General features: G+C 39.8%; 4 protein-coding genes across 6 annotated transcripts; 3 read left to right on the forward strand and 1 right to left on the reverse strand.

Annotated features, from left to right (window-relative positions):
* Nucleotides 1-2,331: 2,331 nt before the first annotated feature.
* Nucleotides 2,332-51,939, forward strand: LOC133784920 (uncharacterized; the record flags this gene model as incomplete). Its single annotated transcript, XM_062224187.1, has 2 exons — nucleotides 2,332-2,544; nucleotides 51,481-51,939. Coding segments are annotated over exons 1-2 (672 nt in total), but the record flags the coding sequence as incomplete, so codon positions are not given.
* A 15,006-nt stretch (nucleotides 51,940-66,945) lies between these two features.
* LOC133781996 (calmodulin-binding transcription activator 1) lies at nucleotides 66,946-78,756 on the reverse strand. 3 transcript variants are annotated; one of them, XM_062221124.1, is made up of 13 exons: nucleotides 78,581-78,756; nucleotides 77,599-77,718; nucleotides 76,004-76,119; nucleotides 75,425-75,513; nucleotides 73,817-73,856; nucleotides 73,156-73,339; nucleotides 72,837-72,956; nucleotides 72,419-72,729; nucleotides 71,049-71,576; nucleotides 69,924-70,618; nucleotides 69,022-69,598; nucleotides 68,042-68,365; nucleotides 66,946-67,391 (listed from the first exon to the last, which is right to left on the reverse strand). In XM_062221124.1, the coding sequence occupies exons 1-13, from the start codon at nucleotides 78,600-78,602 to the stop codon at nucleotides 67,287-67,289; spliced, it is 3,231 nt and encodes a 1,076-aa protein (XP_062077108.1). In that variant the 5' UTR covers nucleotides 78,603-78,756; the 3' UTR covers nucleotides 66,946-67,286. The 3 variants fall into 3 exon arrangements, with proteins under 3 accessions (XP_062077108.1, XP_062077107.1, XP_062077109.1); XM_062221123.1 differs by having other exon boundaries at nucleotides 78,563-78,756; XM_062221125.1 differs by lacking the exon at nucleotides 78,581-78,756 and adding an exon at nucleotides 77,954-78,242.
* Nucleotides 78,757-97,254: 18,498 nt separating this feature from the next.
* LOC133784921 (L10-interacting MYB domain-containing protein-like) lies at nucleotides 97,255-102,180 on the forward strand. Its single transcript, XM_062224188.1, has 3 exons — nucleotides 97,255-97,389; nucleotides 101,142-101,489; nucleotides 101,580-102,180. The coding sequence occupies exons 1-3, from the start codon at nucleotides 97,255-97,257 to the stop codon at nucleotides 102,162-102,164; spliced, it is 1,068 nt and encodes a 355-aa protein (XP_062080172.1). The 3' UTR covers nucleotides 102,165-102,180.
* An 821-nt stretch (nucleotides 102,181-103,001) lies between these two features.
* Nucleotides 103,002-103,767, forward strand: LOC133783940 (protein ALP1-like). The gene is made up of 2 exons (XM_062223516.1): nucleotides 103,002-103,225; nucleotides 103,303-103,767. Exons 1-2 carry the CDS (start codon nucleotides 103,096-103,098, stop codon nucleotides 103,752-103,754), a joined length of 582 nt encoding a protein of 193 aa, XP_062079500.1. The 5' UTR covers nucleotides 103,002-103,095; the 3' UTR covers nucleotides 103,755-103,767.
* The last annotated feature ends 40,412 nt before the right edge of the window (nucleotides 103,768-144,179 follow it).

A 144,179-nucleotide genomic window follows, 5' to 3' on the forward strand; every position in this document is an offset into this window, starting at 1 on the left:
TTCATTAGGGAATTTGGTCCTATATGACGTTGTAGTCATTTATTTGAATAGTATGCATGCCTGAGTAGGTTTATTACTGCTAGGCTTATTTATTATGGTTTGATAATGTATAATTAACTGCTTATGAGCATGTTAAAGTTTTCTTGTTGGGCCTTGGCTCACGTGTGCTATGTGGTGAAGGTAAGGGGAAAGGAAAGCTGGATCAGCCATGAGTTGGAGAGATTAGGTGGCGACGTGTACATATGCGGTCGCTTGACCACCACGGCCAAGGTTTCTTAGAGGAACTAGGGTTAAACCCCTATTTTTGCCGCTTAGGTTGGCGAGTTGCAAATTTTGAATTGTAATGACCATTTTGGAACTACAAACAAATTTCTAAACATTTATTATGGGATCCCATGTACAATTTGACGTTTTAATGAGATATCCATCTCTTTTGAACGAAATTTTTAACCCTGGACCGTTAATCCCACTTAGATGCATGTTTATGACCTAATGTCTAGTTTAGCAAGTTAAGCACTATTTAAAATACACAGTGTACCAGTCTTGGCTGACCAGGGCATTACAACTTGGTATCAGAGCGTGCCAAGGTTAAGGGTTCCTGAAGACAGGCTAGGATGTACACTCGCCACTAAAGACAAGCTCGACTCAGGGTTCGGTAACTATTTATGTGGTTATGTATTTAACTTCTTAAATAGGATATAAATGCCTTATCTGCATGCCTTATTAGGTAGCATGAGAGATGCTGATAGGGTCTGTCCCTTGACTGCTGCATGATTTAAAAGGATGTGCTTATTAGCACTGATATTGCTTGTGAATTCAAAGGAAACACTCATTAGCGTTGTTATATGGACATGTAGGTCAGAACACGCTCATTAGCGCTGTCATAGATACATGTATGCTTATTAGCATTGTTAATTGTTATGAATATCAGGATGTGCTTATTAGTACCAGATTTGCATATGAATATGAATCGACATGCTTATTAGCATAAATTGTTGAATGTGAATGATTCTTTGCTTGGTCTTAGACCGTGAGGCGGCAAGAGGTTTAGTTATTACTACCTAATTGGCCGAATTGATTATTGCAGCAAGGTATAAGCTTGGAAGTATGCTTCCAAGGCAGATAGACTCATCAGCTGGCCAGGAAGATCAGGACCAGAATGACAAACAGGAACAGGATAATGACCAGGGTTAGACCCCACTGCCAGCTCCTGAGAACTGGCAGCATGTGGTTGCTGATTTGCAAGCCAAGGTATTGAGGCAGGAAGAAGAGATCAGCCTTCTGAGATAACACAGGTTCCTCAGGGAACATTTTACCAGAGGCACCACCTATGATGGTGTCAACAGTTGAGCAGCCACCAGAGGCTGGAAATAAATGGGAACCTCTTTATGAAAGATTTAGGAAACAACACCCTCTTATTTGCAGATCTGACTAAGGCCGAACAGTGGATTAGTATTGTGCATTCTAAAATTCAGCACGAGTCTTTTATTTAGCTCGTGTACAACTGGCGAGTAAAGAACTATAATAGATTATCCATAAGTACGTATTTTCTCCACGAAGGCAGAACGGTCCCCCAGGTCAAATAACACGAGCTAGGGAATGCAAAGCAATAAGCACGAGCTTGTAATGATTATAAGGCATAGCATCCGTGACACGAGCTCACGGTGCATTCAGCTCAAGCTATGCCAGAGACCTAACATATCCTTGGATCCTTTGAAACCCGGATACGTTATATAGATGTGCATGGTTAGACATGGCATATTCGCGGATCCTTGAAAATCCGGATACGTTATACAGACGTGCATGGTCAGACGGAGCATGTCCGATGATCCCTGAGGATCCAAGATCAGTTTTACCTAATGATCAGACCATGCCTTAAGATGAATTGTAATATTTATAATTAGTGTGGTGCAGATAACACTGGGAGTTAAGTCACGTGATGAGCCCAAAGCCTGTCTAAGGATTTTATATAAATACTAAGATCTTGGACAGGGAATAGGAGAAGTTTTTCTATAATGCAAAAACTCTATCAAAATTGAGAGAGAAAAACAATAATATTATATACTCGTGGACTAGGTGGATTTTAATCTCCGAACCATGTAAAAAAGACGAGTGTTCTTGAGAGTTCTTTTATGGTGCTCTTGAGTATCATTTTCTTATTGTGGTTTATCATTAAGCACTAATTCTTCCCAACTATTTTCATAATTCATTATTGGCGAAAAATCGCGTCAACAGTTTGGTGCTTTCATTGAGAGCTGCAAATTAGTGCTTTCATCAAAATCCCATTCAAAGTTCATCATGGTGGTCACTTGATCGAGGCACGAAAATGAAATGGAACAGCCTGGTGGGCAGGAGGTTCACCATACTGCTGTTTTCGATGAGCATAGCCCTAAAATCCAGCAACAATCAGGAAAACAACTGATGGGCCACAACGACACTGGGAGTTCAACATCATTGCCGCTGAATCTGAACCCGGATTACTTGACTGTAGTAGAACAAGAAAACATGCCGTTAAGAAACCATTTGGCCAAAGAAATCGATGAGGTTTTGGCTCGGCTACCCCCTCTTGCAACTGATGTTAATGTCGGAAAGAGGCAAGGTGGATCTCATAAGTCCGACCGAAATGACCGATACAAACCAAGTCAATCGGTTAGGACCTCGACCCCATTGTAACGCCCTGGCTACCCCAGAACAGTTACGGAGAACGGTGAACCGGAAATTTGACTCGCTACCCGAGTCCTTTGGCTAAAAACGTGATCTAAGTGTTATTATCAGGTTAAGGTGGAAAACCAGTAAAAGGAAAGGGTACATTTCATTAAGTAAATAAACTGCTCATGAGCCTTTTAAAATGTTTACAAGTAGTTCATATTACAAAAGAGTCACTACAGTTTCAATTTTACAAACTCCGCCGGCCTAAGCGGCAAAAATAGGGTAAACCCCTAGTCCCTTTGAGAACTCCTCGACCTTGGCGGTCAAGCGGCCCTGTATGTGCATCACATCGCCCAAGCTCTCCACCCAAGGCTAGCCAAGCTTTTCCTTTCCTTTACCTGCACCACGTAGGACCCATGAGCCAAGGCCCAGCAAGAAAACACGATAAGATACGGTATAATATCAACAACGATCATAATAATCATCCAGGACTATCAGTCCAACAAATAGGTGACAATAGCCAAAAGTCACAGTAATGAGCAACGCTCCCTCTAGCCATGTGACGATAGGGTCACCAGGGCTTAATCGATAAGTGTTTCACTCATAAGTTTGTTCAGGACAGGTGCATGGTGATTGGTCACCAACATAACCTTCCTCACGACTCTAGAGCCGAAACTATGGACAACGTCCCTTAGCCACGTGACAAACGGTCACCGGGGTCATATACCTTGGCTATAGTCATCTGGTCGTAGACCAGGCAAGCGCTTGTAAGTTTCTTCGACCTTAGGTCGGTCTCGCATTAATGTCATAGAGCCACTCAATGCGTAATCATCGACTTTAGAGTCGGTCCCTGACTAGTCAGTGTCTTAAACAGGTGATTAGCAATCATTAGCATTTGATATGCAATCCACGTTCACATATAACAAACAACATGCCTCAATATCAAACCATGCATGTAATATACCTGTACAGGGTGCAACTGTGTCCATACACTGTTTTCTTACCTCAAGTTCGAGCGAGAAGTATGATAAAGACGACCCCTGAGAACGATCGGTCTTTTAGTTCCTTAGCGGTTACCTAATCACAACCAATTATAACCTCCATTAATGAGAATCCACAATAATAGGGTCTTAACCTAAGCACCACCCTCGGGACCTCGAAACATGCCCACACAGTGAGTAGAATCGATCCCGGGCCTTAAGGATTGAAACCCCAAGTCAAAAACCCTTAAAAACACTCAAAACGGGGTTTGGAAGGAACAGGGTATCGCTACAGCGCTCAACCCCTAGCGCTACAGCGCTATACTCAGAACCGCCCAAGTGCCAGAAACCCTCCTGAGGAGCGCTATAGCGCCCTAGGGTGGGCGCTGTAGCGCTACCTCCAGCCCAGAACACCCCTGAACCGACTTTCTTCATCTCCTTCGATTCTAACTCGATTCCCAAGCTTCCAAAGCCTATTCTTGATGCCAAATGAACCCAAAAACCATCCCAACACATCCCAAACATCACAAGCATGGGAACCCTAGCCAAAACTCCCAACAAAACCCATGAATTCACCCTAGAAAACTCAGCTGCAAAACAAAACTAAAACAGAGCAAACCAGAGAAACTATGGTTAGAAACTTACCCAAAGCTTGGCTTATGAAGCTCTTCAATGATGGAACACACTCCCAAACTCCCAAGGCTTGCTTCCCAAGGTAGAATCCTCAAAGTTGGCTCAAAAACCACAAAGAACAGAGAGAAAAAGAAGGTACGGGAGAACTCTCAAAGATGCTCTGTTTTTCCATCACCTTTTTCAGCTAAATAAGGTTATATCTATCCTAGGGGTGAAATGACCATTTTACCCCTAGGTCAATTAATGGTTTCTAAAGACTCCCAAGGGCATTTTTGGTACTTTCCTCCTAACTCGTTAATCATAATTAACGCTCTCCAATTCCCGTTATTCACAATAATCTCAAACACCAATAATTCACATCCCGCTACCCTTTATCTCCCGGTAACGCTCTAATCATCAAAATCACCTCGAGACTCAAACCAAGTCCCGGCACTTAAACCCACTGTGATTAAACCGCTAATCAATAATCTACGATCGTCTCATGTCGAACAGCTCGAACAAACCCACATCATAATGTGGTCTCAACATATATCACCGACATGCATACAATTAACATTATATTATAATATAATTCTCATAAACGTACATAAACACGTTTAACAGCATAATTAAGCAATTATGGCCCTCCCGGCCTACTAATCCAGCCGTTAAACCACATTAGGGAATCCGGGGTATTACACCATGTTCTACGCCCATGGCACAAGATCACTAAGATGTTCAGCCTAATGACCCTCTCAGGGGTCATCGGCAAGTCAGCCGGTCGGTTAGGACCTCGACCCCAAGTTCAGTACAACCGTCGGATGTGCCTGGAAAAGCCCATGGCAACCCTCGGAGAAGGTCTAAGGCAAACTCACAAAGACAGCATGTTCCAATCGATCCTCCTGCATCACGATCAGATAGCCAGACGTAGAGAGTCAGAAATGGTGGAGCAGAACGACCGCGATGGTTCATCCTGACTGGACAAGAATTGCCTCGCCAGTTAGGCATCCCCCATCGCCCATAAGACATCCAACACTGCCTCATTCTGCACGAAATGTTCCTGCTTATGGGGACAGTAGGATAAATCCTCCTCCCACTGCCCCTACTTATGCCCCGCGGGCATGCGGTAGTATCCCAGATCCTCATCCTCAACCGCGAGCATTAAGCTTCGCTAATGGGAGTTATTGGACTGAGAGCCGTAGAAGTGGCAGGTCCGATACAGATCTGAGAAATCACCTGAGTTCGGCTAGAGCCCTCAAGTCGATCCCCAAACCAATCTTCAAGATCGCCTAAACTCACAGAGGAGAAATTTAGCCCAAAATGGAGTTGGTCACACTCGTCAAGAGGGAGGTCCTTCCGACGTAAGTGATAATGGGAATGTCCCATCAAACCAAGCTCGAACTTGGAGGGACAACAACCCGACGAACACGTATGGTAGGATGGGAGCTGTGGAACAACCCCAAAATAACCAAGGAATCAAAGTCCAAACCCTCGAAAGGTTAGCCCAGATGGAGGAGTTGATGAAAAGACTCTTATCAGAAAAGGAAAAGGGTGAATATGATTCAGGGGATAAGCCCCAAACATTGCGGCAACCGCATACCCACCGGGTTTCAGGATGCCCCATTTATCCAAATTTGATGGAGATGGAGATCTATCTGACCACTTGGGAATGTTCAACACCCTGATGATGGCCCACAACATTGGACCCGAGCTAAGGTGCCTAATATTCCCCTCAACTCTAATCGGGCCGGCTAGGCAATGGTTCAAACAGTACAAAAAACACTCTATCAACTCGTGGAAGAATTTCTCTGCTGATTTCAAGAGAGCTTTCAGGGCTTCTCAAGCAACTCGAATTAAGGCCAACTCCCTGGAAAATGTAAAGCAACAGCCCAGAGAACCTTTGAAAGCATACCTGAGTAGTTTTGCCAACGTTGCCGCACGAGCTAGAGATGCTGACGAGAGTTCTAAACTCATGGCAATGAGGATGAGGATCCTTGTGGGAGGCGACCTATGGAAGGAACTACAGAGAAAGGGAGTTAACACTGTGGATGAGATCCTAAACTGAGCTCAAAGGTGGATTAATCTCGAAGAGGCGCAAGCTTCTGTTGCAAGGACCAGCTAGGCCCCTGTTCAACCCGTTGGAGCGGCAACAAATGTGGTTGGTGCTACAGCTCAAACCATTGCCCAGAATAACCAAGGGAGTAGTAAAAGAATAGGAAATGGTGAAGTCGGCCAGAGAAAGTTAAAGAAAAATAAATCTGTGGAGAATTTTAAACCGATCTATGCAACTTATACCGACCTCATGGATACTAGAGAGCGCATTTTCTTGGCGAATTCTGCCTGTCTTCCGTGGAAGAAGCCAGAGTTGTTAAAGAATCAGAGGGCAAAGAGAGATCCCTTGAAATTTTGTCGTTTCCACAATGATATCGGTCATAATACTAATGACTGCAGACAATTAAAGGACGAGATCGAGACTTTCATCAGGGCAGGACCTTTGGCTCAGTACGCCTGGAATCGAGGAACTCCCAGACAGCCCGCATGACAAAGCATTCCATCAACTCCGAAGGCTTCAATGAATCAAAATGGAGATCAGGTGAATCAAGACAACCCCCCTCCGATAACGGGAGGAGATATAGCAACCATTTATGGAGGTCCTCACCTGACAGGCACGAGCAAAGGTGCCCAGAAGAGGTATATCAACGAGCTGAAATCCCACAATGGAGTGGAGTTCATCCCGGAGCAACGACTATCAAAGCACTAGCGGTTAGAAAAATAACAGATCATTTTTACAGAGGAAGACGCTAGCCATGTCCAGTTCCCGCACAACGACCCTTTAGTCATGATGGTTCAACTCGCCAACAAAAGAGTGAGAAGGATACTAGTAGAACACGGAAGTTCTGTGAATTTACTCTATAGGTCCACCTTAGAAAAAATGGGGTTATGTGTAACCGACCTGAAGGCAACTTCCATGATTTTATATGGATTTTCCGGTGAGGGATTAGCAGCTATCGGAATGATTGAACTTGTGGTGACATTAGGGGAAGGTCCACGAACTGTATCCAAACTCCTTGAGTTTGTGGTTATCGATTGTCCAGCGGCCTATAATGCAATCTTGGGCCGACCTGCGTTGATGGTATTTGAAGCCATAACCTCTATCCGCCACGTAGCAATCAAATTTCCCTTCTCTGCAGGAATATGAACTATCAAAGGTGATCAACTCGTTGCCAGGGAATGCTATAGCATTTCCATGAAGGGAAAATCCCAACCTGGGCAGCAAACAATGGCCATACATGATGGACGCGAGGAGTCCTGGGAAGTAGAAGTTGCTTCTGGAACGGAAGAACCTTAGGAATCCAAGGATAGAGGCGTCACCCCAAGTGATGATATTGATCTGTGAATGGGCGAGGATAGATCAGAGCGCCAAGCTATCGAAGAGCTTAAGGAGGCAAATATCGATCCCAAAGACGCTTTGAGAGTCGTTAAGATTGGGAAAAATCTTGACGGTGAAAGGAAAACGAAGCTAATAAATTTTTTACAAGGGAATCTAGATGTTTTCACCTGGTCCCATGAAGACATGGTGGGAATAAGCGCGAGTTTGATCATGCACACCCTAAACTTGGATAAAAGCGTACCTACAAAATCCCAAAAACATAGACGTTTAGGAACAACCCGAGCTAAGGCCTTGGAAGAAGAAGTGGCTCAGTTGTTAAAGTGCAGGTTCATTCGTGAAGCAAAATATCCGACCTGGGTCGCGAATCCTATCCTGGTCCCGAAGCAAAATAGAAAGTGGCGGACCTGCATCGATTTCTCTGACTTGAACAAAGCTTTTCTGTAGGATTGCTTTCCATTGCTAAGAATTGACCAGTTGGTAGATGCCACTGCGGGGCACGAGCTCATGTCCTTCATGGATGCGTATTCTGGATATAACCATATCGCGATGAATCCTGTAGACCAGAAGCATACTAGCTTTATGACTCCAACAAACGTATACTATTATAAAGTTATGCCCTTCGGATTAAAAAACTCAGGGGCTACCTACCAATGGTTAGTTAACAAAATGTTCGTTGGCCAGATCGGAAAAAGAATGGAAGTGTATGTCGACGATATGCTAGTCAAATCCAAGACTGCCGACAACCATGCATCCGACCTAAATGAATGTTTTAAGATCCTGAGGAAATATAACATGAGATTGAATCCCCAGAAGTGTACTTTCGGAGTGGCATCGGGAAAGCTTCTGGGATTCATAGTCAATACAAGGGGGATAGAGGCAAATCCAGATAAAATCAGGTCATTATTGAAAATGCCTTCGCCCAGCTCGCGTAAAGAAGTCCAGAGCCTAACTGGAAGAGTGGCAGCCCTTAATCAATTCATTTCAAAATCCACTGACAAATGCTTGCCATTCTATAACTTGCTCCGAGGAAATAAGAAATTTGAATGGAGTGAGGAGTGCGAACAGGAACTTCTCGACCTGAAAACACATTTGGCTAAACCCCCAGTATTGTCTAAGCCAGTGATAGGGGAGACCCTATTGCTTTATTTGGTTGTGACATAAAATGTAGCTAGTGCCGTATTGGTCCGGGAATAAGATCGTGTTCAAAAACCAGTATATTATATACGCAAAAGACTTCTCGGAGCTGAATCATGGTATCCCCTAATGGAAAAGATGGCGTTCTGCCTGATATTAGCCTCCAGGAAGCTTAGGTCATACTTCCAGTCCCATTCAATCCATGTCATGACCGACCAACCTTTAAGGCAGGTATTACAAAAACCTGAAGCGTCGGGACGTCTCTTAAAATGGGCAGTCAAACTCAGCCAGTTTGAAATACTGTACGTACCATGGACCTTGATCAAAAGCCAGGCCCTTGCTGATTTCATGGATGAGTGCACCAGATTTCAAAAGGAGCTTTTGAAAGAACCAGTACAGATGTTGTGGAGAATATTCGTAGATGGCTCCTCTAATGAGAACAGGTGTGGAGCTGGGATCATATTGATCTCTCCGGAAGGGCATCGATTCCATACTACGCTACGATTCGAGTTCGAGGCATCAAACAACGAACTCAAGTATGAGGCTTTGTTAGCCGGGCTTAGAGTGGCAAAGGAATTGAAGGCCAGGGCCGTCCAGTGTTATAGCGATTCCCAACTCACGGTCAATCAGGTGTTAGGGGAATATCAAACGCGGGGTACCAAGATGGCAGCTTACCTAGCCAAGGTAAAGAAAGAGCTATCAGAATTTAAGTATGGCACCGTCGAACAGATCCCTTGCGAGCTGAACGCTAACGCAGACACTTTGGCGAGGCTCACCACCTCCAAGGAAGCTGAGACTTTGAACGTAGTACCAGTGGAATTCTTGGAAAGTCCAAGCATGGCAGGAAGCACGATGGAGGTCGAGATGATTGACACTAGGCCGACATGGATGACCCCCATGATAGAATATCTTACAACTGGGAATCTGCTTGAAGAAAGAAAAGATGCGAGAAGGATACTCTATCAAGCTCCAAGATATGTAGTAGTGGATGGAACATTCTACCGACGAGGCCATTCCTTGCCTCTGCTATGGTGTGTTCTGCCAGAGGAGGCTAAAACTATTCTGCAAGAGGTGCATGAAGGCTTCTGTGGGGATCATGCTGGGGGGCAAAACCTAGCCTTAAAAATATTAAGGCAGGGTTATTTTTGGCCCACTTTTACAAAAGATTCTATCTCCCATGTTCGAAAGTGCGAGAAATGCCAATGATTCGCCACAGTCGCACGAGCTTCACTGGTCGAGCTAACAATGATCTCATCCCCGTGGCCATTTGCATTATGGGTAATTGATTTAATAGGAGCTTTACCTACAGGAAAGGGGGGAGTTCGTTATGCGATGGTGGCCATTGATTATTTCACGAAGTGGGTAGAGGTCGAGCCTTTGGCAACCATCACCTCAAAAAGAGTCCTCCACTTTGTGATTAAGAGTGTTGTGTGTTAGTTTGGGCTTCCTAAGAAGATTGTGTCAGATAACGAAACTCGGTTCGACAGTGATCTCTTCGCTGAGTTCTATGAAAAGCATGACATAGTTAAAAGTTTCTCCTCGGTTGCGTACCCATAGGCCAATGGGCAGGTCAAGGTCGTGAATAAGACCTTCAAGGCAAGTCTTAAGAAAAGGTTAGACGAGGCCAAGGGAGTCTGGCCTGAGCAGCTTCCGCAGGTACTATGGGCGTACGGGACCCCCATTGGACCTCCCCTAGACACACCCCTTTCTCCCTAACTTTCAGAAGTGAGGTCGTCCTTCCCGTCGAAATAAAAGTAACCATGCACAAGCTCTAGACATTCAGCCAGAAGCAGAATGATGAGTTGCTCAATGCGTCTCTCGACCTAATTGATGAGAAATGATAGGATTCACAACTACAGCTCGCACATTACCAACAAAAAATCACTCATTATTTTAATTCCAAGGTCAAGAGGCGTAGTTTTGGTTTGGGCGACCTAGTCCTTCGAAGAGTCTTTTTGTCAAACAAGGACCCTAAAGACGGTGCTTTAGGTCTGAACTAGGAAAGGCCCTATCAAATAGTGGAATTCATGCTTGAAGGAACTTTCAAATTAGCTCGACTTAATGGAGAAACAGTCCCATGGACCTGGAATGCCATGCACCTGAAGAAGTATTATCAATGATGATACCATCCATCTATGTAAGGCTTCGTTATAAAAGCCATTTGATTGAGAAATGAAGAGATCGTCATGTATTTCTTGTCTTTCATATAGCTTATTTATATATTAGTTCGTGTGATAACATTTGTCCAGGTAACCGAGAAAGTTCACATTCTGGTTACTTAGGGGGCATATAACCTGAGATAGATCAGAACATTTAAAGCACTTAAAACCCTGGATATAACTAGGTACGAAACTATCCTGGATACAACCAGGTCCAAAACTTAGAAGTTAGTAAAATTGATTAACCAATGTTTTTTTTTAGAAAACACGAGGTGTCAATAAACCTAGCACGAACTAAGTTTTAAATCATTCAAAACTATCCTGGATACAACCAGGTCCAAAACTTAGAAGTTAGTAAATTGATTAAATGGTGTTTTTGTTTAGAAAACACGAGGTGTCAATAAACCTAGCATGAACTATGTTTTAAATCATTTAAAACCCTGGATACAACCAGGTCCAAAACTTAGAAGTTAGCGAAATTGAAAATTCGATGGCTTCCTTAGAAGATCGAGATAGCAATAAACCTAACGAGGACTAAGTTTGAAATATTTAAGATCTCGGATATAACTGGGTCCAAGGCCTGATACTTAACAAGTATGATATAAATTAACACATTAATTTTGGATATAACCAAATTCAAAATATCTATTCCGATCTAAAAATTGATTCCTAAGATTTTGAGTATGCAAGTCTAGAAAAACATAAACATGAGAGACAATCAAAGAAAAGACAAATGGATAAAAAAAATTAGATATATGAATTAAAAGCAAATTGTCTCGAGGAAAAATAACCTCAAACTAGGCTAAATGGCAAAATATTACAAAAAGAAAAAAAAAGGGGGAAAGTGTCATCAAGCTCCTCCAGGGCGCTCTGAGGATGTAACCTCTTCAATCTCCTACTCGCCCGCGGTGGAAGCATCCCCGGTCTCAGACTGCTCTTGTAGGATCTGAGCTTTGAACTTCTTGAGGTATGGATCCCACACTTCAAGAGCCAGGAAGGAGAAGTTACCATTCTGGTTGAAGGCCTAGCAGTGATACAGCATGCTCTCCATGGAGGACAGCGAGGCTGCTTTCTCCTCTTTAATAGCAACCTCGGCCTCCAGCTGCTTGGCTTTGGCCTCAACAACCTCGACTTGAAGAGTGGCCAAGGAAACCTTTGTTGCCTGCTCGCTTTCTTGAGACGATGCAAGGGCAGCCTTGGCATCGAGCTCGCCTTTTTGAGTAGCAGTCAGGGTGGTCTGGGCAACCTGAAGCTCAGCATGAAGCTCCTCGTTCCTAGCCCTAACCTGGGCTATACTACGGTGCTGAGCCAAGACCGACTGCAAAAAATAAGGAAACAATTTAGACGCATACTGGGGTAAAATAAAAAGAAAAATTATATATATGTTCAACTGAGGAAAGCGGTAACGCCCCAAACTCCAGGGACCGTTACGGTGTGCCTTATAAACAGTGCTAAGCTCGCTAATCGAGTCATTTGGCCAAAATCGTATAACTAAGTATGATTAGCGGTTTTGGGATTAAAATTTTTGATTAGGATATAACGTTTCATTAGAAAGTTTACTGTATACATTGGAATCCCAAATATATAATTTAAAGGTCTATTACAAGAAAATATTTACAATAGGCCGATCTAAGCGGAAAAACAGGGTTTAACCCTAGTTCCTCTTTCAACCCTCGGCCGTGGTGGTCGAGCAGCCGCATATGTACACATCGTCACCTAAGCTCTCCAACTCAAGGATGGTCCAACTTTCTTTTGCGTTTACTTGCACCATATAGCATCCGTGAGCTGAAGCCCAGCAAAAAAACTTAATATGCTCATGAACAGTAATAACATGTCATCAAATCATAAGGCACACGCCTAACAAATATAGCCATATTCAAGCAGGCAAACAAATTCATGTAACGATGGGTATCCAGGATAAGGAATCCTACCCTCCTGAGTGGATGACTATCAAGTCAATCACAATCAGATAAGTGATTTAACACTGGTGGTTCCGGTAACCATACCGGGCTGATAACCCTAAATAGAATAGTGACAGTTGTAATAGTCACTAAGGTGGGTTCCGTTCCCAATAGCCATGTGATGATAGGGTCATCGAGGCTTTATAGATAAGTGATCATTTCACTAGCTTAAACAGGATAGGTGCATGATGACTAGTCACCAACATAACCATCCTCATGACCATAGAGTCATAATCATGGGATACTGCTCCCTAGCCATGTGACAAGTCGTCTCCTAGGCCTTTGACCTTGGCTCTGAGTAACTAGTCCTAGACTAGTCAAGCGCTTAGAATTTTCATCGACCTTCGGGTCGGTCAGCATTAATGCTCCTAGAGTCATTCAATGCTGATATCGATTAGATCTAATCTTTTATCAGCCTTGCGTTCATGACGCTTATGTCGTTCTCAGCTCTTAGGTCAGTGATACTCGACCAGTGCCGACCCTGACTAGTTAGTGCCATACACAAGTAAGTAATGCTACCAAACATATATCATATGTCAAATATCTGAATACAGGGCATTCAACATGCTTACTCAATAATTACTAGCACAATTAGGATCATGCATAAACACAGAGGCTCAAGCTCTGAACAATGTCATATTAAATACACATAGCATGTCCTAATCACATGTTTCTCGTGCATTACATTTAAACATCCAACATGCATCAAGAATAACCATGCATGTCACATAAACACAGGGTGTAGTTTTCTTACCTCTGGTTCGAGCGAGAATTAGAACAAGAACGCCCCTTGAGAACGATCGATCCTTTAATCCTCTAGTGGTCACCTAGTCATAACCAAATACAATCTCTGATTAATGAAAATCAACAAAGATAGGGTCTTGATCTAAACCCCACTCTCGGGACCCCGAAATGTACCCACACGATGAGTAGATTCGATCCCGGGCCTTAAGGATTGAAACCCCGAGCCAACAACCCTTAAAAACACTCAAAATGGGGTTTTGAAGAAACAGGGTAGCGCTACCCTCCTAGCGCCCCAGCGCTCTTCACAGAGCCAAACCGCCCTAACATCCCCTGCAGGTAGCATTGTAGCGCCCCCTACTGGGCGCTGTAGCACTACCTCCAGCCATAATTTGCACAGAAAATTCTTCCTTCGATTCCACCATTTCCAACCCAAACCAAAAGCTTCTGAACATCAAATTAAGTCCCAAATGAACCCAAATTCCACCTCCACATGTCCTAGGCACCACAACCCCAAGAACCCTAGCCAAAACTCCAATCAATTCCCAACTTTCCAACTCAAAAACCAGCTGAAACTTAACTAAGAAAATAGAGCAAAAGCAAGAGTTCTAATGGCTAAAAACTCACCTCAATCTTAGCAACACACACTCTTCAATGGTGGAGCATAACCCCAGCTTGGTTTCCCTGGCTTGATTCCTCAAAAAGAGCTTGAAAATTCAAAGAAAAATGGAGGAGAAAACCATCGGGAGAGAAGGAGGAAGGAGACTCTGTTTTGGAAAGCTTCTACAACCTTAATGGCTGATATAAATCTTTAAGGGTGAAAAGACCCAAATGCCCTCATGTCTAAAATAAAACCTTAACAGCCACCAAGGGCAAAATCGTCATTTCGCACCTATTTCGTTAATTATAATTAACGCCCTCCAATTCCCGCTATTCTCAATACTCTCAAATACCAATAAATCATATCCCATTACCTTTTAATTCTCGGTAATGTTCTAATCATTAAAATCTCCCCGAGACTCACCCCGAGCCCCGAACTTAATCCCATTATGACCAGACCAAACACTTGCATTTCAAGATCGTCTCATGCTGAAAGGCTCAAACAAATCCACATATAATGTGGTACCATTCATAACTCACCCACATGCACAAAAATACACAATTACGCCCTCAACGGGCCAAATTACCAAAATTCCCTTATAATTAAAATAAACCCATATGCATGCATTTATCATTATATAATAATATAATTCACATAAACATGCATATAATCATTTAATATCATAATAAATCAATTATGGCCCTCTCGGCCTCCTAACCAAGGTCCTCAACCTTATTAGGAAATTTGGGGCATTACAAAAGCTATCCTACTGTGAGGGTCATCCCCAAGGCAGACTACAGGACGTTCTCCGGGCTCCTCTCTTCTATTGTCCTTAGGTCCCTCGGGTTGGATTTGTATATATGGTCCCCCACGTGGTTCGCCATCTCATAGAGAGTCCCCCAAAAAGTATCGGGAATCTTCTCCAAATCTTGAGGATTGACTGGGATGCGCACGGTGGTGGTGGGGACAATCGAAGCTGTGGGATCAGCTTGTACTGTCTGATCTCGAGCATGAGCAGGCGAAAATCGAGGAGGAGGCGGAGGAGGCCCCCTTTTCTCCGTTGCAAAAGCAGTCAAAGTTGTCGAGCTCGTGCATTTCCCCTTAGCCGGGGATTTGTAGGTAGTCCCTGTCACAGGGGGCGCCTTCTTTGCTGTAAACCGAGGTTTCTTTACAACAGGCCCCAAGCTGGTTTTTCCCTCCTGGAAAATCGTGCAGATGTCGGGAACTCCTGGTTGTGCCATTTCTTCACTTGAAAATAAGGAGAAGGAAATTAATATACAAGTGAAGTCATCATTTTACATAAAAGAAATAAATGAAAGTCCTACCCTCCGGGCTAAGGGATGAGTCTATTGTCACAACCTCCGGCCTTGGGACTACTGGAGGAGAGGGGGAGTCTAAGTCTACAATTTCCTACCTCGGGGCTAGACTCGTCTACGTATTGCTTAAATCCAGGGGCAAAGATGCCTTGGAGCAAAGAAGGCCACGACCTACGGTTGGTCCCATATTCCTCAAAAATAGCTAACCTAAAGGTTGAAGTGTTGTCTAATACAATGGCACCCTTAGGATAACCCATATCATAACGTAACACTAGATGACCCACACACTTGAGCATGGTTAGGTTGCGATCTGGATTACTAGGGTGGCAGTGAACGAGCTGGTTGGGGGTTAAATCTAACTAACCTAAAATCGGCGACATCCCTCACTAGTTCCTTAAAGGGATATGGGTTACCTTGACCGGAAGGGCCGGCGGCTGCCCCCGATGCAGCTCATTCCAGGTCAGGGCCCTGGGCAACCTCGGGAGCCCGCCTCTTCCTCACAAGAGGGACCTCATCTTCTTCTGGTTCCTCCCCATTAGCAGCCTCGAGGTTTTCTTCTTGGGGAGGTGGGAGCTCGTGGACTACCGGAAAGGTAGCCCGAGTCCTTCTTAAGGCCAACGTTTATCCTTCGCCAATCAAGTGATACGCCAGCATCATGACGTTGTTCACGAGCTGGCGGTAATCCTTCTCACGGGTTGGAAGCCCAGATAAAGTCTCATACTGACCCTCGAGGGTCGCAGACTTCTCCGTCCTCGCAAATATGGCTACACAAAATATATATAGCAAACTCAATCAGTATGAGTACAAGGAGTATAGCTATTAAGTAAGAAAGAATGTTTTCGTGAGCTAAAGAAAGAAAAAAGACTTACGAGGGCAGTTGAAGTATTGATGCTCGTAGTTTCGAAACCCATTCGACATAAAGAATTAGTCTTTAAAGTCGTTAGGGTGGCTGGGGAGCTCGATCGTCGGGGTTGAATTCGAGAACCGGGTGAGGTAGTAGAGTCCATCACCTCAGCCTTTCTGCTTCGAGTTGGCCTTAAGGCAGAAAAAATAGAGGAGGTCCGCTGAAGTGGGGACCTCCCACTGGTGTTTTAAAAAGAGGTATTTCAGCCTCACCAGAAGCCGGTATGAGTTGGGGGGAAGCTGAAACGACACCAACTTCACATAGTTGAGGAAGTCAGCGAAGTATTGGTTGTTATATTATTTTATAATATAATGTAATGTTATATTATATTATATTATAATGTTTTAGATTAAATAAATGTGACAAAGAGTGTCACATATTGTAACATATAATAGAGAGTTACAATATTTAGATATATGAGATATATCCAAATAATGTAACATATTTGGTGTTACAAATTTGTAACTTCCAAATATTACCCTTTATTGTGTAAATTTGGTGTTACACAATATTGAGATGAATTTCATAAAGCGATTTGAGAAATGGCTGTTAGAGATATGATTTTAACCCCAATAATATGTTTTGGGGGTTACAAAATCATTTGGGAGGGTTTGGAACCATTTGGAAAAACAGCACAAAATTGTGCTGAAAATGGTCAGTGGCCGCGGCCACTGAATGTTGGTGGCCATGGCCTGTGGGACAGAGAGTAGTGGCTGTGACCACTAATGTCTCTGGCTGTGGCCACAGGCCAAAAACTGACCAATTTTTCAGTTTTTTTCAATCTTTGTTGAACGGCTCAAAAAACCCAAATAACTCCCAAATCTCATTTTTAATTCCATATTAATCCAATTAAATATTAGCAACAGCCATGGGGGTTGGTGAAATTTGAAATTCAAAGGGTGTCTCTAAACTCTATAAATAGGAGCCTATAGCTCACTTGAAAGACACAACATTTCAATCCATTAGAGCACTTGGCTAGAAACACCTTGAGGCTTGATAATTCCAGAAAGCATTTCCAATATCTGAGAGAGATCCCTTAGTGCTTGAGTTAGGGGGAAATAAGCTTTTGGACAAAGGTTTTAAACCTTGTTCAAGGTTGTGATCCCCAACCCTCTTCACTTAAGTTGTGTAAGTGAGAGTTTACTTGTGTTTCTGTTCTTCATTTTATTCTATTGTTTTCCTTCTTATTCTCTTGTTCTATTTACTTGTATATTTTGTTTAAGAGTTGTAATCTTTTCTTTTGGTCCAAACACCTTATTTACTTGTAATCTTTTGCTTAGAGTTGTATTCTCACTATTCTCTTCTTCTTCTTCATCTTCTTCCTTTTCTTTGTTTATTTGTAATTTTTCAGTTATAGAGTTGTAACCTTATTTAATCAATCTATATTTATTTGTAATATTATTACATTGAGTTGTAATATTCTTACATATTTTCATTGAGGCAATCTTTTTTTTCCTAACATTCAAAAGCTTATTCCTTTGTTTGTTTCAATGGAAGGTGAGACCATCAAAATCATGAATCAAGACCTAGTGAGGTTGGATAGGTTCGACAGGTCCAATTTCACTAGGTGGAAAGACAAGGTGAGATTCCTTTTGACCACTCTAAAAATTGCCTACATTCTAGAATCCACTCTAGAACATCTCCCAACGCTATCCGACAAGGACACTCCCGAGGAGGTGGAGAAAAGAAGGAAGAGGGAGGAGGACAATCTCCTTTGCAAGGGTCATATCCTCAACGCCCTATCCGATAGGCTCTATGACCTCTACACCGAGACCAAATCGGCCAAGGAGATATGGGATGCACTTGAGAAAAAGTTCAAGGCGGAAGAGGAAGGTACCAAAAAGTTTTTGATATCTGAATACTTTGATTTCAAATTTTTTGGTGATAAACCTATTCTTCCTCAAATTCATGAATTGCAAATAATTGTTAACAAACTGAAAGTTATAAAGATTGAGCTTCCCGAGGCCTTTCAAGTTGGTGCTATAGTGGCTAAATTACCACCAACTTGGAAGAGCTATAGGAAAAGAATCCTTCATAAGAATGAGGATTATTCTTTGGAGGAAATCCAAAAGCATATTCAAATCGAAGAGGAATCGATACGTAGAGATAAACTTGTGGAGGGGTCTAATGGAGAGACTTCCAAAGCAAATGTGGTGACACAACCAAAACATCCCAAAAACAAAGGTAAAAAGGGTAACGAGAAACCTTTGGGTCCAAAAACCAAGCCAAACAAGTTTAAGGGCGAGAAAGGTCCTTGCTTTGTGTGTGGGAAAAAGGGTCACTATTGTAACGCCCTACTACCTTAGAGTTGTTACTAAGTGAGTTTAAGAACGTGCAATCACTCTCTAATCGAGGCTTTTAAAGCAAAAGTGTAATTAAATCATAAACAAGGTAGAAACTTTAGAAAAACAATTCTTTTTCATTGAAAATCATAAAAGTTTAACTCTTGGGATCCCAAAACATTGTTTAGAAATATTTACAACATATAAGTACAACCAAGTCGGCTAAACGACGAAATCTAGGTTTAATTACAATCATCTCCCAAAATCCACTGGCTGTGGCAGGCAGGCAAGCCAAACATGTACACGCCGCTTCATGCTTGCTATACTCATGGTTGGTTGGCTTTCTCCTTGCCCTTACCTGCACCACAGAGCACCCGTGAGCCGAAGCCCAGCAAGAAAACCCACAAACAGATAACATATGCAAAACAAACACATAGCATATAAATAGGCCATCACGAGGCTAAACACATATACGACCAAGCCGTCCCAGGCGCTTTACCAGGCCCTGGGTTTGCGGTCCACACCTTGAGGATATCCCAGGTATCCTTTAGGGACTCGCTCTGGCAGCTCGCACCCCACGTGCACGACGCTGCTCTCGGCCCCTTGGCGTAATCGGCCTTGCACTCAACCTGCCCAACACCGTTCCCGGCCCTTTGTCGTTCCTGGCCCCTGCCGACCTCGGCCTGCGCCGTTCCCGGCTCTTGCCGAACATTTACACAGTAGCATTCATAGCATAATAAGAAAATATTGAATACCAACAAATTCAACCAAAGGGCTATGCCCTGCAATTCAGACATATTAGGGCTCAGCCCTGCATACAAGCTCTATGGAAACAGGGGTTTCCTTACCTGCGTCCCGAGCTCTCCGAGCACCGATATCCCGAGCACAGTCCTCTAACTTGAGCCTCGCCGAAACCCTAGTCACAACACATTAACAACATTTATCCTCCAAGTTCTAATCCATTAAATAACTTTGAGCCATATCTCTAATCTCCGAAACCTTGAATTCTATCAATCCGGGTGATAAAATCCATCCCGAGCCTTAACCTTTGAGTTCCCAAGCCTAAACACACTTTAAAACCCAAACTGGCACTAAGAGCCGCGGCCCTACCCACAAGCGTCGTGGCTAGCCTCAAAACAGAGGCTAGCACCTCCCTGAAGCACACACGAGTTGCGGCGCACTTGGCCAAGTGTCGTGGCGCGCATCCAACATCATGGCCTCCCATGGCCGCGCACGCACACGAGCCGCGACCCTCACCTCCAAACCCAGAAATCTCCATCCTTCTCTTGCATTTTCTTCAAACCAATTCACCCAAAACCAAACTAGCAATTCCAGATTATCACCACAAAGGTTCTAGCCCAGTCTTAACATCAAAACCTATCAAAAACCTGCTCCAAAAGCTCAGCTAAACACCCTAGAATAGATCAAATCCTACTCACATGCATTACCTAAAAAGATAGTAGAAATCAACCATAATTCTCAAAGTTAAAGCTTACCCTTGCTGAGTTTTGATTTAGAGTTGTTTCCCCTAACTTCCAACTTCAATTCCTCAAGCTCCAAGCCCTGGTTTTCTGGTTAAAATCTCCCAAGCTCTGCCCAATTCTAGTTCTTGACTGATTCCTTTCTCTTGCTTTTTTCCTTAAGTTTATCTTAGAGAGTAAAAGTGAGAGAGATTAGAAACTATCTTCAGCTGGGAAGGAGAAGTGGGTGTCGGTTTCTAAGTCTCCAAAAGCTTCCTAGACTTTGTTTTATTTAACTTAAACTTTAAGGTTACCTCAAGGCTCGGGGTACCGGAAACGTCCCCGAGGGCAAAATGGTAAATTTCCCCAATATTCCATCCTAGACATTCTAACCTCAAATATATCTTCGAATATTTATTTCCATAACCCGATAACCCCATAATACATCTAATACCCAAAATACCCCTCGACTCGCCCCGAGTCAGATTCTCAACCCCGTTGTGGCTTTCTGGCTAACCGCTCCCCAGGAGTGTCTCGAATTGTGCTACGCAGAAGCATATCACATGCATATCATATTTATCACATTTACGCCCTCAACGAGCTAAAATCACAAACATACCCCTAATATCCAAACGGGGCCCACATGCACATTTAACTCAACTAAACATGCATCTCTATCACATACTCACATAAATTCACGTATTAACATATTAAATCATTTATTGCCTTCCAGGCACGCTAATCAAGGCCCTAATCCCTATTAGAAAATTTGGGTCGTTACAACTATGCTAGAGAGTGTAGGCATATAAAAGACCAACAAGGACCTAAGGTGAACGCAACTCAAGAGGAAAACATAGTTGTTGCCCTTAGTGAGGTGAATGCGGTCCAAGGCAAGGTGAAAGGATGGTGGTATGATACATGTGCCACCGTCCATGTCACCTATGACAAATCATTGTTCAAGACCTTTGAAGAGTCAAAGGGCAACCATGAGATTCAAATGGGCAACGAGGGCAAATCCAAGGTACTTAGCAAAGGTACCATTTAAGTCTTTTTCACCTCCGAAAAGAAAGTTACATTAGTGAATGTACTTTTTGTTCCTGAAATGAGTAGAAACTTGGTAAGTGGTGATTTTCTAGGCAAGCCCGGCATTAAAGCTGTTTTTGAGTCCGGTAAACTTATACTTACCAAATCAAATGTATTTTTGGGAAAAGGGTACTCTTATGAGGGTATGGTTAAATTGTACACCAATGATGTAACTTTCAACGTTATCAATAAAAATGCCAATTTCGCCTATATTGTTAAGTATGATTCTTTATTTTTGTGGCATCTTAGACTATCGCATATAGATTTTCAACCATGAAAATAGTAGTTAAATGTGGTATGATTGCATGCAATATTAAAAACTATGGTAAATGTGAAACATGTGTTAAGGCGAAAATGATTAAGAAACCATTTCCTAGTGTAGAAAGATCATCTAATTTACTAGATTTAATTCATAGTGATCTTTGTGAATTAAATGGTGTTTTAACTAGAGGTGTTAAAAGGTATTTTCTTACTTTTGTAGATGATTTTAATAGATATAACTATGTGTTTCTTTTAAAGCATAAAGATGAAACTTTTGATGCTTTAAATTGTATAAATTATAAGTTCAAAATAAACTAAATAAAAAGATTAAGGTGCTAAGAAGTGATAGAGGAGGAGAGTACTTCTCTAATGAATTCAATACATTTTGTGAAGAAAATTGTATAATTGATGAGTGCACTGCACCTTATACACCACAACACAATGGTGTTGCCAAAAGGAAAAATAGGACTTATCTAGAGATGATAAATTCTATGTTGGTATTTTCTAAGTTGAACTTCAACTTATGGGGAGAAGAACTTTTAACCGCTTGTCACATTCTTAATTGAATACCAATGAATAAAAATGAGATATCTCCATATGAGTTATGGAAAGGAAGAAAATCCAACACAGGGTACTTCAAAGTGTGGGGGTGTCTTGCATATTGCAAGAAAAGCAAACCTAATAGAACAAAGTTAGGTTCAAGAGCCATAAAGTGTGCTTTTGTTGGTTATGCCAACAATAGTAAAGCTTATAGGCTACTAGACTTAGAGTCTAATATTGTGATTGAATCTAGAGAAGTTGAATTTTTTGAGAATATGTTATGTGACAACAATTCTCAAGCCTCAACATCTCTAAAGGAGAATTTTTTATATGAGCACAATTCTCAAGCTTCTACATCCAAAGTTGATTCTCAAGAGGAGAATTCTCAAAAGGATGTAAAGCAACCCTTTGAACCTAGAAGAAGTCAAAGGCTTAAAAATCAAAAAATTCTAGTACTGGATGAGATAGATTCTCAACGAATTTCGTTCTACATGGTAGAAGGAAATAGAGAGTAAGTTATTAGGAAAATTCCTATTGTACTTCTCGTTGAGGATGATCCTAAAACTTATAGAGAAGCTATGCAATCGAGAGATAGTGCATTTTGGAAAGAAGCCATCAATGATGAGATGGATTCCATTCTCTCCAATAACACTTGGGAATTGGCAGACCTCCCACCGAGGGCTAAGCCAATTGGGTGTAAGTGGGTATTTAGGAGAAAATACCACATTGACAGTACTATCCAAACCTTTAAAGCTAGATTAGTAGCTAAAGGGTTTAGGTAAAAAGAGGGTATCGATTATTTCGATACCTATGCGCCTGTTGCAAGAACAACATCTATAAGAATTTTGTTCGCTTTAGATTTTATACACAACCTGTATGTTCATCAAATGGATGTCAAAACGGCATTCCTTAATGGTGACCTCAATGAGGAGGTCTATATGGAACAACATGAAGGTTTTGTCCTACCAAAATATGAACATAAAGTATGTCGACTTGTAAAATCCTTATATGGATTGAAACAAGCTCCTAAGCAATGGCATGAGAAATTTGATCAAGCCATCATGTCTAATGGGTTTAGACATAACAATGGAGACAAGTGTTTGTATTCCAAAACTTGTAAGGGATATGTGATCATTGTTTTCTTATATGTGGATGACATGCTTATTCTAAGTAATAGTATGAAAGGGATAGAAGAAACGAAGAGGTTTCTATCATCAACCTTCAAGATGAAAGATCTTGGAGAAGTTGACACCATACTTGGTATCAAAGTAAAGAAACATAGTGGGGGTTTTGCGTTAGGACAAGCCCACTATGTTGAGAAAGTATTGAACAAATTTAACCATCTCAAGGTTAAAGATGCCAATACTCCATTCGATCATAGTGTAAAACTAGAGAAGAGTGAAGGAAGAGCGGTGGCTCAATTGGAGTACGCTAGTGCTATAGGGAGTCTAATGTACGCTGCCCAATGTACTAGACCTGATATAGCATTTGCGATAAGTAAACTTAGTAGGTTTATAAGTAATCCAAGTGTAGATCACTGGAAGACAATTGGAAGAGTCCTAGGTTATCTCAAGAAAACCAAAGGATTAAGCCTTCACTACTCCAAATTTCCTTCGATTTTAGAAGGATATACAGATGCAAGTTGGATATCCAATCTTGGGGACAACTTGTCCACAACTGGTTGGGTATTTATACTTGGTGGAGGTGCAATTTCTTGGGGTTCCAAGAAACAAACCTGTATATCCCATTCCACTATGGAAGCTGTTGACGCGGTTCTTCGGCAACAGATAATTAAGAGAAGAAGAGAAAGAGATTAGTACTTAAAAGTAGAACCGTCACAGATATGAAATCTTTGTGGAAAGAACTAGGTGACTCCAGACACGTTTTTAAGTGGTTCGAAGGTTAAAATCCTTCTACTCCACTAGTCAATATTATTGATCTTTTCTGGGTAATTGGTTTACAAAGTATATAGTTCTTACAAGACTATTTTTCCAACCCCTATCAACTCCCAGGGTCTCCATATTTATAGGAGAAGGCACCTGGAAGTTGGTAGGGAGGTCATCTCGTGACCTTACCATTTGTCATATCAAGTCTGTGATATTCATGATTAATTCCTAAACCTGACACACAAGTGTGGTATAATCAGTATGGAAGGAGATAATGGGCCGCATGGCCCAACTCATCCGTGGGTGTCTGAATACGCACGTTCCAGAAGTCAGGGGGATATCGGACACGTGATGGCAGGATTATGCACGTTTATCTTGCGTGTTGACTTCCCATAGGGTCAGAGCTTCCTGAGAAGCTCGTTACTGGAGCAATTCATAACCCGAGCTTATCCGTCAGTGGTCGCCGGATGCTGTTCCCAGCTCCTGGTGCAACCAGAGCGAGCTGGAAACAGGACCCCCTCGAGCTAGAAAGGGCCCATCCTGGAAATAGAGCCTCTGGCCTGTGGGAGCCTCGGACTAAATCATGTTTAGTCCGAGGCTCGTCCTGCTAAACAGCCCGTGGGAAAACCAGGGCGTACATCTGCCCCCCAAGCTCCTGCTCGTGGTCCATGACGTCAGATATGGGAGACCACAGTAGGGGCTTTTAGACTTCTCCCACAACCCTTCGCATTCCATGCTTTTCGCAGGCATTTGATACGTGGAACGCCGTGGGTGGCGACGGTACACTCTACGAGAACCGCATTAAATGGCTTAGCCTACTGTCCAGCCGTCGTTTCACATTTCGAGTGGAGGGTCTCCCAAGGGCCTTTTACACGTGATCCTTCCCGTGTATAAAAAGGGGTGGTCATCCCACGCACGGGCCACCTTACCATTCAAAACCTCTCAAATTTCCTTATTTTCTCTGACCTTCCGAAGAACAAAACCCTTATTTCCATTGCTCTCATCTTCTTCGTTCACGAAGCTTAAGCGTCCGAGTTCCTTCAAAACTTTAGAGACCACTGTGCCAACGAAGCTCCTACCAGCGCAGCAACCTCGCTCACCATCTAACCATATACTGTAAGTCTTCTGCCCCTGTTTATTTTTTAGAGCATGCCACTGTAGCTTAGGTAAAAAATTTTACTGTAGCCACATGCAGAGGTTTTCTGGGTCGCGCGGATATGGAGGGTGACAGCCCTTCTTAGATTAGGGCCCACTTGCCATGGGACATCGTCTTAGAATATGGCTTCCATGGTTCTTTCTTAGGAACAATTTCTGGGTAGGATCCTTAGGAATTTTGGGTGCAAAAACCGGGTAGCTTAGGGAATACGCCTCAAAAGCGGTTTTGCCATGCCTTGCCTGTTGAAACTTCCCCCCCAAGGCAATTTTTTACTCTGAGTCCTCTGACACACGAATTCCGAGTAATCTGGGATCTGTTGAGGGCATAGGCGCGTGTTCCTTGGAACGCGTGGCACCACTCTCCACGGGCTGGGCTTACCCCAGCTCGTGTACAGAATACTTGCTTCACTCTCCTACTTGGGTCGCCTTTTCTAAAGTGTTTTCTTTTGTTCGATAGGCGACCAGATGGCTCCAAAGAGAAATCTGCCACAGAAGAATGTGGGAAGTTCGTCCTCCCAGCAGGATAAAGGAAAGGCGGTGGTGACCAGCTCGCCAATTCCTTACTTTGGGCCGGCGGTGGAGAAGCAAGCCGAGGTGGCCCCTGACGCGTTTTTCGAGGCGGAGAGAATCATCTCGAAGATAACCAGCCAGGCAAAGATCACCAAAATCTTCCTCAACCACAACATTCCTCTGGGGAAGACCTCCGTGATCGCCCGACCTGCTACGGATAGGGAGCGGAGCTGCACGCCGCTCGACGAGTCGTTCGCGGCCTGGAGTGGGGAACACTTCAAGGCAGGGGCCTTCCTCCCCCTGGATCAGTATTTTGCTGATTTTCTGAACTATGTGGGGTTGGCCCCATTTCAGCTCCCCCCCAACTCATACCGTCTGCTGGCGGGATTGAGGTATTTGTTCCAAAAGCATGAGTGGGAGGTCCCCACTCCTGCTGATATTCTATATTTTTTTTGCCTCAAAGCCAGCCCGGACCAGCGGGGGCGAGGCGACGGGTTCTATTACTTAACCCGCTTCCCTAACACAGCAGCAGTGATCGAGCTGCCGAGCCATCCAAACGACTTCAAAGACCAGTTTTTTATGTCAACTGGGTTCTGAAACTGCGATCATCACTATTTCAACCGTCCTCGTAAGTGATCCTTGATTTAGCTCGCCTTTTAACGGTTATCTTATTTTAGCTCGTCCCTTATTCCACTTCTGACTTCAACCAACCTTGCAGCCATCTACTCGAGGACCGAAAAGTCTGTGACCCTCGAGGGTCAATACGATACACTGGCGAACTTGCCCCCCAGTGAGAAAGACTACCGCGTGCTCGTGACGGACGAGACGATGGTATTTTGCAAGCTGATTTTCCCAAATCAGACTTTGAATTTGAAAAGGCCCCAGGGGCCTCCCCCAGCTCGCGACAACAGACCGATCGTCGCGGAGGAGGTCGCAGACGACGAAGGCGAGGAAGAAGGTGAGGAAGTTCCTCTGGTGAGGAACAGGAAGAGGACCTTGGAGGTCGCCCAGGGGATGAGCGAGGAGAGGGCCCAATCCGGAGCAGCCGCGGGTCCTTCCGGTCAAGGTAACTCTTACTTATTTAAGAATGTAGATAGGGCCACTGCAGACCCCCAGCTGGTTAGGTTCAACCCTAGGCAGCTCGTCCATCGTCACTCAAGGAATCCGGACCTGGACACGCTCTTGCTCCATTGCGTTGACCAGCTCGTGCTGGACAACCAAGAGAGTCGGCCTAAGGGTACCGTAGTAGTAGATAATACCCTAGCCTTTAGGTCGGTCATTTTTGAGGAGTACGGGACCAATTTACGCATGTGGCCTGCGCTCCAGAGGGGCATCTATGCTCCGGGGATTAGGCAGTACGTAGAAGAGTCCAGCCCCGATTCAGAACCGGACCTAGAACCTTCGCCAGTTCGCGAGATAATCGTCCTAGGCTCTTCCAGCTCGGGGGGTAGGGTTCCCTTAGTATTTTCTTTCTTATAGCCTTTGGACCTTTTGTCTTTATTTTTGCATGATTGCTAATAACCATGTTTTTTGTTCTTGGCAGAAGAGATGTCTCAGCCCGGGAATAGTCTGCGGGGTGTTGTGTTCGGTGGGTATCCCCCAGCAGGGCCGAGGTTAAAGAGGCTTCGCGAGTCCAAGAGCTAGGCCGGGGCCTCCACCAAATCCCCGGCTAAGGAGAAGGAGAAAGCCCCGCCATCCCAGGTCGCGGGGGAGAACCTCCCAATCGCCAGGACAGGGCTCATGCACCCGCCACCCCAACGATCTCCACTAGCCGCGCAGGACGGGGTAATAGAGGTCGGGAATCTGGCCGCGGCAGCCCCGGACGTGCGTATCCCGGTCGACCCCCGGGCTCTGGAGAAGATGCCCGAAGCATTCCGGGGTACGGTGTATGAGTCAGCTAGCTACGCCGTCAGCCACTTCTACAATATCAGGGAGAAGGAGCTCCGGGCCATCGAAACAACGAGCCCGGTCCGAGTTATAGAGTCTGCGATGGACATGACCTTAACGGTAAAGTGCCCCCTTCTTTTAAGGCTTTAACACTCACACGCCGCCTTTTTCCTTCCAGTTTGTTAATTTATCATTCTTTTCTTGCAGGGCATGGCTGCCGCCTACAGAGGCATTGTTAGGACCAAGGCCCAGCTCGAGGGTTTGGAAGCTGATCGCCAGACTGCCCTCCAGGAGTGTCAGGAGGCGAGAGACGCCCTGGCGGCCTCTAAAGCCGAGCTAGAGAAGATCCGCTCCGAGAACCAAGAGCTTAAACACTCCCTGGCCGCATCCAAGCTAGAGAAGATCCGCTCCGAGAACCAGGAGCTTAAACACTCCCTGGCCGCATCCAAGCTAGAGAAGATCCGCTCCGAGAACCAGGAGCTTAAAAACTCCCTGGCCGCATCGCGGACAGATCTTGAGGTGGCGAAGGCCGAAGCCCAGGCCTCCCTGAAAGACGAGCGGGTCGTGTTGGAGCAGTCTTTACAAGACCTGTTCTATCACTGCTGGTCCCACAATCCGGACGCGGACTTTTCTTTCATGCCGCCGGACCTCTGGGCATTCTTGTTGCCGCAGCTTCAAGCCCGCCTGAATAAGGAGGTTCCTCCATCGGAGATTGGAGAGGCCTCTGCCGCGGCGGAGCAGGATGAGACCGCGACCTCCAAAGGGCCAACTGATGGGGCTTAGGACACTTCTTGTTTAAGTATTTTGAACTCTTTCTATTGTAATTTTCTTTTTATGTGAGGCGTTTCCGCCTCGAGACAATTTGCTCAGCCAGTTTTACATATATATTTTTATGCATTTGGTCAGAATTCATCTTTTTATTTTTATGAACTTAGTTCGAGTTAACTTTATCCGTATCCCGGGCTCTTTAAAGAAGAACCGCGGTCAACAAATTTTTGTTAACTTCTAAGTTTTCTGACCTGGTTAAGACCAGGAACTTATTTTGGAAAAACTTAGTTCGCATCAACTTTTATCCGTATCCCGGGCTCTTTAAAGAAGAACCACGGTCAACAAATTTTTGTTAACTTCTAAGTTTTATGACCTGGTTAAGACCAGGAACTTATTTTGAAAAAAACTTAGTTCGCGTCAAATTTTATCCGTATCCCGGGCTCTTTAAAGAAGAACCACGGTCAACAAATTTTTGTTAACTTCTAAGTTTTATGACCTGGTTAAGACCAGGAACTTATTTTGAAAAAACTTAGTTCGCGTCAACTTTTATACGTATCCCGGGCTCTTTAAAGAAGAACCACGGTCAACAAATTTTTGTTAACTTCTAAGTTTTATGACCTGGTTAAGACCAGGATAGGACTTAGTTTGTGATAACTCTTATCCGTAGATAAAAATTAACACCTAAGTCGTAAAGGAGACCTGGATATATCCAGGTACCATATGCCCCCCAAGTAACTGGGAAAGGGTCTTTCGTTGTTACTTTAAAATTACACTTGCAAATAACGAGAAACATTTGATTTTTATTTATACATGGAAGGTGACCTTCTAGGCCTTACAAATGGCTCATTGATAATATTTCTTTAGGTGGATAGCATTCCAAGTCCGCGGGACCGCCCCTCCACCAAGTCGAGCTAACTTATAAGTTCCCTCTTTGATGACTTCGATGACCTGGTATGGTCCTTCCCAGCTTGGTCCCAAAACCCCATCTTTGGGATCTTTCCCGGCCAGGAAAACTCTCCTCAAGACCAAATCGCCGACGCTAAAGGCACGTCTTTTGACCTTAGTGTTGAAGTAGCGAGTGATTTTCTGTTGATAACAGGCGAGCTGGAGTTGTGAATCCTCTCGCCTTTCATCCACTAAGTCTAAGGAGTGGCATAGGAGCTCGTGGTTCTCGTCTTGGTCGTAGGACCGGACCCTGTGCGACAGGACCCTCACCTCCACGGGGAGGACTGCTTCACTTCCAAAGGTTAGGGAGAAAGGAGTGTGACCCGTGGGAGTCCGATGTGAGGTCCTATAGGCCCACAGAACTTGGGGGAGCTGTTCTGGCCATATCCCCTTTGCCTCATCTAGCCTCTTCTTGAGGCTTTCCTTCAGAGTTTTATTGACAGCCTCGACCTGGCCGTTCGCCTGGGGATAGGCCACAGACGAGAAGCTTTTCACAATTTCGTGCCTTTCGCAAAATTCGGTGAACAGGTCGCTGTCAAATTGAGTGCCATTGTCGGAGACGATCTTTTTGGGTAGGCCAAATCGACATATGATGCTTTTAACCACGAAGTCTAGCACCTTTTTCGATGTTATTGTCGCCAACGGCTCTGCTTCGGCCCACTTGGTGAAGTAGTCAATGGCTACCACGGCGTAACGGACCCCGCCCTTTCCGGTGGGCAGGGCACCTATTAGATCTATCCCCCAAATGGCGAAGGGCCAGGGAGACGAAATCATTTTTAGCTCGGTCGGAGGAGCTCGTGCAACCGCGGCGAACCGCTGACACTTGTCGCACTTTTTTACATATGAGATCGAGTCTTTGGACAGAGTCGGCCAGTAATAACCCTGCCGAAGGATCTTCAAGGCCAGGCTTTGCCCCCCAGTGTGATCTCCGCAGAATCCGTCATGAACTTCTTGCAGGATGGCCTTCGCTTCACTTGGAAGAACGCACCGGAGGAGAGGTAAGGAATGCCCACGTCGGTACAACACCCCCTCGACTAGCGTATACCTCGGAGCTTGATAAAGGACTCGTCGTGCGTCGTTGCGCCCTTCGGGTAACTTGCCCTCGACGAGGTACTCAACAATGGGAGTCATCCAGGTCGGCCTGATGTCAATCATCCCAATATCTGCTCGATCTCCGTCTATGCTGGGTTTCTCCAAGAACTCAACTGGCACCAACCCCAGGGTTTCTGTCTCTCCCGAGGTGGCGAGCTTGGCGAGAGCATCTGCATTGGCGTTCTGCTCCCGAGGTATCTGTTCGATCGACCCTTGCCCAAACGTAGAAAGTTCGGATTTTACCTTAGCCAAATAGGAGGCCATCTTGGGACCCCGCGCCTGATACTCGCCTAGGACCTGATTCACCACGAGCTGGGAGTCGCTGAAGCATTGGACAGAGCTTTCCTTTAGCTCGCTGGCTATCCTAAGTCCAACTAACAAGGCCTCGTACTCTGCCTCGTTGTTAGACGCCTTGAACCCGAACCTCAGCGCCGAGTGGAATCTATGCCCCTCTGGGGATATCAGAATGATTCCGGCCCCGGAGCCGTTCTCGTTAGATGAGCCATCAACGAAGATCTTCCACGATGAACTAGAGGAAGCGACCTGAGGCGAGTCTTCTGGTGGGATCTCATGGAATCCCGCGCATTCTGCCACGAAGTCGGCCAAGGCTTGACTTTTTATGGTAGTTCGGGGAGTATAGAAAATCTCGAACTGACTGAGTTCGACCGCCCACTTTAGCAAGCGTCCCGAGGCTTCAGGCTTTTGCAAAACCTGCCTTAGAGGCTGATCGGTCATGACGTGTACAGAGTGGGACTGGAAGTATGGCCTGAGTTTTCGCGAGGCCGTGATTAGGCAGAACGCCAGTTTTTCCATCAATGAGTATCTTGACTCAGCTCCGAGGAGTCTCTTGCTGATGTAATAAACCGGTTTCTGAGCCTGGTCCTCTTCTCGTACCAGAACAGCACTAGCTGCGTCCTCAGTGACGGCCATGTAGAGGAAAAGAGGTTCTCCTACCTTGGGCTTTGACAGCACAGGTGGCTCAGCCAGGTGCGTTTTTAGGTCGAGGAATGCGCTTTCACACTCTACTGTCCATTCGAACTTCTTGTTTCCCCAGAGCAGGTTGTAGAAGGGTAAACACTTGTCGGTCGATTTGGAAATGAACCGGTTCAGTGCTGCCACCCTTCCTGTGAGGCCTTGGACATCTTTCCGCGACCTGGGGGAAGGAAGCTCGAGCAGTGACCTGATCTTGCCGGGGTTTGCCTCGATTCCTCGGGTATTGACTATGAAACCCAAGAATTTCCCCGATGCGACACCGAAAGTGCACTTCTGAGGATTGAGCCTCATGCCATATTCTCGCAGTATGTTAAAGCATTCTTCCAGATCGGTGACGTGGTTGCTGGCAATCTTTGACTTGACAAGCATATCATCGACGTACACTTCCATGTTTTTCCCGATCTGATCCGCGAACATTCTATTTACCAGCCTTTGGTAGGTAGCCCCGGCATTCTTAAGACCGAACGGCATGACCTTATAGCAATAGACATTAGTCGGGGTCATGAAGCTGGTATGATCCTGGTCTGCTGGATTCATCACGATCTGATTGTAGCCCGAGTACGCGTCCATGAAGGACATGAGCTCGTGCCCCGCCGTGGCATCCACCAGTTGATCGATCCTCGGCAACGGAAAGCAATCCTTGGGGCAGGCTTTATTCAGGTCGGAAAAGTCGATACAGGTCCGCCACTTCCCATTGGGCTTTGGAACTAACACGGGATTGGCAACCCAAATGGGAAATCTGGCTTCGCGGATAAAGCCACATTTTTTGAGCCGGGCCACTTCTTCTTCAAGGGCTTCGGCTCGGGTTGTCCCTAAACGCCTCTGCTTTTGAGACTTGGCAGGGACGCTTTTGTCTAGGTGGAGCGTGTGCATGATTACGCTCGGGCTGATCCCTATCATGTCCTCGTGCGACCATGCGAATACGTCCAGGTTCTTTTTCAGAAACGCAGTCAGTTCCGCCTTTCTTCTATCGCAGAGGTTCTTTCCAAGCTTAACTGTCCGTGACGGGTTTTGTTCATCGATGCCTACTTCCTCGAGATCTTCAATAGCTTGGAGCTCAGACCTGTCCTCGCCTACTCGGGGGTCAATGTCCTCGCTTAGGTCGAGCTTTTCGTCTTCGGAAACCCAAGGTTTTTCAATCTCAGGAGCCGCCTTGGGTCCCTGCGATTCCTCTTCATCCTGAATGGCCATCGTCACCTGTCCGGGTTTAGATTTTCCCTTCATGGAAATGCTGTAGCATTCCCTGGCAGCGAGCTGATCGCCCTTGATAGTGCAGACCCCTGTTGAAGTAGGGAACTTCATGGCGAGGTGCCGGACGGACGTGATAGCTTCGAAAGCAACGAGCGTAGGTCGGCCCAAAATTGCATTGTAGGCAGCGGAGCAGTCAATGACTACGAATTCGAGTAGTTTGGACACTGTTCGGGACTCGTCCCCTAGGGTGATCACCAGCTCAATCGTTCCTATCACTGCTGACCCTTCTCCTGAAAAACCATATAGCATCATCGAGGTTGCCTTCAGCTCGGAGACGGTCAGACCCATTTTTTCTAAGGTGGAACGGAATAGGAGGTTCACCGAGCTCCCATTGTCCACTAACACTCTCCTTACTCTCCGGTTGGCGAGCTGGACTGCTACGATCAAGGGATCGTTATGATGGAATTGGACATGGCTCGCGTCTTCCTCCGTGAAAGTGATCGGTTGTTTCTCTAATCTTTGTTGTTTTGATTGACGCTGTTCCGGGACGAATTCCGCTCCATTGTGGGCCTTCAACTCATTCACATACCTCTTCTGGGCGCCTTTGCTCGTGCCAGCCATGTGTGGTCCTCCAGAGATGGTGGAAATCTCTCCTTCGACCACGGGGGGAAGGACGTCCTGATCTACCCGAGGCCCAGGTTAGCTGGCTGGGATCTCCGGAGCGGGTCGACTTGTCGGGACCCTGTTCCGCGAGTATTGCGCCAACGGACCTGCTCGGATGAGAGTCTCGATTTCATCTTTGAGGTGCCTGCAGTCGTCGATATTGTGCCCGACGTCGTTATGAAAACGGCAGAATTTGGAAGCGTCTCTCTTTCCCTTATGGTGCTTTATTGGCTCCGGTCTTTTCCAGGGGACTCGCGTAGCGTTGGCCAGGAAAATATTCTCTCTGGTTTGGGTGAGCTCGGTATACGTTGTGAACACGGGCTTGAATTTATCCACGAACTTATTCTTCTTTTGACCGTGCTGGATGTTTTCACCATTCCCTTTTCTTTTGCCGCCACCGGGCTGGTTACTCTGCGTGACGTCGGGAGTCGCTACTACGATCTCTGTTCCCGTCCCAGCGGGCTTCTCGAGGACCTGGCTGGTCCCCGCGGCTGAAGCTTCAGCTTCTTCCAAGTTTATCCACTCTTGGGCTCTGTTAAGGAATTCACTAACTGAGCTGACCCCCCTCCTTTGAATATCCTTCCACAGATCTCCGCCTACTAGGATCCCGGTCCTCATAGCCATGAGTTTGGAGCTGTCGTCGGCGTCTCTGGCTCGAGCAGCGACATTTGCAAATCTGCCCAAGTAGGCTTTTAGCGTCTCTCCAGGTTGCTGTCTCACGTTAGCTAGGGAGTCGGCCTGGACCCTGGCGGCCTGAGAGGCGCAGAATGCCCTCTTGAAGTCAGCCGAAAAGGTCTTCCAGGAGCTGATTGACTGCCTCTTACTTTGTTTGAACCACTGCCTGGCAGGTCCAGTTAGGGTGGAAGGAAAGATCAAGCAACGAAGCTCTGGCCCGATGTTATGAGCCATCATTAGGGTGTTGAACATCCCTAAGTGGTCAGATGGGTCTCCATCCCCGTTGAACTTTGACAAGTGAGGCATACGAAAGCCAGAAGGGTATGCCGTTGCTGCTATGTTGGGGGCGAAGAGCTCCATCTCATCCCCTGAATCATATTCGTCTTTTTCTTTCTCCGACAGGAGCTTCTTCATCAGCTCCTCCATTTGAGTTAAGCGCTCTAGGGTTTTGTCCTGAGATCCTGGGTTATTCCGGGGCTGTTCAACAGCTCCGGACCCGTTGTACATATTAGGCGGGTTGTTGCCCCTCCTATCTGGAGATAGGTCATTTGGGGCATTCCCGCCATTACGTACTTCGGATCGGACCCCAACTGAGCGGGCCTGGCTACCATCCCTAACTCGATCCTCTCTGTGAGAGTTGAGGCGATCTCGAAGGTCGCCTCCCTGGGTAGTATGGTGACTTTGTGCTGAACTTAGTCGTTGTCGCAGGTCTCCTCCCGAAAGATCACTCCGTGCACTACCGGTCCAGTGACTCCTGCTGGACAGGCTCGAGGTGCGTCTTTGGCGGCTCCGACCTGATCCTTCCGGCACCCTGCTGCACCGGGAAGGCCCAGCCGATGGCGGGTCTCTCCTACTATTTCCGTAGGTCGGGATGTCTCGAACGGGCTGAGGAGACGGGTATCTGATGGGAGAAGGAGGATGCCTGACCGGAGAGGCGATCCTAGTGCCGTCCGGACGAACTAAATTTGGTGGGGGCCTCTCGGCCCTGCCAGCTTGCTGGTTTCGCGCTGGGCGAGCTGGACGAGGAACTGGACGTTCTTCGGGGACGGGCTGACGTCTCCGGATCCCCTCGGTCCTCCTTTGGGAACTTCCTCGATCTCTTCTGGGCGTCCTCGAGGAAGGCTGAGAGCTAGGGGTTGATGTCCTAACCGAACGGCTGTACTGCTGCTGTTCGGTCTGAGGCATTTCCCTGAAGTTCGCCTCTTGATGGTGCGGTGAAGGGGTGGAGTTGGCTGCAGGGAGTCTACCCGAACGACTATGCCTGGATCGATTACTCCGGCGAGACTTAGGAGCCTCGCCTTGCCTCTCTCCAACGTTACCGTTGGTTGTGAGAAGGGGTAGTCGACTCAGAATATCCTGGATTTGCTGACCAGCTGCTGCTAGCTGGCTCCTCAGCTGAGCATTCTCCATCTCCACTGCAGTGTAATAACATGGATTCGGATTAGGCGGCCGGGGCGCCGAACTACCAGTGTCGTCTTGGCCGGCCGGCTGCTTTCCTGGCCTCTGCTGGACTTCAGGAACTTGCTCATCAGGGAGGGCAACATGGCGGGCCTCCTGCCCATCATGCTGTTCTGCCTCGTTGCCATGTTTGGATCGAGTGGTCACCATAGTTGTATGTTTGTGGTAGTACTAATCGGACTTGCTCTCAATGAAAGCACCAAACTGTTGACGCGGTTCTTCGGCAACAGATAATTAAGAGAAGAAGAGAAAGAGATTAGTACTTAAAAGTAGAACCGTCACAGATATGAAATCTTTGTGGAAAGAACTAGGTGACTCCAGACACGTTTTTAAGTGGTTCGAAGGTTAAAATCCTCTACTCCACTAGTCAATATTATTGATCTTTTCTGGGTAATTGGTTTACAAAGTATATAGTTCTTACAAGACTATTTTTCCAACTCCTATCAACTCCCAGGGTCTCCATATTTATAGGAGAAGGCACCTGGAAGTTGGTAGGGAGGTCATCTCGTGACCTTACCATTTGTCATATCAAGTCTGTGATATTCATGATTAATTCCTAAACCTGACACACAAGTGTGGTCTAATCAGTATGGACGGAGATAATGGGCCGCACGACCCAACTCATCCGTGGGTGTCTGAATACGCACGTTCCTGCTGCGTGTCCGAGAAGTCAGGGGGATATCGGACACGTGATGGCAGGATTATGCACGTTTATCTTGCGTGTTGACTTCCCATAGGGTCAGAGCTTCCTGAGAAGCTCGTTACTGGAGCAATTCATAACCCGAGCTTATCCGTCAGTGGTCGCCGGATGCTGTTCCCAGCTCCTGGTGCAACCAGAGCGAGCTGGAAATAGGACCCCCTCGAGCTAGAAAGGGCCCGTCCTGGAAATAGAGCCTCTGGCCTGTGGGAGCCTCGGACTAAATCATGTTTAGTCCGAGGCTCGTCCTGCTAAATAGCCCGTGGGAAAACCAGGGCGTACAGAAGCAGAGTTCATTGCTCTAGTTGCTACCGGCAAAGAGGCCGAATGGTTAAGGGATCTGTTGATAGAGATTCCCCTAATCAAAGAGAATGTATCCACTATATCGAGACATTGTGATAGCCAAGAGACATTGCCTAGACCATACATCGGAGTGTATAATGGGAAGTCTAGACATATTAGTCTAAGACATGGATATGTAAGAGAATTGATTCAAAGAGGAGTCATCTCAATATCCTATGTGAGAACAAGTGAAAATCTGGCAGATCCCTTACATAAGCCACTAACGAGGGATTTAGTGGCTGCATCATCTCGAGGGATGGGACTTAAACTCCCTAAAGAGATTCATGATTGATGGTAACCTATCTTAACACTAGTTATTCAACTAGTATTAGGTTCAATAGGTAACAACAAGTCAATCAAGTGAATATTAGTTGTACTCAAAATGTGTCCCATCTAAGATATAAAGTACTTGTGTGTTACCAAAGTTGAGGGTTAAAACCGAAAGGTTTTTTTTAATAGAATTCAGTCTTGTGAAGACAAGTATTTTTGGTAACAAAATACTGTAAAAATTCTACCTATATGGACCTAGAGGTGGTGCCGCCTCTCATGAGAATTGGGAGTATTCTCAAGAACGTCCATGAATGGAAAGTGCACATGGCCATTAACGGTGCAAAGCAAGAGATAGAGGTCTCAAGTGAACATCGCAAAGGTGTGTGTGTTATCACTGATTTGTTATCATGAAAAGATGGTACAATGCCTAGTGCAACCAAATTTTTGACAAATTTTGTGATAATTACACTATAGTAAAATTCAAGTTGAAAAACACTTTGCTTTATGCACTAATGCAATGACTCCTATAAGAGAGAGTTCTTATTTAATCAAGTGGGGGATATGTTATATTTTAAAAATATAATGATTAATTAAATAAGTGTTACAATAGATAACTATTTAATCTAGTGGGGGAATGTTATATTATTTTATAATATAATGTAATATTATATTATATTATAATATAATGTTTTAGATTAAATAAATGTGACAAAGAGTGTCACATATTGTAACATATAATAGAGAGTTACAATATTTAGATATATGAGATATATCCAAATAATGTAACATATTTGGTGTTACAAATTTGTAACTTCCAAATATTACCCTTTATTGTGTAAATTTGGTGTTACACAATATTGAGATGAATTTCATAAAGCCATTGGAGAAATGGTCGTTAGAGATATGATTTTAATCCCAATAATGTGTTTTGGGGGTTAAAAAATCATTTGGGAGGGTTTGGAACCGTTTGGAAAAATAGCACAAAATTTTGTGCTGAAAATGGTTAATGGTCGCAGCCACTAATGTCTCTGGACGCGGCCATAGGCCAAAAACTGACTAATTTTTTAGTTTTTTCAATCTTTGTTGAACGGCTCAAAAAACCCAAATAACTCCCAAATCTCATTTTTAATTCCATATTAATCCAATTAAACATTGGTAACAGCCATGGGATTGGTGGAATTTGAAATTCAAAGGGTGTCTCTAACTCTATAAATAGGAGCCTATAGCTCACTTGTAAGACACAACTTTTCTATCCACTAGAGTACTTGGCTAGAAACACCTTGAGGCTTGCTAATTCCAGAAAGCTTTTCCAATATCTGAGAGAGATCCCTTAGTACTTGAGTTAGGGGGAAATAAGCTTTTGGACAAAGGTTTTAAACCTTGTTCAAGTTGGTGATCCACAATCCTCTTCACTTAGGTTGTGTAAGTGAGAGTTTGATTTTGTTTCTGTTCTTCTTTTTATTCGATTGTTTTTCTTCTTATTCTCTTGTTCTATTTACTTGTATATTTTGTTTAAGAGTTGTAATCTTTTCATTTGGTCTAAACACTTTATTTTACTTGTAATCTTTTGCTTAGAGTTGTATTCTCACTATTCTCTTCTTCTTCATCATCTTCTGCCTTTTCTTTGTTTATTTGTAATTTTTCAGTTATAGAGTTGTAACCTTACTTAATCAATCTATATTTATTTGTAATATTATTGCATAGAGTTGTAATATTCTTACTTATTTCCATTGAGACAATCTATTTTTTCCTAACATTGGTCAAAGGGAAGGAAGGCCCCTGCCTTTAAGTGCTCATCACTCCAGGCCGCAAAGTTGTCCTGGAGTGGCGCGCAGCTTCGTTCCCCTTCAAGCGGAGGGCGAGAAATAAGGACGTCGATCCCAACTTCTATGTTGTGGCTAAGCACTATTTTGTTGACCCTTCCTTGGGTCGTGATCTTGGAGACGATTGTCTCTGCCTCGAAGAACGTGTTAGGATCAACCACGATCTCCCTCTCCACCACAGGGCCAAAATGAGAAATAGGAGATTCAGAGGCGATCTCTTTTCCCTTGTTGGTTTGTTGAGACGAGGGGCCGGCTGCACTCTTCTTGGGTACACTCTTCTTGGGTACGCTCTTCTTGGGTGCCATTAGATCGCCTAGCGAACAAGAACGACAATTCACTTAATAGGTGATCTAATATTTTATAAAGATAAAGGCAAGGAAGCACAAAGGGAAATGGTGTTTTTGATGCCCGAGCTGAGTTAATCTCAGCCCGTTGCGTGATGCCACGCGCTATCCTACGCTACGCGCTTTGGTTTCCCCAACAAATCCCTGGTGTTTAGGGATCCGTGTGTCAGAAAAACCCAGCCACTACTGTCCTTGGGGGGTGGTTTAGAGAAAAACCACCCAAGAAAGCGTGTTCCCTAAGCAATTTGATTTTTGAACCCTAACTCTTCATCTATAATGCACCGAATGGGTATTTTCTAAAGCTACCCAAATCTACCCAGAAAATATCCTATGTCGTGAATGTCATAAATTTAGGAAAGGTTCCAAACCTTTTGTATAAACCTAAAGTTGAAACCTATGTGCCAAAAATAAAAAAGACACCCTAATATTGACTACGGCAAAGCATGAAGAATCATGGTAAGTAAAATGCAGAAATCAATAAGGAAAGAGACCATGTGAAGTGATAGGACTTACAGTATGATCGTCGATAGAGGAGGTGTATTTCGTAAGGTCTGGAAGACTCACTCCTGAGCAGCTGAATAGATGGGTCTTCAAAAGATTTTGGAACAAAGGGTTTTGGGGTTTTTCTTTTCTCTGAGAAGAAAGGAGGTTTGAAAACGCAGAAGATAGAAGATGGAGAAAATTTTCGAATGAAAGATGGTTGTTTGTGAGAATTTTCTATCCCTTTTATACGTAAATGACATAGATCAATGTGAGCCAGCCGATTTGGCCAAAACCATATCCAAGGGCTTTGTTTCGAAGGGCGAAACGACAGAAAAAAGTTGGCCAGACCATTATTGCAGTCCTCGAAACCCAAACAAACGCCAATCATAGTGATCCACGTGTCCAGTACTCGAGTAGTGGGCAAGCCTGGGTAATCACGACGGAAGTTTAAAAGTCCCCACCATGTAAGTCAGAAGGTGATGTCATAAAATACGAGCAGGGACTTAGGGGCAAATGTGCATCCTAAAATTCAGCATGAGTATTTTATTTAGCTCGTGTACAGCTGGCGAGTAAAGAACTATAATAGATGATCCATAAGTCCGTATTTTCTCCACGAAGGCAGAACGGTCCCCCAGGTCAAATAACACGAGTTGGGGGATGCAAAGTAATAAGCACGAGCTTGTAATGATTATAAGGCATAGCATCCGTGACACGAGCTCATGGTGCATTCAGCTCAAGGTACGCAAGAGACCTAACGTATCCTTGGATCCTTAGAAACCCGGATACGTTATATAGACGTGCATGGTCAGACATATCATGTCTGCGGATCCTTGAAAATCTGGATACGTTATACAGACGTGCATGGTCAGACGGCGCATGTCCGATGATCCCTGAGGATCCAAGATTAGTTTTACCTAATGATCAGACCATGCCTTAAGATGAATTGTAATATTTATAATTAGTGTGGTGCAGATAACACTGGGAATTAAGTCACGTGTTGACCCCAAAGCCTGTCCAAGGATTTTCTCTATAAATACTAAGATCTTGGATAGGGAATAGGAGAAGTTTTTCTGTAATGCAAAAACTCTGTCAAAATTGAGAGAGAAAAACAGTAATATTATAGACTCGTGGAGACTCATCTAGTATCTCTCGTCTGATCCCTTCATGTGCCGGAACACAAATCCGTCCATGATATCGAAGCATACCAACCTCAGAAACAGAATAGTCCTTAGCTACCCCCGCTGAGACATTCTGTCGAACTTCTTGTAACTGTGCATCTACCAATTGACCCTCCTTGATCCGCTCTAGCAGGGTCAACTGCAAGGTAATATTGGCCAACCGGCCCACCACCAGCTCTATTCTTGCCCTGGCCATCTCATCTGCTAACTCTCTAGAAATCTGAACAGAACTAAATAACTGCCTTGAGCCCCTCCGGTTCAATGCATCTGCCACAACATTGGCTTTCCCTGGGTGATAAAGAATGTCACAATCATAATCCTTAACCAACTCCATTTAATGCCTTTGCCTCATGTTCAGATCCTTCTGGGTGAAGAAATACTTCAAACTCTTATGGTCAGTGTATATCTCGCACTTCTCCCCATACAAGTAATGTCGCCAAACCTTCAATGCGAATACCACCACTGCTAACTCCAAATCATGGGTAGGATACCGCTGCTCATACTCCTTCAGATGTCGTGACGCATAAGCTATAACCTTCTCATTCTGCATCAACACACAGCCCAAACCCATCCTCGATGCATCATAGTATACCACAAACTTTCCTTCTTGCGAAGGAAGACTCAGTACAGGTGTAGTAACAAATCGTTGCTTTAATTCCTAGAAACTATGCTCGCACTTCTCTGACCAAACAAACTTCTGATTCTTTTGTGTCAACTCTGTCATCAGTGACGCAATCTTCGAGAATCCTTCTACAAACCTCCTATAATAGCCTGCCAACCCGAGGAAACTCTGCACCTCCGAGGCATTCCTTGGCCTCGGCCAATCCCTTACTGCCTCAGCCAATCCCTTCGACGGATCCACCGTAATCCCCTCTGTGCCAACTATATGCCCAAGAAAAGTCACCTCTGGCAACCAAAACTCACACTTCTTAAACTTGGCATATAACTTATGCTCCCTTAACCTCTGTAAGACCTGTCGAAGATGTTGCTCGTGCTCTGCCTCTGAACTGGAGTACACTAAGATGTCGTCGATGAAGACAAGGACGAACTGATCCAAGAAGTCCTTGAACACCCTGTTCATCAGATCCATGAAAGCTGTCGGGGCATTGGTCAAACCAAAAGACATGACCAAGAACTCATAGTGCCCATACCGCGTTCGGAAGGCCGTCTTCGGTATGACCTCATCCTTGATCCTCAGCTGGTGATAACTAGATCGAAGATCAATCTTTGAGAACACCGTCTTTCCCTGCAACTGATCGAACAATTCATCAATCCTTGGTAGAGGGTACTTATTCTTGATAGTCAACTTGTTCAATTCCGTGTAGTCTATACACATCCTCAAAGTCTCGTCCTTCTTCTTAACAAATAAAACTGGAGCGCCCCATGGAGAGTAGCTAGGCTTGATGAATCCCAAATCCAGAAGTTCCTGTAGCTGTATTTTCAACTCTTTCAACTCTGCTGGTGCCATCCTATATGGTGCCCTTGACACTGGTTCCGTCCCCGGTGCTAACTCAATGACAAAATGAATCTCCCTGCACAACGGCAATCCTGGTAACTCCTCAGGAAATACATCTAAAAACTCACAAACCACCCTAGTCTCTCCCAGCTTCGCTGGCAACACTCTGGTAGTGTCTACCACACTAGCCAGAAAACCTATACATCCGCCCTGAAACAAGTCTCTGGCTCTCAATGCTGATATCATGGGTACGCGGGGTCCACACACCGCACCCACGAAGACAAAAATATCATCGCCCTTAAGCTCAAAAGCCACCATCTTCTTCCTGCAGTCAATAGTAGCCACATACTTGACCAACCAATCCATCCCTAAGAACATATCAAAATCCTCCATATCTAACTCAATCAAGTCAACTAAAAGCTCCCTACTATCAACCATCATTGGCATTGCCCTGATCCACCTCCTAGAAATTACCAATTCCCCAATAGGCAATAAGGTTCCAAACCCCGCAGTCTGATATTCTCTAGGTCTACACAATTTATCAATCACTTTACTATAAGCAAAGGAATGTGTAGCACCAGAGTCAATCAATACAATAAAAGGAGAGCCAGCACTAGAAAGATGACCTGTCACTACCGAGGGACTAACCTCGGCCTCTGCCTATGTCAAGGTGAACACTCGAGCTGTAGTCAAGCTGCCCACCTTTCCTGCTTCCCCTTTCTTCACTGTTGGGCAGTCCTTCTTGAGGTGCCCCACTGTTCCACACACATAGCAGGCCTTGACCTGATACTCGCCCTGATGGCGTCTTCTGCACCTTGGGCACTCTAGATAACTCCTCCATGCCTCACTGCTGCCCTGACGGCCACCCTGACCCCTCCTATCAGGACCAGCAGCGGTTGAAGTGTCAAAGGTTCCTCTTCGCATCACTGGGGCCTCCACCCCTACATGACCTAGAATAAGGAGGCACCACTCTGCGACCCTCGCGCCTCGCTGCACTTTCCTTCCAAATATTGTTCTCTGCTTCCTCCACGGTAAAATCCTTCTCAACGACCTGGTCATAAGTTGTTCCCCCAGGTACCGTTGTGATCCTAACATCCCGGGCTATCATAGCATTAAGCCCTCGAATAAACCTGTCTTGCCTGGCTGGATCTGTAGGCACAAGGCCTGGTGCGAATTTCGCAAGTCTATCAAATTTTAGGGCATACTCAATAACTGTCATGTTGCCCTGCACCAAACCCACAAACTCATTAACTTTTGCTGCCCTGATGGCAACATTGTAGTATTTTTGGCTGAACAAATCTTTAAATCCTTCCCAACTCAAAGCATTGATGTCCCTGGTCTATGATGCCACTTCCTGTTATATTATTTTATAATATAATGTAAAATTATATTATATTATAATATAATGTTTCAGATTAAATAAATGTGACAAAGTGTGTCACAAATTGTAACATATAATAGAGAGTTACAATATTTAGATATATGAGATATATCCAAATAATGTAACATATTTGGTGTTACAAATTTGTAACCTCCAAATATTACCCTTTATTGTGTAAATTGTTGTTACACAATATTGAGATGAATTTCATAAAGCCATATGTGATATGGCTGTTAGAGATATGATTTTAACCCCAATAATGTGTTTTGGGAGTTACAAAATCATTTGGGAGGGTTTGGAACCGTTTGGAAAAACAGCACATTTTTGTGCTGAATTTGGTCAGTGGCCGCGGCATGTGGGTCAAAGACGAGTGGCCGCGGCCACAGGCCAAAACTGACCAAATTTTCAATTTTTTCAATCTTTGTTGAACGGCTCAAAAAACCCAAATAACTCCCAAATCTCATTTTTAATTCCATATTAATCCAATTAAACATTGGTAACAGCCATGGGGGTTGGTGGAATTTGAAATTCAAAGGGTGTCTCTAACTCTATAAATAGGAGCCTATAGCTCACTTGTAAGACACAACTTTTCTATCCACTAGAGTACTTGGCTAGAAACACCTTGAGGCTTGATAATTCCAGAAAGCTTTTCCAATATCTGAGAGAGATCCCTTAGTGCTTGAGTTAGGGGGAAATAAGCTTTTGGACAAAGGTTTTAAACCTTGTTCAAGTTGGTGATCCACAATCCTCTTCACTTAGGTTGTGTAAGTGTAAGTGAGAGTTTGATTTTGTTTATGTTCTTCTTTTTATTCGATTGCTTTTCTTCTTATTCTCTTGTTCTATTTACTTGTATATTTTTTTTAAGAGTTGTAATCTTTTCATTTGGTCTAAACACTTTATTTTACTTGTAATCTTTTGCTTAGAGTTGTATTCTCACTATTCTCTTCTTCTTCATCATCTTCTTCATTTATTTAGTTTATTTGTATTTTCAGTTATAGAGTTGTAACCTTATTTAATCAATCTATATTTACTTGTAATATTATTGCATAGAGTTGTAATATTATAATCATTTCCATTGAGGCAAAAAAATATTTTCCTAACACTTCCCACCAGATGCGGGCATCTTCACTCAACTTATATGTGGCACAGGCCACTCTATCATATCCCTTTATCCTCATAAAGTCCAAAATAGTAGTAATCATAGTCAGCCACTGCTCGGCCTTCAATGGGTCAGGTCCTCCCTCAAAAGTTGGGGGATGCTGCTTTCAGAACCTCTCATACAATGGTTCCCATATGTTCCCAACCTCTCCTGGCTGTACAACTGGTGCCATTGCAGGTGGCATAATAGGGGCAGCACTCCTTGATGGAGCCTGCTATCGCAGAATACGGATCTGCTCATCCAGGCTCTGTAGCCGTGCTTGCATATCTGCCATAAGTTTCTGCCAGTTCTCAGGGACTGGCGGAGGAATCTGGCCCTGGCCATCACCTCCGGTCCTAGACCTAGTGTAACGACCCAAATTCACTAATAAGGCTTAAGGGCCTTGATTAGTGTGCCAGGAGGGCATTACTGGAATAATTGTGATTTATTGAGTAATTATATGTTTAATGAAGCTTACATGATAATTGATTGTATTATATGATGATGTGATATAAATGTTTGAGACATATGCGAGAACCACATTATGATGTGGATAAATCTGCAGCCGGCGACTCGAGGCGATCCTAGGGCTAGATAGCGGGAAAAGGCACAATGGGGTATTATAATTGATTTTGGGCAAGTCAGGGGTATTTTAGGTGTCAGATAGTGATTTAGACTATCGGGTGATGAAAATAAATAATTGGAGATATATCTGAGGTTAGGATGTCTAGGCGGGAATATTGGGGGATTTTACCATTTTGGCCTCGGGGACGGTTCCGGTACCCCGAGCCTTGGGATTAAATTAATGGATAAGTTAGACTTAAGGAAGTCTTTAGAAGAAAACACAAACCGACTAAGTATACCTCTCTCAGCTCACTTACACGCTCAAAGGAAACCAAAGGAAGGAAAAACACAGAAAAACAAAGGAAAAACTATTGAGTTTGAGAGGGAACTGCTAGGATTGAGCTGTGTCTTTGGGAATTGAAGGAAGTAATCTGGAGGATTAGCTCAGGAACTGATCAAGGTCTGAGATAGAGTTAAGGTAAGTTCTGAATTTTCATTTTTGGGGTTAGGAACTTAAAGAAATGACTGAGTTTTAAATGGTTATGGTTTTGACATTCAAGGTGGAAATTGAGGCTAGGGACTTTGAAGATAGGTCAGGGGACTCTTGGAGAATCGATTCTACAACTGAGGTAAGGTTTAAATTATAGTTTGATGGTTGAATTTGGGGGTTATCATGGCTGGTTTTAAGTTCTTTGGGTTTGGATTTCAGAAGTTGGAAGGAAGAGATTGAAGTGTGTTGGGCTGTGTTTTCTGGGGAATTATGTTGCTTAGATCATGTTAAAAGGTTGGGAGTTAATTGGTTTTGGTTTAGGGGCTTTGGGATAGCTTTAGGTGAGGTTTGGAGGTTAAAAATGGTGTTTTTTTCTGGGTTCGAAGGGTCGGGCCGCGGCATGGTTCTTGGAGAGCCGCGGCCCTTCAAGGGGTGTTGCATGCTGAGGAAGAAGGGCGGGCCGCGGCATGGTCCAAGCAATGCCGCGGCCCTTACCTGTTTTTGTGTCTTGGTTGGCTCTGTTTGGGGGCCATGCCGCGGCATGGGGGGCCTATGCCGCGGCGCTTAAGGGATTTTGGGATTTTGAGATTTTAGGCTTGGGAATTTAACCTAGGGTGCTCGGGGTTGAATCTTTTACCATATTTGGTGAAGTTCAATGTTCTGAGTACTAGAACTTGGCTTGGAAGCTCATTTAAGGTTGTTGATGGTGTCTTTCTTCATGGTTGTGACTAGGTGCTAAGCTAGGGCTCGAGGATCGGATCGCGCTCACAGAGTATCGCCCGTAACTAACTCATATAAAAGCTAAAGGTAAGGAAATTGCACCCAAATGTATGGTTGTGAATGGGACTAAGTGCTCCCGAGAGGTGTATTGTGTCATCGTTGGTATTATGCCAAGGGACACGTATAAGCGGTCTAAGAGTACCGTTCATGAATTTAGCGCACGGGGCGCGAATTGGCCACTGGGAGCCAGAAACAATAGGATAACAGAGGGAGCAGCCTGTGAGCGCTAGCCCTGGTTATCGTCTGTGCATTGTGTATTGTGAGCCGAGATGCTTAGTATATGAAATACTTGACTATTGATATGCTTGAGTTTATGAGATGCTATATGTGTAATTGACTTGACAGCTAGTTGTGCATGCTCTATTGTTGTTGTGTTTTCTTGCTGGGCCTTGGCTCACGGGTGCTACGTGGTGCAGGTAAAGGCAAGAGCAAGCTGGACCAGGCCTGAGGTGGAGAGCTCCGAGGTGAAATGTACATAGTCAGCCGTTCGATCACCATGATTGATTAGTGTGCCAGGACAGAGATTACCTAACTGCTCATTTTGCCTTAGTATGGCTGCTAATGTATTTAAACTTTGTAAACTTTGTAAATGACCTTTAAACTGTCATTTTTGGGATCCCATGTAACGAAACAATGTTTAGTAATGAAAATGTAACTTTTGAGACCAAAACACTTTTAACCCTAGTTCCTCTACTGTTTCAGTAACACGTTTTTACTTTAATGACTTGGTTAGCAAGTCTGGCACTTTATAAACACACAGTGTAACGGTCTTGGCTATCCAGGGCGTTACAACTTGGTATCAGAGTGTCCTAGGTTTATGGGTCCTGAAGACTGGCTGGGTATGTACATTCGCTGCGGGAGACAAGCTCAACTCAGGGTTTGGTAATTGTATATGCATGATTATGTGCTTAAATGATTTGAGTGAGATATGAATGTTGATATCTGCTTGATGAATAGGGAGCATGAGATTCTGATAGGGCCTGGTCCTTGACTATTGCATGATGTTATTAAGGCGTGCTTATTAGCATTGCTGTGCATGTGAATGAATATCTGGATAAATTGCTATATTTGCTTGCTTGTGAATGATTGGAGTTTCGGTAGTGAATTATGGAGAGATTATCACCCTGTCGTCTTAGCCTAATTGTCGAGTCGTTGTTTGCAGATTGACTTGAATAGCTTTGCGTTCAAGGAAATCTACACGGCAAGCCGGCAGGTCTGGGGCTAGAGAGGATGATCAGGGCCCAACCACTCCGCCAGCCCCTGGGAACTGGCAACAGTTAATGGCAGAAATGCAAGCTAGGCTTCAGAGCCAAGATGAACTGATCAGAATGCTGCAGCAGGCTCCATCTGGGAGTGGTGCCCCAGCTGGGCCACCGGCGCTGGTACCTGTGGTACAGTCTGTTGATGTTGGTAATAAAGTGGAACTATGAGCGGTTCAGGAAGCAGCAGCCCCCGATCTTTGAGGGTGGGCCAGATCCACTAAAAGCTGAGCAGTGGATGACCCTGATTACCACCATACTTGATTTTATGAAAGTAGAAGTACATGATAGGGTGGCATGTGCCTCCTATATGTTGAGAGAGGATGCCCTAATCTGGTGGGAGGTGGCATCACAAACCAGAAATGTTGCTGCAATGACATGGGAGGAGTTTAAAGATTTGTTCAATCAGAAGTACTATAATGTTGTCGTCAGGGCAGCGAAGGTGAACGAATTTGTGGGATTGGTTCAGGGCGGTATGACTGTTACAAAGTATGCCTTGAAATTTGACAGACTTGCAAAGTTTGCACCGGATCTTGTGCCTACCGATGCGACCAGGTTAGACAGATTTGTTAGAGGGCTAAATGTCATGATAGCCTGGGATGTGAGGATTACCATAGTTCCTGGAGTGACTACCTATGCCCAGGCTGTGGAAAGGGCTCTGACTGCTGAGGAAGCAGAGAATAGGATTTGGAGGGATAGTTCAGCAAGAAGGGAGGGTCGTAGGCCGGTGCCTCCATATTCTGGTTCTAGTAGAGGTGGAGGTATCAGTGATTTGAAGAGAAAGACTCCTGAAGCCCCAATTGCTCCTAGGTTTGATAGAGGAGGTCGGAGTACTCAAGGCGGCCGTCGGGGAGGCGGCGATTCGTGGAGGACTTACCCGGGATGCACAAGGTGCAGGAGACGCCATTTGGGCGAGTGTCAGGCTAAGGCCTGTTATGTATGCGGGGTGGTGGGACACCTTAGGAAAGATTGCCCAACCGTGAAGAAGGGCGAGGCAGGGAAGGTGGACAGCTTGACTCCAGCTCGAGTGTTCACTTTGACGCAGGCAGAGGCTGAGGCTAGTCCCTCGGTAGTGACAGGTCAGCTTTCTAGTGCTGGCACTTCTTTTACTGTTTTAATTTATTCTGGTGCTACGTATTCATTTGTATCTGATAGGGTGATTGATAGATTGTGTAGACCTAGTGAGCTTAGTGCCTCAGGGTTTGGGACTATATTGCCTACGGGAGAGCTGGTGGTGTCTAGGAGATGGGTTAGGGCACTGCCAGTGTTAGTTGACGGCAGAGAGTTATCAGTAGACTTGATTGAGTTGAGTATGGAGGATTTTGACATGATTTTAGGTATGGATTGGCTGGTTAGATATGGAGCTACCATTGACTGTAGAAAGAAAATGGTGACTTTTGAGTCAGAGGGTGAGGATCCCTTCGTTTTTGTGGGAGCGGTGCGTGGACCCCGCGTACCCAGGATATCTGCATTGAGAGCCAGAGATTTGCTACATGGTGGATGTATAGGCTTCTTGGCTAGTGTGTTGGATACCACCAAAGTTTCACCAGTTGGACCGGAGGAGACCAGACTGGTTTGTGAGTTCTTGGATGTGTTCCCTGAGGATTTGCCTGGGTTGCCGCCGCGTAGGGAGATTGAGTTTGTTATTAAGTTGGCACCGAGGACAGAACCAGTGTCTAGGGCACCGTACAGAATGGCACCAGCGGAACTGAAAGAGTTGAAGATACAGTTGCAGGAACTTATGGATTTGGGGTTTATCAGACCTAGTTACTCTCCATGGGGCGCACCAGTACTGTTTGTTAAGAAGAAGGACGGGACTCTGAGGATGTGCATTGATTACAGAGAATTGAATAAGTTAACCATTAAGAATAAGTACCCTCTGCCAAGGATTGATGATTTGTTTGATCAGCTGCAAGGTAAGACAGTGTTCTCAAAGATTGATCTTCGATCTGGTTATCACCAGCTGAGGATCAAGGATGAGGATATACCGAAGACAGCTTTCCGGACACGATATGGGCATTATGAGTTCCTGGTCATGACTTTTGGTTTGACCAATGCCCCAGCGGCTTTCATGGACTTAATGAACAGGGTGTTCAAGGATTTCTTGGATCAGTTCGTCATTGTCTTCATCGACGACATCTTGGTATACTCCAGCTCAGAGGCGGAGCATGAGCAGCATCTACGACAGGTTCTACAGAGGTTAAGGGAGCATCAATTGTACGCTAAGTTTAAGAAGTGTGAGTTCTGGCTACCAGAGGTGACCTTCCTTGGGCATATAGTTGGGGCAGAAGGGATTAAGGTGGATCCATCCAAGGTGGAGGCAGTTAGGGATTGGCCGAGGCCGAGGAATGCCTCGGAGGTGCGTAGTTTCCTTGGGTTGGCTGGTTACTACAGGCGATTCGTAGAGGGGTTCTCGAAGATTTCTTCATCATTGACAGAGTTAACAAGAAAGAATCAGAAGTTCGTCTGGTCAGAGAAGTGTGAGAACAGCTTTCAGGAGTTGAAACGACGGCTTATTTCTGCCCCAGTGTTGAGTCTTCCTTCGGAGGAAGGGAAGTTCGTGGTCTACTGTGACGCATCGAGGTTGGGTTTAGGCTGTGTGCTGATGCAGAATGAGAAAGTTGTAGCCTACGCGTCTCGACAGCTGAAGGAGTATGAGCAGAGGTATCCGACTCATGATTTGGAGTTAGCGGCAGTTGTGTTTGCACTGAAGGTGTGGCGTCATTATCTGTATGGAGAGAAGTGCGAGATCTACACTGATCATAAGAGTCTGAAATATTTCTTCACGCAAAGGATCTGAATATGAGACAAAGACGTTGGCTAGAATTGGTTAAGGACTATGATTGTGACATCCTTTACCATCCGGGGAAAGCCAATGTAGTGGCAGATGCATTGAGCCGGAGGGGCCTAGGACAGTTGTATAGTTCTACTCAGATCTCGAAGGAATTGGCTGATGAGATGGTCAGGGCAAAGATAGAACTGGTGGTGGGCCAGTTAGCCAACATCACTTTGCAGTCGACCCTGTTGGAGCGGATCAAGGAGGGTCAGTTCGCTGATGTGCAGTTGCAGGACAGTAGGCAGCATGCCTTAGCGGGGACAGCTAAGGATTATTCAGTTTCGGAGACAGGTTTGCTTCGGTATCAGGGACGGATATGTGTTCCGACAGATGAGGGGATTAGGCGTGAGATACTGGATGAGTCTCACACTATGCCATACTCACTTCATCCGGGTACCACGAAGATGTATCAGGATCTACGGACATTGTATTGGTGGCCTGGGATGAAGAAAGATGTGGTTGAGTATGTATCTAGATGTTTAACCTGTCAGCAGGTTAAGGCTGAGCATCAGCGACCAGCGGGATTGCTTCAGCCTTTGGGTATCCCATAATGGAAATGGGAGGACATTACGATGGATTTCGTGGGAGGGTTACCCAGGACAGTTGGACTTCATGACTCGGTGTGGGTGATAGTGGATAGGTACACCAAGTCAGCTCATTTCCTACCAATTAGGTCAACTTATACTGTGGAGCAGTATGCAGAGTTGTATGTGAGGGAGATAGTTCGTCTCCATGGGGTTCCAAAGTCTATCGTGTCTGATCGAGACCCTATCCTTACCTCTAAATTTTGGGGAGCTTTGCAGAGAACCATGGGGACTCAGCTGAAGTTTAGCACAGCTTTCCATCCTCAGACTGATGGACACTCTGAGAGGACGATTCAGGTGTTGGAGGACATGCTTAGGGCATGTGTGATTGACTTTGAGGGTTCGTGGAGTAAGTATCTTCCATTGGTTGAGTTTTCATATAATAACAGTTACCAGTCCACGATTGGAGTGGCTCCTTATGAGATGTTATATGGAAGGAGGTGCAGATCACCTATTCACTGGGATGAGATGGGTGAGAGAAGGTATTTGGGGCCAGATATGGTTCAGAGGGCTAATGAAGCTATTGAGAAGATTCGAGCTAGAATGCTTGCCTCGCAGAGTAGACAGAAAAGTTACGCTGATCCTAAGCGTAGGAACGTGGAATTCCAGGTTGGGGACCACGTATTTCTGCGAGTTTCACCGTTGAGGGGTGTGAGGAGGTTTGGAGTGAAGGGCAAACTGAGTCCACGGTTTGTTGGACCCTTTGAGATTTTAGAGAGGGTTGGACAGGTGGCTTACAGGCTGGCCTTGCCACCGTCGTTATCAGGAGTTCATAGTGTGTTTCATGTCTCCATGTTACGGAAGTATGTTTCTGATACAACACATGTACTGAGGTACGAGGATTTGGAGTTACAGACAGATTTGTCCTATGAAGAGCAACCAGTTCAGATTTTGGATCGGAAGGACAAAGTTTTACGGAATAAGACAATTCCGTTAGTGAAAGTATTGTGGAGGAATAACAAGGTCGAAGAGGCGACCTGGGAGTTAGAGACAGCGATGCGGGATCAGTATCCCGAGCTATTCAGGTAAATTTCGAGGACGAAATTCTCATTAGGAGGGGATAGTTGTAACGACCCAAATTCACTAATAAGGCTTAAGGGCCTTGATTAGTGTGCCAGGAGGGCATTACTGGAATAATTGTGATTTATTGAGTAATTATATGTTTAATGAAGCTTACATGATAATTGATTATATTATATGATGATGTGATATAAATGTTTGAGACATATGCGAGAACCACATTATGATGTGGATAAATCTGCAGCCGGCGACTCGAGGCGATCCTAGGGCTAGATAGCGGGAAAAGGCACAATGGGGTATTATAATTGATTTTGGGCAAGTCAGGGGTATTTTGGGTGTCAGATAGTGATTTAGACTATCGGGTGATGAAAATAAATAATTGGAGATATATCTGAGGTTAGGATGTCTAGGCGGGAATATTGGGGGATTTTACCATTTTGGCCTCGGGGACGGTTCCGATACCCCGAGCCTTGGGATTAACTTAATGGATAAGTTAGACTTAAGGAAGTCTTTAGAAGAAAACACAAACCGACTAAGTATACCTCTCTCAGCTCACTTACACGCTCAAAGGAAACCAAAGGAAGGAAAAACACAGAAAAACAAAGGAAAAACTATTGAGTTTGAGAGGGAACTGCTAGGATTGAGCTGTGTCTTTGGGAATTGAAGGAAGTAATCTGGAAGATTAGCTCAGGAACTGATCAAGGTCTGAGATAGAGTTAAGGTAAGTTCTGAATTTTCATTTTTGGGGTTAGGAACTTAAAGAAATGACTGAGTTTTAAATGGTTATGGTTTTGACATTCAAGGTGGAAATTGAGGCTAGGGACTTTGAAGATAGGTCAGGGGACTCTTGGAGAATCGATTCTACAACTGAGGTAAGGTTTAAATTATAGTTTGATGGTTGAATTTGGGGGTTATCATGGCTGGTTTTAAGTTCTTTGGGTTTGGATTTCAGAAGTTGGAAGGAAGAGATTGAAGTGTGTTGGGCTTTGTTTTATGGGGAATTATGTTGCTTAGATCATGTTAAAAGGTTGGGAGTTAATTGGTTTTGGTTTAGGGGCTTTGGGATAGCTTTAGGTGAGGTTTGGAGGTTAAAAATGGTGTTTTTTTCTGGGTTCGAAGGGTCGGGCCGCGGCATGGTTCTTGGAGAGCCGCGGCCCTTCAAGGGGTGTTGCATGCTGAGGAAGAAGGGCGGGCCGCGGCATGGTCCAAGCAATGCCGCGGCCCTTACCTGTTTTTGTGTCTTGGTTGGCTCTGTTTGGGGGCCATGCCGCGGCATGGGGGGCCTATGCCGCGGCGCTTAAGGGATTTTGGGATTTTGAGATTTTAGGCTTGGGAATTTAACCTAGGGTGCTCGGGGTTGAATCTTTTACCATATTTGGTGAAGTTCAATGTTCTGAGTACTAGAACTTGGCTTGGAAGCTCATTTAAGGTTGTTGATGGTGTCTTTCTTCATGGTTGTGACTAGGTGCTAAGCTAGGGCTCGAGGATCGGATCGCGCTCACGGAGTATCGCCCGTAACTAACTCATATAAAAGCTAAAGGTAAGGAAATTGCACCCGAATGTATGGTTGTGAATGGGACTAAGTGCTCCCGAGAGGTGTATTGTGTCATCGTTGGTATTATGCCAAGGGACACGTATAAGCGGTCTAAGAGTACCGTTCATGAATTTAGCGCACGGGGCGCGAATTGGCCACTGGGAGCCAGAAACAATAGGATAACAGAGGGAGCAGCCTGTGAGCGCTAGCCCTGGTTATCGTCTGTGCATTGTGTATTGTGAGCCGAGATGCTTAGTATATGAAATACTTGACTATTGATATGCTTGAGTTTATGAGATGCTATATGTGTAATTGACTTGACAGCTAGTTGTGCATGCTCTATTGTTGTTGTGTTTTCTTGCTGGGCCTTGGCTCACGGGTGCTACGTGGTGCAGGTAAAGGCAAGAGCAAGCTGGACCAGGCCTGAGGTGGAGAGCTCCGAGGTGAAATGTACATAGCCAGCCGTTCGATCACCATGATTGATTAGTGTGCCAGGACAGAGATTACCTAACTGCTCATTTTGCCTTAGTATGGCTGCTAATGTATTTAAACTTTGTAAACTTTGTAAATGACCTTTAAACTGTCATTTTTGGGATCCCATGTAACGAAACAATGTTTAGTAATGAAAATGTAACTTTTGAGACCAAAACACTTTTAACCCTAGTTCCTCTACTATTTCAGTAACACGTTTTTACTTTAATGACTTGGTTAGCAAGTCTGGCACTTTATAAACACACAGTGTAACGGTCTTGGCTATCCAGGGCGTTACACCTAGTGCCGGCTAGTCGCGTAGATTTTCTTAGACGCATAGATATCCAAGTCAATCTGCAATCAATGACTCGACAATCAGACCATGATGACAGGGTAAAAGCTTCTCCAAAATCCACCAATGGAACATAATCAATCACAAACAACCAAGATATAAGCATCCATCCACATGCACCAGCATTGCTAATAAGCATGCCCCAACATCACCACACAACGGTTAAGATATAGACATCCATTCATACACAATATGCAGTTAACCATTCAAATATTCATTCACATGCACAGCAATGCTAATAAGCATGCCTCAATATTATCACACAGCAGTCAAGGGCCAGGCCCTATTAGTATCTCATGCTTCCTATTAATCCAATAGATAACAACAATCATAATTCTTTCCAAACATACAAGCATATAAGCACATATACACATTACCAAACCCTGAATCAAGCTTGTCTCTAGCAGCGAATGTACATGTCCAGCCGGTCTTCAGGAACCCTTAAACCTAGGACGCTCTGATACCAAGTTGTAACACCCTGGATAGTCAAGACTGCTACACTGTGTATTTATAAAGGTGCAGGACTTGCTAATCAAGTCATTTAGTTAAAAATGTGTCACTGAAACCATTAATGTGCTAGGGTTAAAAGATTTTGGTCTCAAAAGATACATTTCATATAACTAAACATTTTTACACATGGGATCCCAAAAGGAGCCGCGTTTAAAAGTAAGTTTACAAAATTTCCATAGTACAAACAACCACTAGCCACTCTAAGGGAAAAACAGACGTTTATGGTTCTCCTATTCCTGTCTCCCCCTCAACTGCGATGGCTGAGCAGCTGATCATGTACATTATGCTCTCAGAGCTCTCCGAATCAGGGCTGATCAAGCTTGCCCTTGCCTTTACCTGCACCACGAAGCACCCTTGAGTCAAGGCCCAGCAAAAAAACATAACATTTTATAACAAACAATGATAACAATTGAATAACCCTTTAAGCATGATCATACACTTAACATACCACACTAATCACATAGCACTTAGATACAACCAAAGAGTCAGCCAATCAACACTCAACTATTCAGCATGACAAATCCACCAATCAATAATAACAATCAAATCTCATGATAATTAGGGTCAACACCTTAGGTCACACCCTCTGTTTACCCCACTGACTCCGGCCCGCTTAAACCGAGCTCAGTGCATAATAAGCTGTCCTCAGCTACCAGTGGCCGAGCCGTGCCTTGTACGCTAATGTAAATTTCGGCACTCTTAGGCCGTTTGTTTACTATTTACATGGCATAATACCATCCTCTATAAAGCATACAAAACAGGGAACCCTTAGTCCCATTATAAATCCACAACTGGGAGAAGTTTTCTTACCTTTAGTTTCCAAGTGTACTGGTTACGATAGATGCCTCTTGAGCACGATCCGACTCCCGGTCCCCTAGCTTATACCTAGTCACAACCAAGATAAGGGATACCATTAATAATTGTAAAAGGGCTTCTAGATTAGGTTCTAGTCTCCGAAACATCGAATTCCACCAAACACGGTAGTAGAATCGATCCCGAGCGCCCTAGGTTAAATTCCCATGCTTAAAATCCCAAATTTCCTTAAGGGTCGCAGCTCATTCTCCCTATGCTGTGGCATGGCCCCAACCATAGGCCCCTCCACACCCAGAACCAGACACGGGCCGCGGCCCTACATAGCCCATGCCGCGGGCCGCCCTCCCTCTCCAACATTCATCAGCTTCAAAGGGTCGCGACTCACCAAGAACTATGTCTCGGCCTGACCCTTTCAAACCCAGAAAAACCTCCATTTTTAACTCCCAATCCTCACTCCAAACCATTCAAAACCATCCCTATAATATACCACAATTATCACAAACATCCCAACATGATTTCAGAAGCACAAGCCAGCAGAAACCTAACCTAAAAACTCATCAAAACACCTTTTCAATTTTTGAAACTCACACACTCAAGAACACTAATACCAGTCATAAAACTCAGAATTCAAACACTAAATCATAAATTCGAGCTTACCTTCACTGCAGAATCAATTCTCTAAGCAATTTCTGAGCTAACTCCCAAGTTCCTAGCTTCAATTCAGTCTTCAATTTCAAAACCCAAAAACCTCTTAGAACTCAAACAAAACCACAGAATTCAAACAACAGAAAGTGTGATTCAATTCTTACCTCAGTCCTGGTTGAATCCCTTAGCTAAAACTGAGCTAATCCCTCAAAAATTCAGCTCAAATCACAAAGTTTCCAGCTGAATTTTCCTTAGGTTCTAGTGGTTTCCTTTGAGAGAGAAAGAGAAGGGGAGGGAAGGTCAGTTCCTAATGTTCCACCAAATTCTATGTTTTACTTAGTCTATTCTTAGGCAATTAAGTCAATCCCAAGGCTCAGGGTACCGAAAACATCCCCGATGGCAAAATGGTAAAATTCCCTAGTATTCCCACCTAAGCTTCCTAACCTTAAATATATCTCCAATTATTTATTTCCATAACCCGATAACCTAAATAACCATTCAATACCTAAAATACCCCTTGACTTGCCCCAAGTCAAGTATTAAGCCCCGTTGTGACTTTCCCACTAACTAGCTCCCTAGGATCGCCTCAAGTCGCATGCTGCAGATTTACCCACAAAATAATGTGGTTCTCACAATTATAGCACATAATCACATTTACATTCATATAACCATACAAGCATGCTTATCATAAAATCATGTATTAAACTTAATAAATTCACACATAAACCAATTATGCCCTCCCGACACACTAATCAAGGCCTTTAAGCCATATTAGTGATTTTGGACCGTTACAGTTGATTTGATAGAGTTGGCTATGATCGACTTTGACATGATACTGGGTATGGACTGGTTAGTGAAGTAAGGGGCAACCATAGATTGCAGAAGGAAAATGGTAGCCTTTGAGTCTGAAGGTGATGATCCTTTTGTATTTTTTGGCACTACTCATGGACCCCGTGGACCTATGATATTTGTATTAAGGGCTAGAGATCTATTGCAGGGTGGTTGCATAAGATTCTTAGCCAGTGTGATAGATACCACTCAGGTCGTGCCAGTGGGACCAGAGGAGACCAGATTATTCTGTGAGTTTCTGGATGTGTTTTCAAAGGATATACCAGGGTTGCCGCCACACAAAGAGATTGAATTTGTGATTGAGCTGGCACCAGGGACAGAGTCAGTGTCTAGGGCACCTTACAAAATGGCCCCAACAGAGTTAAAAGAATTAAAGGTATAGTTGTAGGAGCTGTTAGACTTGGGTTTTATTAGACCTAGTTTCTCACCATGTGGTGCACCAGTCCTATTTGTAAAGAAGAAAGATGGCTCTTTGAGGATGTGTATTGACTACAGAGAACTAAAAAAGTTAACAATTAAGAACAGGTATCCTCTGCCAAGGATAGATGATATGTTTGATCAATTACAGGGTAAGATGGTATTCTCCAAGATAGATCTTCAATCTAGTTATCACTTGCTGAGGATCAAGGAGGGAGATATACTGAAGACTGCCTTTCGTACCAGATATGGGCATTATGAGTTCTTAGTCATATCCTTTGGGTTGACTAATGTACCATCTGCTTTTATGGATCTGATGAACAAGGTGTTCAAAGATTACCTAGACCGGTTTGTGATCATCTTCATCGATGATATTCTGGTTTATTCTCAGTCAGATTCAGAACATGAGAAGCATCTCATGTTGGTTCTGCAGAGACTGAGGGAACATAGACTGTTTGCAAAGCTCAAGAAGTGTGAGTTCTGGTTACCTCAGGTAACTTTCCTTGGTCATATTTTCAGTAAGGATGGGATCAAGGTAGACCCAACTAAGATTGAGGCAGTTAGAGATTAGCTAAGGCCAAGGAGCGCCTCAGAGATAAGGAGCTTCCTTGGATCGGCAGGTTACTACAGGCGTTTTGTGGAAGGGTTCTCAAGGATTGCTACTCCATTGACTGAACTGACACGCAAGAATCAGAAGTTTGCGTGGTCAGATAAGTGTGAGAAAAACTTCCAGGGGTTGAAGTAGCGATTGATCACAGCTCCAGTTCTATGTCTTATGACAGATCAGGAGAAGTTTGTGATATACTATGATGCATCACATCAGGGTTCGGGTTGTGTTCTTATGCAATCAGGGAAGGTGATTGTAACACCCTACTACCTTAGAGTCGTTACTAAGTGAGTTTAAAACATGCATTTAACTCGCTAATCGAGGTTTTAAGACGAAAGTGTAATCAAACCATAAACAGAGTCATAAACTTTGAAAATAATTCCATTTACTGAAAATCATAATGCGTTTAACATTTGGGATCCCAAAACACGATTTAGAAATATTTACAACTCAAAAATATAACTGAAGTTGGCTAAATGACTAAATCTAGGTTTAGTACAATCATCTCCTAAAATACCCCTGGTCATGGCAGCCAGGCAGGCCAAACATGTACGCACCGCTTCACGCTCTCCGTACTCATGGTTGGTCGACTTTCCCCTTGCCCTTACCTGCACCACAAAGCACCTGTGAGCCGAAGCCCAGCAAGAAAACCCTCACAAGCAGATAACATATGCATATTACACACTTAACATATCAACAAGCCATCACCAGGCTAATCACATACGGCCATGCCGTCCCAGGCACTTTACCAGGCCCTGGGTTCACGGTCCACACCGTGAGGATATCCCAAGTCCCTTGCCGTTCTCAGCCTTACCGCTCTCGGCCTTCGCCATTCCCGGCCTTCGCCGTTCTCAGATATATACACACATAGCATAATTAAACATATACTTAAACATGAATAAACTCAATCAAAGGGGCTATGCCCTTCAACACAAGCTCTACGGGTATAGCAGTTTTCTTACCTGTGTCCCGAGCTTCCAAGCACCGATGTCCCGAGCACAGTCCCCTAGTCTGAGCCTCGCTGAAACCCTAGTCACAACGCACCAAAAATATCCATCCATCAAATTCTAATCCATTAAATAACTTTGGGTCATAATTTTAGTCTCCGGGACCTTGAATTCTATCAATCTGGGTGATAAAATCCATCCCAAGCCTTAACCTTTGGATTCCCAAGCCTAAAACCTCTTAAAAGCCCCAAAATTCACTAAGAGTCGCGGCCCCATGAGGCCATGCTGCGGCCCGCCCCCAACCAGAGACCAACCCCAAAACAGGGCAGGCGCGCCGCAACTCAAGCAAGGGCATGTCGTGGCCCGCCCTTCTTCCTGGCTACCAAAATTCTTCAGAGGGTCGCGGCTCAGCAAGAACAATGCCGCGGCCCGACCCTTCGAACCCAGAAAAATCCTCCATTTTTGCCACGAAAACCCATCCAATCAACCCAACAACTCAAGCTAACCATCACAGAAGTTATACCATGAACTCAGCAACAAAACCTAACAAGAATTCTAGCTCAAAACCTCATCAAACTTAAAGATGATTCTTCATCCTTCCAACATGCAAAAGCTCTTAACACACCAACAGAAATTCAAACACAATTCAGATAGTTTAAAAGCTTACCCTTGGTTAATTGAGTCTCTGAGTTAATCTCCTAAGCTCCAAGCTCCTAGCCTCCAAAATTCCCAGCTCCAATTCCTTAGTCTTTGGTTGGTTTCCACCAAAATGCTCCAAGTTTCCAAAGGAAGAGAAAAATCCAAGAGAGAGAGGAAGAAAGAGGGTCGGCTCCTGATTTTCTAAAAGCTTCTGAACACTTCACCAATTTTGTTTTATTTAACTTAAATTTCTAAGGTTACTTCAAAGCTCGGGGTGCCAAAAACGTCCCCGAGGGAAAAATGGTAAATTTCCCTAATATTCCCTCCTAAACATTCTAACCTCAAATATATCTCAAAATATTTATTTCCATAACCCGATAACCCCATAAAATGTCTAATACCCGAAATACCCCTCGACTCGCCCTGAGTCGGATTTTCGACCCCGTTGTGACTTTCTGGCTAACAGCTCCCTAGGACTGTCTCGGATCGTGCAACATAGATATATCACAATTATCACATTTATGCCCTCAACGGGCTAAAATTACAAACATGCCCCTAATAACCAAGCGGGACTCACATGCATATTTAATTCACCTAAACATGCATTTCTAATCACATACTCACACAAATTCATATATTATAACAATAAATCACTTATTGCCCTCCATGCACGCTAATCAAGGCCCTAAGCGTGATTAGAAAATTTGGGTCGTTACAGTGATTGCCTATGCATCATGCCAGTTGAAAGAGTATGAACAGAAATACCCCACTCATGATCTAGAGTTGGCAGTGGTGGTCTTTGCATTAAAGGTATGGAGGCATTACCTTTATGGGGAGAACTGTGAGATATACATTGACCACAAATCGTGAAGTACTTTTTCACACAGAAAGACCTGAACATGAGACAGAGGCATTGGCTAGAGTTGGTGAAGGATTATGATTGTGAAATCCTGTATCACGCAGGAAAGGCCAACGTGGTGGCAGACGCCTTAGGCCAGAAGGGTCAGGGACAGATATACAGTGTGAGACTGATATAACACCACATCCGCACCAACCCTTGAGTAATCACTAAAACCTGAAAACACACAAAACACAAACATTATTCTGAACCAAAATAACTTAAAAAAAATTAAAAACACACCCTTAAAACCTACTCTAAAATAGACTTATCAGTCGTTCTCTAGGAGATGATGAGGCACTCTCCTCATCGGGACTCTGGTCCACCATTGGTTGTTTACCAGGCCTTCGAGGATGCTCCTCGATTCGTGGAGTACGCTCCTCAGGGATTTGGGGTAGAAGTCTCCCACTAGTTCCAGGAATGTTCAGGGCAACCATTGTTCCTAAGCGGGAAGTTTTATGCTAAATGGTAGGAAGAATTGCTTAATGCTCTCAACGAAAGCACCAAATTGTTGACGTCGTTTTTCGCCAACTTAATTGTGCAAGCAATTAAACAATCAAATATGAAGAAAATAAAAGAAAGATATTTTTACGTGGTTCAGGAGTCAAAATCTTCCTACGTCCGCGACTCACTTTTATTAAAGCCTGCGTTAAAGCTTCAATAAAGAACAATAATCAGCGTTTCTCAGTCAAATACTATGTGTCACTACAAATGACCAGATCTAGACTATTTATAGACCTGGTTACAAGAATATATTCCCACAAGTTTAGGGAAGTTACAACATATATTCAAATCTAAATTCAAATGAATATTCAAATAATAACAATACAACTTAAATGCATTATTCAAATAAAGATCCCATAAAAATAGGGATTCAATACACTGTTTAACCTAATCCCAAAGAAATAGGGATGTCCGAATAGTTTTTCCGTGTGTATGTTTAATGCATTTTCGAGCTTAAACACTGCTTCAACACGCTTTTGAGATCATGTAATTTCAAGCCCCCCGTTCCAGTTGTCGCCACCTCTTTACTTGACTAGTTTTTCGAACTCATCCTTTCAGAGGAGACTTCTGCCTTTGAGCCTACAACTTATGCTCGAGTGCTGATGATGTGACACTAGAACTTCGTGTTTATTTGTGCAAGTATAATGCCAATACTTGTTAACTTCACGTTTACACTTTATGAACCTACATTTCGAGACTGTTTATTTATTTTCGAAATTTTTGTGTAACAGATTTTGAATTTAATGTACTATTGATTTTGATACTCTAAGTTTACACTCTAATTATGTGTGTGGTTGTAGAAAAATATTTTTAAAAATATATAACTAATTGTGTTTTATTATGTATAAAGATAAAATAAATAAAAAATATATTAAAACTATAAATATAAGACATTACAATGTGAATGCTTTAAAATTTTAGATACTCATTGATAAAAATTACCCAATCCTTTACACATATGTACAATTAAAAAACATTTCAAATTTTATATATAATATTTATATAGTTTTAATTTGTTAATTTTTTATTTTATTTCTTTATATATTTTTTTTTTTAAATTACAAGAGATTATATATTTTTTTCGTACTCGTCATTAGTATATAAGTATTAAGAATGTGAATTTAGAATACTAAAATTAATAATACTGTACATGTAATATTTTTTTAAAAGAGATATAAACCTATAATAATTTTCATAATCAAATTAATTTAGAATAACTGGTATTTGGAGGTTAAAAAACAGAGAAAATCAAAATGAAAAAAAAAAAAAGGATAAACTTAAACTATATTTGTACATATAGAGTATATTAACCAAACTTCATATATCATAGGTGAGTAGATAAATTAGACCTTCCAACATAAGTGATGGATTATAACAAGATTTATAAAAACATACTATTCAGATAATTATTGATTAAAAATAGAATATTATTATAAAGTCAGAGTACAGTTCAGTCTAACACTATTTAATGTGACATATAGTCATTGATTAAATTTTAAATAAAATATATGAACAGAATATTAAATTCAACATCTACCATATTAAATAATGATGTTAAAATGAAATATAACAAATCAAACATTAAATTTAAGATGATATATACACTCAAAATATAGAATCAGACTCGTAAAATAGTACAATAATATTAGGAAAAAGCCCTATAACAATCCTCCATAAAAAAAAGTGGGAAAAGAGCCCTGTAACAATACTCCATAAAATAAGTGGGAAACTTAATCGATCTTACCCAAGAGAACTTTAGGCTTAAATAATCATAATTATAAGACTTGTGTTTCAGAAGTGATCTAATTAGATTATTGACAAATTATGTCAAATCACACAACACACAAAAGCTCTCATCATAAATAAGAGCATAGTCAACTTGGAAAGTTGTGTTCCCATAGATTAATCTTATCACCATCGAATAGGTTGGCGGCTCTGCTCAATTGAAGGGCTTTCCTCCTCATTGGTAGATGCCTGTTATTGGTCTTAACTTGTTTAGGTGTTCAATGGGGCCACCTCAATGGTCTCATAGTCATAGTTATTGCTTCTATTAAATTTTTTTGGTTTATATACTTTCGGGCAAACTGTCAACAATTCTTGATTCTCTTAAGAAGAAATGGGGTAACAACCAACAAGAGTTGACTGATTCATATCACTTAATTTTATGAGTACTAGCAATAACTTTGTCCTTCTCTTACTATTATTTTCTTTCTTAGTGGTTAGAAAGTAGGATAATTGGATTGATGTAATTTTTTTTTTTAGAATTTATACAATTTTATTTTATCTTTTCCTTAAATAATCATTCACTCTTTTTTATAATGATATTAAAATATATTATTATATTTTACCAATTTATACAAAATATTTTATTGATATCAACATTGGTTGATTAAGATGAGTTTTTGAAATCATTGGGACTAGCTTGAGTGGTTGGGTGTGGTTGAGTCACTAGAGTTGGTCGTGCTCTAGCTGAGAGGGAGATGTTATTGCAGATGTTGGATGGAGAGATTCTCTTTCGTGGTGGTTGGGCTCGTCTTCGTAATTTGATCTTTGTCGTCAACTCTTTAGCAGTGGCTCTCTCTTGTAGCCTTTTTTGGCTCTGTGTTTAGTGACGACCAAGGACTTCGACAAATCGAATGCTGCAATTTCCTTTGGGTTTGGCGAGCTATGCTTGGTCAGATTTGACTCTGATGATTCGAGGAGAGGCTCTAGGATTTGGCAATTCTTGACTCTGGGGTCAAGTTACTTGGGGTGGTTGAGTGATCTTCCATTTGAGCTCGGTTGGGGTTCCAACTGGACTAATGGGTGGCTTGGTGACTATTGCAAATACTTCTATGTCATTGTTTTGGATGTCATTTAGTTTATTTTGTTTTGTTTTTACATTTGATATGTTAGGTTTATTTTTGTTGTGTTGGCTTTGGATTTTGTATTCCTTTTTTGGAATTTCTCTTGTGTGGGACTTGGTAGTATTTACCTTGGTATTCTTTATTTATTTATTATCTTAGATAGAATAGTTTTCTTTAACGAACATGGTTTTGGATTGTATGCTGTCAGTCTATTGGTATTTATTGTCATTTGCTCACCTTTTTGAGGTAGTGATTTGTCATTTGTAGTTTAACAAAAAATATTGTATTGGGCTTGGTTTGTGTTATTGTTGAATGAAACCTTGGGTTTTTACTTTTTCTTTTAAAAAATCATCACCTTTTTTGTAGTGAGAAAATTTAACAAATAAAATAAAAGAGATTTTTCATCTACCTCATTAAGAAACTGAGAAGACGAAAGGACCAATCTCTCTAAAGTAGTCTCGTATAGTATTTATTATGATTGTTTATTTGTTCTTTTAACCCACCAAATAAAATGATCATATTTTCAAAACACAAGTAAAGTTGTATATTCCATTCATTCAACAAAGAACAAATGACTAAATCTAATACAACTCTGTGATAAGCCAAAATAGTAAGTAAAAGTGATTGTAAGTGTCCACTTTTAGATATGCCATTTAATGTTTAGCTATTTTTAAAAAAATTAATTTTATATCCAATATTATTTGAATCTACCAATTATACCATTTAATCATACTTAAGTTATATGTGTATAAGCAAGGGTATTATGGGAAATGTCATTATAATAATGGGTAAAATTCAAATGAATTTATTTAATGGCTAATTTTAGTCAAGTAATCCTAAAACTGGGTATTTATCAAGTAATCTCAAATAGTAAATCACTATCCCAAAGACGAGCAAGCAGCAACAAATACCAATATATCATACAACAACAACTATGTCAAGTCATGATCGTAAACATAAGCCATACTATCCGAGATAGTAGGCAATTAAACAAATATAGGTACGTCAACACAATATGCAAAACTCACATAATGAGAATTGAAAAATCAGGTTTTTGGTTTTTTAATCCTTCAAAGAGTGATCTCTAAGAAGAGCAAAAACAACATAATTCATATATTTTTCCTTCTCTTTTGTGATTATAATCATTATTGGATTATATAGTGGGAGATTTAAAACGATAGATCAATATTACAAGGTTGGCATAATTACCAACTAATAAACCTAAGGCTAGTTTTGATCACTATAGTTTTAGATATGACATTATCATATACGGTTGACAGATAATATTGAGTACAAGTAAAGCACAAAACAAACCACAAAATTGTGCATAACGAAAAGTTGATATCGCTGTATTTACTAAGATTCAATCAAAAAAGTAGGTAAGAAAATGGATAAACAACCAATTTTGATCATTGTTAAAGAAATACATTTGAAGTTTTGTGAGTTTAGAGTAATATCCCCAACATTTCATAGGCAACAGGAAAATTTTACTTCCAAAGCAATACCCAAATTGAAGATTTTGATTCAAAAAAATAGGTGTGCTCACTTGCACACAACAACTTTCAAACTCAAAAGGTGCCTTTGTCTCCTTAAGATTATGTTTTCTCCATATAATCGTAAGGTAGAAAATTTTACTAAGAAGAATATAATCAAAACCAAATGAAGAATTTAATTTTGGCATGTAAAATAAAGAAAAAATATTATTAAAATTTTCGAAGATATATGATTAAGTTTGATATAATAAAGAATATAATGACTTTGTATTTAGACTTTTTTATTATTAATAAAATGTCAATCTTATCCAAAATTCTATTTATTCATAGATACCCTATTTGTTAAAAACAGGTATTACTTGCTGAACTTGTGTTTTGTGTAGCCTACAAATATAAAACTATTCTACGTGAGTTATTGGATAGATTATGAGTTGTAGTATACACTACCCTATTCAATTATAAATATACATTTTTTTTAATAATTATACATGTATTTATATTTAAACATAATATATTTAATTTACAACTTTCAAACATATTTAAAAGGGAAAATACCAGTTTGACCCTTTTATTTTTTCCGAATACACCATTGACTCATATGTCTTGTTAAATGACAATTTGCACATTGTGTTTTACAAAAGTGATCAAAATAGTATCATAAACTCAATTTTAGTTAAAATATTTTCAAATACAATCTTTCTTTTCAACTCATCGACCATTTTATCCGCTAATGTGAATTCATCTTATCTCCAATGACTCAAGAATTAATCTTATAATTAAAAATATTTTAACAAAAATCAAGTTTATTGTACTATTTTGATCAATTTTGTAAAACATAGAGTCTAAATTATCATTTAACAAAACACAGGGACCAATTGCGTATTCAAGATAAACGTAAGGGCAAAAATTATAATTTTCCTATTTAAAATTTATTTTACAAAAATATTATAAAAAAATAAACAATTTCATTTTTAAAATTAAATATTATCTTAATATAATAAGAAAATTTGTGGTTGAAAAGTTACACTCAAATTACTAAGTATTTTTTTTTACCACAAAAGTCATTAAATAATCTTAAATGTTGCACTTAAATTATAGTAATTTTTTTGGCCCTAAAAGTCACTTGCACCAATTTGGTACGACAAAAATCATCAAGTGATTTATTAGATTTTACGGAAGATTACCGTTTCTGATTACTTATTTACTTAATTGCAAATCTAACGAACCACTTGCACCACGTTGAAGATAATCTAACAAAATAGAATTATGCTGTCCTTATCTATCAACACTACCAACCCCACAAAATTTACACTTCATAATATATAATCTTTATTTCATTGAGTACATTTATTCTTATCAAAACTGTAAAACTCTTTCGTAGGAAAATGTTGTGACCCTCTTGCAATTGCCAACTTGGATATATCTTGTGTGTGAAACCAATTAGGCTAAGTCCAGGACCACAAGTGTACACATTTAGCTTGGAATTAACAGTTGATATCTATAAAAAGGAAAAAGGAAAAAGTAGCTAGATAGACCATATGATCTTGTCCCGTGCACTAATAAAAGCATCATATATAAATATTACAATCATATTTGAACTTGGTATGATGGGAAAATACATATATGCCAGTACGATCTCTAAACTGACAAACCTGCTAGAAACATCATCTATAACTGAGTTGACTAATTTAATTTGGTTAATAAATTACTTCTACACACAAGATTAGGTAAGATATTGAAATCATTGCAGAAACCAGCCCTATGTATTTACACAACTACAGGTTGGGCTAATCAGGCAAACATAGGGAGATACATTGCCTCACTCAAATGCTATAGACATGAAAGTATCATCGTCCAACAACTTATCGATTTCAATCAGGTCGTCGTAAGTTGTTTCTTCTGATTCATTCATAACCAAATCCGTCTGACAATAACAAAAAAGATTAGTAAAACCCCAACCAATCAGATCAAACATATATAGTAACAGAATGAACAAGAAAATAATGACCATAATAATATATTTCTCATTAAAACTTTTTAATATAAACAGGAGGGTAACAACTAAAAGCAAAATGAAAAGAATTATGACAATCTGCTCAAAAAGAGCATAGACAATCATATACCCAACATTGTGAATAGCAATTAGCATGTGTGCTTATTTACACCTTAAATAACGTACATATTTGTTTAGAAGTGGACAAATCACATCCATTATTATGCACCCTTTTCAAAGTAGACAAATCTGTGAAGTTTTGGGCATAGGTGAACAGTGACAATACTTTATAAAATGAAATGTCACAGAAATTATAGGAGCGTAAGACTAGTTGACGAGAATAAAGAGCCAGTAAAGGTTTGACAGATGACTTCAAGAACTTGAGCCAGATCTAACTAATTCTAGAATTATTCACTTCATAATGTGAAAAGCTGAAAACTGTATGTATCTATGATCTCTTTACTTGAAAAACAAGTTGGATAATTATTTCATAAAAATATAAACAATTAGCTTTAGACATTATGCCGTATGCAATGAAGAACATAGACCCTTTGAAAAAATTAATACAGAATTATACTTACCTTGGTCTCTCGTAGCCCTTCGACAACATTTAGCACTCTGCGATACTGAGCTCGTCCCTCAGGATACTGAACCATTGACTTCACCCTAGTAAGTGCTTTTTGTAACCTTTCCTCTGTTTGCTTCCGTCCTTCCTTAAAGAAATCATAATCATCTTCTTTTAAGGGTAAACTTTGCATGGCTGACTCCTTATTAACTGCATCAGATCGAAATCCCCGCAAACCACTCCCTTTACGTCTCCAACGCAATATAACCTTCTCCAGAATCCCTACTGACCAGGTGATTGCTCTATATTGTTTCCTTACCTGGTGTCCTCTTACATGGGCCTTCAAACAATTAAAACTGGAAGTTAGCATTTTTGTTCATAACCAATGACTCTTAAGAAGTTGGCTTTAATGCAAGTTTAAAGATTAATAATTTTTTATATGGAAATACTCTTTTCACCTTCTAGGAGGTTAAATTTTAGCTTCATCAATATTCAATCACTACAAATCAGTTAACTTCAACAACTGACACAGTTATAGTTATAATCAAGCTCCTTTAATAACTAATGACTTGCATCAACATAGAAATAAATTAAGGCGAAAGAGTAAAGAGCAGTCTTGAACATTTTTTTTCGTGCATCTGTGTGCCTGTTTACTATATATTTATTAACTTCTAATATCAAAATATATGAAGAGAAAATCAATTACTACAGAGCAATGACATCTCGATAGTAACCCCGTGGTGACCACGGCCCAAAATCCAAACTAAGTTCCTAAATTCTGGTTCCACAATTTTAAAAACTAAATGAAAACAGATTATATTTTTCTCTTGACCCAACCTTTCTTTTGCAATAAAAGCCACAAATTCCAAACAGCTCCCATTCAGATTATTGAAAGACTACATTACTATGTGGAGCACAATCTAAGGGTGTGCCAGAAGATCTTTTTCAGAGAGGGTGGTTAGAAAATACATCCAAAAAGAAAAGGTTTTAACTAACCTGTATTTTAACAATTCTTTGCCGAATTATCAGGAACTCATTTCTCTTCTTCCAACCCCGATATTTCTTCTGTATTTGTACTGCAGCAGAAAAAGCTTGCCCATCACTTGGTCCAGCCTTGCTTGACTTCCCAGCCAGAAGTGAAAGAGCTCGCTCATCTAATAGTCTATCATCACCATACTCATTTAATTGTCTCCTCTCTAATGACTGCATCCGAAACATTTGATGTATACGATCAGCAGCTTGTGTGGCATTACGAACAGCAGTAAGTGAATCCTTCAGTGATAGTGCATCTGGCATTTCACCATAAGTCCTAGGAGTTGTTGTTCTTTCTGAAACAGTTTGGATAGCTTTCGTAGCAGAAATCTCAATAGCACCATCTTCCTTTAAATCACCAAGTTCCAGGGAAGAGAGTTGACTTGTTAAGGAAGACTCTGCAAGGAAACCAGAGATTCCTTTGTGTCCATTATCAGATGCCAGGTCTGCTGGTGTTCTACCATCCCGGAATTCTGGAGATGGATCAGTCAATAATCCAGGATCTGCCTTAAGAGAGACAAGGAATGCGACTGTCTCCTCCCTATATTTTATTAGTAAAAAGCAAGAAAAGAAATCAGCTTTCCAAACAAGACTGACATCAATGGTAGTTTATACAAATTATAAATACATAAAAGCTATTAGTAACTTTAGGATGCTTAGAAACAAGTTGTGCACATTTTAGTAATCATCTAAATGATAGCAAGATAAGCATAAACTTAAAATTTCTAGGATACAAAGGGAATTTTGGGTATTTGTCACATTAGTCCATGTATAAACACTGAAGGCAGACACATCAATATATTTATAGACGTAAATGATCACAATACAAACATACATTGAAACAAGAGAAATTTAGAGGCCCTTACCTGCCATAGAATGCTGCCCAATGAAGGGCAGTCCAACCATTAATATCACGGAAATTAATGCTAACTCCTGCAGTCACAATTGGCTTAATTGCCCAGTCATAACCAAGAGCTGCTGCTAGATGTAACACACCTTGCCCCTCATCATCTAATATATTTGGCCCTTTACCATCTTCAGTTGCTTTGCGAATAAGCCATGAGTACAGTTTCTCTTTCATCAGCTTAGTAAGTAGATGATATTTCACCTCATATTGGGAGATACCAGTCTCATTTGTTTGGTCTACGTGCTGGTGACTTTCGTCTTCCTCCTTCAGTGAAATAATCTTATTAATCAAGTTGTGTTTCTCAGTAACAATTTTAAAGGAGAAGCTTGAAGGGTTTACAGGTCCAAGAGACAGTAATTTCTCAAGTCTTCGGTGAAGATCAGGCACAATTGTATTGCCATCATAGATATCTGTGATTTCTAAATCTTTAGTAGAGCCAAACTTATAATTAAACTCCCTCAATTCACTACAAGCCAACCTGTTGGAACAGGTAACGTAGAACGGAACCAAACCATCCCTGTGTGGTGGAGCCTGGCAACAGAGAATCCCATGTGCTAAAACCTCTGCAGGAACCTCAACCTCTCCAAACATACAAGACCACCTGTATTTTTCCACCTCTTGTTGACTCTTCAAAAAATTTCCATATACCAGAACCTGTTAAAAAAAAAGAAAAATGACCCCACAATAATAAATGCAGCATCGTCCATCTAATCCACAGATATAGTATGTAGCGCAGTGAAACTCACAAGATGGTAAAGTGCCACTCACGATTTTTTTAAACAAATTAACAAATGATTTTAAGAAATATCATCAAAAGCTAATATATTGAGCTTCTGATACAATTTGTTAATTTTAGCAAAAATTATCAAATAATACAATTCTTCTTTAACATTCATATTCTATCTTCAAGGCAGAAAGTCAACAAGGAACAAGAAAGCCAAAAGGTTACTGGTACAACTCAGAATACGTTCAGTGAAGGCCAATCTGTTAGTACTCGTGAAGAAAACTCCAGGGCATAAGAGAGATTCCATAACATTGTGTTTACATTATTATTCCTCATTAGAGTAAATAACAAACTAAATACCTCTGGTTGTGAGTCTGTGAATGCCCATTTTGGAGAAAAATTAATAATGGTGAAAAGCTGGTCCTTGGAAATAGAAGGGCTCAATGATGAATCATCATCCGCACCCCCACATTCAACAGTGCTCCATGGGATGCCAGATGAGGACTGCAATTGCAGATCGGCGTCCCCAAGTGCCTTGCTCATCCACCGAGAAAAGCTGTCAACTTTCTTCAGACCTTCTTCACCATCTAGTAGTTGTTGTCTCAAAGCGAAATTATAATTTACATTTCCATCTGTATATATATTGTTATCAGACTTATATGGCATTGAAGATTGAGGTTCTATATTTGTAAACTGTACTAGGCTGTTCTGTACACGCCTCTCAATCTGCTGATCATGATGAGTACTAAACTGATAAGGAGTACTCAAGTTTGAATCAGATGTATTTTTCTCAAACAATATGTTTGAAAAGTCATAGGGCAAGTCCAAATTTGATGACTGTTCCACCAACCCTTTATGTTGAGATGACACATTGTCTCCAGAAGAAAGCTGGCAAAAAAAAAATGAGCATATATCCTTTATCGGGGAGCACAAGATTATCACCATTGGAAAATAAAGATCCAATTAAAGTTCTTATCTAGCACATCAAAAAATTTACCAGATCGAGAAAGTACAATTTATAGATATGTAAAACTCAAACAATTAATACAAATGTACATAAACAGGAATCAGCCTTCCAAATGGTTTAGGGAATTGATACTCTCCAAGAAATTTAAAAATGGCAGATGAATGATTCAGAAGGGAAATACTCCAGTATAGGTAATATAAAAGATGAATGAAAAATCAAATTTCAAAATTAAAGGGGGGGAAACCATAAGGGGTAGTCAGGCCTGTGATTTGCTCCTACAAGATCTAAGGTTCAAGCCTTCTTGGGCATCTACAGAGATAGCTATTGCTAATTGGCTATAGTTTCATACTCCCCAAATACTGTCGGGTTAGACAGGAAGCCCTAATATAGAACCTAGGTGCGTATTTTATATATATATATAAATAAAAAAACTAAGTCATGCATATTAGCAGCAAAACTTTTCATTTAACCACAACAACATGGGTTATGATAAAGGCTATTTTGTTTTGAATCTTTTGATATTACAAAATATCCCCCAAACCCAGTAATCTGGCTTGAATTTGAAATTGGAGTCTCCGCTGAACCCAACAAGCTTTGGCTAGTATTAAACATGTGGTTACTTACTGGTTATTCACCAAGTGTGTGCTCCTGAAAATCTTAACCACAAACATCGTAGAAGAACCACAGGCCTAATCACTCAGCTAGCACCTCAGGGTTCTTAGGAGACTATTAGAAGACATAGAATACTGAAACTGTTAAATACCTGCCATGTTGAGCAGTTCGGCAGAGAATTCTCAAGCTCTTCTTTGACAGTTTCCCCAGCCAAGAGCTTGCCTGGAATCACATTTTCTGGTTCACGTGCAACTCCCATATATGCATGTTGGCTGGGTGATACTGATACATGAGAAGGTACAGTATTATAACCTGTACTGCATTGTTCCAGAATCTCTTCCCAGGTTCCCAAACCAAGTGAGTTTTGAGAGCCAACCACAGGATTAGTAAAATTAGGCCTATCTTCCTTAAATTGTGGAATATAATCTGCTACATGAATAGATGACTGCCCTTCACAATAATCTAGTAAGAACATATTAGATATAACATTGTGAGATGGAGACATAACAGAGAAAAGAAAAAAAATTCAAACACTCTTGAAATAAATTAAAACCACAAAAAACAATTACTTGAACTGGGATGCACAGAGAAACCAACATCCAGATTATTCATCAGTGGTCCATCCCTGAATTGTAATTGTGGTGACTCTGCATATGATGGCAATCTGGAATTTGCTTGGTGAATATCCCCTGCAATTAACTTCAGGTAAGTTGTACAGAAAACGCAGTTCATAATTTAAATTAATCAATGATATAAAATGACAATCATCATCAAACTATAGTTGTTATGTATTATTTTCATTATTACTATGAACTACTTTATTATTAGGATCACTCAGGATTATTAGCATAATTATTTTTAATAACAAAAGTTAGGAGTAAAAAGTACCAGAATCAGCATCTTCACATAACGATGTCAAACAGCTGTTTGGACTTGGACTTGTATAATCTATGCTTCCTGAAGGAGCTTTGTATTGACTTGTAGAAGAACTAGAAGTCTGAGGGCTGCCCTCTCGAAGACTTGATGAACTGTCATCAGTCTCTCTAATGCCTCCAACATTTGTTCTATTTCCCTGAAGAAGAAAAAAATATACAATCTATTGTAAATACTCTTTTATACGAGAATCTGTTTAACTACTATGCTACAAGGATAATCAATGTACAGCGATTGAAAATTCAAAGGGAAATCTGCAATAGTGTAAAACATGTTCCAAAGAAATTGAAACATACGAGAACATGACGTGGCTATTCCTCTAGTGGTGTGGCTAGCTCTCAAATTACTTGATAAATTTTAAACTAAGTATTAAAAGACAAACCAGAGAAAAATCTTGAGGATGATAAGTGTAATATTCTGGTTCAAATAGCTCAGTAGCACTCAGATGGAAAACTTTAAAGTATATGCTTTATTATATTAACTAGATAAAAGTTTAACCTAGTTATATAAATTCTATGAAGCTCCTCCACCAACAAAGGATGTGAAGACTGAAGCAAAACTAATAATACCAGAATAACACTGAAAGCAACAAGAAAATGAAAAGAAGAGGGATTACCTTTACTTCCAAATAGTGAACAAAGACGATATTCTTATCCCTGCAAGAAACAGAAAACACAATATGAAAATTTAATAGAAACCTTGAGGAAAACAATCATGAAAAGGTTTATGAAGACTATTATTTTATCCCAAAAATTTCTAGCTTGAACACTATGACCAAATCTCTGCAAACATTTTAAAAATGTAGGTGTACCCATAGACTACTAGATCTTAAACAAAGTAGAGATATATTGCAAGGGGAATAAAATACATAGGAAGAGACATTGGCCACTTGAAAAGAATGGAAAATAAATAAAATACCTTAAGACATAGCAAACAAACTTTAAATGCCCACAAGCAAACTCTTTTAAACAACATCTGACTAGCTCAAGCTAGTTACAAGAAACAAATGTTCTACTGCCCACAAGGTTGAGACCTTGTTAATATATCCTCCCATTTCTTTCCAGACATAAAACCCAAAATGCATGTACTGCAAAATGCTAGAAGACCCTCCTAATTCTTATTGCTGTAACATTTAGTGGAGGTCAAAGAAACCCCCTAATAATAGCCATGAGATCTGAAATTAACTCATGATCATTGTATATCTGTAATGCACACACATTGATATATTTGTCTACTATTGACTAAAATCTTAAATTGAAAAAATCATAAGCTTACCCCACGATATCCAGCTATTATAAGTTGGTAACATTTATCATGCAAGAGGTTGTAATAGAAGACTACTTTTTTTTTCCTTTTATTGTGAATGAAGACTTTCTTCCAAAATACAGCAAATTAGAGATGCAATAACATTTGATAATCCTCCAGCCTATCAGACACTGTCTAAGAAGTTGACGAGAATATCATGAAGAGAAAAGATACATGCACTAATTTGATAGGCTCTAGGATAGATATCCAACAATTGAAATAATTCAGTAAAGTAATCTTGTTAATATCAAGATAGGTGTTACAATTCCCAAACTCTTCGAGACAGTTTGGAGGCTCCCCATAAAGTAATTTACTTTCTGTTACAATCATTAACAATCAAATGCCCCTCAACATCTACTAAGGCTCCCTTATTCAGCCCAGCCTAATAGACAAATAGAATTACAACTAAAGAGACCCCAACTAATTCTAACTACCCAAACTACATAAGAGTACCAATTAAACTTAATTTAATTGGCCAGCGTGTCATTTTTCGCCTGGAGTAAGTAAACCAGAACCAGATTAGAGGCCTATCATAACTCTAGCATCAAAATTTTACACCAATTAATATTTCAAGCCAATACGGTTTGATTTATATCCCATATTATTTTAGAGTGATATATACTATTTAAAGCAAAATACACTACGTGATTTCACATCACCTCAGTTTCATATTAATTGATGTGACACTTGGGTGAAAAAGTTAGTATCCCTAGACACTCTGGCAATACTGATAGTGCTTCACTTCTATTTACAAAATTGGTCATAATGCTACAATGACAGAGACATAAAAGCAGAACCTAAGTGATTAACAAAATGCTCGACAATATAAATATATGTGTGCATGTAAGAGCATACATAAAAGTTAACACACATATATGTTTCAAATTATAAATCAGTATCATGAATAAGTCATTCTCACTCTTCAAGCATCCAATAGCTCCGCCTCTGAAAGTATTCATTGTCTTCTCCATGAGCATAGTAGCAATGAAGCACATCAACACTTCCAACCTAAAATTGCTTAAAGGATGTCACCTCTCAGATATTTTTATATGTATATATATATATATATATAAACTTTTATAAGAAACCAAAAATTAAATAAAATTAAAAAAGAGCACAAACAAAAAGGATATAGGTCTTCACCAAATGCAACAAACAACCCAAAACACAGAAACCATATTACAAAATGAAATTGAGATTTTCTTTTAGTAAAAGTAAATGTAATCCAGCTTAATCTCAGAATTGCAGTTCAGATAGATTGGTTATATTACTTGAAAAAGAAAAAAAACTCAGTTAAAAGTTGTTTTGACAATCTTCAGAAAAGGCATTCCCTGAACTCAAGTAAATTTACTAGGCTCATATAGTTAACTTATATTTCATAATGTTTTGTGGGGGGTGGGATACCCTATCCTCTGGTCAGTTTCTTTTCCACAAAAAAAAAAAAAAATCTTAGTAAAGCAATTAAAATAATCAACAATACAATTTAAAGAAGCCTTACCTTTAATTTCTCATGAGCCTCTTTCACGGTCTTTCCATCTTTTTTTTTCCTCCAGTTATGTCCATCCTTTCTAAAGTATCTTAAAACGTTCCGATCAAACAGAAAAAGTGAACCGCCTAGTGAGGTGGAATACAAGTCAATATGATACTCTTTTAAGTGGAAATACTTCAAAAGGAGCAGACATAGATGTTTGATAATCTTGAAAGTGAATATACTATGTTATTGATTCTAAAATGGATAAGCTTTAGCATATGTAAGATATTTCTATATATTCAATTTTTTTAGCATTTTATATTCTAAGACTTCCTTTCAAGGGTAAGCTTGGAATAAGACAACATACATTGGACAAGCCCAATGCATAAAGCCAAGCATGAAACATATTTGTTTTTACAAAGAATAAGTCTATGAATCTGAAGAGAGATTAATAAGTCCAGGCAGTCCAGCTACAAGGATTTAAACTCAGTACAACTTGCTTTGGCACCTAACACATGACCCTTTGAAGAAGGTACATATAAAAAATGCTTATTTTTCTATGGGAAATAAGCAATTTGTTGATAAAAAACAATGTTTTGAGAGCATATGCATCTCAAAGCCGTCTTGAAGACAGAATATAGGAGCTTAAAACAATGAATCACTGATCACAAAGTCTTGAACTTTTAAGAATTAGGAAGTGATTAAATATTGAGTTTATAGTTTAACTACCTAACACATGACCCCTTGAAGGTAAATATCCAAAATGCTTCTTTTCTTTAGGAAATAAGTATTTTGTTGATAAAATACAATTTTATTCTTTTAATCTAGGCTCCCCGCCTAACCCTACAATATTTGGGGACCAAAAAACTATCGAAATTGCTATGTAGGTATCTAGAGGGACTCAAACCTCAGACCTCCATGCAGGAGCAAACCACATGCCTAACCATAGAGCTACCACTCTTGGGTTTAATAAAATACAATGTTTTGAGAGCATATGGATTTAAAAGGTCTTGAAAACAAAAAATAGAGCAATTCAATATAGTAGAAGTTTGATTGAGGAAATTATATAGAATTAGAGGAAATAAATAATCTGCTATCAAATTATAGACTATGAAACTATTGATGTATGAACTTAATTTCTAAATATATATTACAGCCATATGAAATCAAAATTAGGAAGAGCTATTATCTAATCATATATTATCATTATAGTAATTTTAAAAATAAAATTTAAGAAATATCAGCAAACAGGAAAATGGTGGTCATGGTCCTTGCAATTCTATGGGCAGTGTGGTTACAGTAGAACAAAGAATTTAAAGCATACTCTTTCTCGATGGTTTTGTGTGAATGGTATTTGTGGCTATAGTGTGATAGCTTTTGTGACAGCTTTATTTTTATACACTATAAGATGTTTAGAATGATAAAGCTTCTTGAGGCAGCTACACAGTGTTACAGATGATAACCAATCATCTATTTATATAATTTGTTTCATATAAAAAAATATCAGCCAACAAAAATGGTTTTCAATGTAAATAAAAACACTTATATCACAAATCCCTGTGACAAAATGATAAGTGAAAATAACTTTCATGAATGTTGGGGAAAGAAAATAAAAAACATACTTGGTGGCCTGTTTGGGGGCTCTGACGAAATCCGAAAAGTTTGATGGTTACGAAGAATTTCACAAATTTCAGCTGGTCGCAACCAACGATGTTGTGCCTCTGATAATAATAGTTGAATGTCTGCATATAAAGAATCAAGAGATCTCATCAATATAGAGAACAATGACAAAAGTAGCATCACTAACAGGAAAGCTACCAAGAACCACTAAATATTTGTCTTTTCTTATTACTGCGATATTTTTTTTCCATTAATTAACATTAAACAACAATATCTATATAAATATGATAGTTCTGAATTCTATTGGAAACAAATCTCGTAGAAACATCATTGTACTCAAGGAAACCAGTTATTAACTTCTCTTTGTTTTTTTCATTTCATCAACAACGGGGTAGAACTTAGCTTTCTTTTCAAAAACCTCAATACAGATCAAATCCAATTAGAATCGTCAACTAATATGATCTAAAGAGTCTAACAAGCTCTATATTCAGGATGGGCATTATGGGTAAATGCTGATACAATACTAGATTTCAACCATAGTAGTCCAGTGAAACAAATCAGAATTCTATACAGCGCAATTATTTTTCCTTGACCAATACCCAATCAGAGCCTCTCCCTTTTTGTTTTTCTCTCTCTCTTCCTACTTTGCGAACTCCCTGTTACCTACCATTTATGACCAAAAAAAATCACAAAAGCCTACCAGAAACTAGTACAACCCTACTCCAACATCTACCATTCCATGGCAAGCTCAACTAAAACCTTTTAGCTCAAATCAGCTAACACTAAATCCAAGTCTCAACCTCAGCTACACAAAACCATTTCCACAATTTTCAATCTCACTCAAAACGAAAATTCGACAAACCCTAACATCGCAACGAACGCGAAGAGAAAGAGGCGCGGAAATCCTTAAAAAGAAAAAAAAATTAAGTTTGAGCATTGTAAGCGAAAAAGATTAAGAAATCTGACTTAATCGAGGGCTGATACCGTACGATCCGCGCTCAGCCATGCGAAGAGAAGAGAAGAAACCACAAGGAAGTGAATCAGAGCGAGAGAGAGAGAAAGGGAGAAAAAGATTTAGTTAAACGAAAGAAAAAGGAGGCAGAGTTCGACGCGGATGAACTGTAAAGAGGAGAGAGAGAGAGTGTGAAAGAGAGAGCTTTCGCAGAGACTTCGTCGCCACTAGATGTAATGACGTAAGACAAGAATTACAGGCTTGACCAGAAATCAATACTGTATATGTTTTTTATTTGTTAAAAAAAAATAGTATTATGTATTTTATATTATTTTATTGTATTTACAAGAAAAAGTTGTTTTTATAGATTATCATTAGATATTAATTAAATTCATGTTTTGATCCAATTGTGTAATTACTAAGGTAATAAGTTATATTTTAAAACATAATATGTTTGATTATTATGTGGAAATTATTTATGAGTTTTTCTAGCAAAATAGTTGATAATTATATAAAAAAATAATAATTTTTAGTAATTATACTGAATTTTCATGGAATTGAGAATTAGAGAATATTTAAAATTCTTGAATTTCCTTTAATTACACCGTTAATATTTAATTACATAATCAAATAAACATGTCAAATTGAATAAAAACTTCAAATTATACTAAATTATAATAAAAGTGGCTTTCCAAAAGCATTCTAATAAAAAATTAATAAATTAAAATAAGTAAGGCAAACACAAAATTACACTAATGATAATATGTTACCTTTTAAGATGTTCGGCGTCCTAATATACCTTATAATGATATTAATAAAAGAAATTAAAAATGAGTGTTTTTATTTTAATTTTCATTATTACTGTTTTTTTTTTTTTGCTAAGATAATTTTTAAATGTTTAGGTAAGTTTGTATAATTATTTAATTTTGACACAAGTAAAAAGTCAATTTTGGAGTGGTGAAAAGTATGTGGTGTGGGTTAGGAGGCTACCAACGATTACAAAGACATTTTGCCAAGACTTTCCTTTCTTCTTCTTCTTTCTAAAATGAGGAAAAATAAACAAAGAGAAAATCGTGGAAGAACAATAAAAGATGTCAACCTCATGTTATTAGTGGGACGATACATTTATAAGTTGTTACAATATTATTAGCAATTAATTTATGTGTGGACCACATGGCTAATCATGTTGGATCATTGCATTACAATCAATAAAGAGTTATGAAATTTGAACACAAAATTGTATATACTAAATTTTTACACATATTTGGTTTGTGCTTTTAACCAATCATATTGTACACAATAATTAAATGAAATCTATGTATCAACCCACACAATATGATTTGTAATTGTAATCGAACAAAAGGAAATTTACAAAAAAATAATAATAATAATTTAAATTGTAGTTAAAAAAATTGATATACAATTAGGAGAAAATGTTAACAAAAATTAAGGTTGATAAGTCCAAAACTAACAATATTTTTTCTAAGTTAGAGAATTAATAGTTAATCTTACAAAAAAATATAATTTTGAAACTGATTGGTAAATCTATTTACATGGTTTTAGAACTAATAGTTGCAAAAAGTATTAGATTCTGAAACTAATGATTGCAAAAAGAAATTTAAAAAATACATATATTGGTGAGATTTCAAAACTATTTTTTTTTTTACAATATGACAATGACTAAGACAAGACTTGAAGGCTTAAAACATCTAAGTGGCCAATTAGTTGGTGATCCAGATACATTTTACATATCCAAAAACATAAAATCTAAAGGGCCTACAATAAAATTTGATTGGTTTCTCATTTTCAAAATCAAAATTCAAATACAAACTCAAACATTAAGATGGATTTTAGAGGAGTCTTCACAAATAGTTATCAAATATGATGGGTATATAATTAATGATAAACACTTCAATACTAGAATATTTGATGATAAAAGAGTAACCTAAAATAGTGTTGTAAGTATAAAGTCAATAATGAACAATTTGCTAGTGCAAAATATAAAAATCTATTATATTTATACATAACATTTTATATAAAAATCTATTATATTCATACATGATATTTTATGGCATAATTGATGAAATATGAGAGCTTAATTATCATTTTTTTTTAAGTTTCTATTTGTAAATGTGATTGGGTTGAAAGTAATGATGGAGTTAGAGTTAATGACTTAAGTTTCATCCTTGTTGAACTAAATAGATTAGGGTATAGGACTGAACAATCTATTTTGGGAACTCAAGTGAAAAAACATATTTTATGTTCAATATCTGCTTATTTCCATATGGTCTATACTGCTATCAACATAACAAAAAATATTTAGTTTATTTACATTCTGTTCGTTTATTCTGATTCATCAGCAATCTGTCTTGATAAATCCGAATATCTATTTGATAAAACAATTGTATAACTATTCCACATCAATTAAATTGTTTGATAAATTCAGTTGGTAATCTTAAAAATAGAATTTCAATTGGTATCAGAGTCATGTTGTAACGCCCTACTACCCAAGGACCATTACAGTATGCATTTTAAATAGTGCTAAACTCGTTAACCGAGTCATTTGGGCATAATCGTGTAACTAAATGTGATTAACAATTTAGGGTTAAAATTTTTGGTTAAGATACAACGTTTCACTAAAAAATTTATTGTATACATTGGGATCCCAAAAATATAATTTAAAGGTTAATTACAAGAAAATATTTACAACCAGCCGACCTAAGCGGCAAAATAGGTTTTAGCCCTAGTTCTTCTTTAAACCCTCGGCCATGGCGGTCGAGCAGCCGCATATGTACACATCATCACCTAAGCTCTCCAACTCAAGGATGGTCCAGCTTTCTTTTGCCTTTACCTGCACCACATAGCACCCGTGAGCCGAAGCTCAGCAAGAAAACTCAATATGCTCGTGAACGGTAATAACATGTTACTAAATCACAATAGGCATGCCTAGCAATAATAACCCTATTCATGCATGCAAATAAGTCCAAATAATGATTGTGGACCCTGCCATTTGTATAGCTGACTTATGGGCCCTGCCCTTTGTATAGATGACTATCAAGTCATAATGAAAATAGATGGCCAATGTGTCCATCTAAAATAAGTGACTCCAATAAGTGACAATTAAGTCACGCACTGGGGGTCCGTACCCTAATCAGATGAGTGAATATCACTTTATGATTTTGGTAATCATACTGGGGCTTGTAGCCCAAATCAGATGAGTGATTAACACTTTGAGATTCTGGTAATCATGCTGGGGCTTGTAGCCCTAATCAGATGAGTGAGTCACACTTTGGGCTCCGCACCCTAATCAGATAAGTGACTGATGAATGAGTCACGAACTTGGGCTCAGCACACATAGCCATGTGACGTTGCAGTCACATGAGCCTTGTGGCCCTGGCTCTAAGTAACTAGCCTTTAGACTAAACAAACGCTTTTAGTTTTCATCGAACTTGAGGTTGGTCAAGCATTAATGCTCATGATGATTCATTCTAGTGTGCAGGAATTAGTGGTTTGAACCAAGACCATTGGTACTCTGAAGCCCTCTGTCGGTGCTTCCAATTCTCCTGCTTCATCTGGTGTTAGTCCTGAGACATCAGAATTTCATGCTGTCAAATTTGTCTTTCGTTACATGTCCAAAGAACAAGTTTCTTTGTCTTTTGTTTTTATTTTTCGTTAATTTGGTACCTTGATAGAAAAAAAAGGGGAAGTAGTTTGGTATTATTTTTATGTTTTTGTATAATTCTGGACCATACTTTTAAGGGGAGTTGTGTGTTATGTCTTGTTAAACTTTTTTCTAAAAGTTGACAAATTTTATCTTTGTTCTTATGCTTGTTTGCAGGGGAAGTTCTTAGGAACTTAATCATTTTTTTTCTAACAAAGTGTTTACTACATGTTTTGAGCTCGTATTGCTAAAAATATATTTTGTCTAAAAAGTTATCAAATGGGGAGATTATAAAATTATTAATTGGTTGTCTTTTTATTAAATATATTTTATCAATTTAATTGGTATTTTTGAAATTCCATCTTGGGTAAGTAAGTGGATTTTGTCTCTTTTTTTATAAGAATAAATCCTATATTAATTGAATTTTATATAGTCCAAGTTTCCTTATTTATTTATGGCAACTCTGTTTATAATAAGCATGTCTTTTATGGAATTGATCACTGTATATTTTCCTTGATTTTATTAGATTTAAAAAGAGGAAACTAAAATATTCTTTGTGCCCAATTAAGTTGATTTCGTAATGAACTTAGTTTGGTTTTAAGTCGAGGTTCGTCTATTTTTCTGATACTACAGGATAATTCTTTGTTACATCTGGAATATTCTATAGTAAAGATAGTTGGGAGTTATTTTTAGATACTTCTTGATTTGGTCTGATTGAGATCATGAACGAGAATGACTCGCTTAGGGTTTCCTAAACTCTATAAATACCAGACCTAAGAAGTAACTAATCTCATCTCTTCACCACTCTAACATTTTATATTTTGACGAGTTATTTTTTATGTAAAGAGTAGTCTTTGTTGAACTCTTTATTTGTTTGTTTGTTTGTTTTGCTTTATGTTGTTTATTCTTAAATAGGTCATAAAGCTTGTGAATGTGGCATACAATCTTCGAGAGAATATTTCCATAAGTCTCACTTTGGGAGGAAGCGAGCACTCACGAAGTTCAGAAGTGATTCCATGTTCTTGGTGTTTATCAAAATCAGATTATGAAAGTGGAGTACTTCAAAGTTGTGACAATGATTTAGAGGGAGTCTAAACCTGTATAAGCCAATCGCTTATTATATTCTTGAGACTTTACTAATTGATTTTATCTCTGGGGGTGGCCTAGTGGACTAGGTTTTCTGAACCACGTAAAAAACTTCTTGTGTCACGTTACTTTTAGTTTATTTACTTTCTGTTCGTTTATTCTGATTCATCAACAATCTGTCCTGATACATCAGAATATCTGTCTGATCAAACAGTTGTATAACTATTCTGTATTAATTAAATTATTTGAAAAATTCAGTTGGTAATCTTAAAAAATGAAATTTCAAAGATCAAAGTGACAATCGTGTACTAGAAAAACTTAATATCATGAGTACTGGTCAATATCATTTTAGAGTTTTTTTCTTCTTTAAAATCAAGTTTTTATAACATTACTTGAAGATTAATGAGGAATTAGTTTTATTATTGCACATTTAAATGTCTATTCGTGAAGAGATCTCAAGCATCCATACAATCATGATCCTAAATCACAATAATAAAAGAAAAAATGGAGGAGCACCCAAGAAAATTATACATTGAAAATAAAATTCAAAGGCTTTCGAGAAAAGGTAGGATACTTATTTAGGAGCCTTATGACACAATGAATGAGTTCCTATTAATCTTATGAATTGGCATCATACGTATAAAATTAAGCCAGACATAATACGAAGAAAAAAATGAAAGTAAGCAATATTAATTGTTTTAAAAACTTTTCTTTAGTTGTTTATGTTAACGCCGTTTTTCGTCAACTTAAAACGTAGAACAATGAAACAATATGAGCTATGGTGCGAATGAATAATACGGTGGAACAACAAGGTTTTTACGTGGTTCAGCAGTTGAATCTGCCTAGTCCACGAGTCTCTGTTATTAAGACTTAGAGTTTTCTGAAAATCCTTCAGAGATGAATTACCCAGAGTTTTCTCTCAAGATATCAAAAGATCCCTCATTTACAAGTGTTCATGACCTCTCTATTTATAGAGAGGTTTCAGAGTTCATTCCCACATATTTCGGGAAGATACTTCTGCATATTAATCGAAGTAATTACATTAAATTCTGTAACTCCTATATACAAGGAAACGTCCCATGAAGACCCGGGAACGGATAACAAACTTCTTAATATCCCTTTAATGTTGGGATGTTACAACAATAAACATCTTTAAACGTACAGAATGCGTTACATCAGATGACTCATCGAATCTTCGAAGTCAGCAACCAGCCTCATGTCGGTCAAGGTTTACGGACAGGTTACGAACTAGGCGTCTTATTCTTAGACCTGCTCGGAGCAGATAGATTCTATCGAGGCTGTCATGTTTCGAGCCTGCACTCTTTAAGCTCGGACTACTCAATCTGAAGGCACTCGGTAACGGATGTATCCCGATGCTATGCCCTTTCGAGCCTGGAAAGAATCTCGAGGTTACATGTCTTCAAGATTGCCATTTTGCTTCGGAGGTTTTACAACTGGATCTTAAACATGTGTTTTATATATCTCGAGTTCATACTTGACAAGTCCAGATTTCGAGATCATAATTTCTGGTCTCGAAATATGGGTGTAACATTTTGCCCCCTCAAAAGTATTTGTTCGAATCCTATGAGAAGGAAACTTTTGAACTACTTCCATTAGGAACCGTACCATCAAATATACTCAAGTGTGGACACGCGTCAGCTGGGTATAGATCACTCAAAGTACTTGAGTACCTTGGAAACCTGCCCACGCCTATCCGTCTGCCATCCTTTATGGTACCATCGAATCATTTGTCCCTGGCCGTTGGATCAGATACGAAATATGGCCAACGGCTCAAATCAACTTGGCCTTTGATATTCCCAGTGGCCTATATATACGTCTCTTCCCCACTTCACTTTTACTTGTGTTTTCAGAGGAAAAAAGAAGAAAAACTAGAATTTTGATTTGCCCTAGTTCTTGCATGTTCTCCAAACGAAGAAAACAAAACAACGCTAGCTTGTTCGACTCCGTGAGATCGTCTTTGCATCCACTCCTTCGGTCTTCAATTTCTTGGTACCCGCCAGCTTCATTGTGTAAGTATCTGTTCTTAACCCCTTATATCTGCATTCATACTATATCTTTGCATGCATGTTTATGCTTCTGTTGCACTTTAGCACTAGGATATTGCTTGTAATGCCCCGAAATCCCTAATGCGGTTTAATGGCTGGATTAGTAGGCTGGGAGGGCCATAACTATTTAATTATGCCATTAAATGAAAATATGCATGTTTGTGTGAATTATATTATAATATAATGTTATATGCATGCATGTGGGTCCACATTTGATTATTATGATATTATGATAATTTGGCCTGTTGAGGGCATATTTGTATATTTGGGTGCATATTGTGATTTGTGAATGAGATCCCATTATTATGGAGATATATTCGAGCTATTCGGCATGAGACGATCTTATATTATGGATTAGCGGTTTTGTCATAACGGAGGTCTTTTATTGGGATAGTGAGTTATGAGAATGTTATTTGATGATAAATTGGGAGTTTTTGAGATCAGGAAAAAATTCTGTGAATTTTGACTATAATGTCCCCGAGGGTGTTTTCGTTACCCCGAGCACTAAGTTTTATTTGAGGTTACTTAAGCTTGAAGTAGCTTGTCAGATAGAACGTACGTTAGAAAACCTCTCGTTCTTTCCCGTTAGTTCATTTTACCATTCGAAGCATTTTTGAAGAAATCTCGAGTTCTAGGTGTCGGAATCAAGCAAGGATCGAGACATAGCGATCTTTTAGAAGCTTCTTGACCGAAGGATTTGACGAGAAACAACCCAATCAAAGGTAATCTAAGTTTTAAGCTTTGAGTTTTTTAGAGTTTCTAAGCTTAGAATTGGCTTTTGTGAATCGTTGAGTTTTTGGTTCGTTTGAGCCTTGGGATTTGATGGTTTTGGATCATTGGGAAGCTTGAGATCTTTTATTTGATGATTTGGAAGTGTTTAGGTATGTTTTTGGGAGGTTTGGGATGAAGCAGAACGTGTTTGGGGATGGCTCTCGATTGGGGGCGGCGGCCCTAGCTCGAAGAAGCAGGTGGAGCGATTTTGCCTTTGCTGGGCGCCGCGGCCCTTGCTCCTGGAGTGGCTGGGGGCTGCGGCCCCAAGGTGTTAGGGCTGCAGCCCTTGGACAGGTTTGAGCCCGTTTGAGTGTTTTGGCCCCGAGAACTTGGTTTTAGGCCTCGGGATCATTCCTACTACCTGGATTAGTGGGGATTGATGTCCCGGAGGCTAGATCTTGGTTTGGGAGCCTTTGATGTTCATTTTATTGATGGTATCCTATATTTGGTTATGACTAGGTGACCGCTAAAGGACTAAAAGTCAGATCGTTCTCAAGGGTCATTCTTTTATTCATTTTCGCTCGAATCAGAGGTAAGAAAACTGCACCCCATATGTGACATGCACGGTTATTCGTGAGGCATGTTGAATGTGTAAATGTGGACATGGATTGATTATTGAATGCTTAGCAAATCTTGCTCACTTGTGCATGGTACTGACTAATTAGTCAGATTTGGCAAAGGTGTCAGTATCAATTGTGAAGTTGGGACTTATTGGTCAAGTTCGGCAGTGGTACTGGGCACTGGTCACACAGTGTTGACTTATAAGTTAGGACGGCCTTAGCGTATTCAACGCAAGCCAATAAAGATTAGATCTAATCGACATCTGCATTAAATGACTCAGAAGAGCGTTAATGCCGGACCGACCTCAAGTTCGATGAAAACTAAAAGCGCTTGTGTGACTTACCCATCAGTCACTCATCTGTTAAGTTAGAGACTTACCCATCAGTCTCTCATCTGTTTAAGCTAGTGACTTACTCAAGAGTCACTCGATTGTTTAAGCTAGTGACTTACCCAACATTCACTCGATTGTTTAAGCTAGTGACTTACCCAACAGTCACTCATATGTTTAAATTAGTGACTTGCTTGTCAGTCACTCATTATGGTTTACCAGAACCTCAAGTGATATTCATTCATCTGTTTAAAGAGCTATAAGCTCCGTGTGATTATAATAATAATAATTTGATTAAGTTTATATGCTATACTGTGTTTTCTTGCTGGGCCTTGGCTCATGGGTGTTATGTGGTGTAGGTAAAGGGAAAGAAAAGCTCACCCAGCCTTGAGTGGAGAGCTTAGGTTGTGATGTGTACATATGTGGCCGCTTGACCACCACGACCAAGGAGTTCTCAGAGGAACTAGGAAGTTTACCCTATTTTTGCCGCTTAGGTCAGCGGAGTTGTAAATTTGAAACGGTAATGACCGTTTTGAGTTGTAAATAACTTGTAAAAGTTTTTTATGGGCCCATGAATAGTTTTATGTATTTAATAAAATATATCCTTTCCTTTTTATTGGTTTTTCACCTTAGTATGTTAATAACACTTAGATGCACGTTTTTAACCAAAAGGACTCGGGTAGCGGGTCAAATTTCCGGTTCCTCGTTCACCGTAACTGTTCTGGGGTAACCAGGGCGTTAAATTGCTGGTCCATTCGTTAGTTTAATATACTAGAACATTTTGGCTTATAACCAATAGATTCAAGTTCTAGCATTATCGGTCCCAAACCCAGTTTATGCGCAAAAGACCCAAATATGGCTCTTTCTTTGGGTTTTTGAATTTCGGAGGACATATCTTGCACACCAAGATATTGGGTACAAAATTAGAGTTTTCTAAAGAATGCACGATTCCCAAAAATATCACTTTTTTAATAACCGCCACCTTTTTTCCCTGATATATCGGGATTTCCAATAACATGTCCACCTTCTTTTCTTTCGGTGGACTACACTCTCTGAGATTGGCCTCATCCTTTGGATTGAGCTTGCCTTGTAGCCTCGATCATTCAAGCTTAGGTCTTCTATTTATCTCATTATTTCATGTTCGCTTGGCCCTCACCCTTTTGCTTTCTTGTTAGATGCCGCAGAACTTAGGAAATTGGTGGGGGTATAAGCTTGCGATTCCTTATTCATCCACAACTCCGAGCCCAGAATCTCCTTTCACTCGGAACCAGCGCTTGATCCGGGAGCACAAATTGAGGTGTGAGCAAGAGGACATCCGGGATCATTTTCGACGTCAAATAGACGAGGTCGAGGAAGGAAATAGGAAAAAACCAAGGATCGCCCTCTACCCAGATTTGGACACCGAGCCCATACCGATTCCTCTCGACCCCACGAATAAAGTAACAGTCGCATTCAAGCCTGGAGATCTTCGATTCTCGCTAATGGAAGAACCTTCTACCTCGCAGTCGAGGAGGGAATTCTTTGAGGCCGAGCGCTATTGGAGCTCGGTCACATCGTAGGACAGATAACTGACATTTTGGCCTTTCATGGCATAGGACTGTCGGGCTCGCTGAGGTGCCGAGCTCCGACCTCCCACGAGCGAAGTTGCCGCGCTCCTGGAGATGGGAATCCTGACAGTAAGTTGAGGTATGCGGCTTGGAGCCAGGAGCACATGAAGGCAGGAGCTCTTCTGCCTTTGAAGTCCTTTTTTAAAGGCTTCTTGGATTTTGTTGGGCTGGCTTCCTCCCAGCTCAATACCAATTCTTACAGGGTTCTGTCCGCCCTGAGGTCACTTTACCATGAGCTGAAGTGGGAAGGACCTTCGCCTGAAGAGATCTTATATCTCTTTTGTCTGATAAGCAATCCCTCCCGAGCTCAGGGAGGGGACGACTTCTATTACCTTTCGAGATATCCCAAGGATACGAAGATCGTCGGGGATCTACCCAATCATCCACCAGACTTCAAGAAGGCCTTCTTCTGGAAAGATGGCCTAGCTCCATCCCGATACTATTCGTTCAGGCGAATTCGTAAGTATACCAAACTTCTTTTCTTTTTTTGTGCTCAAATTTTGTTTACGCTCGTGCTTAGTTAAAATGTGTTTATTATTCCAGCCAACTTCCACCATCCTACTCCCACCAAGGAGATGAGAGAGTACAAGGAGGCTCTGCTCCAACTCCCTTATGGCAGGAGGTCCCTCTCTTATCTTCTGCACGAAGACAAACTTTGAGCATGCGGCCTCTTGGAGAAGGATCAGTCCACATTTGATTGGTCCAATAAAAAGTATGACCAGTGGGAGCTCGTACCTCTCCCAACCAGTAACCTTCCTCCGAGGAGAGATGCAAGGCCTCCATCTCCAGCTCAGCATCGCCGGAGTCCGCAATCGGGGAATGAGGCCAATGATGAAGCCTCGAGCTCGAGCTCGGGTGAGAGAGGTACAGTCATCCTTACCTCGGATTTGCGGTCTCCCTCACTACTAAAAGCATAAACTTGATAGATTAATATTATGTGAGGACGATAGGAACCATTCCTATGTATGGTCTTGGGTAGATGAGAGGGTACATAGGTTCGATAGCTGGCTCGGGAAATATGACACCATGTATAGTCTGAACGAGGTATGGGATGGAATAGCCGTCCAATATGGGACTATGACTATAGGGACCTTTCGAGGTTGACTTCCACCTATAGGGAAGGTACTCCCCCCGCCTCTTCTGAAGATGGGGGAATTACCTGGTCGCCGAGCATGAGCTCGGGGGAGAGTTCCAGTTAGGTTTCTCTCCACTTGTCTTTTCATTCCTTGTTTGATTGCATCATGCCAACTTACTTTGTTTTGGGATATCTCATAATGTGATGTGAATGTGCAGGTGATATGGACTTCGACCTTGACAACGTACTGGCCAGCGGAGGAGCTCAAAGGAGCAAGCGCCCGAGGGGGTCGCGGAAAATAGACCGGTCTGCTAAGGTCCTTAAGAGGACCGAGAAGACGCCTCCTCCTCTGGCTCTGGTTGCTTCAAGCCCGATTTTGAGTCCACCTGCTCAGGCTGAGACGTCCTCTTCGACCTTGCCTCCCGCTCCTCCCGCAATCCAGGTCCATCCCAAGCTTGGCCCACCTCCGAAGAAACCCCCAGCCTCAAGAACACAGCTGCTTTCGATTTTTACTCACGTCGATGAGTATGTGATCAACAACACAACTAGACCCCATGGGGCTACGCTAGGCTCGGACGTTCTGTCTCGGGTGGGCCAGAGTTTTGGTAGCTTCGACGCCCCTCACTGGCAGTTCTTGAACAATGCTCGAGATTGCAACACTCTTTACGAGAAGAGCATCGAGCTTACTGCTGCGGTAACCTTTCTTCTCTCGCTTCTAGCTGTATTTATACTTGGTTCATATGCTAATTTGATTTCTTCGTATGCCAGACTCTTGGTATCTCTGCTCAACTTAATTATAAGTTGAACAGCGAGGTCCACTCGAGTATGTCTTTTGCTCAGGAGGTGAAAGATCTCCAACTCAAGCTGAGTGACGAGCTCAAGGCCACAAAGGCAAAGATGGAGGCGGAAGCTGAGCAGCTAAAGGCCAAGACAGCCGAGTTGAAAAACTGAATGCCCGGCTCATGGAGCTTGAGAAGGTGAATGCTCGGGCTGCAGAGCTTGAGAAGATCAATGCCAAACTTGAAGAAGAGAAGGCTGCCACTTTCGAGATCATGGAAGGTGAAAAGGCTCGTCTTCTTGAAGAGTTTAAGGAGAAGAAGGATCGGGCAGTCGACCTGGCCATGTATAGAATCTGGGCCAACAATGTCGACCTCGACATCATCTTCTTAGGCCCTTTTGAAGCAAAGCTCGTGGCTAAATGGCAAGCTCGGCTTGATGAGGAGGAGGCTACTCGGGATGAGGCAGAGAGAGCCAGGGATGATGCTGATGCTGAGAAGGCCACGGAAGATGCTGGGAAGGCCAAGGAGAATGCTCATTCTTCTTAAATCTCGCCTCGGGGCTGCGTCCCTCTGAATTTCTTGTAATAGTCTTTTGTTTGATTTTTTATTTTTTATGCCCCCGGGGCCAAGACAATTCTATAGCTCGTGGAAGAGCTTATGATTTATGCGTACTAGATAATCTCATTTACAACCTAATAACCTCCATTTATAAAATATAAAAAAAATATGGAGCCAGATTTGAATATTCTAACATAATGGATATTTCTCATTCAGTCGTAACAACAATCAATTTAAATTAGAAAATGGGAACTAGATATTAAAAAATATATCTATTTAGTTTTTTAATTTGGTAGAGTTTATCAATTAACTTTGAATAACTGTAACTATTGATCACTAAAATATCTATTTATTAATGATAGATTTACTTCTTTCTATTTCCAATCTTCCATGGATCTATTTTATCTGCTTGAGCAATGCTCATTCATGAACACTTTCTCATGGCCATCGTGCCTCAAGCACTTTTCTAATGTTCATTTCATATTTAACAACTCTCAATACCTACTTAAATGTAAGTCTTATCCGAACAAATGCTTTATCAATGATTACCATGCCTCGAGAATGACCTTATGAAAGCTCTAATTTTGAGGTGAGAACTTTTTACTGGGTTTTTGGTATTCGATCTGATTAATACTGAACGCGAGCAACCATTTACTTCTCCTCCGGTTAAACCTAGCTGGCTTTCCTTCAACTCAAAGAATTGTCCAAGAAAATATCTTTTTGAGTGTGCTTAAAATATGTACAACATTTGCCTTGCCCTTCAAGTCCTTGCTTGTAATTTATGCAATGAGGACATTATTAATCTCTCATTGGCTTGCCCCTTAGATCCATGGGTCATGCTTATAAAAAAAAAAGCTCGTAATAGTCTATTGTTTGTGCCTTAGTCACATGATGAGCAACTACAAGCATTCTGACCTTTTAGATTGATTATGACTTTCCTTGAGCAAATTCTCATTATAATTTGACTACCTTGAGGGTAGTCCCTTATAAAGCATAACCATAAAATGGGTGATCACTTTAAGAAGCGGTCTTGATCTCATACTTATAGATGGGTGACAATTGTAAATAGTGATTTTAATCATTAACTCATATATAACAACATTTTTAAGAAGCAATATTAATCTCATTCTTATAAATGAGCAATCACTTTTATTCCCGAATTCATGTGCAAGCGACCCCTTTAATAAGCAACCTTAAGCTCAAAATCATATATGAGTGACAATGTAAGGAGCAATCTTATAATAACTGCATGCAGCAAATACATGCTAGTTTGTCATATGTTGCACCCTAAGCAATCAAAGAGGTCTTTAGTCCTTTGAGAATAGATTTTACATCAAGCACCCTGAGGGTACTCTTATTATTAATTGTGGATACTTAAATAGTAACTTAGACATTGTTGTCCGTGTTTTCACCAAGTGACACATGCCATGCGTTAAGAGTAATTAAGTCCACACGGAAGCTGGTTAAGCCTCTTGGAGCTCGCCTCGAGCTCCCCGGAAAGAAAGCCTTGCCCTTTATTGACCATTCACCACCTTCGGGAAAGTATGTCTCTGGGGAAGGTTACTTCTCGAGGACTACATGCAGAATGTCCCCTCCTAATCCTCTACTCCACTCAAGTCCTTCAGGCTTGTGAGATCCATCCTTCAGGCCTGGAGTAGAGTGCCAGATGTCAAGCACAATGATCTTGGACCACAAGCAGCCATTCGACATTTTACTGTTGCACAAGTCATGGTGTCAAGTCTGTTCAAGCGACAAACAGGATGTCTCACGATGCCTGAATGAGCACCCGAGAGTAAATCCAGTGTCACAAACGAGAACTCAAGTTACTTCCCAAGGACTAGATGTCTTTGAAACAATACCAAGTTCTTGACGTTCAAAATGGTAAAACGTATAAAACCCAAGTTGCTTGTACTCGGGTCCAAGCCTTAAGTTTCCAAAACTTAAGCAAGCAAGTAAGCCCGGGTAGCCTATACTCGGGTGCAAGTCTAAAGTTACCATAATTTGAGCAAAACAGACCCAAGTCCCCTAGACAGGGCACGCAAACTAAGGAGCTTAAAGTTACTTCCCGAGGACCAAATGCCCACGGAGCAACACTAAGTTCCTAAGAACCTAAGTTGTTTTGGCCTTCAAAAACCTGAGTCGCCTAGACTTGATTACAAGCCTCAAGTTACCCAAACTTAGCGATAACCTAAAGTTATTTCTCGAGGACCAAATGCGCGTGAAGCAACACTAAGTACTTGGAAACCAAATTTTTTTTGGAATTATCAAGACCCAAGTCGCCAAGACTCAGGCACAAGTCCAAAGTTACATTAACTTGGGCATTCAAGACCTGAGTCACTTAAGATTGAGGCCAACGCATGGTGGATCAAACAAGCTTGTATAAATTGATTTTTTTGTGATGTTACATTACGCTAAAAATTTGAGAAAATCCTTGTACAATTTAAGTCCAATTTTCATTATTACTAAACAGTGTTAAAAACATGTTAAGTGAAAAAAACAAAGAAGGCAAGTAGTTAGTGCAAGCAAAAGTTATTCTCAAAAAATTATATCATACACTAATGTGCTCGGGGGCTCGAGCATTCAATATTTTATACCCCAAATAAAAGGAAAAAATAGATGGCACGTAGGCCTATTTTCTAAAAAAAAAAAACTGCAAAAAACAGCTTAAATCTCCCCTTGGGGAACCTCCTCGATGACTAGGTTGGCCTCAGGGATTTGACTTACCACATCGACCGCCTGGTAGCAGCGGCAGCAACCTCCTCAGTATGAAGGCACTTCACAAAGAGCAACCTTGTTTTGGGATTGTCAGTGAAGGCCAAGTCCATCTCCTTATTCTCAGCGAGGCAACATAGAGCGTGTCCTCGGTGAGTAAGTTGGCCTCCTTGTTCAATTCATCAACTTTACACCCCAGGGCCTCCACCTCGGATGCAACTGCTTGGAATCTCTCTGCTATGTGGCCTCTCCTCAAGACCTTGAAACCTCATACTCGGAATGTGAGGCTTCCCCCAAGGCCTTGGCGGTCTCCTCCCGAGCTGTTTTGGTCTCCTCTCAGGCTGTTCTGGCCTCCTCCTGGGCTGCTTTGGCCTCTTCCTAGACAGCCTTGACTTATTCACCTACCTTGGCCAAGTCTCTTCGGCTACCTAGGTGCGGGCCTTCTCATCTTTGACTACCTTTGACGAAGTCTCCTCCAAGATCCAAGCCCGAGCTTGCTTCTTGGCCACCAGTTTCCCCGCCTCCCGAGAGTGAGCCTTTTCATCCTCGAAGGCCTTGTTAATTCATGCAAGCTCATCGAGAGGAACTTCTTGTCGGGCCCTCAGTGCGACCCGCTCATCTTGGGCTTGGTCCACTCGAAGGACTCTGTTGTCACGACGTCCCTCAAGCGCTGACATAAGGATGCGACCTGAAAACAAAGAACACTTACTACAAAAGTCATAAGTGTTTCCAGAGACAAGTTGTAATGACCCAAATTTCCTAATAAGGTTTAGGGCCTTGATTAGGAGGCCAGGAGGGCCATAATTGATTTATTATGCCATTAAATGATTATATGAATTATATTATTATATGATGATAAATGCATGCATATGGGTCCACTTTTCATTATAAGGGCATTTTGGTAATTTGACCCATTGAGGGCATATTTGTATATTTTCATGCATGTTGGTGAATTATGAATAAGACCACATTATAATGTGGATTTGTTCAAGATATTCGGCATGAGATGATCTTTGAATGCAAGTTAGCGGTTTGGTCATAACAGAGTTAATTTCAGGGCTCGGAGTGAGTCTTAGGGTAATTTGAGGATTAGTACATTACCAGGAATTAAAAGGTAATGGGATATGATTTATTTGCATTTGAGAATATTGGGTGTAGCGGGAATTTGAGGACGTTAATTATGATTAACGGGATTATAGGAGAAAGGACGGTTTTACCCTTGTAGCCTTAAGAGAGAATTTAATGACCTAGGGGCATTTTGGTCTTTTGACCTAAGGGTATATATCAACTAGAAGGCTGTCGAACTGAACCAAAAGAAAGCCTCTTTATTTTTCCTCCCGATCATCACTTCTCCTTCTTCTTTCTTTGAATTTTTGAAGCCCCAATTGAAGATTCAAGCTAGGGAATCAAGTCTTAAGGGTCTAGGGTTATGTTCTACTTCTGAAGAGGGTTCCATCTTGAGTTTGAGGTAAGTTTTTAACCATGGAAAACTCTAGTTTTGCTCTGTTTTTCACTTGATTGTCAGTTGGGATTTATGATTTGGATAGTTGAGAATTGATGGAAAATTTTAGCAAAGTTTGGTTGGGTTTTGATGCCTAGGACTTGTATGTTTGGTTTTTGGGTTCATTTGTGAGTTTGAATGAGGTTTGGAATCAAGTTTTGAAGCTTGTAATTGGAGAACAAGAAGGAAGAAAAACCAGGGCTAAAATACCCTAGTTCTAGCGCTACAGTGCCCAAGGGTGGGCTCTACAACGCTGTCCAGGGCATGGCAGCTCTGGTTGTAGCGCCTAGGCGCCAGGGGCAGTGCTATAGCGTTACCCTGTTTTTCCAGGGTCCTCTTTTGGACACTTTTGAGGGTTTTTGGCTCGGAGTTTCAATTCCTAAGGCTCGGGATCGAATCTACTAACTGTTTGAGTATGATTCGAGATCCCTGGAGTGAGGGTTAGGTCAAGAACCTTTTATTGTTAATTTCATTAATTGGATTCCATATTTGGTTATGACTAGGTGGCCGCTAAGGGATCAAATGATCGATCATTCTCAATGGTCGTTCATTTATTATTTCTCGCTCGAACAAGAGGTAAGAAAATTGCAACTAGTATGTGACATGCATGGTTTTTGATGTAGCATGTTGAGTGCTCTATTTGTATATCTGGAATGCATATCAAATGCTTGGCGATTTGCTTATCTGTGAATGGTACTGACTTATTAGTCAGAATCGGCAATGGTGTCAATATTAATTGTGAAGCTGTGACTTATTAGTCAAATTCGGCAGTAGTACTGAGCACTGGTCGTATGGTATTGGCTTATGAGTCAAGAACAGTATTAGCATTTTTAACGCAAGCCGAAAAGATTAGATCTAATCAACATAAGCATTATCATCATAAGCATGAAATGCTTGACCGACCTTAAGTTCGATGAAAACTAAAAGCGCTTGTCTAGTCTAAAGGCTAGTTATTTAGAGCCAGAGCCAAAAGGCTAAGGTGACCTACACGTCACATGGCTAGGAGGGTATGGGACCTCAGAGATAAACTTATCAGTCATCTATACAGAGATAGACTTATCAGTCATCTATACAAGGATAGACTTATTAGTCATCTACACAGGGATAGACTTATCAGTCATCTACACAGAGATAGACTTATCAGTCATCTACACAGAGATAGACTTATCAGTCATCTATACAAAGATAGACTTATTAGTCATCTAACAGAGATAGACTTATCAGTCATCTACATAAGGATAGACTTATTAGTTATCTATACAGAGAGACTTATTAGTCATCTATACAGAGAGACTTATTAGTCATCTAACAGAGATAGACTTATCAGTCATTTACATAAGGATAGACTTATTAGTTATCTATAGCGAGAGACTTATTAGTCACCTACTCAGAGCGCAGGACTCCACAAACATTTATTTGTACCTGCTTGCATGCATGAGTAGTATTATTACTACTAGGGATGCCTATTATGACTTAGTAACATGTTATTACTTGTTCATGAGCATATTGAGTTTTCTTACTAAGCTTTGACTCACGGGTGCTATGTGGTGCAGGTAAAGGCAAAAGAAAGCTGGACCATCCTTGAGTTGGAGAGCTTAGGTGACAATGTGTACATATGTAGCTGCTTGACCACTACGACCGAGGGTTTAAAGAGAAACTAGGGTTAAACCCTATTTTGCCGCTTAGGTCGGCTGGTAGTAAATATTTTGTTGTAATTAACCTTTAAATTATATTTTTGGGATCCCAATGTATATGGTAAACATTTTAGTGAAACGTTGTATCTAAACCAAAAATTTAACCCTAAACCGTTAATCATACTTAGTTACACGATTATGGCCAAACGACTCGATTAGCGAGCATAGCACTGTTTAAATGCACACCGTAATGGTCCCTGGAGATTAGGGCATTACACAAGTATAAATTCAAAAGCTTACCCTGGCAATGGTGTAACAGCAGAAGGCAAGAAGAAAAATCTTGTTGTCGCCCCCTAAGCGCGCGAAGATGGGAGAGGTCATTTTGCAGAATGACGCACTTATCCCTTGTAAAAGCTCCACCGCCAATGAGCTTCTTGGCAAAAATAGTCTCCAATTCTGCCCGGCCAATGAGAGGCTTGTTAGGCCTACCCTTAGGAGGCTTGTACTAGTGAAGATACTCAACCAGTGCCTTGACTCCTGGTCCCCCTCTTCTAGGTGAGCATTGAAGTACTCCACCACCGCTTGGCACTTGGTGAGCTCCTCCCCCTTGTAGTGCTCGGGGAAAATCACCATTCGAGGAGGCTTAGCTGCTCGACTGTTCGGTACCTCAAGAGACATCCGGTCTGCCTTGCTTCAAATATCCCTTCCACTAGGGATGGAGACCCACTAATGAGGTCAATCACTGGTGGATCCACCACCATTGGGACTTATTCTCGAACGACGGGCCCAGAGCTGGGGCCATGAGAGCAGCTGCCAGAGCCACAAGAGCAGCTGCTGAAGCCGCGGGCATAACCGCCAGTGCCGCGGGGACATTTTGGACCCTTCAACCATTGCCTCTTAGTGTTGTAGTGTCTGCCAACCCCATCTGATCTTCAAAGAGAAAAAGCAGATATTTAGCATTTATAAAACAATGTAAAGACAAATATAATATGCAAAAATAAAAAAGCGTAAAGTCAAGAGCACATGGGCTTCTCGGGAAGCCTTACCACTAAATGACTCATCGGGGTGAATAATCGAGTGCGCAAACTCTCTCACGAGCCTACCCATCTCCTGAGTAGTGTTGGTCTCTGTAATGACCCAAATTTCCTAATAAGGCTTAGGACCTTGATTAGGAGACCGGGAGGGCCATAATTGATTTATTATGCCATTAAATTATTATATGCATGATTATGTGAGTTATATTATTATATGATGATAAATGCATGCATATGGGTCCACTTTTCATTATAAGGGCATTTTGGTAATTTGGCCCATTGAGGGCATATTTGTATATTTTCATGCATGTTGGTGAATTATGAATGAAGCTATATTATAATGTGGATTTGTTCAAGCTATTCGGCATGAGACGATCTTTGAATGTAAGTTAGCAGTTTGGTCATAACGGGGTTAATTTTGGGGCTCAGCGTGAGTCTCGGGGTAATTTGATGATTAGTACATTACCGAGAATTAAAGGGTAATGGAATATGATTTATTAGCATTTGAGAATATTGGAAATAACGGGAATTGGAGGACGTTAATTGTAATTAACGAGATAGACTGGAAATGACAATTTTGCCCTTGGTGGCTTAAAAAGGAAATAAATAGGCTTGGGGCATTTAGGTCATTTGACCATAGGATATGTTTAAAATCAGAAAGTTGTGGATTAAAGGAACCAAAAACAGAGATTCTCTCCTTTTCCTCCCGATCATCTTTTTTTTCTCCTTCTTCCTTTGAAATTTTGAAGCTTAATTTGAGGATTCAAGCTAGGGAATCAAGCCTTGTGGGTTTAGGATTGTGTTTAGCCATTGAAGAGGGTTTAACCTTGAGCTTGAGGTAAGATTTCAGCCATGGAACTCTGGTTTTGCTCTGTTTTTCAATTGGAATTTTTGGATTGGATAGTTGAGAATTCAATGAAGTTTTTGGGAAAGATTGATTGGGTTTTGATGCCTAGGAATTGTAGAATGGGTTTTTGGGTTCATTTGTGAGTTTGGTTGAGGTTTGGAATTTGGAGAGCTCGAAGGGGAAAAACCAGGGCTGAAATAACCTGAATCTGGCGCTACAGTGCTGTCCAGGGCATGGCAGCTCTGGTTGTAGTGCCATAGCGCCTGGGGGCAGGGCTGTAGCGCAACCCTATTTTTCCAGGGCACTTTTGAGGATTTTTGGTTCAGGGTTTCAATTCTCAAGGCTCGGGAACAAATTTATTAATCGTGTTAGTAGGATTCGAGGTCTCGGGAGTGAGATTTTAGATCATGAACCTTTGGTTTTATGGATGGGATTCCATATTTGGTTATGACTAGGTGACCGCTAAAGGATAAAAGGATTGATCGTTCTCAAGGGTCGTTCTTAAGGTATTTCACACTCGAACCAGAGGTAAAAAAACCGCACCCAGTATGTGATGCATAAGATACATGAAATTAGGGCATGACATGAATGTTTAATATGAGATTGATCAGAGCTTGAGTCTTTGTATTTGTGCATGATTATAATTATGCTTCTGATTATTGATTAAGGGCCCGTTTGGAATGGCTTTTTGAAAAGCCCAAAGCACTTTTTAAAAAATCTATTGACTAAAAAGTGTTTGGTAAAATAAAAAAAATAGCTTTTTTAGGAATTTAGGTTAAAATTATAGCTTTTTATCAAAGTTGGCCCACACCAACTTTGAGATTTTAGCTTATACGGGAAGCTGAAATTGTGGTTTAATGATATTTTTTTTGGACCAAAATACCCTCATTTAAATTAGAATTATTAGGTCTTCTTTTTCAATCATTAAATCTTCTTCACCTTGCCTCACCATTTCTTCTTCCTTCTTCCTCACGGACTACACTTCTCTGTCAAAAACTCCAGCACAATCAAGTCAAGGTATTTCTCTAACTTTTTTTTTGAATGCTATATTAAACACAGATTTATTAAAGGGCATTTTATATATATATATATATTTGTACAGTGGTTTGATTATTGTTTCTGTGATACTGGGTTATTCGATCTTCTTCATACCAGTATATTTGTGTGTATATATATATATGGGTTGGACTTGTTTAATGGTTTATTTTGATGCATTTCCTTTTTTTGTTTCTAATGGATATATAGAGTTAGCTACTTTTAGCCTTCTCAAATCCCAAAACCCTCAATCAACCATGAAATTTGTATCTGAACCAGTTAATACTACTTCCAAGTGTCGTCGAGGCCTCATAATCTGCTGCAGTTTGACAGCGGTAGTCTTGATCATGATCACCGCAGTGTTAACCGCCTTGGGCATAACATTTTAATTAGCATATAATATAGAAAAACAAAAAATAGAAATGCTGTAAGTGTTATATTTAAATTTTGTATGAAATATATTATATAGAAGATATCAATAAAAGACAGATAGCCATAATAACATATCAATAGAAAAACAAAGGAACATCGCAAAACTTAATTAATTTGGCAAAACAGTACTGCTTGTTCATTAAGAGAGAAGGCCAAAAACAACTTGGTCAATGGGAATAGAAGTTTATATAAAAATATATATAATTCTATATAGAAATACGCAAATCAAAGGAGAAACATCGATGAATGAACCAAACCCAAACACAGACGAAAACAAGACCAACGTGTTAATTTCTTACAATGCTATGCTGCTGGGCATATTCACATAGATATAGAGATATAGAAAGAAAAAACTTAAAGCACACACGCTTGACGTGGTATTTAATTTGAATCAAATCAATAACCATCTCTATGATTATGATGATGAGGCTTTCAAGTTCAACCTCATCCTTGCCCATCTCCATCAACAAAAACAATCCTTTTTCCTCTCTCACGAATTAAAGTCGTATATAGAGTTATATTCAACACTGAGAGAATTAAAGTCATATGTAGAGTTGAATATTCAATACTGAGTGAAAAAGGATAGATATGCTTTTTTAATACAAAAACTAGATTAGATTTCTATCTTTTTGTTTTGAGTGAAATAAATAATATAAAGGAGATTTCTCACTTCAAAAGTTGATTTATAGTAACCTTTTACATGTATATGAATGTACATATGTGTGTGTTTTATCTTCTCCCAAGGGATTCTTTAAGAATAGTCTTGAAGTTGGATATGTTGAACTTTAGTTGAATTATTTAGTTTTACATAGATGGTGGTGATTGATAAGAGTTGTTGCGTATATGGATACATCATTTTACTTTTGTATTTTTTTTATACTTATCATTTCACTTCACTTTTATTAGATGGAAAATGAAAATAATATTTGCACCCAGAGTGACGTACCAAGAAGTAAAGCAATATGGAATTCAGAGAGTTTGAATTTTTTCTTAGACTTCTGTATCAAAGAGGTTGATGATGGGAATCGTCCTACTACTTATTTAGATAAAGTTGGATATGTAAACTTGATTACAAATATGAAGAAAGCAACTGGAAGAGATTACACTAGACCACAATTGAAAAATAAGTGGGATGGATTAAAAAATGAATGGAAGCTTTGGAAGCAACTCAAGGGAAAAGAAACTGGCTTAGGATGGAATATAAAAAAGAATACAATTGATGCAACTGAAGATTGGTGGAATAGTAAATTACAGGTACATTATAATCTTGTTAAATATTTATATGAAACTAAAAGACTTTTTTTTTCATAAATGTTACATTTAATTAACAAATTTTTTTTGTAGAGTCATCCCGATGCTGCAAAGTTTCGCATTCGGGGAATTGAACCAGAGGTAGAGGAAAAATTAGATAGGATTTTCATGAACACTGTTGCTACAGGAGAGTATGCTTGGACACCTTCATCTGGAATAATTCCATCTGAGTCTGAAAAACCTTTTAACAATATTGAAACCTTACATGAACAACTTGAGAGTAGTGACGATGATCTAGAGATGCCTAATACTAATAGATTTCTTAGAGAGAAAAATAACAAGAGATTAGCCGAGCCACTTGAGAAACAAAATAAAGAAATGAAACATGGAAAAGGAAAAATGAAGAAGACAGGGCCTTTAATGATATTTGAACAAATTGGTCGCCTTGCTGATGCTGTGGAGACAAGGAATAGAAATATTGAAACAGCTAGAAAGGAGAATAGTATTACCGAAGTTAGGAAAATTTTAAATTATTTGCCTGGAATTGAGAAAGGGAGCAGCTTGTATTTATTTGCAACTCGCTTGTTTATCATGAAAGAGAAGAGAGAGATGTTTGCTTCATTGGAAGAACCTGAGTTGATGCTTACTTGGCTCAAGAATGAGCATACTCTGGGATAATTATAATACTATGACTTATAGTAGTAGTAGTATTTATTTTCCAAACTTTGTGTTATGACGTTAGTATATGTTTATTATGTTATTTCTTTACAGACTTTTTTTTTTAAATTGCTCTCAAGACTTGATGTTGTCACTATTTAATATAAATATGCTTTATTATGTTTATCACTTGCATTTGTTATGAAGACTTTATGGCTATTTGGCATGTATTTTATATACTCTTTAATATACACAGGTTTATTTTAAATTAGAAATAATGGCAGACACGGATGAGGAGATTGAGTTACAATCGGCGTCTATAGCTACATACTTTGTTCAACATTATTATACAACATATATTGAAAAGACACCTTGTATGAATTCTTCTCAAACTGGTCATATGTGGTTGATGGAAATATTAAAAGGAAATGAAAGTAGATGTTATAGCATGTTTAGGCTGGAGAAAGATGTTTTCATTAAATTATGCGATGAATTGGAAGCTAATTATGGATTTAAGGGTTCAAAGAGAATGTGTGCTCTTGAGATATTAGGCATGTTTTTATTTACATTAGGTCACGGTGCTGGAAACCGATTAACACAAGAGCGATTCCAACACTCAGGCGAGACAGTTAGTCGATATTTCAACAAGGTTTTAGATGTTTTATGTCATATGAGTGTAGATGTATTAAAACCACCAGACCCAGAATTTAAAGATGTTCCTGAAGAGATATTGAAAGATTCTAGATATATGCCTCATTTTAAGGTAAGTCATACTTTAAAATTATACAATTTTTTAATAATTTTTTTTCTAACTAGAGTATATTTTTATAATCTTGTAATTTTTTTCTAGAACTGTATTGGCGCAATAGACGGTGTACATGTGAATGTTGTAATTCCACTTGAAGATCAAGTACCATTTGTTGGTAGAAAAGGGATACCAACTCAGAATGTCATGGCAATATGTAATTTTGATATGCAATTTATATATGCATATGCTGGGTGGGAAGGTTCTGCTCATGATACAAGAATTTTCTATACAGCTTTACGTGATTCAACTTCAAATTTTCCAAAACCTCCCCAAGGTTGTCATCTAAACACATTTATAAAATATTAAAGTCTTTATAATTTTGTAATTATATTTTTATATTTTATTTGACAGGAAAATATTATTTAGTGGATGCGGGATACCCACAAATTACAGGTTTTTTAGGACCATATAAAGGCCAAAGATACCATCTACCACAATTTCAACGAGGTAGCAAACCTACTGGTTATAAAGAGGTATTCAACCAGGCACATTCTTCTCTTCGAAGTGTTATTGAAAGAACTTTTGGAGTATGGAAGAAAAGATGGAAAATATTAAGAGATATGCCTAGTTATCCATATCAGAAGCAAGTGAAAATAGTGATTGCATCAATGACCTTGCATAATTACATTCGAAGGCATGCAAAACATGATCGACATTTTGAGAAAATTAGAGATAATCCATATTATTGTGTAGAAGATCAAACTAATATTGAAGATGAAGATGAGACAGCTAGAGCTTCAAATTTAAATGAAATGGACAATACTAGAGATCTGATTGCTGCAAGTTTAATGGGATATAATTAAACTATATTCTTATCTATTTTATTTAATTTAAGTTTTGTATTTTGTCGTATCAAATTGACTAAATTTAAATTATTTGTTATGATCAAAATTTATAATAATTTAAAAATAGATAATATTTATGTTGATTTTTTATTTTTTAAAATTTAATTATTCATTTTATTATACGTATATATTAAAAGAATTAAATATTATAAAAAATCATTATTATTTTTAATAAAATAAAAAATAATTATAAATATGTTAATATGTATAAATTTATTCAAACAAAATTAGTTAAATACATATGATACCTATTTTGGTCATTTTGTATTTAACAGCTATCTAATAATCTAGTTTACCAAACACTTATATACAACTTTTCCAACTCACAGTATTTCTAAAGTTATAATTTACCAAACACTCAGCAGCTTTTTCTCACAGCACAGCTACAGCTGCTTTTTCCCACAGCACAGCTGTACCAAACTGGCCCTAAGCATGCTAAATGCCTTATATTTGAATATTTGACATATAATATATGTCTGTTTGCATTACCTCATTAAGGAAGCACTGACTTATTAGTCAGGGATCGACATTAGTGTCAATATTGATTGTGAAGCTGTGACTTATCAGTCAAGATCAGCAGTAGTATTGAGCACTGGTCGTATGGTATTGGATTATGAGTCAAGAACGGTATTAGAGTGTTTAACACAAGTCGAAAAGATTATCTAATCGACATTAGCATTATCATCATAAGCATGAAATGCTTGACTGACCTTAAGTTCGATGAAAACTAAAAGCGCTTGTCTAGTCTAAAGACTAGTTACATAGAGACAGGGCTATAAGCTCAGGTTATTGATATGTCACATGGCTAGGAGGGCATGAGACCTCATAGATAGACTTATCAGTCATCTACATAAGGATAAACTTATTAGTCATCTATACAGAGAGACTTATTAGTCATCTACCTCAGAGATAGACTTATCAGTCATCTACATAAGGATAGACTTATTAGTCATCTATATAGAGTATGACTTATTAGTCGTCTATTTAGAGAAAGACTTATTAGTCGTCTACCTCAGAGAAACTTATTAGTCATCTACTCAGAGCACGGGACTCCATAAACATTTATTTGGAGTTGTTTTCATGCATGAGTAGGGTTATTATTGCTAGGCATCCCTATTATGATTTATTAACATGTTATTACCTGTTCATGAGCATATTGATTTTTCTTACTGAGCTTCGGCTCACGGGTGCTATGTGGTGCAGGTAAAGGCAAAAGAAAGCTGGACCATCCTTGAGTTGGAGGGCTTAGGTGACGATGTGTACATATGTGGCTACTCGACCACCACGGCCGAGGGTTTAAAGAGGAACTAGGGTTAAACCCTATTTCGCCGCTTAGGTCGGTTGGTTGTAAATATTTTATTGTAATTAAACTTTAAATTATATTTTGAGATTTCAATGTATACAGTAAATGTTTTAGTGAAACGTTGTATATTTGACCAAAATTTTTAACCTTAACCATTAATCCTACTCAGTTACATGATTATGGCCAAATGACTCGATTAGCGAGTATAGCACTGTTTAAAATGCACACCGTAACAGTTCCTGGGTAGTAGGGCATTACAGTCTCGTATTGGAAAAACTAGTTTGCATGGAAGGACGTCACATCATCCAGTGGTATGAAGCCCTGTGGAGGCAGTCTTCTCCTCGAATGGTGGAGATAAGGATCGATCAGGTCTTGATAGTCTTGATACTCCTCTGCGATCCAAGGACAATTTGATGTGGGCCCACATCGGAGGAATGAGGGAGAAGCCCACACGTGCTCAGGACTTACTCCATCCCCTACATGTTTAACATTATAAACAACAATGGGGGATTCACCTTGGTATATTGAGGAAGACTCGATCCCAACCTAAAATTATTCCTCAAGCTCCTAGTCCTCCCGATCTTCTTCAGCTGCTCTGACAGCTTGAACATTCTCAAAATGCTCCTTCAGCAGGTGCTAATTATACTGGGTGCAAGATAGTCCATTAATATAATTGATGTGGTGAGAAGCCACCTCGTAGGACTACTTGGAGTTTGGGTACTGAGATAGGTCGATGTTGTTTATGTGTTGTCCTTCTATAAGAAGACCAATAGCAACCAAGTTGTCCTTCGTGACCACCTGGCTCAGCTCCAGCTCCACGTCCGAAAGACTTTTCATCTCCTGCAAGCGGTTGGCGTATGCTTGGATGAAGGGGGTCCATCGATAAGGATTTAATAAAAAGGAATTGCTAAGTATTCGAAGGATGACTGGAATCGGAGGACAAAATTGAGAGAAGATAGAGATACTTACCAACCCGGGAGAACTCAACGATAATGGTAGGGTTGGTCTGCGTCGGGAAGCTATTTGTGAAAAAAAGGTGGTCCTTATAATCATGCACGTGGCTCTCATTGTGATGAAAAGCCTTATACACTTTGGTTGGATTGGTGTAATTCATCAGGGTATAGTACCCATCGAGGTAGCCCTGCTTCTTCTTCGAGCAAGCCTGAAAGATGTACAAGTACAAGATCTCGGCTGGAGAAGGCATGGGCCAATTCCTCCTCCAAAACAGGATGTGTAGGTCCGCGATGACCCTAAACCCATTCGGGGATAACTGGAATGGGGCAATTTCCACGTACTTCAGGAAATCCACGAAGTACAGGTGGAAGGGCAGCGCAACTCCAGCATGGAGGTGTGACTGACTCTAGGCCTCGAGGTTGTTCACGCTCCGATGCGCCCTCTCTATGTCCCGGCAGAGGCGCATGAGGTAGTCTCTGATCCTGTAGTGACTTATAATACGCTCTAGAGCCCCAGGATGCTTCAATTTTTCGGGGATCTACTCCACTTCGAGAAGGAGAGCTATATTTACCTCCTCTTCCGAGGCGCCCCTCCATATAGATCTCTCGGCCAGCGGAGCTGCCTCTCTAATTGCTACAGCCTGGACCTGCACCAAGGTTGGTACACGTCCTTCCTCTACTTGTCTTCCGTCTTCTTGGACCATGGCAAGTAACTCGTGGTTGAATGCATAGAATCCTTGTTGGTAAAGTTCGCGAAGTTCCTCGGACATCTGACACAAAAACTCAGCAATAAAGCATCTTGACCCAAGAAAAAATGGCCAAAACACGAGAACCCCTTAGACAACTACTCAGGGAGTGAAGAAAATTTCTAAGGAAGGAGTGTCGCTGAAACCCTAGATTAGCTCCCGAAGACACCATTGAAGACTCAAGAACATCACCGAAATCTGGGAAATTTCTAGAATCTGGTGGAATGCCCATAATGCAAAAGAGGACGCCAAACGCCTAAACAGTCTATTTTTTCTAGTTTTGACACTAGCATAGACCTAAAGATGCTAAAAAAGGTAGAAATAACCTCTAAATCCTAAAATCCTAAAATCCTAATAGCCTAAATGCACACTTAGAAAACAACAAGAACACAAACTCAAAATAGAGAAGATGAAAAAACCTTACTCGATATGAAGCTCTTGTATGTGCTAAGTCTAGTTTGGAGGCAGAAATACTTCGTGCGATTATCCCAAAAATAGCTTGATTCTCTCCAACCTTTCAGGATCATAGGCAAGTAGGTGTGGAGAGTGATGAACGTGTTCTTGGTAGAGAGAGAAGGGTGTTCCAAAGCTCTAGAATGGAAAACTTTTCGAATGCAAAAGTGAAGAACAAAAGGAAAAAATTGAATATATACTCGTGAACTTGGACGGGAAGAAATCAAACCCCAACCATTGATCACCTAGGGAATAGGTACTCGAGTGTGATCCAATGAATATGATTACCAAGGCACGAATCATGATAAAAAAATGGGAAAGGACGCCACAGGTATGGAATAGACATTTTGGGCATGGAAAAGAACCCTAATTAAATAACACCGATTAATGGGGCCAACAATAGGGAGTCAACACATGGCATCACCTTTTTAAAGGTGTCAGGCTTCGAGGAAGCCCAACTCTCTTAACCCGAGTACGTCCCATAGAATTACTCTTCTTATTCTATGTCTCCACTGTTCGAGGACGAGTGAAGACTTGGGGGCAAATGTTGGCTGTGTTTTCACCAAGTGACATGAGGCATGCATTAGGAGTAATTAAGTCCACGCAGAAGCTGGTTAAGTCTCTTGGAGCTCGCCTGGAGTTCCCCAAAAATAAAGCCTTGCCCTTTATTGATCGTTCACCACCTCCGGGGAAGTATGTCTTCGGGGAAGGTTACTTCCCAAGGATTACATGCAGAATGTCCCCTTTCGATCCTCTACTCCATTCACGTCCTCCAGGCCTGCAAGATCCATCCTTCGGGCCTGGAGTACAGTGTCAGGTGTCAAGCACAACAATCTTGGACTACAGGCAGCCATCTGACATTTTACTATTTCACAAGTCATGGTGTCGAGTCCGTACAAGAGACGAACGAGATGTCTCATGATAACTCTACAAAATAGAGTTATTTTACCACATTTTGAAAGCCAATTGGTGCTTAGTTCTTGAGTTTTTAATTAATTTATTAAGTTTTTTAAGTAATTTTGAATTTATAAGTCTTATCATGATTTTATAGATTTTTGTGTGTTTTTATAGATATTTTATTATAATATGTTGCAGTTTAATTATTTGAAATTAGTATTATTAGATTAAAAGTTAAAAAAAAATGTGATTTTATTGAACTTAATTATCAAAGTAAATTAAATTCTAATTAATATTTTTCATGGACTTTATGTATGATATATTATTATTATTGAAAATATGTGACTTGAATTTAGTTTATCTCTATAGGGAAATAATTGATTTGTGACATGATAATGAAAACTTATGAAAAGAAATGTGGCAAATCTGGAAAAAAGAAAGTTGATTTGGAGAGCCGAGCCTTCAGCCCAAGACTTGGGTCCGCTTGCCCTCTGCCATGCCCACCCCAGCCCGGCCCGTGCCTCCAACAGCTTCCTCCCCCCCTGGGCTTGTGCCAGTTGCTTCCTGTCTCCAGGCCCATGACGCCACCAGCCTAACCCAGCCTGAAGCCCTCTCCAACTGACTCCTAGCTCCCCCACTTGGGCCTATGCCCAACAACCCCTGCAGCCCAGCTGCCAACAACCACCAAACCCAACTGCCTCCTCCTCTCTTGAGCCCAACAATGTCCCATTGTCCCTATATCCAAAAATGCCACATTTTTACCTAGCTTTTCTACATATTTCGTCACAAAATCATCATTACATCCTAGAATTTACCTCTACTTGTCATATTATTATTCATTTAATTAATTTATTTAAATTAAATTGATTATTTTAATACTCTCATTTTTTGCTATAAATATGTAATTTCAAGACCATTTTTGGGTGCTTATTTTTTTTGTTACCATCATCTTTTCTACCATTTCTCGGTACCATTCTCTACCCCATTTTAGTGTTTTTCAAGAGATTTTTCAAGTATGTATTCTTTGTTTTGTAACTTTTATTATAGTTATGAGTTTCTAATCTTTTTAAGATTATTAAGGTGATGATGAAACAATATGTAACTAGATAGTATTTATTTTGTATGTTGATTTCCCATTTGTGCAACAAAGTTTATGGATTTTTCTTCTTCAAATATCTTATTGATCTTAAATATCATGTATTTTTTATTGTTAGCGCATATTTACACTTTGTTATTCATTAGTGCAAAAACATAATATCATTTTATTAAGGTATGCAATTAAATTGTGCACATCAAATGCTTAGAACAAAAATATTATGTTTTACCTTATAAATAATATTCATTGATTTATTTGTTGTTTCTTTAGATTGATTCACACTAAATACTTTGAAATTATATCTTAAAAAGTGAAGATAAATCATATATTTCTATAATAACTTGTGCTGAAATAGAATATCTAATTTGAATAAGTGATGGTTTGATTAAGTTATACTATTACTAAAACTTAGGAATCAATGTACTTATAAATATTATTGAACTTTTATTTTGTGGATTCTATTATCTTAATAATCTTTCTTTTACCATCTTGTTTACAATTATTAATTTAGTTATATATATTGTCTTTTTCTTTATTATTGTCTTTATTTGATTTTCTTGTCACAATATCTCATCATCAATCTTTGGAGCTAGGTTAGAGTTTATTAATGTTGGTTTAAAATAGTTTTCTTTTTATTTTAGACAACTCATTTGGGTTCAACATCCTTGCTTACACGAACTCTATAATATATATACGTTTCGTGCACATGCGATTTTCATATTTAAAACATACCCATTTTGGGTCCATCATCTCACGACGCGTCTAACATGGAAAAATGTGCAGCTACCCCCTGACACTGTCGGGGAAGTGCTACCCCAAAAAGTAGTGGGTTGAAACCTCGTAATTGAGCCCACTATGATATGTCTGGGCCCACCAGCGTATTAACTATGGGAACGTATTACTTATTGCTCATTTATTTCTCCATTAAGGGAGAATAATTGTAATTACTATTCATTAGAGAATTAATTGCCATCAACCATCTATCAATAGGGCTAGTGCACACAGTGTAAGGGATCCCAAATTTTTGTATTCAGAGCATTGCTAAAACGCTACCTAAAACTCCATAGAAGCTTGAACCCCCAAGCTTCTCTCATCCTAATACAAATGACTCGTGTACTAGAGTTAATTAATAACTTGAACCATGTAAATCCATGTGTCTCTTTTTGCATTTCTTTAAGCTTTTGTTTAATTAGTTGTTAGCGAAAAAGCTAGTCAACACACACACTTTTAGACTAAAAGTTACATTGCAATGAAACCACCATTATAAACCATTAATCTAAAAATAAACGAGATGTCCTAAAGAGCAACTTTTATTGAAGACTAACTGCTCTAACGAGCAGTGCCTTATGAAAACCTAAACATGAAAACTTACGACCACTTCATGATAGTTCGTACTTTTTCTAGCTCGGCCAATTTTATTACTGATAGTTTGCCATCTTGGCATCTCCTCATTGCCATTATCCATATATCTATGTCTCCCCTAGCCTCCCTTGCGTCCAGTTCTCGCTGCTCCCATTTAAAGTGAGATGGAGATACTTTTAGGGTATTAAGTTCTTCTTATGCAAAAATTAGGGTTTTAAGTTATTCTAATACAAATTTTAGATTATAGAAACAATGGTTTTGATTTAAATTAAAACTTGGAAACAATTTCTTATTTTTTTGAGTTATTCTTTTAACTTTAATTAAATTCCAAATAATTTAATTTTTTTTTATTTAATTTTGTATTAATGTTTATATTTAAATAATATTTCAAGTTTTTGTAATTACTTTTGAATCAATAAGTTCTTAAAATAAATTTTTAAAAATCTACTGTCACACCAAATTTAATGGTGAGAAGTTTTGTCTTTAAAATAGGTACATGAGTATTTGAATGCTACAAATTTAACTACCTAGATAGTTAAGCCGCTAATTACCTTTGCTATATTTATTTCTTATTATTCCAATTAGGGTGTTCTGTAAAAACTCAAAAGTCGTTTCAAAAGCTCTATCAAAGAAGAATATATATTTTTCAGAAAAACTAAATTATTTTTCATGGAAGTCATCAGTCTCAGATGAAATATAATAACAAATCTCCCATTTAATTTTAGTGGTTGATAAGTACCGAATTTGTCTATTTTTAACTCATTATTCTTCTATAATTATGCACTTGATTATTTATTTATTTATTTATTTATGTTGAATTAATTTATTTTATGCTTTTAGGATTTTCAAGGCATTTGGATGAAAAAGAATGAATTTTGGATGTTTTACAAACAATGGTTAAACTCAGAATTACAAGTCTGAAACTTCATACTTGATTTTGAAAAAAAATCATTACTCTTTTGGAAATATTTCAAGAAATACAAGTTTTAGATATTTTTCTTAGCTTTCTACAACTTTTTTAATCGTCTAATTCTGAGGTATATTGAGAAAGTTATGGTTAAAATACCATCAGTGTCTGCAACTGAAGAAAAATGAAAAAACAGAAAAATGTTATGGTCATGGCCAGCCTTATTCCAGGCCGCAGCTTAGGGGACAGAACGTAGTGGCTGCGGCCAGCAATGTCCCAGGTCGCAACCGAAGTCTGATTTTCTAGAAAATAAATGTTCGAGTGGTCGCAGTCAAGAAACATTGGTCGCGGCCAACGATCGATTTTTTCCTTAATTTTTAAATTTTAAATGTATTTTTGAAAGGGCTATTAAAGGGATTAGGGTTAACTTTGAATACAACTTTGGATTGCGAATTTTAGAGGCTAGAGCAGTAGAGGAGGAGAAAATATATCATCATCAAAATTATTCAATCTAGTTTTTCTTTCTTCTCAAAGCTTCTTTATTGTCATTGAATATTTATGTTTTTTAATATGAATGTGATTATGGAATAGTTTTCTTTCTAGTTTTCTTGAATTTTGATGAATTGTATTCCTTCTATTCCCTTATATTAAATTGTTTCTATTTTTCTATTTGAATGTTATGAATCTTGTAAAATCTTGTTTATATGGCCACTAATTAGGGTTTTGCATTGTTCTACTATCATCTCAGGATTTCTATTAACCTAATAGTTTATGATTCTAAGTAGAGTGATAAATTGCAATTAGAGTATTGTGACGAGTATTTTAATTGTGATGAAGAATAGAACCTAGGTTAAATGAATTGCATGCTTAATGAATTTGTTGCCTAGATTAACTTGTTAACATTGAATGTAATGCTTTTCCTAGGTTAAATAGATTGCATGCTTAATGGGTTTATTGCTTGGTAAAAAATATTAATTAAGATCGCTTAGCTTTAATTAATTATATTAGGGAAACTGGGATAATTGATAGCTTAAGTGTCATTCGCAGGGTTAATAGTTTAATTGGGAGTAGGGAATATTATACGTCATTATTGATTGATTGATTGTCGAAGGTGGAAAATAATTCTTAACTGTTTTTTTAAAATTGTATTATCCATTGTTCTTTGTTTATTACTTTATTTTGTGTTATTAAATCTTGAAACAAAATCCCCTATTTAATTCTTGTTTTTATTTTGAATGATAAATTGAATAATAGTCCTCATGGGTTCGACCCTTACTATCACCTTACTAATAGTTTAGTGATTAATAAGGAATAAATATATTTAAATTTGATACGGCATACGACACCCATTAGTGGTCTTGAATATAGTGATGGGATGGTATGGAAATCATCTCTCTCAGATGGGACAAAGCATGAAAACCTTTTTTTCTAATTCAAGTGATCTTCAATATGTTGAGGAGAAAGTGAGGCACCCTAGAGATGACCATGTGTGTTTTCCTCATCCCATGGGCATTGGAAAACAATAACACCTTTTTTTGGTGGACTCATTTCCAAACTACTCCTAGGTTGCTTAATGTGTTTCAATGCTTTATTTTCTGACATTTTAATGGTGTTCTTATTGTTCATAATCTTAATGGTAGTTGTTGTAACTAGGCCACGAACAAGTTACCATAGTAAAGGAGAATCCAATTGGTGAACAAAGCTTAGGGCCTTGATTAGGGGGCCAGGATGGAAAATTATGTATTTATGTGATATATATGTGTATCATTATATGATTGTGTCAGTTATATTATAATATGACTAGATATGCATGTTAAGGTGTATTAAATATGCATGTGGGCCCGTTTCTCATTAGAATGGAAATTTCTGTAATTTGGCCCATTATGGGTATATTTGGAGTATATGTGCATATATGTGATATATGTGTGAGACCACATTATTATGTGAATATATTTGGGTTACTCGGCACGAGGCCACCCTAGGGAGCAAGTTAGCAGGAAAGTCACAATAGGCTCAAATACCAGGCTCGGGTAGAGCTTGGGGGTAATTTGAGTATTTAGTACATTACCGGGATATTGGGTAATGGGAATGAATATTTGAGGATATATTTGGAGTTAGTAAGATCAAGAGAGAATTCTAGGGATTTTGACCATTTTGCCCTGGAGGACGTTTTTGGGGTACCCCGGGCCTTGGGATTTGCTTAAGGTTACTTAAACCCCTAAGTAACCTCTCATAACCGTATAACTCATAAAAATTTCTTGTTCTCTCATCTCGGCTCGTTAGCATTTTCGAAGGAAATTCGAGTTTTAGGGCTCGAATTCAAGCAAGGTTAGTGTCATAAAGATTCTAGGGAGGATTAAAAGCTTGGTAGCTGAAGGATTTAGTTAGAAAACAACGTAATCAGTGGTAATTTAAGCTTTGAATTTCTGATTTTCTGTTTCCTTAAGTTTCTTGAGTTTTGATTTGGATTTTATGGTTTAGAAAGTTTTTGATCCATTTGAAAAGCGGGTTTTGTTACCTGTAACATTCTAGGGATGTTTTGAAATTGAATGGTTGGTTTGGTATGGATTCAGGGTGAGTTTTGGGAGGATTTGGATAAGAGAAATCTGGGTTCGCGGGGTCACGCCGCGACCCGTGTTAAGTGAAAAGAGAGGTTGGGCTCTTTGACTTGGGCGGGTCGCGAATCAAATGTTTTGGGCCGCGACGCTTAAGGGGTTTTTGGGCCTTGGGGAGGTTTTGAGTGCATGAACTCATACCTGAAGGCTCGGGATCGATCCTACTACCTGGTTTAGTAGAATTCGACGTCCTGGAGGCTAAGACTTGTTCCAGAAGCCTTTATTTACACGCTATTGATGGGACTCTATACTTGGTTGTGACTAGGTTATCGCTAGGGGCTCAGCACTAGAATCATGTTCGAGGGTCATTTATTCTTAACCCGTGCAGGAACCAAATGTAAGAAAATTGCACCCAGTATGTGATACATGTGACTATGGCTTGGCCCAGATTGTTAAACAAGGATATGAATAGGGCTCGAGCTCTTGAGAATGTGCATGATTATGATTATGCATGTGATTGTTGATTAAGCATATTGAATGCTTTGTATCTGGATATTTGATATATGATATATGCCTGTCTGCAATATCTAATTAAAATGACTTGACTTATGAGTAAAGGACGGCAATAGCGCTGGTTGAAAAGCATTGACTTATTAGTCAAGGGCAGCAACATCATGCTGAGCGTTGGTCATTTTGATTAGGCTAACCAAGAGCGCATCATACGCTTGTCCAACCCAATGGTCGTGGAAAACTCAGTGCCAGGTACACTGGGCCAACTCCAAGGCTGGTTATATAGAGGATAGGGCAATCGGCCCCAGGGTGACTTATTAGTCCCATATCCTAGGGCGCTAAGCCCCAGTATGATTCATTAATCATGTATTTTGGGCAACAGGTCCCAGTATGATTCATTAATCATGTATTTTGGGCAACGGGCCCCGATACGATTCATTAATCATTTAATTAGGGCAGTTGGCCCCATATGACACAGTGGTCATTTATATGAATGATATGCATGCATGAGTAGGGTTGTTACTGCTAGGCATGCTTATTATGATTTGGTAACATGTTATTAACTACTTACAAGCATGTTTAAGTTTTCTTTTTGAGCCTTGGCTCACAGGTGCTATGTAGGGGAAAAGGAAGGTGGATCATCCATGAGTTGGAGAGCTTCGGTGATGATGTGTACATAGGCAGTTGGTTGTAACTTTTTAATTGTAATTAACCTTTTTAAATGTTAGTTTAGGATCCCATGTATGGAAGTAAACTTTTTAATGAAACGGTTATACCTTTTGACTAAAAAATTTATCCTTAAACCATTAATCATGTTTAGTTATATGGTTATGGCCAAATGACTCATTTAGCGAGTCTAGCACTATTTAAAATTCACAGTGTAACGGTCCTTTATTAGGAAGACGTTACAACTTGGTATCAAAGTGTGTCAAGGTTAAAGGTTCCTGAAGACAAGCTGCGCATGTACACTCGTCACTATAGACATGCTCCACTCAGGGTTTGGTAACTATTTATGTGGTTATGTGTTTAACAACTTAAATAGGATATAAATGCCTTATATACTCGCCTTATTAGGAAGTGTGAGATATTTTGATAGGGCCTTACCCTTAACTGTTGATATGATTATGTGCTTGCCTGCTCATTTGATATATGAATGCTTTATCTGCATGCTAGAGTAGAGAGCATGGTATTCATGTTGGGAAGAGCAGGGCTTATTGATTGATGTATGAATATTATGGGCATGTATTTTAGCACTACAGTGGTATGTGAATGTGGTGTTGTTTGGTTTTCCCGTGGGAAGGCTTGTGGATGTGCTCATCATGCCTAATGGGTCAAGTCATTGACTGCAAACGAACTCAGAAGTTATGTACCCAGGGCAGTTAATAGGACCATGCGATGTTTATGTTGAGGTTGAGAATTATAGCAAGGGCCAAAACCCTCCGCCTACCCCTCAGAATTGGCAGCAGGTGTTTATAGATATGCAAGTAAGATTGCAAAGGCAAGAGGAAGGGATTAGGTGTTTAAAACAGCAGGTTCTGTCAGAGAACACATCTTCCTTTCTTATGCCAGGAGTGACACTAGTTTTGGCTTAGCCTAGGGTTGAGAACAGGTGGTAATTACTTTATGAGAGATTTCAAGAACATTACCCTCCAGTTTTTGAGGGAGATCTAGATCCATTCAGAGTTGAATAATGGATGGTCATGATTAGTTCCATCCTCAACTTTATGGGGGTGGTAGGTCACGATAGGGTGATCTATGCTACGTATGTATTATGGGAGGATGCCCGGACTTGGTGGGAAGTGGTATCCCAGACACGAGATATATCTACGATGAGCTGGGAGGAATTTAGGCAGTTGTTTAATGAAATATAGTATTGTGACGCAGTTAAGACTGCAAAGACAAATGAATTTCTGAACCTGGTTCAGGGAAACACAACAGTAACAGAGTATGTTAACAAATTCGATGGGTTAGCCAAGTTTTCTTTTCATATGGTACCCACGGATGTGGCTCAGAAAGAGCAGTTTATCTAGGGATTGAATTCCGGGAGAGCTCAGGGCATTAGAATCTCCCCAATACATGAGATCTCTACCTATGCTAAGGTGGTAGGGAGAGCTCTTGTTATTGAGGGCACGGGAAATGAGATATGGAGGGAGAGTGTCGGAGAGCGAGGAGCTCATTCAGTGATACCTCTGTTTATTGGATCAGGTAGGGGCAGAGGACCCATTGATTAGAAAATAAAAGTTATCAACATATTCTACTCGGAATGCACTCAGTGCAGGAGGATGCCGAGCAAAGGCATGTGCTTTTATGTGAGATGTTTGAGCACCTCAGGAGGGATTTCCCAGGGATGAGGAAGGATGAACCAAAGAGGACGGACAACTTGACTCCAGCTCGAGTGTTCACTCTAACGTAGTCAGAGGCTGAGGCTGAGGCTAGCCCTTCAGTAGTGACAGGTCAGCTTCCTAGTCCTGTTTCTAATATTGTGCTGATTGGCTCTAGTGCCATGTTTTCTTTGTTTTGTTGCATCTATTAGAAGCATCGAATTAATATGTGGATTATGTGGTTATGTTGTGATGAGAATTTGGAACCCTATTGGTAGCTCTTAAGAGATGGGTTAGATTATTTTGGAAAAGATTCATCAGTTTACTTGATAAAGTTGGTTATGATCGACTTTGATATGATCTTGGTTATGGATTGGTTAGCAAAGTATGGGGCAACGATGGATTGCAAGAAAAAGATGGTAACCCTTGAGCTTGAGGGTGAGAAACCTTTTGTATGTGTTGGCACTGTGCATGGACCCCGTATACCTATTAATCTGTACTTAGAGCTAGAGACCTATTGAAGGGAGGATGCATAGGATTCTTAGTTAGTGTGGTGGATACCACTCAAGTCGTGCCAGTGGGACTAGGACAAACTAGATTAGTTTGTGAGATTATGGATATTTTTCCAAAGGATCTAACAAGGATTGATGATCTGTATGATCAGTTACAAGGTAGGATAGTATTCTTCAAGATAGATTTCGATCTGGTTATCACCAGCTGAGGATTAGGAAGGAGGATATAACAAAGACTACTTTTTGTACCAGATATGGGTATTATGAGTTCTTAATCATGTCATTTGGATTGACTAATGCCCCAGCAACACTTATGGATTTGATGAATAGTGTTCAAAGATTACTGGGATTGGTTCGTGATCGTTTCTATCAACGATATTCTAGTATACTCTCAGGTAGAGACAGAGCATGAACAACATCTCAGATTACTACTACAGAGGCTGAGAGAGCACAAATGATATGTGAAATTCAAGAAGTGTGAGTTTATGGTTTATTGTGATGCCTCGAGGAAGGGTTTAGGTTGTGCTCTTATGCAAAAAGGAAAGGTGATTGCCTATGCATCACATCAGTTGAAGGATATGAGCAGAGGTACCCCACTCGTGATCTAGAACTTGCAGCAGTGGTATAATGTGAAATAGATATCCAGAGAGTTAGCAGAGGATATGATCAAAGCAGGAATAGAGTTACTGGTGGGCTAGTTGGCCAACATTATGCTTCAGTCTACTCTTTTAGAAAGGATCAAAGAGAAACAGTTAAGTGACCCACAGTTGGGAAATATTAGAGGGGATGTCCTAACTAGAATAGCTAAGGACTATACAGTGTCAGGTATGAGTTTTTTGAGGTATAAGGATCGGATCTATGTTCCGATGGACACTGGGATCAGGCAGAAGATTCTGAATGAATCTCATACTACCCCTTATTCTCTACATCCAGGCACCACAAGATGTACCAGGATTTAAAGGCTTTATATTTTGTTGGCCTAAGATAAAGAGGAACGTCACTGAGTGCGTGACCTGTCAACAGTTCAAGGTAGAGCATCAGAGACCAGTGAGGCTACTACAGCCTCTGGATATCCCATAGTGGAAGTGGGAGGACATCACGATGGATTTCGTGGTGGGGTTGCCCAGGATAGTGGTATAGCATGATTCAGTCTGGGTCATTATGGACCAGTATACAAAGTCAACTCACTTTTTATCAGTGAGGACGAAGAATACAGTTGACCAGTATGCAGATCTTGATGTGAGAAAGATAGTACACCTTCATGGGACTTCGAGGTATATCCTATCAGATAGGGACCCTATCTTTTTTTCCAAGTTTTGGGGAAATTTATAGAAGGTGATGAGTACACAGCTGAAGTTCAGTACAACTTACCATCCTCAGAATGATGGTAAATCAGAGAGGATTATCCAAATATTGGAGGACATGTTGAGTATCCAAATATTGGAGGACATGTTGAGAGCATGTATATTGGACTTTGAAAGGTCCTAGAATGAATATTTACATCTAATAGAGTTTTCCTATAATGACAACTACTAGTTGACTATTGGAGTGGCACCTTATGAGATGTTGTATGGTAGGGAGTGTAGATCGCCCATTCACTGGGATGAGATGGGTGAGAGGAAATATTTGAGTCCTGAGGTAGTTCAAAGGACCACTGAGGCCATTGAAAAGATTAGAGCTCGGATGCTCGCTTCTCAGAATAGACAGAAAATTTATGCTAATCCGAAATGCAGGAACGTGGAGTTCCAAGTGGGAGACTATGACTTCCTTAGAGTTTCACCATGGAAATGGGTGAAGAAATTTGGAAAATAGGGCAAGTTGAGCCCTAGATTTGTAGGACCATTTGAGATCCTGGAGAGGATCGGTCAGGTGGCCTATAGGATGGCCTTACCTTTGGCACTATTGTCTGTACACAATGTATTTCATATTTCCATGTTGAGGAAGCATGTATCAGATGGGAGTCACGTGTTGAGTTACGAGGATCTGGAACAGGGGACAAATTTATCCTATGAGGAACAACCACTCCAGATACTAGACAAAAGGGACAAGGTTCTAAGGAAGGAGACTATACCTTTGATTAAGGTATTATAGAGAAACAACAAGGACGAGGGAGCGACCTTGGAGATAGAGTCAGATATGCAGGACCAGTATCCTAAGTTGTTCAAGTAAAATTTTGAGGATGAAATTCCTGTAAGGAGGGGATAGTTGTAACGTCCAAAATTACCTAATAAGGCTTAGGGCCTTAATTAGGGGGTCATGATGACAAATTATGGAAAATTATGTGTTTATGTGATGTATATGTGTATCATTATATGATTACGTGAGCTATATTATAATATGACTAGATATGCATGTTTGGGTTTATTAAATATGCATGTGGGCTCGTTTTTCATTAGAAGAGCAATTTTCGTAATTTGGCCTGTTATGGGTATATTTGGAGTATATGTGCATATATGTGATATATGTGTGAGACCACATTATTATGTGAATATATTTAGGTTACTCGGCACGAGGCGATCCTAGGGAGCAAGTTAGTGGGAAAGTCACAACGGAGTCAAATACTGGTCTCGGGTTGAGCCTAGGGGTAATTTGGGTATTTAGTACATTACTGGGATATTGGGTAATGGGAATGACTATTTGAGGATATATTTGGAGTTAGTGATATTAGGAGAGAATTCCAGGGATTTTGACCATTTTCTCCTTTGGGATGATTTTGGGGTACCCCAGGCCTTGGGATTTGCTTAAGGTTACTTGAACCCTAAGTAACCTCTCATAACCGTATAACTCAGAAAAATCTGTCGTTCTCTCTCCCGTTCTCTCATCTTAGCTCGTTAGCATTTTCGAAGGAAAATCGAGTTTTAGGGCTCGGATTCAAGCAAGGTTAGAGTTATAACGATTCTAGGGAAGATTAGAAACTTGATAGTCGGAGGATTTAGTTGGAAAACAACATAATCAGAGGTAATTTAAGCCTTGAATTTCTGAGTTTCTGTTTCCTTAAGTTTCTTGAGTTTTGTTGTGTAAAATTGATACGAACATATACATAATCGACACAAGTAATACAATGATAAATAAAGATTGTTCCCATGGAGATTGATTTACTAATTACCAACAAATTAATTTTCTAGTTCTATTTGGTTAACAATAAATTGGTTTCAAAAATATTAAAATAATAAAAGCAATAAACATAAAATAACACTATGAAAGAAAGCAAATAATTGTAAAAACTTCAAAAATAAAGAACTATGGATTTTAATTTCATCAACTTTTCACTTTATTATTTTGCTAATTAGACTTCACAATTCTTCTTCCTAAACTAATAACAGATTAACAAAAATGATTCTTACTCTTTTTCAAGAAACAAAGAACTCAATTTACATGTGAATTTTCTACATTCCTGTGATAAATTCCAACACATAAAAGGCACTTAACACAATAATCCTAAAACTACACAATTCATATAGGTATTTTCATCCAATATGAAAATTGTGATTATTCAATCAAAGCATAATCAATTTTCACTTTTCAGATTTCGAATCAAAATCATAAATCATGCAAATGGTGATCAAGCATTCACAAGCATTAAGAACAGATCAAATAATTTAGAATAGAAGTGAAGAAAGAATCATGAAATCCTCACAAAAAATAACAAAGATCCAAGTGATTACATTAAAAACCCTATAAAATCAAATTAGTTCATGTTCATCATTAAGAAATCCATAAACAAGAAATTAACATAAAGTAAGATAAAAAGAAAAGAACTCTATGCCATGGGGAGGTTTTGAGTGCCGAAACTCAAACCTAAGGGCTTGGGATTGATCCTGCTACCCGGTTTAGTAGAATTCGATGTCCCAGAGACTAGGACTCGGTCCGGAAGCCTTTATTTACTCGTTATTGACGGGACTCTATACTTGGTTATGACTAGGTTATTGCTAACCAGAATCGTGTTCGAGGGTCGTTTATTCTTAACCTGTGTAGGGACCAAAGGTAAGAAAATTGCACCCATTATGTGATACATGTGATTATGGCTTGGCCCGAATTGTTAAACAAGGATATGAATAGGGCTCGGGCTCCTGAGAATGTGCATGAATATGATTATGCATGTGATTGTTGATTAAGCATGTTGAATTCTTTGTATCAGGATATTTGATATATGATATATGTTTGTCTGCATTATTTGATTGAGAAAAGTTTAACTTATGAGTCAAGGATGGCAATAGTGCTGAGCTCTAGTAAAAAAACATTGATTTATAAGTCAAGGGCGGCAACAGGGCGCTTAGCGCTGGTCGTTTTGGTTAAGCTAACCAAGAGCGCATCATACGCTTGTTCAACCCAATGGTCGTGGAAAACTTAGCGTCAGGTACGCTAGGCCAGCTCCAAGGCTGGTTAGACAAAGGATAGGGCAATGGGACTCGGGGTGACTTATTAGTCCTATATCCTAGGGTTGGGCCCCGTACTTGACTTATAAGTCAAGAACGACATTAGCATGCTGAGTGTTGGTCGAAAGCATTGACTTATAAGTCAAGGGCGGCAATAGCGCTCTAAGCACTGGTCGATATGGTTATGCCTAATTAGGAGTGCATCATATACTTATTTTACCTAATGGTCGTGGAAATCTCAGCGCTAGTACGCTGGGCCAGCTCCAAGGCTTGTTATACAGAGGATAGGCCAAAGGGCCCTCAGGTGACTCATTAGCCCCATATCCAAGGGCGTTAAGCGCCAGTATGATTCATTAATCATGTATTTTGGGCAAGAGGGACATAGTATACAGATATGGAATCTATACCTTCTCGCAAGAGATTGAATAATGGTTCTCTTAAGGGTTGACTTTTGCGACTGAAAAGTTATTGAGCTCAAATTCATAATTCAGTTATGAACTAACCTTCACTAGTAAAGTCAATGGTACTTAAGAAAACAAGAGATAATTAAAAGGGTAAAACGGTAATTTTATTCTTGATTAATTATGAACCATTATTAGAGGGTTAATTTGTATGTAATGATTATATCAATTGACACTTTATTGTTATAAAGTACTCAATAAATGAAATTTTTATAATTACAAGAGTGCAGTCTCATATTTATAGTGGAATAATCATGAGATTAATAAATTAAGATTATTTAATTAAAGAGTTTAATTAATAATCATTGATGGACCCAAAACGGGTATGTTTTAAAAATTTATACTCGCAAGCGCACGAATCGTATATGGAATATAGTGTTCGTGTAAGCACGAGATCAAACCCAAATGAGTTGTCTAAAATAAAAAAGAAAACTATTTTAAATCAAAAATAATAAATTCTAACCTAGCTCCAAAGATTGATGAGTTTTAATATTATGAACATAAAATAAAATATTGAAAAATAAAGCTATTTAAGAGAATAAAAATAAACCAATAATAATTTGAAAATAAGTGTTAAAAGAAAAGATTATTAAGATACTAGAATCCACAAAATGTAAATTCAATAATATTTATTAGTATATTGATTCCCAAGTTTTAGTAATAGTTAAAATAATTTAAATTATCATTTTCTAAATAGATTTATAATTTTAAGCACAAATTACTTCTAAAAAGATATGATTTTTCTTCACTTTTCAAAATTATAATTTCAAAGCATTTAGTGTAAATCAATCTAATGAAATAACAAATAAATCAATGAACATTATTTATAAGGCAAAACATAATATTTTTGTTCTAAGCATGGATGTGTCAATTTAATGACACATCTTACACAAAGAATATTATGTTTTTGCAAAATGAAGAACAAATTGCATATTATCTAACAATCCAAAATATGAGATATTAAAGATGAAAGACGTATATGAAGAAGAAAAATCCATAAACTTGTTGCATTACAAGGGAAATCAATATACAATATAAATATTACCTAGTTACAAGTTGCTTCATCATGATCTTAATAATCTTATAAAAAAGATTAGAAGCACATAACTAGAATAGAAATTACAAAATAAATGACATACATACTTGCAAATGCTCTTGAAAAACCCAAAATGGAAGAGAGGATGGTAGAGAGAAAATGGGAGAAAAGAAGATAGTAACAAAAAATTTAGCACCCTAAAATGGTCTTGAAACTCCATATTTATAGCCAAAGTGAGGCTATTAAAATAATCAATTTAAATTAATTAAATTGATTAGATTAATTAAATAAAATAAATATGGTATGTAGAGGTAAATTATAGGGTGTGATGATGATGTTGTGGTGAAAAATGTGTAGGAAAATGGGTAAAAAGTGTGGCATTTTTAGACAAAAGGGATAAAAAGTACATTGTGGGCTCAAGAATTTGTGGCTTTGGTTGTTGGGCGGCTGTAAGAGGCTCATGGCAGTCTTGGGCGTGTGGACCTTGCTCCTGAGGAGGAAGCCCAGGTGCAGAAACTGCTGGAGCTGTGGTGTGCCAGGCAGTTGACAGCTGGCTGGGTGATGTTGGTGAGGGAGCTTCGGCTGGGGGCAGTGCATTGGAGAGGAATGGTGGTGTACGGCTGGGGGGCTCACGGGTGGATGATGGATTGCTTCGGCTGGGGATTGCTTCGGCTGGGCTGCTTGCTGAAGAGGATTTGGGCTGGCAGATGAGGGCAGGCCCACGGTGGGCTGTGAAGGCAGGGAGGAAAGGAGGCACGGGCCTGGACGCAGGGAAGAGGGGCTGGGCTTCTTGGGCCTGGGCAGGTGTGATGGATGCAAGGGCTTCAAAAATGACATTTTTAGTTCTATCTCTTCTGTTTTGCCAAATTCTTTTCTTTATTTTTCTTGGCTTCTCACGCACCAACAATACAACAATTTCCTACAAAATAAACATAAATTAAGTCATAATCAAATATTTTTAAGTATAAAATAAATAAAATTAATTCTTTTGAAAATATTAATTATAACTTAATTTATTTTTAACATTTAAGTTCAAAATTGCATCTATTTACTTCTAACTTAACAATATTAAATTTAAATAATTAAACTACAACATTTCACAACAAAATAACTATAAAAATACACAAAAATATGTAAAATCAAAATAAACCTAACAAATTCAAAATTACATAAAAACTTAAGAAATCAATTAAAAACTCAAGAGTTAAGCAACAATTAGTACATAAAAAGTGGTAAAATAACTCTATTTTGTAGAGTTATCAATCATAAATTTATTGGAGCTTGGAATTATAGGTGCACAGGTCCCCATAGCGGCTTTATCAACAATATTCAAGACAAGAGTTGATATAAAGGAAAAATGGTTAAAATACATATTTAAGAAGAAATTTGTTTTTCGGGCCAAATATGCAATTATATGATAATAGTGATTAATTAATTACAAATTAGTTGTAATTAACAAAATTAATTAATATTTAATTATTATGTAATTTTTGAATTTATGTTACTAATTAAATTGATTTTTGAAAATTAATTAATTATAATTTTCGAAATTATAATTAATTAAATATTTACTTTTCAAAATTTATATTAATTTTTATTACTTGGTAGAATTAATTAAATATCTTTATTTAAGTTAGAGATAATAATATGATAAGTTCAAATTAGATTTAAATTTAAAAGATAGATATTTATTCAAACAATTAATTATATTTGATAATTAGTTAAAAAGTTATTTAATTTAAATTTGAATTAGTTATGAGGTTGTTAGATTTTTTATAACAAGGTAGTTTGAATAAATAATTAAATAAAAATAGAAAATCAAATATCCCTAAAATTAAGGGTGGTACACGACCACACACAGTCCATGGACTGTGTGGCGTGTACTGCATAATTTTCAAGGATAGATTTTTCAATTTTATTTATTTAATTAATTAATTAATAGAAGATTCAAAAATTAGTTTTTGGATATTTTCATTAATGAGATAATTAATAAGATAAATTGTAAATTGGTTACAGTTTTTTTTTAAATTTAAATATATTCTATTTAAGTAAGATTTATCATAAAATAGATAGAAGAAGTCTTTCGCTCTTAATAAGAAAAGAACGTTACTTTTCTATCTCTCCCTGAAAAAGATACAGAACCAATCTCAAGCTTATTCTCTTAATCTCATGTGTTGAGTACATCAAGTAGAATCAGAAATTAACCATCCTTTATTCTCTAAGTGCCCAGACACTTCTTGAGGTGTAGAGAATGTTGTGGAAGATCTTGGTGTGAGTACCTGGGAGCAGCTTGAATAGGAAGATCGTTCTTATTACAAAAATATAGCAAGGACACTTGATAGGCTTCAAGAGGTATGATTTCTATCCTTATCTTTCTTATAATTAATGTATGTAAATTAATGGATCCGCATATTTAAAGGTAGTTTAAATATGTTACAAAAATTTTGTTGTACACTGGGCCAACCCCACCACCATTCCGCTGCGCATTAGGAAACTTGTTCCTAACAGTGTACATATGCGACTGCTCGACCACCACAACTGGGATTTCTCAGAGGAACTAGGGTTAAACCCTATTTTGCCGCTTAGGTTTGCTGGTTGTAACTTTTTAATTGTAATTATCCTTTCTAAATGTTAGTTTGGGATCCCATGTATAGAAGTAAACGCTTTAGTGAAACGGTTATACCTTTTGACCAAAAATTTTCAACCTAAACCATTAATCATGTTTAGTTACACAGTTATGGCCAAATGACTCGTTTAGTGAGTCTAACACTATTTAAAATACACAGTGTAACGGTCATTGATTAGGAGGATGTTACAAATATCCCTTGAAGATAGGGTTATTTACCCAAGGTTTTAACTATACCCACATGTATTGGGATTTATAGTTGCATTCATGTGTTTCTTAAATACACTTTTGAGCTTGCTTGTCGTTTCAAGTTGAGCATTCCAATAATGTTGCCTCCTTATCTGATTAATTTGTCAAAACTACCTTTCGGAGGAAACTGATGTTTTCAAGCTCATAGTGCATGCTCGAATGCCGGTGTCAGGGCTTCATAGCAGTTATCGATTATTTGTACAAGTAATCATGTTGAATAGTTTTATTACTTTCAATATTTCCACTTCTAAGCCTATATTTCAAGGCTACTAATTCATTCTCAAAATTTTGATGTAACATTTTGCCTACTCAAAAGTATCTTTTCGAGCCCTCTTCTGGGATTCGTATAGGTTAGATATGGGTATCGTGTTAAGCAAGAAATAGGGTTTTAGAATAGGGTTTTAATTCCACATATTTCAATGATATCCCTATTTTTGGGAAACCGCCCATTTTTCCTAGAAATATGGATTACACGAATCGAAAATTAGCTACCAACTTTTTGTGATTTCGATACTCCGAGCCTTTGTTGACTCAGTTACATTGAGATTATTTCCTCGTCGTTTTGAGCCTTCGAGCTTGAATTTTTGAGGTATTTTCCCAATTTATCCATCTATCTCTTTTTTATATGGATCATCACCTTTTTCTTTATTATTAGATGATGCAGTGTTTCGAGAAGAATTGGTGCAGCCCTAACCTAGCCATTCCTTGCCAACCTTCATCTTGCAAAATTTAATCTTCGTTCTTGCGTAATCATAGACTAATATAGGAACACAAAGAACGAACCGAACGTGAGGAAATTAGTGCCCATTTCCTACCCTAGATAATCGAGGTTGAAGAAGGAAATTGAGAGTAGTCATTTATCCCGACCCAGATCCAGAAATTAAGCCCATTCCATTAGACCCTGATCTTAAAGTTTCCATTGCCTTTCATCTTCACGAGGTCTCCTTCGAGATAATGAAGAGCTCATCAAGCCAAAATCTCCCATCAGCCCCTGAAGCATTTTCCATTCCCACCGCCAAAGGTGAATTTTTCGAAGCCGACCTCTATAAGAGCGTGATCACCTCCACAAGATAGATATTGGACATTCTGTCTTGCCATGGCCTTAAATTATTCGGGGAGCTAATGTTTCGAGCTCCCAAAACTCTCGAGAGGAGTAGTTACTTTCTGGGTGAGGACAACCGGGATAGAAACATCATGCTTGCGGCTTGGAGTCGCGATCACATACGAGTTGGGGCACTCATGCCCTTGAAGGATTACTTTAGGGAGTTTACCAACTAGATCAATATTGCTCCCTTACAACTCCAATCCAACTCTTACCAAGTGCTAGAGGCACTGAGGTCGCTCTACCACAAGGAGAAGTGGAAAGGGCCCTCAATCTATGAGAATTTGTATCTCTTTTGCTTAAAAAGCAACCCAACACGGGCCAAAGGTGGGGATGGATTCTACTATCTTTCGAGCTAGCCTCGTGAGAAGCAGCTATTCAAGAACATCCCTAACCATCCCTCAAACTTCAAGGCCTAGTTTTTCTGGACGAATGGCCTTGAATCGTCCAAATTCTATTCATTCCAGCGTATACATAAGTCACAATTCCATAGTTTTCGAACTTAAATTTTTGTTCTTTCCTTGAGTTTGGATAGTTATATTTTTGTGTTGTACAACCAATTTTGACCGCCCGAAGCTTACTAAGGAGATGACGAATCATCAAAAAGAGATCTTAAGGCTTCCTTATGGCAGTGGTCTCTCCATTACCTCCCCCACAAGGATAAGATCCGCCTATGTGGTCTCTTTGGTGAAGGAGAGTCTACGGATGATGTTGAGACTCATAAATATTCCTCATGGGAAGACGTTCCACTTCCCCGTCCTCTTGACCCTTTGAAGAAAAAGAGGAAGAAGGGTTCGAGCTCAGCCCAGAGCGAACCCTTAGGGTCAGGCAATGAGGCTCAAGACGAGGCATCCCAGAGCTCGACTGGAGGTAAAGTGGTATTATATATATTTAATTGGTCTCCCACCCTTTTAGAACAGGAAGCAAATGTTCTAGTCTCTTTTAATAACCCTTAGAACAAATTTATGACCTGGTCAATGGTAGATTTGAAGGTTCATAGAGATGATAGTTGGTTGGTAGAATCCCAAACAATGTATAGTATTAATAATGTATGGAAGGCATAAGGTTTTGATATGGCTCAAACAATTGGCGAGACCTCTCTGAGTTATCCCCCACGTTGCGAGATAAGGAATCAATCCCAAGTGAGGTTCCCACTTAAGTTATCGAGATACCCTCAGATGACTTAGAAATTTCTTGGACTTCGAGTTCTTCTAGTTAGGTCTCCCCACTTGCTAACTTTAAATGAACTGATATGTGATCAATTCTAATGTCCATCCTTTTGTTTTGCAAGCACCATGGATTCTAACATGGACAATATCCTCAGGATGCCTCCTGAGGTCGCATGTCCTCAAAGAAGGATCCGCCTCCTCCCCCCAAGATCTCTAATATAGTTCCTTCCTCAGAAATGGTTATCCCTCCAGCTCCAAAACCTAAGACTCCTTATAACGTCACAAATGACCTAATAAGACTTAGAGCCTTGATTAGGGGGCCAAGATGACAAATTGTGGAAATTATGTGTTATATCTGTATCACTATATGATTATGTGAGTTATATTATAATATGACTTGATATGCATGTTTAGGTGTATTAGATATGCATGTGAGCCCATTTCTGATTAAAAGGAAATTTTTTGTAATTTGGCCCGTTATGGGTATATTTGGCATATATGTGATATATGTGTGGGACCACATCATTATGTGGATATATTTGGGTTACTCGGCACGAGACAATCCTAGGGAGAAAGTTAGCGGGAAAGTCACAACGGGAACAATACTTGACTTGGGGAGAGTCAAGGGGTATTTTGGGTATTTAGTACATTACCGGGATATTGGATAATGGGAATAAATATTTGAGGATATATTTAGAGTTAGTGAGATCAGGAGGGAATTCTAGAGATTTTGACTATTTTTCCATAGGGGACATTTTTGGGTACTCCAAGGTTTGGGATTTGCTTAAGGTTACTTAAGCTCGAAGTAACCTGACAGAAAGAAAAGTACGTCCAGTACTCTCTCTCTCTCCCATTATCTTTTTGACGCCATTAGCATTTTTGAAGGAAACTCGAGTTTTAGAGCTCAGATTCAAGCGAGGTTAGAGTCATAACGATTTTAGGAAATATTAGAAGCTTGATAGCCTGAGTTAGCGGAAAAACGACATAATCAGAGGTAATTTAAGCTTTGAATTTTTGAGTTTCCATTTTCGTAAGTTTCTTAGGTTTTGAATTGGATTTTACGTTTTGATGAGTTTTTGAATTGTTTGAAACTTGGGTTTTAATTGTTTTGGACTGCTGAGTGGATTGGGAGCTTTGTTTTGGGGAGATTTTTTTGGATAGGTTTATGGAGGGATTTGATATGGGAAAAACAGAGGAAAAAGGTTGAGTTCTAGGTCGGGTCACGGCCCTGGCCATGGGCGCCGCGGCTCAAGCTTGACGAAGGAGAAGAAGCTGGCTACTGGGTTATTTAGGTCATGGCGCGGGGTGCAGTCAAAGAGGGCTTTAGACCCTGACTTGAGTGGGCCGCGGCTTAAAGGCTTGTGGTCGTGGCTCAAAATAGAAAAAGTGGCCAAAATAGGTTTTTAGTGATGGGAACTCAAACCTAAGGGCTTAGGATCGATCCTACTACCCGGTTTAGTAGGATTCGACGTCCCAGAGGCTAGGACTCGGTGGACTCTTTATTAACGAGAATTTTATATTATGGTTGTGACTAGGTTATCGATAAGGGCTCAAAATCGGGATCGTGCTTGAGGGTCGTTCATTCGTAACTTGTACTTGGACCAAAGGTAAGAAAACTGCACCCAGTATGTGAGACATGTGACTATGGCTTGGCCTAAATTGTTGAACAGGAATATGAATAGGGCATGAATGCTTAAGAATGTGCATGATTATGATTATGCTTGTGATTGTTGATTAAGCATGTTGAATGATTTGTATTTGGATATCTGATATACAATATATGCATGTCTGCATTTTCCGATTGAGAAAAGCATTGTCTTATAAGTCAAGGGCGGCAATAGTGCGTTGAGCGCTGGTCATTTTGGTTAGCCTAACTAGGAGCACATCATACGCTTGTTCAACCCAATGGTCGTGGAAGACACACCGCCAGGTATGCTGGGCCAGCTCCAAGGTTGGTTATATAGAGGATAGGCAATAGGCCTTGGGGTGACTTACTAGTCCCATATCCTAGGGCTGGGCCCTAGACTTGACTTATGAGTCAAGAATGACATTAGCACGCTGAGTGCCGGTCGAAAGCATTGACTTATAAGTCAAGGAAGGTAATAACATTGAGCGATGGTTGAAAAGCATTGACTTATGAGTCATGGACGACATTATCACACTGAGTGCTGGTCGAAAAGCATTGACTTATGAGTCAAGGACAGAAATAGCACTAACCGCTTGTCAAAAAGCATTGACTTATAAGTCAATTGTAATGCCCCAAACTTCCTAATAAGGTTTAGAACCTTGATTAGGAGGCCGGGAGGGCCATAATTGATTTATTATGGTATTTAATGATTATATGCATGTTTACGTAAATTATATTATTATATGATGGTGAATGCATGCATATGGGAGTACTTATTATTATAAGGGTATTTTGGTAATTTGGCCGTTGTGGGCGTAATTGTGTATTTTGGGTGCATGGTTGTGATTAATTAATGTAGCCACATTATAAGGTGGATTGGTTCGAGCTAATCGGCATGAGACGATCATGAGATGTAAGTGTTTGGTTTAGTCATAACGGGTTTAAGTTCGGGGCTCGGGGTGAGTCTCGGGGTCATTTTGATGACTAGAACATTACCGGGAATAAAAGGGTATTGGGATATGATTTATTGGTATGTGAGAATATTGAGAATAGCAAGAATTGGAGAGCGTTAATTATAATTAACGAGATAGGCGGGAAAGGACGATTTTACCCTTGGGAGTGTTTAGAAGGATTTATTTGGCCTAGGGGCATTATGGTCTTTTGACCTTAAGGATTTATATCAGCCTTTGAGTGTTTAGAAGGCTGTGGAAAACAGAACAAAATAGAGACTTATCTCCTTCTCTCCCGTACAAGATTTCTCCGTCATCTTTCTCTTCAATTTTGAGAGCCATCTTGAGGAGTTAAGCTAGGAGAGCAAAGGTGGAAGCTAGGGAACTTGTTTAAGCCATTAAAGGGGATTCAAAATCAAGCTTGAGGTAAGTTCCAGCCATGAATTTTATGGTGTGCCCTGATTTTGAGCTTTAGTTTTCAGCTTGTGAATTTCTTGTAGAAAGTTTGAATTAATAAAAGTCTGGGTAATGTTTACTTTGGGTTTTGATGAGGGTGAGTTATAGAGGATGTTTGGTGGTTGAATTGGGTGTTAGGTTGAGGTTTGGGATAGGTTTGAAGGGCTTGGTTCCAAGGGAAAATGCAGGGGAGTCGAGCTGGTGCGTTGCTGATTTTTGGCTGATCTGGGTAATGAGCCGCGGCCTAAGGTGGCTTCTGGGGAAAAAATGCCTCTGTCAGGGAGATGAGCAGCGGCATGGCTGTGGTGAGCCACGGCCCATCAGGGCATTTTTAGCCAAAATTGTGTTTTTAGCTTGGGGATTCAAGCCTTAGGCCTCGGGGTTGAACCTAGTACCCGGGTAAGTGGGGATTGATGTCCCAGAGGCTAGATATTGGTTTGGGAACTTATATTGATCATTTTTATTAATGGTATCCTATATGTTTGGTTATGACTAGGTGACCGCTAAAGGATTAAAAGTTGATCGTTCTCAAGGGTCGTTCTTGTTATCATTCTAGCTCGAATCTGAGGTAAGAAAACTGCACCCTGTGTATATGTGACATGCATGGCTATTCTTGATGCATGTTGGTTGATTATTAAGTATGACATGCATGGCTATTATTGGTGCATGTTGGATCGTTGATTATTATGCATGTGATGCATGACGAACATGTGATTAGGACATGCTTTGAGTACTGAATATGATATTGTTCAGAGCTTGTGCCTCTATGTTTATGCATGGTCCTAATTGTACTAGTACCTGTTTAGTAAGCATGCTGAATACCTTGTTTATGGATATTGAACATGTGATATATGTTTGGTGGCATGGCTTACCTGTGTATGGCACTAACTAGTCAGGGACCGACCCTAAGGTTGATGAACATGCATTGAATGGCTCTATGGCATTAATGCTGGACCAACCCTAAGGTCGATGAACATGCATTGAATGGCTCCATGGCATTAATGCTGGGCCGACCCTAAGGTCGAAGAACTTATAAGCACTTGCCTGGTCTAAGATGAGATGTTCATAGCCAAGGTATATGACCCCGGTGACTGTTTGTCACATGGCTAGGGGATGCTGTCCATAGTTACAACTCTAGAGTCGGGAGGAAGGTTATGTTGGTGATCAATCACCATGCACCTATCCTGCTGAAGCTAGTGAGAGGCTCACTTATTTATTAAGCCCTGGTGACCCTACCGTCACATGGCTAAAGGGTGTTGTCCCCAGGTTATGACTCTATGGTCATGAGGAAGGTTATGTTGGTGACCATTCACCATACACCTATCCTGATCGAACTTATGAAAGGACAACTTATCAGTTAAGCCCTGGTGACCCTATCGTCACATGGCTAAAGGGAGCTGTACCCCATTTTTGTGACTTTGGCTACCATCACCTACCTGTTTTGGACTGATAGTCCTGAATGATTATTATGATCATTGTTGATATTATATCATGCTTTATTGTGTTTTCTTGCTGGGCTTCGGCTCACGGGTGCTTTGTGGTGCAGGTAAAGGCAAAAGGAAGTTGGATCATCCTTGAGTTGAAGAGCTTAGGTGATGACGTGTACATATGCAGCTGCTCGTCCACCACGGCCGAGGTTTAAAGAGGAACTAGGGTTAAACCCTGTTTTGCCGCTTAGATCGGCATGTTGTAAATAGTTTTCTGTAATAGACTCAGAAATTATATTTTTGGGATCCCAATGTATATATTTAACGTTCTAGTGAAACGTTACATCTTAACCAAAATTTTTAAACCCTAAACCGCTAATCATACTTAGTTCACGATTTTGGCCAAATGACTCGATTAGCGAGTTTAGCACTGTTTACAAGGCACACCGTAACGATCCCTGGAGTTGGGGCGTTACATCAATGGTGGCAATGGCACACTAAGTTCTGGTCAATATGGTTAACCCTAATCAGGAGAGTGACATATGCTTGACCGACCTATTGGTCGTGGAAAACTCAGCACCAGGTACGCAGGGCCAGCTCCAAGGCTGGTTATATAGAGGATAGGGCAAAAGGCCCTGAGGTGACTCATTAGTCTCATATTCTAGGGCACCAAGCCCTAATATGAATCCACAATCATGTAATTTGGGCATTGGACCTCGGTATGATTCACTGATTACTTATCTTAGGCTATTGGCCCCATATGACGTTGTAGTCATTTATATGATTGGAATGTATGCATAAGTAGGGTTATTACTGCTAGGCATGCTTATTATGAGTTGGTAACATGTTATTAACTGCTTATGAGCATGTTTAAGTTTTCTTGCTGAGCCTTGGCTCACAGGAGCAATATGGTGCAGGTAAGGGGAAAGGAAAGCTAGACCATCCTTCAGTTGGAGAGCTTAGGTGATGATGTGTACATATGCGGCTGCTCGACCACCACAGCTAAGGTTTTGAAGAGGAACTAGCGTCAAACCCTATTTTGTCGCATAGGTCGGCTAATTGTAATTTTCAATTGTAGTTAACCTTTTTAAATGTATTTTGGGATCCCATGTATGAAGTAAACGTTTTAGTGAAACGATTGTACCTTTGAAAAAAAATTTAACCCAAAACCATTAATCACGTTTAGTTACACGGTTATGACCAAATGACTAGATTAGTGAGTTTAACACTATTTAAAATACACAGTGTATGTTGGATTAGCTTATACAGGATCTTTATTTATTTTCATGTATATCTAATATTAAACAAATTAATACGAGATAGCCTAAAACATGTTTTTAAAATTGAATTCAAAGAGAAACAAAGAATAGAATACTTACAGTATACGCAGCGAAATTAAAGAGTCAATCCTTCAGTTTCTCTAACTCTTGTATCCTCTCTGTCGCAGAGTATTATCAAGAAACTGAACCGATCTTCAATTGTCTTCACAATCTTCCAATGTATCCTTAAAACCACCTAGACTAGTGTGGGCAATTCTCAACACATGAGATAGATATAGAGAGAAGAAGAGAAAATAACAAAGAGGCTTAGAAAATGACTTGTCTTTAGAGAGAATCTAAAACTATCAGAAAATCTGACTTGTGACTTATCAAACTTATGTTTTGACTTCTCTCTAAGCACACATTTTATATACTCAATTAGACCATTTAATTTAATTAAAAAATCAATAAAATAATAGTCATTTTGAAGCCCTAGGTCGAAATTATCATGGGCTACAGGCCCGTGAAATTTCCCATTTGATTATAAGCCCACTGGACTTAAAATAAAGGCCTGTATCATTTTCTATTGATTTAATTAATTAAATAATTATTTAAATCCTTTATCAAATTAATTATTTATAATTTTAACCTTGATTTAAATTTATTTATTAATTTAGATATCAATTTATCTTAATTAATAAATCTTCCATAATTTCTATTTTCTTCTCAAAATTACACAACTTTATGAAACTATCCAAAATTGACCTGGTCAACTTTGATAATTATAATTGATAATTAAATCAATTAATTGAGACTATCTAGATGATTTTATCCAAGGTACAATGGGGACTATGGGCCTATGAAATCAAGCTCCAATAAGTTATCATAAATCTAACAAATAAATTTACTAACTTATTAATTTCTTGTGACTCCACTATAGACTTGGAATTGCACTCTTGAATTCATAGAACGTTCTATAACAAATATAGATACGCTATTAATTATCCATTGTTACAACCATAATTGTCACTCAATCATCTATAGACGGTCTACAATGAGATAGGACTAAAATATCGTTTTACCCCTAATTGTATTTTATCCTTAAAACACTTAGTTCCTTGTAAATGATATTTCAGTAAACTAATTTAATTACTGAAATGAGATCTCTATCATTTAACACCTTGAACCAAACTAATAGGAAACCATCATTTCACTTCTTTATCAGAAGCTATATATGTTCATATCTATGATTAACACTCCCACTCAATTATACTACCAAGTTCCCAAGATGTAAGTATGGGCTAGTCCGTAGGGTAAGCTGGTAACGAACAAGTCAAAGAACTCAAATAATACAATCAATTAGAATACTAACCACTCAGAATTGAGATTGAATTGACCTATGGTCAACTATATGATATGACTAGAATAGATAATAACGGTATGTTTACTTATCTTATCAACTGTCAATATCGGTCCAGTCCGATGTAACAAATACATCCGATCTTATCTACTTTGCTAATGTTCTGGAAAGAACATAACACGGTAATGTGTAAGTAGATCATATCGTAGATTGGCAAGTCAGTGTAAATCCTGTGCACTGACTAATCTTAGGACTAACTTATTTTGAACATATAATCATATTTATATTCCACTGTGATTACGTCACTATAAATAAGATTAGCTATATATTCGGGATTTAATAGAAGTTTATATTAAACAAATAATCATGAAAATAAAACATGTGAGCAAAGTGATTGAACAAGTCAAAAAATGATTTCTATTATTTTATTGATAATAAAATGAGATTACAAAGAATTTGAGTTTTAATTAGGGCATAAAACCCCAACAAACTCCCACTTGCACTAATTGAAACTAATGCCTTAATTCTACTAATCCCATCTCCTTGATATGCTTATCAAATGTAGCTTCTGGTAGTGTCTTTGTAAACGGATCCGCAAGATTGTCTTCAGTTTCAATCTTCATAACCTTCACATTTCCCCTGGCCACATATTCTCTAGTAATGTGATACTTCCTTTCTATATGCTTACTCCTCTTGTGACTTTGAGGTTCTTTTGAGTTGGCTATCGCTCTTGTATTGTCACAAAACAACACAAGCGGTTTATCCATTTCTGGAATAACACCAAGATCCGAATAGAACTTCTTTAGCTAGACTATTTCCTTAGCTGCTTCTGACGCGGCTATGTACTCAGTCTCCATGGTGGAATATGAGATTGCAGATTGATTTACACTTCTCCAAATCACAGCTCCACCCCCAAGAGTAAACACCATTCCAGAAGTAGACTTTCTGTCATCGACATCAGTCTGAAAATCTGAATCGGTGTAGCCTACAGGGTTCAGAACACCACCCTTGTAGACTAACATATAATCCCTAGTCCGTCTCAAATACTTCAGGATATGCTTAACTGCTATCCAATGTTCTGGTCCTGGGTTTGACTGATACCTGCTCACTACTCCCACTGCATAGCAGATATCTGGTCTAGTACACAACATGGCATACATCAGACTTCCAACTGCAGATGCATAAGGAACTTTTCTCATTGCATCTTCCTCTTCAGGAATCTAGGGAGACTGCTTCTTTGAAAGATGAATTCCATGGTGGGACGGTAGACGCCCTTTCTTGGAATTTGTCATTGAGAAACGTTCAAGAACTTTATTAGTGTAAGCTGCTTGAGATAGAGCTAAAAGTTTGTTCTTTCTATCCCTGATGATCTGGATACCTAGAACATAACTTGCTTCACCCAAGTCCTTCATCTGGAATTGAGTGCTCAGCCAAATCTTCACATCTGATAATTTCTTAACATTGTTTCCAATGAGTAAGATATCATCTACATAAAGAACCAGGAATACCACTATTTGATTTGCCTTCAGTTGGTAAACACAGGGCTCATCAATATTTTGTTCAAAGCCATAGGTTTTGATTATTTCATCAAACCTAAGATTCCAGGAACAAGAAGCTTGCTTAAGTCCATAGATGGACCTATTCAACTTGCAAACTTTTCCTTCTTGTCCAGATACTTTAAATCCTTCTGGCTGATCCATATAAATGACTTCGATAAGCTTTCCATTAAGAAAGGCTGTCTTGACGTCCATTTTCCAGATCTCATAGTCGAGAGCGGCTACTATGGATAGGAGGATGCGAATGGATTCGAGCATGGCTACCAAACTAAAAGTTTCCTCATAGTCCACGCATTCTCTTTGGGTATAACCCTTTGCCACTAATCGAGCTTTATAAGTCTCGATATTTCCATCAACGCCTCGCTTCTTCTTGTAGATCCACTTGCACCCAATGGCCCTAAAGTCACTAGGTGCTTCCACAAGATCCCAGATAGAATTTGAGTACATGGACTCCATTTCTTATTTCATGGCTTCGAGCCATAGTTGTAACGCCCTGGTTACCCCAGAACCGTTACGGTGAACTGGAAATTTGATCCGCTGCCCGATTCCTTTGGTTAAAAACATGTTCTAAGTGTTATTAACAGGCTAAGGTGAAAATCAGCAAAAAGGAAAGGATATGTTTTATTTAATACATAAAACTGTTCATTGGCCCACAAGAACATTTACAAGTTATTTACAACTCAAAAAGGTCATTACTGTTTCAAAATCACAAACCCGCTGACCTAAGCGGCAAAAATAGGGTAAACCCCATAGTTCCTCTGAGAACTCCTTGGCCATGGTGGTCAAGCGGCCACATATGTACACATCACCACCTAAGCTCTCCACTCAAGGCTGGGTGAGCTTCTCTTTTCCTTTACCTGCATCACATAGCACCCATGAGCCAAAGCCCAGTAAGAAAACACAGCATTGTATATAAAAATTATCAGATGATTATCATTATAAGCACTCAGAGCTTATAGCTCATAAACAGATGAGTAAATATCACATGAGGTTCTAGAAAATCATACTGAGTGACTGACAAGCAAGTCACTAATTTAATCAGAAGAGTGGCTGCTAGGTAAGCCACTAGCCTTAAATAGATGAGAGACTGATGGGTAAGTCTCTAACTTAACAGATGAGTGACTGATGGGTAAGTCACACAAGCGCATATAATATTCATCGAACTTGAGGTCGGTCCGGCATTAATGCTCTTTGAGTCATCCAATGCAGATATCGATTAGATCTAATCTTTATTGGCTTGTGTGGAACACGCTAAGGACGTCCTGACTAATGAGTCAGCACTATGTGACCAGTGCCCAGTACCACTACCGAACCTGACTAATAAGTCATAGCTTCACAGTTGATACTGGCACCTTTGCCAAATCTGACTAATGAGTCAGTACCATGCACAAGTGAGCAAGATTTGCTAAGCATTCATTAATCAATCCATGTCCACATTTAAACATTCAACATGCCTCATAAATTACCGCGCATGTCACATATGGGGTGCAGTTCTCTTACCTCTGGTTTGAGCTAGAATGAATAAAAGAACGACCCTTGAGAACGATTAACCTTTTGGTCCTTTAGCGGTTACCTGGTCATAACCAATTATGGGATTCCATCAATATAATGAATAACAAATGGTTCCTAAACCAAAACCTAGCCCCCGAGACATCAAACACTACTAAATTGGGTAGTAGGATCGACCCCGAGGCCTAAGGCTAGCATCCCCGAGCCAAAAAGCCATTTCTGGCCAAAAAGCCACTAAGGGCCGCGGCCCTCCTTGGCCATGTCGTGGCCCGCCCCTCAAACAGAGGCGGCCTCCATCAGCATCCTTCAAGGGTCGCGGCCCTCCCTGGCCATGCCGCGGCCCAACCTCCAGTTCAGCCAAAATCCCTGTTTTTCTTCCCTTGCGATTTCTCTTGGAACCAACCTTTCAAACCAAGCTTAAACACCACTCAAACCTCCAATACAACCCCTAAACTTGATCTATAACACTCCCTCATCAAACCCAAGTGAAACCCCAACCAAAACTGCCATCAATGCCAACTATCCACAACAAGATCACAAGCCTAAAATAGTTATAACAACCCTAAAATATCTTAATTAGTTAAGCAAATTCAAATATCCATAAAAATATCTAACTAACAATGTTCAAATTTCAAATAATTTAAATATTAAAAAACTATAGAATAAAAAGATATTTATATTTTCAAATAAAGATTTAATAAAAATATCAAGAATTTAAATGAAAATATCTTAAATATCTAATTTAGTTCCTTGTAAATGATATTTCAGTAAACTAATTTATTTACTGAAATGAGATCTCTATCATTTAACACCTTGAACCAAACTAATAGGAAACCATCATTTCACTTCTTTATCAGAAGCTATAGATGTTCATATTTATGATCAACACTCCCACTCAATTATACTACCAAGTTCCCAAGATGTAAGTATGGGCTAGTCCGTAGGGTAAGCTGGTAACGAACAAGTCAAAGAACTCAAATAATACAATCAATTAGAATACTAACCACTCAGAATTGAGATTGAATTGACCTATGGTCAACTATATGATATGACTAGCATAGATAATAACGGTATGTTTACTTATCTTATCAACTGTCAATATCGGTCCAGTCCGATGTAACAAATACATCTGATCTTATCTACTTTGCTAATGTTCTGGAAAGAACATAACACTGTAATGTGTAAGTAGATCATATCATAGATTGGCAAGTCAGTGTAAATCCTGTGCACTGACTAATCTTAGGACTAACTTATTTTGAACATATAATCATATTTATATTCCACTGTGATTACGTCACTATAAATAAGATTAGCTATATGCTCGGGATTTAATAGAAGTTTATATTAAACAAATAATCATGAAAATAAAACATGTGAGCAAAGTGATTGAACAAGTCAAAAAATGATTTCTATTCTTTTATTGATAATAAAATGAGATTACAAAGAATTTGAGTTTTAATTAGGGCATAAAACCCCAACAGTGTAATGGTCCCTAAGTAGTAGGGCGTTACACCCATCCTCCTCAAAAGTTAAACTCTTCCACCTCCCCCTCCTCTTCCTCCCAAAAGGATCCCTACTGAGGATAAAGGGAAGAAAGTTGCCGACATCGGTGCAACAAGGCCAGCCGGTGATTCCCAGGTCGTCTATAAATTTTAAACCTCGACTCGTGAGCAAGAATTTCTCATGGATAATGAGGTTGACGCTTTGGGATTCAAACTCTCCTCTGAGTTGCTCTCCCGAGCGGGTCGATCTTGTAGCAACCTTAACACTCCGATGTGGAAGTTTTTGAAAGGTGATGATGCCACATCCATTCTCGATCAGAGCTTAGATCTCGGGTTCTCAGTAAGTTATCTTACCCCTTAACTCTTTCATTAACTTGTCTCGTTGTTTGTCCAACTCATTGTTTTATTTCAGGCCCTCCTTGGTTTCCTACGCCAAGGGTCCCTCTTATCAACCAAAGTGGCGACAAGTGAGAGGTTCGCCTTCGAGGTCAAGGCAACCTAAATCAGGGTCGATGATGCTTTAAAGGAAGCCCAGGACAAGCTAGTAGGTTTCGAGGTTGAGGTTGAGGTTGGTCGTCTGAAGACAAATCTTAATGCCAATAAAGTTGAACTTGACATGAGAACTGTGGACTTTGATGCCACCAAGGTTGAGTTGACAGCCAAGACTGCTGAGATCGAGCATCTCTAGGCCCAGGCTACCAAACTTGAGGAGGAGAAAAAGGCGACTTATGACATCCCCGAGGATGAAAAGAAGCGCCTCCTCAAGGAGTTTAAGGCCAAAAAATAGTGGTCCATGTACATGGACATGTATAGTATATGGTCTATGAACCTCAGTTGGTGGAGGAAGAAGCTGGTCAGGTGATCGCTGTCGAGGATGGAAGTGAAAAGGAGAAGGGCGAAGATGTCGAGTCTGCCCTCGCTGCACAAGAGTTAACCATTTTTTTTTTTTTTTTTTTACAAGGGCTTTGTCCCTTATTTCATGTAATTAATTAAGGTCCCCGGGGCCAAGACAATTTATAGCTCCCCTGGCCTAGCTATTTTTTTTAATCTTTTTAATGTGTAATTATTATTTATTTTAATAGTAGTTTTATGCTTTTAACATTGTCTTGAAAATTTTACGCACATTATCTACTTATAATTCTGGCTTTCATACTATGCATCATATTTCTTTATCGAAATATTTCGAGCTTTCAATATGTGGCATTTACCATACTCATTTATTCATACAAGTACATTTCGAGCTTATCTCAAATTTCCATATAATCATATATGGTTTATTCGTTTGCACTTAGTTCGAGCTCATTTTAGTCAAGGTTGAATTCTACTTATACCCTGTATCTTCTCTTTGAAAAATACTTAATGGGTGTGTGGTGTTGTTTGTCTAGTTATTTTTTGCTTAATAAAAAACTCTCATCCTCATCCATGATGATGGTTTCGAGGTTGAAATCGTATTCGTAAAAATTACCCAACTTAAAAGATTTTGAAATGAATGTTGGTTATTCTAGGCACGTATATAATTAGCTTTGTGTTTGGTTTATGATCCAAGCACTTAATAATTATTTTTATTTTTTATATTTTTTTCGAGCTTATGGTATCATTTTATACCACTTATGCCTCCTTAAAAGTCCTATGATTGGAAATCTTAGGTTATTGAATATTGAGAGCAAGTGAAAAATTATAAAAAAAAATAATGAAAATGAATAGTATTTTATTAATAATACTGAAAAATAAATAAAAGCTTGGTTACAATGTACTAAACATCTTTCCAAAATTTATTGATGATATGGTTGTAGATTTCACCGTTCCAAGCTCGTGGAACCAATTCTCCATTCGGTCAAGCTAGTTTGTAGACTCTAGTTCTAATGATGGATTCAATTTGGTAGGGTCCTTCCCAATTAGGCCCAAGCACGACTACTGATGTGTCTCATGTCACAAAAAATACTCTTTTGAGCACCAAGTCTCCCAATCCAAAGTGTCTGTCTTGAACCCTCTTATTGAAGTACCACGTTGCCCATTGTTGGTATGCAACATTCTTAAGTTGAGCTTCATCTCAATTTTCTTCATTTAGGTCTAGGGATTCTTTGAGCTGGGATTGGTTCGAGTCTTGTGTGTATGCCTCGCGTCTAACTGTAGGAATCTCGACCTGTATTTGCAGCATAGCCTCGCAGCCATAGGCTAACGAGAAGGGTGTGTATCCAGTTGAGGTTCAAGCTATCATTTGGTAAGCCTATATGACATGTGGTAATTCTTTTGGTCATCTACCTCTAGCCTCTTCGAGCCTTTTCTTCATAGAGCTCTTTAGGGTCTTTTCTACGGCTTCGACATGACCATTTTCCTAGGGATGGGCCACCGAAGAGAAGCTTTTAATAATCCCATTTTTCTCGCAATATTGTGTGAACAGCTCACTATCGAACTGCGTTCCATTATCTGAAACAATCTTCCTCGGTATTCCATATCAAAAAATTATGTTCTTTACCACAAAATCTAAGACTTTTTTTGAGGTGATAGTGGCCAAAGGTTCAGCCTCAGTCCATTTAGTGAAGTATTCTACTGTGACTACCGCATATTTGACTCCACCTTTCCCATTGGTAAGGATCCTATGAGGACAATGCCTCATACTGCGAATGGCCAAGAGGAGCTCATCATGGTGAGCTCGAGGTATCAAAGCAAATCATTGACACTTGTCGCAGTGTTTTACGTATTTGAACGCATCTATCTTTAGTGTAGGCCAGAAATATCCTTGCCTTATCACCTTTTTAGAAAGGCTATGCCCCCAGCGTGATCTCCATAAAACCCTTCATGAATTTCTTCTAGGATTTTCTTAGCTTCTGGTGGAGTTACACATCGTAATAAAGGCATGGAGTATCCCCTTCTGTACAATTTTTCTTCCAAGATAGTGTATCCTTGTATCTTGTACAACAACTTTCAAGCCTCATTCTGGTCTACAAAAAGGTTCCTGGTTTCGAGGTAATCAATTATGGGTGTCATCCAAGTAGGTTGCGAGTCTATCACATCAACCTCGACTGCATCAGGCTCGGTTATGCTTGGTTCTGGTAAAAACTCCACTGGGACCACATTGAGGGTGTCAGCTTCTCTGGTCATTGTTAGTCGAGCTAAGGCATCAACATTCGAGTTTTCTTCTCGTGGAACCTATTTGATTGCGTAAAATTCAAATTGTTCGATTGCATACTTGACTTTTTCCAAGTATGCCGCCATTTTAGTTCCTCGAGCCTAGTAGTCTCCTAATACTTGGTTGACCACTAACTGAGAATCACTATAGCAGTGAATGGCCTTGGCTTTCAGCTCATAAGTGATTTGTAGCCCTGCTAATAGTGCCTCATATTTAGCCTCGTTATTGGATGCTTCAAAGCCAAATCTGAGTGTCGAATGAAACTTGTTTCCAGACGGGTTATAAGTATTATACCTGCCCTCAATCCATTCTCGTTGGAAGAGCCATCAACATAAAGTCTCCACAACTCACAAGCTCGGGTTATGACTTCTTTGTTGGTTATCCTAGTACACTCGACTATAAATTCAGCCAATGCTTAGCTCTTTTATCGTTGTTCTCGGGTGATAGGTGATCTCAAAATGGTCGAGGTCAATGGCCCATTTTAATAGTCGTTCGGAAGCCTCAGGTTTTGTAAGTATTTGTCTTAATGGATGATCATTCAGCACATGTATAGAGTGCACCTGAAAGTAAGGTCGAAGCTTTCGAGACGCATGTACTAGGCATAGTGTGAGCTTTTCCATTAGTGGATATCTTGACTTAGCTCCCAGGAGTCGTTAACTAATGTAGTAGAATGGTTTCTATACTTTTTTGTCATCCCAAACTAATGTCGCACTAATTGCATGCTCGGTTGTGGAGAGGTATAAGTACAATATTTCCCCTGTTACTAGCGTGGATAAGATCGGGGGTTTGGCGATGTGCTTTTTGAGAGCCTGAAAAGATAGCTCATACTTCTAACCATTCAGATTTCTTGCCTCTCAAAATATTAAAGAACGGTAGGCACTTATCTATGGATTTCAAGATGAACCTGTTTAGGCCCGCCATTCATCTAGTTAAACTCTGGACATTTTTATGCTTTCGAGGTGAAGGCATATCA

Source organism: Humulus lupulus, chromosome 6 (genome assembly GCF_963169125.1).
Source record: "Humulus lupulus chromosome 6, drHumLupu1.1, whole genome shotgun sequence".
Lineage (NCBI taxonomy): Eukaryota > Viridiplantae > Streptophyta > Magnoliopsida > Rosales > Cannabaceae > Humulus > Humulus lupulus.

What these genes read in the sequence shown, in the direction of transcription:
- LOC133783940 (XM_062223516.1), top strand. Translation starts at nt 103,096, where the DNA reads ATGGCAATATGTAATTTTGATATGCAATTTATATATGCATATGCTGGG. An exon ending in TTTTCCAAAACCTCCCCAAG is followed by an intron (nt 103,226 to 103,302) that starts GTTGTCATCTAA and finishes TTTATTTGACAG; the next exon opens with GAAAATATTATTTAGTGGAT.
- LOC133784921 (XM_062224188.1), top strand. Translation starts at nt 97,255, where the DNA reads ATGGGAGAGGTCATTTTGCAGAATGACGCACTTATCCCTTGTAAAAGC. An exon ending in GGCCTACCCTTAGGAGGCTT is followed by an intron (nt 97,390 to 101,141) that starts GTACTAGTGAAG and finishes CACTTTTATTAG; the next exon opens with ATGGAAAATGAAAATAATAT. An exon ending in GGTGGAATAGTAAATTACAG is followed by an intron (nt 101,490 to 101,579) that starts GTACATTATAAT and finishes TTTTTTTTGTAG; the next exon opens with AGTCATCCCGATGCTGCAAA.
- LOC133781996 (XM_062221123.1), bottom strand. Translation starts at nt 78,602, where the DNA reads ATGGCTGAGCGCGGATCGTACGGTATCAGCCCTCGATTAA. An exon ending in CGGTATCAGCCCTCGATTAA is followed by an intron (nt 77,719 to 78,562) that starts GTCAGATTTCTT and finishes CTTTATATGCAG; the next exon opens with ACATTCAACTATTATTATCA. An exon ending in ATGTGAAGATGCTGATTCTG is followed by an intron (nt 72,957 to 73,155) that starts GTACTTTTTACT and finishes AGTTAATTGCAG; the next exon opens with GGGATATTCACCAAGCAAAT.